General features: G+C 33.7%; 13 protein-coding genes across 20 annotated transcripts; 8 read left to right on the top strand and 5 right to left on the bottom strand.

The window, feature by feature from the left end:
* Nucleotides 1-12,054: 12,054 nt before the first annotated feature.
* On the top strand, nt 12,055-15,184 carry LOC108203337 (probable LRR receptor-like serine/threonine-protein kinase At3g47570). The gene has a single exon (XM_064084919.1). The coding sequence runs from the start codon at nt 12,590-12,592 to the stop codon at nt 14,567-14,569; it is 1,980 nt and encodes a 659-aa protein (XP_063940989.1). The 5' UTR covers nt 12,055-12,589; the 3' UTR covers nt 14,570-15,184.
* A 3,000-nt stretch (nt 15,185-18,184) lies between these two features.
* On the top strand, nt 18,185-18,862 carry LOC108192718 (receptor-like protein 43). The gene has a single exon (XM_064085346.1). It carries the CDS (start codon nt 18,185-18,187, stop codon nt 18,860-18,862), a length of 678 nt encoding a protein of 225 aa, XP_063941416.1.
* Nucleotides 18,863-23,559: 4,697 nt separating this feature from the next.
* On the top strand, nt 23,560-34,338 carry LOC108192406 (serrate RNA effector molecule). Its single transcript, XM_017372242.2, has 12 exons — nt 23,560-24,081; nt 25,677-25,801; nt 26,722-26,779; nt 26,947-27,021; nt 27,152-27,226; nt 27,314-27,361; nt 27,562-27,630; nt 27,719-28,507; nt 28,584-28,632; nt 33,027-33,289; nt 33,382-33,564; nt 33,812-34,338. Exons 1-12 carry the CDS (start codon nt 23,699-23,701, stop codon nt 33,870-33,872), a joined length of 2,178 nt encoding a protein of 725 aa, XP_017227731.1. The 5' UTR covers nt 23,560-23,698; the 3' UTR covers nt 33,873-34,338.
* Nucleotides 34,339-38,014: 3,676 nt separating this feature from the next.
* Nucleotides 38,015-40,756, top strand: LOC108192614 (uncharacterized). The gene is made up of 3 exons (XM_017372173.2): nt 38,015-38,261; nt 39,385-39,712; nt 40,208-40,756. The coding sequence occupies exons 1-3, from the start codon at nt 38,105-38,107 to the stop codon at nt 40,428-40,430; spliced, it is 708 nt and encodes a 235-aa protein (XP_017227662.1). The 5' UTR covers nt 38,015-38,104; the 3' UTR covers nt 40,431-40,756.
* A 570-nt stretch (nt 40,757-41,326) lies between these two features.
* On the top strand, nt 41,327-49,139 carry LOC108192434 (protein ROLLING AND ERECT LEAF 2). 3 transcript variants are annotated; one of them, XM_017372239.2, is made up of 6 exons: nt 41,327-41,545; nt 42,320-43,479; nt 43,751-43,822; nt 45,831-46,048; nt 46,857-47,080; nt 47,915-49,139. In XM_017372239.2, exons 2-6 carry the CDS (start codon nt 42,375-42,377, stop codon nt 48,606-48,608), a joined length of 2,313 nt encoding a protein of 770 aa, XP_017227728.1. In that variant the 5' UTR covers nt 41,327-41,545; nt 42,320-42,374; the 3' UTR covers nt 48,609-49,139. The 3 variants fall into 3 exon arrangements, with proteins under 3 accessions (XP_017227728.1, XP_017227729.1, XP_017227730.1); XM_017372240.2 differs by having other exon boundaries at nt 41,340-41,545; nt 42,317-43,479; XM_017372241.2 differs by lacking the exon at nt 41,327-41,545 and adding an exon at nt 41,866-41,984.
* An 814-nt stretch (nt 49,140-49,953) lies between these two features.
* On the bottom strand, nt 49,954-58,829 carry LOC108192522 (zinc finger CCCH domain-containing protein ZFN-like). Its single transcript, XM_017372250.2, has 7 exons — nt 58,584-58,829; nt 57,042-57,199; nt 56,222-56,284; nt 55,917-56,036; nt 54,532-54,825; nt 53,300-53,617; nt 49,954-50,472 (listed from the first exon to the last, which is right to left on the bottom strand). The coding sequence occupies exons 1-7, from the start codon at nt 58,636-58,638 to the stop codon at nt 50,191-50,193; spliced, it is 1,290 nt and encodes a 429-aa protein (XP_017227739.1). The 5' UTR covers nt 58,639-58,829; the 3' UTR covers nt 49,954-50,190.
* A 1,561-nt stretch (nt 58,830-60,390) lies between these two features.
* Nucleotides 60,391-69,996, bottom strand: LOC108192301 (uncharacterized). The gene is made up of 15 exons (XM_017372244.2): nt 69,760-69,996; nt 68,587-69,198; nt 68,187-68,499; nt 67,768-67,914; nt 67,520-67,608; nt 67,135-67,227; nt 65,987-66,113; nt 64,327-64,391; nt 64,005-64,179; nt 63,694-63,885; nt 63,554-63,601; nt 62,171-62,317; nt 61,979-62,061; nt 61,209-61,324; nt 60,391-60,741 (listed from the first exon to the last, which is right to left on the bottom strand). Exons 2-15 carry the CDS (start codon nt 69,150-69,152, stop codon nt 60,653-60,655), a joined length of 2,250 nt encoding a protein of 749 aa, XP_017227733.1. The 5' UTR covers nt 69,153-69,198; nt 69,760-69,996; the 3' UTR covers nt 60,391-60,652.
* Nucleotides 69,997-80,495: 10,499 nt separating this feature from the next.
* LOC108192263 (sister chromatid cohesion 1 protein 4) lies at nt 80,496-93,697 on the top strand. Of its 3 annotated transcripts, XM_064084815.1 has the most exons (16): nt 80,927-81,188; nt 82,296-82,557; nt 83,071-83,168; nt 83,270-83,313; nt 84,528-84,586; nt 85,748-85,847; nt 85,950-86,898; nt 86,994-87,395; nt 87,510-87,651; nt 88,399-88,535; nt 88,945-89,172; nt 89,212-90,023; nt 91,098-91,131; nt 91,736-91,844; nt 92,510-92,639; nt 93,294-93,697. In XM_064084815.1, exons 1-16 carry the CDS (start codon nt 81,065-81,067, stop codon nt 93,390-93,392), a joined length of 3,729 nt encoding a protein of 1,242 aa, XP_063940885.1. In that variant the 5' UTR covers nt 80,927-81,064; the 3' UTR covers nt 93,393-93,697. The 3 variants fall into 3 exon arrangements, with proteins under 3 accessions (XP_017227701.1, XP_063940885.1, XP_017227700.1); XM_017372212.2 differs by having other exon boundaries at nt 80,496-81,188; nt 85,751-85,847; nt 88,945-90,023; XM_017372211.2 differs by having other exon boundaries at nt 88,945-90,023.
* Nucleotides 93,698-95,513: 1,816 nt separating this feature from the next.
* Nucleotides 95,514-98,720, bottom strand: LOC108192454 (stearoyl-[acyl-carrier-protein] 9-desaturase, chloroplastic). Its single transcript, XM_017372218.2, has 4 exons — nt 98,423-98,720; nt 97,039-97,543; nt 95,882-96,455; nt 95,514-95,785 (listed from the first exon to the last, which is right to left on the bottom strand). Exons 1-3 carry the CDS (start codon nt 98,545-98,547, stop codon nt 95,895-95,897), a joined length of 1,191 nt encoding a protein of 396 aa, XP_017227707.1. The 5' UTR covers nt 98,548-98,720; the 3' UTR covers nt 95,514-95,785; nt 95,882-95,894.
* A 1,731-nt stretch (nt 98,721-100,451) lies between these two features.
* Nucleotides 100,452-109,134, bottom strand: LOC108192380 (chromatin assembly factor 1 subunit FAS1). Of its 4 annotated transcripts, none has more exons than XM_017372214.2 (13): nt 108,941-109,134; nt 107,475-107,929; nt 106,922-107,021; nt 106,242-106,389; nt 106,028-106,151; nt 105,403-105,770; nt 104,969-105,286; nt 104,085-104,166; nt 102,540-102,680; nt 101,833-102,243; nt 101,084-101,221; nt 100,838-100,889; nt 100,452-100,740 (listed from the first exon to the last, which is right to left on the bottom strand). In XM_017372214.2, the coding sequence occupies exons 1-13, from the start codon at nt 109,098-109,100 to the stop codon at nt 100,595-100,597; spliced, it is 2,643 nt and encodes an 880-aa protein (XP_017227703.1). In that variant the 5' UTR covers nt 109,101-109,134; the 3' UTR covers nt 100,452-100,594. The 4 variants fall into 4 exon arrangements, with proteins under 4 accessions (XP_017227703.1, XP_017227705.1, XP_017227706.1 ...); XM_017372216.2 differs by having other exon boundaries at nt 108,827-108,966; XM_017372217.2 differs by lacking the exon at nt 108,941-109,134 and adding an exon at nt 108,128-108,231.
* Nucleotides 109,135-111,579: 2,445 nt separating this feature from the next.
* On the bottom strand, nt 111,580-116,764 carry LOC108192371 (acyltransferase GLAUCE). The gene is made up of 2 exons (XM_017372188.2): nt 116,257-116,764; nt 111,580-112,811 (listed from the first exon to the last, which is right to left on the bottom strand). Exons 1-2 carry the CDS (start codon nt 116,719-116,721, stop codon nt 111,906-111,908), a joined length of 1,371 nt encoding a protein of 456 aa, XP_017227677.1. The 5' UTR covers nt 116,722-116,764; the 3' UTR covers nt 111,580-111,905.
* A 17,646-nt stretch (nt 116,765-134,410) lies between these two features.
* On the top strand, nt 134,411-136,381 carry LOC108207398 (protein FAR1-RELATED SEQUENCE 5-like). Its single transcript, XM_064085347.1, has 3 exons — nt 134,411-134,737; nt 134,930-134,999; nt 135,483-136,381. Exons 2-3 carry the CDS (start codon nt 134,984-134,986, stop codon nt 136,379-136,381), a joined length of 915 nt encoding a protein of 304 aa, XP_063941417.1. The 5' UTR covers nt 134,411-134,737; nt 134,930-134,983.
* A 454-nt stretch (nt 136,382-136,835) lies between these two features.
* LOC135149601 (protein FAR1-RELATED SEQUENCE 5-like) lies at nt 136,836-138,518 on the top strand. The gene is made up of 2 exons (XM_064085348.1): nt 136,836-137,500; nt 137,841-138,518. Exons 1-2 carry the CDS (start codon nt 136,964-136,966, stop codon nt 138,516-138,518), a joined length of 1,215 nt encoding a protein of 404 aa, XP_063941418.1. The 5' UTR covers nt 136,836-136,963.
* The last annotated feature ends 5,661 nt before the right edge of the window (nt 138,519-144,179 follow it).

A 144,179-nucleotide genomic window follows, 5' to 3' on the forward strand; every position in this document is an offset into this window, starting at 1 on the left:
ATATTATATAAATATATGTATAAATAAAGATATACATATAAATATATATAATTAATATTTATATAAACATATAGTAATATATATATATACATATATTTAAATATATTCTCATATATTTAAATATATATAATATACATATAATTATATGTAAATATAAATATTAATATATATATATAGAATATATATAATTACCTATACATATAAATATACATATATTTATGCACATAATATAATATATATATATACACTTAAATATATAAATGTTTATGTAAAATATAAATACATATACTATATACATATATATTTATTTAAATATATATACATATAAATATACATATACATATGTTTAAAAACATATATACATATATATTATATATATAATATTTAATTAAATATACATATATACATATATAATTATATTTGTACATATACAAATATATAAGTGCACACATATATAAAATGTCACTTCCTGATATGGCTTTATGTGGAAGCTTTGACATATGGCATTTGAGCAGTAAGCTTTGGCATAGCTGACATTTGGCTTGGCTTGGCTTTGGAACAAATGACTTGATATGACTAGATCAATTCTTCGATCGATAAATACTTTGCAAAGCTCCGTACGTGCTGACGCTTAGTGCACTGGTCTGGTTCACAAGCGACTAACACTGAAGTTAAACATTGTACCGTCTTTGTCAGCAAACATTGATCAGTCGGTTCCGGGTTAGTTTATGCTTCAGTTTGTTGATTATAAATAACCAACCAAGATATATAGAAATATCTTGCTTCAAGAGTTGCACTGAAATCTTTCGAGTACTTGGACAACATCTTCATTGCTTCCGCAATCTTGAATACTTCAATCTTTATTCTTCACTGAGGCATGAACATATTAATGAACTTCTTCCAGTGAACTTATTCCTTCAAGACTGTAGATGGCTTCTTCAACCTTTGTCTTCGTATCTTCCGATTTCGGTGCAGGCGTAGTGTTATTTACTTGTCCTGTTCTACTGTTGAGTTATCATCCCTATGTAACAGATAGGGTTGTCTTTACATTTAGACTTACAATCTCCCCCTATTTGTTTGTTAATCATAACAAGCAAATCCTCTGGAGGATAACTCAACTAACACTAGAAAAAGTAAAGCCCTGGACTAGTAAATAATGCTACAAAGTTTCTGGATCATATAATACATTTCCAGATTTCATGAATAGAAATAACAAATGTGCATATCACCTTTATTTCTCTGGTTCTTGCTTACCTGCCAGATAATCCTCATAGTCTGTCTTGAAGAGAATTCAAAACATTCCATTATGCAAAGAACAATCAGCAGCTTCATTGAATTCTTCAGTGGTAATGAATGAGTTCATGTCTACCACATACTGAAGAATAAATGTATCACCATGATTCCTCACAAGTAAAGAACAAGTCTTTGCTTATGCTTCTCCCTCTGTCAGAGATAGTGGTGAACCAATACCACTGTTTCTTAGGAATCATACCACGTACCACCTGAATAAAGATACAACACAGTGGTGAGGTGTACATGAGTTGTTATTACTTCTCCTCCCATTACCTTGATCAGGTACCCCTTGGTGAAAAGTAGCTATCTCCCCTTAGATGAAAGATCAATCCTCCTCCTTAGTTGAAAGAAGAATCTCCCCCTCAGTAGTACACAGCTAAATAGTAGTTTAATCCCCCTTAGTTGTAGACAGCAGAAGAAAGCTAACTTACTTTTTCTTCCCCCTTTCATATATTCTCCCCCTAAATATATTCTCCCCCTTAGTTGTGGAATCCTCCGAGGATATGTGGTATCAAATATGGTCAAGGAACGAGTACAATACTTCCTGTACCAAAAGATAATCTCCCCATAGAGAACTAAACAACGCTAAAGCTGGGGTCGAAGAAAGAGTTCAGAAGAAGGGTTTACTTTGATTGGGTTGGTCCCTATGCTGAAAGAATAGGTTCCAAACGGAAAAGTAATGAGTAAAAACTAACATTCCAGTAACAACATCCACTTTGTCTTTAGGTATAAATTTGGTAATTAGTGGGTGTCTCACTAAAATGTTCTGCAAGTGTATCACTCAACACTCAATTTTCTCTCGGTTTTTGGGTAAGGGTGTCACTCACGAGTTCTGTAAGTGTATCCCACCACACAAATACTGAGCATCCAAAATGCTGAGTACCTGCAAGAAAATCACCTTAGCCACCCTTAAAGGGGGTCACCGGTGGTGCAATGGGAGTTCGTAATTCCCAGTCCCTATAGACTCATCAGATAAATCCGAATCATGGTCCACAAGTTGCCAACCACTAAGTGGCTTATCCAATTAAGGATCCAGAGTTGTTTGCTCTGGGAGGTTAGACAAAGGCTTAATTATGGCAAAGGCCTAAGTCCTCCTCAATGTCTGTGAAGACACTTGATTCAAGAGAATCATCAACCATAAATTCACACCGTGAAATGGAATGAACCGTAGTTGCTTCCGTCAATTCTTTCAACAACTTGTGAGCTTTCAATACCAATTATTATTATATGTACCTCACAAGTGTTTCACTCTTCTCAAAATCCTATGTGTTTGCACTCACTCATGCTCACATATTTCTCATTCTGATGTCTCACTGGTTCTTCTCAGAATCTCACCAAGTGTTTAACTCTCAGTGTTTGGCTCACAGTGTTTCTCTCAGCACTCAAAGTATGGTCTTCTGTACCTGCATGAGAAAATCACCATAGCCCCTTCAAGAGAGGTCACTGGCGGTGCAATGGGGTTTCGTAAATCCCCGATCCTCAACTGACTCATCAATAAATTGACTCATAGTCATAGAGTTGCCGATCTCCTATAAATAGAAAATCCATTCCGATTGGATCCAGATCTGTTCTTATCTGGGGAGGGAGACGAGAATCCTGAAGATTTGGCAATTGAGATCCTCGTTTCCTCCTTACACCTGTAAAGGCATCAACCATCTTATCTACCGTAAAATGGTAAATGAAGAAGTTGCTTCTGGAACAAAACCTTTAACCTTACTGTGCACTCTCTTGTATTGTGTCCATAAGATTTTTGCTTAGGCTCTTCATCAGAGTGATTACTGATGATGTGCTTGACTCAATACAAGATGCTCTGGCTGACGAGCGAATTTCAATGGATTCATCCTGTTGAGAGAATGATTCCAGAGACTGTTTTATTGCCTTTTCAGCTCTATATTCTTTTGAGAGAATACAGATGAGCAACAGTTACCTCAAGTTCAAAAACACCTTTTCTCCTTGAGAGGTAGAGCTGTGGGTACACTATCCCTCACATCCTTATTTGCTGCAACAAGTACAGTATCTCCCTCGTTGACTTTTTGTTTGAAAAGTTCCTTATTACTCCAGGGGGAAAGTTGGGATGTGTTCTGAATTTGGTTTTATAGTCAGGGATAAAGATTGTTGGTTTTCAACCTTATGACTATCTAGGAGAGCCAAGAGGCTGATTAAGTTCCAAAGAACAGAAAGAGATATAAATGCATTTTAGAAAATCTATGATTTTGAATGAAAGCAATTGCATTTAATCTTTTTAGGAAAAATGAATCAGTTGTGATTGTAAAAATGATTTTCATAAAGAATGACAATCACAATCGATGAAAGAATCAAAGTTTTTCATTAAAAACTGGTTTGAGTACGAGAGTCTGAATCTATGCATAAAAGGTTTAAATGAACTTGTCTTTGAAAAAGACACAGACTCCTGTTTCTCACTACAATTTAAAAAGGAAACAAGAAAATTTATGCGCTACAATGTATAAAGCACTCACCACAATAATTAGTGAAAAGGCCTCATACTAGCACATCGTCAAAACAGACGCTGCAAGTGACAAAGATCACCAAGTACACAAATACAAGATAATCAATGTCTCGTCCTATGACGCTACATGTATAGATGCAAAATATTCTAAGAAATATTTATGAAATAGAGTAGTGGATACCAATTGTTGAAATCAATTGATAAGAAAATTTCTTTGAAGAAACTCACCACTCCAGAACATAAATATGAGACAGAATAAAGATTATGTTGTCTCCCTTGTACTCAGAATATTAAGCACCTAAAATATATTAGCACCAGTGGTTTTAAGAAATATGCAACAATATTTCACCAGTGCCAATACATCACAATCAATTCACAAATAAAACATCAATAAAGCATCAAAAGTAGATACCAATTAAATATTTCAAAAATGAATTAATCATGCTTCTATTATTCTATCAAAGTCAATCATGAAACAAATAAGCATATAATTGTGATGGATCACAATTTAACTAAGATAAAATAATAATTACCTACGCAATATCATATGATTATTAGATGAGCATATAACAACTAAAATCATGACAATCATACAAAGATATTCGCAAGCCCGAGAGAATGTTGAAGAAAAGTTCACGAGTCTTATACAGATAATCATTAAACACAAGTGAACTCACACAACTCCTCGCAGAAAATATTAACAATTAATATTAGTGATCTACATATAAGCATCCAAAATATCACTAACACTAAAAGTATCACAACTATATGCAGTTAGACATGAAATAAAATATCAATTAATAAATCATCAAATATCCAACACAAATAGTTATGCTTCAAGTATATACACTAATATAAATGGATTCATCCTAGAGAGAATCTAAGTAACTCCACAAATACTAGTATATCATGACTAAATTCTAACTAGATTCTAACCATATATCAATTACTGATACAAGTCACAAGTCTAGAAACAAATAAGTCATGCTTCAGATTTTATACCTATAAAAATGAATTCAACCTAGAAAATAATCCTAAGTATGTTCACAAATACAGATATATCACGACTAGATTATGATAAAGTTCTCTATTACATACCAATTGTTAAAGAGGTATAGATCAAGAAAAATAACATAATTAAGTCATGCTTCATGTCATCTCTAATCATTTAAATCATGAACAAATAAGTCACTTAATTGTCATGCAACACAATTTAAATAATTTGAAATAAAAAAATACTCATGCTAAAACATATAATCACCATCTAAGTATGCAATGCAATAAACATGGCAATCACATATAATAGCAAAAAGCACGAGGTACTGGATTTTAAATAAATTCACAAGTCCTAAGTATAGACAATTTAATACTCATGAATTCATTTAATAAATACGATAGACATGCTCATGAAATAAGTAATACCTTATGAAAAATATAGTATGTGATCCACTTGCAGTTAAGTAAAATGATAAGTTGAATACCTCTGAGACTTGACATTTCAGTTGATGTACCTTTCTTGTACTGATCAAGTTCAGTGGTTGTTGGCTTAAGTCTTGGCAGGTCTAGGATCTTCCAAAATGCGCATATTCAAAAGATCCTTAACTTCCTCTTATTGCCATCATTCTTTAGGCTAACTAGTAGACCATAAAGAATTGCAACTTTCCAACAAATTACTCATCATATCACTAATCTGCATTCACTTAGCAATTATCTTGCACAAGTGATGTTAGTCCACATATAATATAATCATGGTATCACAGCACAGATAGTTGTATTGTGTGTGCCTTGTATCATGAGAGGTAACAATTTGGATACCAAATATGATTCTAGCAAACAGATATTAAAATAATATGCTAGTCAGAAGTCATACCATGTCTATGACGATCATCAGGTCTTGGAGAGTAACTCATAGAGAGCTGATGAAGAAAGAGAATACAAATTCCGTTGGATCTGCAACTGCAAAAGTCCTTGAAATGTTGCATGAAGCTTCATCTTCTAGCTCACTGTAATATCCTGAACCCGAGTCTCGTCAATGGTGCTTTAGTTCAATCATGAAGGTTGTTGAGTCCCCTAAGATGTAGAGTCCTGAACTTGAAGATTCTATTTCCATCATCTTCATAACCTTCTCCTTTAAAGTAACTCTAAGCAACCAAATTGGCTTGTCCCTCGTAACAGAGCCAAAAGCATCCAGTTAGAATCTAAATACCCGACAAATACTAAGTAATGAATTGTCATTAGGTCAGGATATCAGAATCCGCACAATCTGCTTTCAAACTGATTGAGATCATCTTGTTGTGCAATCACTCAATCTGGATCCCTTTAAGAGCTTCTGAATATTCCTCAAGTTTCACTTCAGATTGAAACCTAAAGAAACAACATTCTTTGACAATAGCTCTCTTAGTCTTCACTTCACCATTCGGAACATTTAAGAACTAGAACCCGGGAATGATATTGACTCCAGACCCTTTGTCTAAGCAGATACGTTCTTGATATGTCCTGTTCATCTTCAATGTGGTGTTGAGTTTGACTAGTGGATCCACCAAATGCTCCCCCTAAGCTGTTGCTGGGATTTCCTTAACAATCCTTATCCTTGCAAAGAGATTCTGCTTGGATTGAATCATCATAATACCAATGATATCACCATTAACAGCTTGGAGCAAAGTGTCGTTCAATGTCCTGTCCAGACTTACAATCACCTTCTGTTGATTAATCACAATCACCCTGTAAACTGTAGACTCCATTGAGTAGCCGAGGAAAATATTCAATGAGCTTCAAATGCAAGACTTGCAAAGAGGCATTTTCCTCCAAACACATACCAAGAGTTAGTGTTTGCTTCTGATTGGCGACTGACAAGAATGGTGCCTTTCTGGATTTATCAATTATCAGGGTTCATCTTGATCAACCTTCATTTGTGATGTCTTGTCCTTCGAACACATACGAACAACACGAAAGAATCTAGAGTAGTCAATGATCATCGTAAAAAGATATCTGGCTTTGTTTGCAGACATGACATTAACTGATCCGTAGAAATCCATACGTATCATCTGAAGCGGCTCAGTAATGTTAATCATATCTTTGCTTCTGTGCGATGCTCCTTCGACTTCCCTATTGACATACCTCATAATCTTCATCCATATTGAATTCCAGATGAGGTAGTCCTCTCACCAATTCTCTTCTTACGAATAGAAAGAGCTCCTTGTTTTGACATACAAGTGCGAAAGCTTTAGATGCCATAGCTAACACTTATCTGATGAAGTTTTACTTTCGAAACATCTCACTCCATATTTAGTTGAAGTTCCATATTAGCTACGAGGAAATTCCACATTCTTCCTGATTTGAGATAAAGCACTATTCCGTGAAATGACATGATGTCCTTTGTCAGAGAACAGTCTGATACTAAGAATTTGTGTGCTTTGACTCTTCCAAGAAAGATGTGCTTCCATGATAACATTCCATCAAAACAAGCATGTCCCGTAAGAGAATCTTCGTTGTCATCTTCCAAAGATTATTGACGGAACTGCTCACACGATCACATATGCTAACAGGGTACTTTTTGTGAATTATATGATTTCAGCTACTCAGCAAACAGAGTGCACCAAAAATCATATGGAACATATGTAACCTGCAATCACAAATGGAAAGAGTTCTATGGTCCCCAATCATATCTGGGTCCGGATGGATTAGAGATTTTTCTTTAACAGTGGTAACAACAGAAGCAACCTTAACATGCTAATTCTTATTTAGACATTGCCCTAATGTGATTCTCAAACATGCTTTTCTAAAATCAATGCAAGTACAAAGACATGCATTCATGACATGAAAATAAGCAGACATGATGTTGAATACACATGGCAAACAATCAAAGATAAGACAAGAGCAAGACAGGCAGTTATGCAATTCAGAAGATTCAGTACTCTCTACTTAAACCAATTAACACAAGTGCAACAGGTATAAAGTAGAATTACATATATTCAATAATCTTTGAAAAGCATATGGATTAGACACAAGAAATTAATGATCACATTATCAATTCATACTAGTCCCAATCTGTTGTCATATGGCATTATTCTATCTCTATTACCAAAGTCAGTTTTAGATCTAACATGAAGTTCTAAAAGTTCTACTGACACAAGGTAGACATTCCATCATAGAACAAAATAAAATCCTTAACAAACAATACATATAAATAAGCAAATCTAGTTAAACTAGGGAATCTGAAAGTAAGTGTTTTAACAAAGTTATATATGCTAGGATCATAACCCCTAAAACTAAGCGTCGTGTTCCAAAGGAAAGCTTCTAATCTCACCATTGCAAATAATCAAATCCTAAATATTCATACACATGTTAAGAATCTGCTAAAGACACATGCACAAGATTATCATCAGTCCTAGTTACCAGAATAGTCATCTAGCATACTAGTTTAACATTATCTATTGTGATGCTATCATGCTTGTGCTTGTGTGTTAAACAATTCTACTCGAAGATTTATAACATGATTTAAATATAAAGAAATAAGTATTGCATAGTTAGAAAGAATTCGTACCTGAGAAGTGCGAGGTGAGTCATCTTCAGAGAATGCTGGGATAGCCAGATAACCATAATCATCCTTCTCATCGGCAATTGATCCATCTCACACCTTTCCTAAAATAGCATAAGAACTTGTTGTGATGCTTGTTTCAAAACATCCACTTGAATTTCAGACAAGCCCTATCATCCTTGTTTGTCGAGGCTTCAATATATATAGCAACCCTCTTTTGCTAAAGATACCAAAAATATTGTGTGCGCTGACCAACTCAGTTTTCAAACAGCCTGTTGAATTGAACCCTGAAGAGTCTCCACTTAAAACCAATAGATTCCATCTGAATCTGACATGACTAAACCTCTCAGACAGTGTTATGCTAATCCTTGAAGTTCTGTCCTCACATTCTTCAAAAGTGTTAACTTTCGTCGACTTGAGCTTCCTCAAATTCAGCAGTTACAAACTCTTCTGTTCAATCCTAAGGTTCTGACATAAATGCACGAAACTGATTTGGTGTGGTAGTAACTCGATAATTATATCCATAAACCTCCACAGTTCTCTGTCTTTGGTTCAGTTGATTTTGGATGGATTTAGCATTGATACAATTCACTGTGTAATTGTATATCCCTGAATCACTGAGTTAGATTGAAATCCCTTGAAGATTCTTCTGTAAAAACTTCTCTTTTCCTACTACTAGTGGTGCCATTCAAAGTTGACATTCCGAGCCCTGGAAAGATGCTTCATTGTAGATGTAGCAAATTCCCATCCTGATCTGGTGATCTGATAATCAAGTCGGAGTAATTACTCAGATCAAGGCCTGAAGTACCTTCTTCAAAATTCACTTTTAGTAGTACCAAATTAGTCTTCAATAGAATCTTCTTCGAATCACAATCAGCTTTGTTGAACATAGAAAAACTGCTTCTAATAATCCTTTGAGAAATCAATTGGATTGGGTCATCAATGTACTTCCATTACCGGTTCTGAGAATCTGGTTTTTGAAAGGCCGGTGTTTGTCTTGTAATCGGTCAGCCTGATCTGTCTCAACTAAATGTCAATCTGATTTGTCTTGTAGTAGATAATTAAAAAGGTTACGGGACACTTGATTATTTAAACTAAGTTTAAATTATAAAGAAAATAAATTTAAAAAATAAGTTTTAAAAGATGAAAGGAAATAAAGTATAAAATAAACTTAGTTAAATTTATAAAGTAAATTTAATTATATTTAAAAAATAAATTCAAATAAATTCATAATAAACTGAATAAGTTTAGAACAAATTTATTTCAAATTCATTTAGTAAATATATTAAAATTTATTAAATAAATTTAATTTTTGAAAATATTCAAGTGTCTCGTCTCCAATTAAATCATAGCTTCCAGAACAAACTAAATTGAACCCTTGAACTTGAACTTATATTCATAATCACTTAAATCCTCTTAAATTTATATTCTAGATTTTAACTTAAATTTAAATCATAAACTATACAAATTTAAATAATAAATTTATAAAAATTTATGATAAACTTGATAAAGTCTAAGAGTAAACTTTACAAGTCTAAAATAAATTTAAGCAAATTTATTAAATGAATTTAGTAAAGTTTATAAAGTAAATTTAATTAAGTTTATAAGATAAATTTAATTAATTCATAATAAACTCAATTAATAAGTTTAAAATAAATTAAGTCAAATTTATAAAATAAACTTATTAAAATTTAAAGTATAAATTTATAAGTCCCGGTCCAAAGTTCAGTATCCGACAGATAATCCTTGCTTAGGCCTACGGACAAATTCAGCAACACAAACCGGAAGAACATTTCCCCTAATCAAATATCAAAAGCTAGGTTCTTGCTTTTCCGTACGATAAGGATCCTGATTTGTATATCAATCAACCTGGCTCTGATACCAATTGTTAGGTCCAAAGTATCGTAGAAGGGGGGGTTGAATACGATACTCACTACAATTTAAAATTCTTTCGAATCTTGCGGATAAACAAATTGCAGTTCTGTAATGGGTTTCGTGTTCCGGATATTTATTGGGTCGGTTTCTGAGGATATGAAAATATTAAACCAACACACAATATTTTCCAAGGTATATCTGTATATTGATAAATACCTCGAAGGTGCTACAAATCCAAACCCGAAGGTTGGCTACAATGACCACTCCTCTAAATATTACAAGCCCTATCCACTACAAATATTTATGGTACAAAACTAGGCTAGGGTGTGTGTATATTTGAGAGAGTTTGTGCATAGCACTTGGCCATCCATCCCGAAGGATGATGTAAATTGTGAGAACCACAATCACATATTTATAGGCTTTCATAAACTAACCATGGTTAACGAGTTCGTCCTGGACGACTTGAGTTCGTCCTGGACGGATTCGATTTAACAAAATAAATCTAACTCCAAGAAACTCCATATTGAATGTGCTCCCTTGTTCTCTCTCATCTCTTGGGGACGAACTTTGACTTGGTCAAAGTTTGCTCCTCAAGAGTGCATTGTCTTCACTTGTGATGATACTTAGAGAATTTTCTAAGTGAGGAAGAGCTGTTGACTTCGGTCAAATGTTGCTCCTCACATAGCTTCCACCATAGTGTCTTTTGACTTAGTCAAAAGTTGCTCCACCATTGTAAAAGCTTTCCTTGTTATCACTCCTTTGACTGAGATTGACTTGAGTTTGCTCCTCTCCCAACTTAGCCAAATTAGCTCAAATCTTGAGTTGGTACAAATCATATATTATATATATTATATTATATTCATAATATTATATAAATATATGTATAAATAAAGATATACATATAAATATATATAATTAATATTTATATAAACATATAGTAATATATATATATACATATATTTAAATATATTCTCATATATTTAAATATATATAATATACATATAATTATATGTAAATATAAATATTAATATATATATATAGAATATATATAATTACCTATACATATAAATATACATATATTTATGCACATAATATAATATATATATACACTTAAATATATAAATGTTTATGTAAAATATAAATACATATACTATATACATATATATTTATTTAAATATATATACATATAAATATACATATACATATGTTTAAAAACATATATACATATATATTATATATATTATATTTAATTAAATATACATATATACATATATAATTATATTTGTACATATACAAATATATAAGTGCACACATATATAAAATGTCACTTCCTGATATGGCTTTATGTGGAAGCTTTGACATATGGCATTTGAGCAGTAAGCTTTGGCATAGCTGACATTTGGCTTGGCTTGGCTTTGGAACAAATGACTTGATATGACTAGATCAATTCTTCGATCGATAAATACTTTGCAAAGCTCCGTACGTGCTGACGCTTAGTGCACTGGTCTGGTTCACAAGCGACTAACACTGAAGTTAAACATTGTACCGTCTTTGTCAGCAAACATTGATCAGTCGGTTCCGGGTTAGTTTATGCTTCAGTTTGTTGATTATAAATAACCAACCAAGATATATAGAAATATCTTGCTTCAAGAGTTGCACTGAAATCTTTCGAGTACTTGGACAACATCTTCATTGCTTCCGCAATCTTGAATACTTCAATCTTTATTCTTCACTGAGGCATGAACATATTAATGAACTTCTTCCAGTGAACTTATTCCTTCAAGACTGTAGATGGCTTCTTCAACCTTTGTCTTCGTATCTTCCGATTTCGGTGCAGGCGTAGTGTTATTTACTTGTCCTGTTCTACTGTTGAGTTATCATCCCTATGTAACAGATAGGGTTGTCTTTACATTTAGACTTACACATGCAGCCGAAGAAGACAGAGGGTGACAGTACTCAACCTCTCCTCACTACACTTGGCGGGTGCATTGTCTCCTCATATCGGAAACCTCTCATTTCTAAGGGCAATTCACCTTCAAACAAACCGTTTTCATGGCCTGATTCCATATGAAATTGGTCGACTGCTACGCCTACAACATCTTAATCTGGGAAACAACTCTTTTCAAGGTGGATTTCCTGCCAATCTGCGTCATTGCAAAGATATCAGATACATCTATTTGAGTGGCAACAATCTTCACGGGAAACTACCCACTGATTTTTCTCCTTGGCCTAAGCTTGAGGTGTTTAATGTTAAACACAATCAAATTGACGGATCTATTCCACCTTCAATAGGGAATTTATCGAATCTTCGTATTCTTTTTCTAAGTTACAACTATCTAACTGGGGGCATTCCTCTGGAACTGTCTCATCTTGCAAAGTTAGAATTTCTTGATTTGCAACAAAACAGTTTATCCGGTATGGTTCCCATCTCACTTTACAACATTTCGTCCCTCTATAAGCTTGGCCTAAACGAAAATGCATTGAAAGGAATTCTTCCATCAGATTTGGGCTTCACCCTTCCAAATCTACAAGCCCTCTACGCTTCACATAACAAATTTTCTGGTCCACTACCACCATCAATAGTTAACGCTTCCAATCTCATTATCTTTGATATCCAGCATAACAGTATTACTGGGCCTATACCGAACAATTTGGGTAGCCTTCCTAATCTTGAATGGTTAGGGCTGGGTAGTAATCTACTCGGCCTCAATGACTGGAACTTTTTCAATTCTTTGGTTAATTGTACCCGTCTGAAGACATTGAGCTTGGACACTAATGGTTTAACAGGTGAGCTCCCTAGCTCCATTGCAAATCTCTCGGCCACTATGGAAAACCTGTATATGTACAGTAACCACATACGCGGAAGCATACCTCATGGAATCGGAAAACTTGTCAACCTGATAAATCTGAATTTAGGAGACAACTTCTTAACGGGGAGCATTCCACAATCAATTGGAAGACTATCAAAATTAGGAGTACTAGTTTTGAGTGAAAACAACATTGTACGAGCAATTCCAACTTCCATTAGCAACATGACTCGGTTAAGTTATCTCTATATACAAGATAATCTACTCCAAGGAAGCATACCTACTCCATTGTTCAACATTACTTTAGAGGAATTGTACCTTTCCAACAACCATTTTAGAGGCGCGATACCTGATGAAATTGTGTTTATGTCCAATTGCATTGTCCTTAATCTGTCGCGAAATCTATTCAGCGGTCCACTTCCATCCAACATTGGAAGCTTGAAACAATTGGTCACACTAGACCTTTCGGACAACAAACTAAGTGGAGAGGTACCGGCTACACTTGATGGATGTTTAATGTTGGAGGAACTATATATGGCAGGAAATCTTTTTCAAGGTAGAATTCCATCCTCTCTTAAAGCTTTGAAAAATCTTGCATTAGTAGATCTTTCAAACAATAATATCTCTGGGAGTATTCCAAGCTTTTTTGAGGGGTTTCGTTATATCATATTTCTTGACCTGTCACACAACAAGCTTGAGGGTGAAGTGCCTGAAAAGGGTATATTTTCAAATGCTAGTGTCTTTTCTGTTGATGGAAATTTGGAACTTTGTGGAGGTATTCAAGCATTGCATCTACCATCTTGTCCTCGAAAAGTCTCCAGGAATAAGAAAAGATCACTAGCCCTCAGAGTTTTGTTAATTGGAATTCTTATACCTCTTGGTGTATTGTTTGCTTGTCTTGCCTTAATTTCATATCGACGTCGAAATTCCAACAAGTTGAATGACCCCATCCGAATATTGGAGGATGATCGATATCCCAGACTTTCATACCAAGACCTTCTGCTAGCTACAAATGAGTTTTCTCCGGATAATTTGATCGGTGAAGGAAAATACGGTTCCGTTTACAAAGGAAATCTTGAATCAGTTGAACATATGGTTGCTGTGAAGGTACTAAATGTTGAAGTACATGGAGCAAACAAGACTTTTTTGGCAGAGTGTGAAGCATTGAGAAACATTCGTCATCGAAATCTTGTCAAGATCATCACAATATGCTCTAGCACTGACTTCAAGGGAAATGACTTCAAGGCATTAGTTTTCGAGTTCATGGCAAATGGGAGTCTAGACAGCTGGTTGCATCCAAGTCCTCCTGATCAACAGAACGAAAGAAACTTGACTCTACTCCAAAGACTAAATATTGCCATTGATATTGCACTGGGGGTGGATTACCTGCATCATCACAGTCATGAAAGTATCATTCATTCTGACTTAAAGCCAAGTAATATTCTCCTTGATGAGGGATTTGTTGCTCATATTGGTGATTTTGGTTTGGCAAGGTTTTCTTTTGCTACTACAACAAATGTGAGTCAAGCACAAATGAGTTCGACTGGTGTACGTGGGACAATTGGATATGTTCCTCCAGGTGAAATTTGATACGATATTTTCTGCAAATTCCAATACATTTATACCCTATTGTTTGACCAGGACTACATTTTACTTATAAAATGCTAGGTAAGGAGTGCTTTCAATATAAGTGAGCAATAGTACTTGAAACATCAATTTTAGCAATGTCTTAACTGTTTTTTGTGCAGAGTACGGAATGGGTGTTGGGATATCTGCAGAGGGAGATGTGTATAGCTACGGGATCCTTCTACTAGAAATGTTTTCAGGAAAACGACCAACATGTAGCAGCCTATTGTTGGAAAATTGTAATAATCTTCATGAATATGTGAGGAAAGCCCTCCCGCAAAGAGTGATGAACATCATTGACCCACGGATAAAAATAGATCAAGAAGGTGATGGTTCAACAACAAAACAGTCATATAGAAAGGCCACCATAGAGGCATGCCTGGCATCAATATTTGAAGTGGGGTTACTATGTTCAGCTGAAATTCCCAGAGACCGCATTGACATCAGTGTCGCTATTAAGCAGCTACATGTTGGAAGAGACAAACTTTTGCAGTGCGGGCAGTAATCTATGTGACTGTGAAAATGTGTATACGTGTTATGTTCAAGTAAACATCTCCAAGCCTGAACTCCCCTAATGTGCCACAGGAGAATCTTACTCTATGTTTTTCCTATGTTTCCATATCTTGATACAATAGATTAGAATCACTATTTTGGTTGCTTGTTATAATAAGCTGGCACATGTTGTGTGATTCTAATTTACTTTCTTTGCGTATTTAACAATACACTTGAGTATCAATCAGGAAGAGCACTGATGAAATCAAGAACACTAGCAATTTTCGCAAATTCTACAGTTCTGTTACATTGCCGGTAAAGGCTCACTATTTAACATGAATTATATTTACAGAGATTGATGTTTCTGACAGACCTTGCTTTGAAAGACTTCAGCTTTAGTTTTAGATGTCCTTGCTTGTAGGATCAGACTGCTAAAAGTTATAAAATTGGGTACCAGAAAGAACATTCAAAAGTTAAGTAATTCTTTATTTAATTACCTACAATCAATCAAAACTTTCCAGTAAACAGGTCCATAAAATTGATGATTGAAGAAAGTACATAACTTTTGCCCAATCAAATTCAGGACCAAGTGCTCCTGGAAGGGGTTTTATATCAAACTGGCCACCCATTTCGTCAAAAAATCTCACTTGACCCACCCAAAAAATTTCGGACTCACTTAAGCCACTATAAACAAAATATATATCATTTTATCCACATCACCATCATAGCTCTTTACTTAATCATTTATGAAAAATCAACCGTTTGTTGTTTTACTACAAAACCACTTCGAGTACTTTGATAATAGTCTCTAGTATTTATCAAAATAATTTGGGAATTACTAAAGCAACATAGCTAGGATGATCATCTAACTATATATTTATAAACATATATTTTTTTAACTACATGGCTATGTTGCTTTAAGAATTCCCAAATTATTTTAATAAATACTAGGGATTATTATGAAAATACTCGAAGTGGTTTCGTAGTAAAAAAATAAACGGTTAATTTTATATAAATAATTAAGTAAAGAGATATGAATAATGATGTGGGTAAAATGATATATATTTGGTTTATAATGCCTTAAATGAGTCCGAAATTTTTTGGATGGGTCAAGTGAGATTTTTTGACGAAATGAGTGGCCAGTTTGATATAAAACCCCTCCTGGAAGTGCTCCTGGAATCCCCGATACAGTACTAGTAATCCTGGGTCACAGCCTGACCAAAATGATTGACATCTTGATAAGTAGTTTTCAGTCTTTTCCTGCCAAATTAGATCTGTACAAAAAAATTATGTTCTTTACAGTCTGTTCATACTAGCTTTTTAAAGCACCAGCACGCAGAACCCTTTGAGCATGGCTGCCAATTGTACGTAACAATAAAAATGCTATCTAAGCTTTTATTCCATTTACCTGATAATTATTACTTTTCTGATATATTTCATTAAGTTCAAGGTTGGGGAACTTGTGTGGTTTAATCGCTGTAGAATGAATTTGTGTGAAATGTTCAGAAATGTGTAACACGAACTTAAAGCCGATTGAGCAACTTAAAGCTATCTCAAACAGGCTTTCTAGGTTTATATTGAAGTAATAAAGTTCAGAGAATTGTATTAGTTCATTTCTTTTCTTGAACATTCCAGCTCCAAAGTTCTCTCTCAGAGACTCATTCAATTCACATCAATCATGAATTCATGATCTTTCAATTCCCAAAGTCTGTTTCTGTCTTCTACAGCAAGGTGAAGAAAGAAAAGACTATAATTAGCTAGCTAGTATCTAAGATGACCCCTCTACATGGACTTTTTTGAATCAAGTAACACATACCTAATTTATGAGATAATAAATTATTCTTTCGGTTTCATTGAATTTCAGCTCCACAAGTAGCTCTCAAATTCTTGGTCTTCAACTGCTCTAATTTACGAAAGTTGAAAAGCTAATTAAACTAGTTTCTAGAAACTCATCCCCGGTCATCTTTTCATCCTCAAAGTCTTGGTGTTCGTCTTCTAATGCTCCAAAAGTGCTCCTGTTAAACTCGGATATTGACTAGTGACATCTGTGATTAGTATATATAGAAGAAGTGCAGCATTTACAAACTACCTATCCAACCAACAAGACCTTATAAGCATATAATGAAAATGTGTAAATGGACCTGGTATAAGGCAATATTGGTGCTTCTCATCTTCTTCCGACACCAACTAGTTGGTTCATCAACTGCTACAAGTTCGAATGCTGCCAAGCAAAAAACTGCATTGTTCCAGTTTAAACAAAGCTTTAGAATCAGTACTCCAAAGACGATAAATTGGAGCCTGAGTTCAGATCACTGCACATGGGAAGGTGTTAGCTATGACCAGAGTACAGGGGATGTAATCGGACTGGATTTAAGTTGCAGCCAGCTGGAGGGAGCCATACTTCCGAATAGCACCCTGTTCCAGCTCTCTCATCTCCAGTTTCTCAACCTTTCTCAGAACGACTTTTCCCTCTCGGGTCAGTTTCCTCAACAATTCGGTTTCTTTGCACAAGGTTTGTTGCATCTCAACCTCTCTAATACTCAATTTTGGGGCAGAGTCCCCTCAGGAATCTCTCGTTTGTATAAACTGGTCTCAGTTGATCAGTGGCAACCGCGGTGCTAAACTGGAAGATGAGGTGTTTACATCAGTGTTACTTGATGGAGTGCTTAATCTTGCATATGTTGAAATCCTCTCTGTTTTACATGTGAATTTGTCAACTTCCCTAACAGTTCTCAATCTTCAGAATACTAATTTACGTGGAGTATTACCCCAGGAGGTCTTCCACCTTCCCAACTTGGAACTACTAGATTTGTCCTTAAATGAAAACCTCAGTGTTACGTTCCCCAAAGTTAAGTGGGGAAGTAGTGCTAGTCTCCGACACCTTGATCTTGGATGGGTAAATTTAAAAGGAGGTATACCGGATTCAATAGGCTTCCTCGAGTCATTAACAATCATATTGATGCAGAAATTCCTCACTGGTTTGGTTGGTACGCGGTCTCCTATCTGAATCTTTCTTAAAACAGACTAAAAGGCGGTCTTGAACAACTACCTTGGAGCAATATTGTATATCTTGATCTCCAATCCAATATGCTCAATGGGTCACTGACCGGCTTCATCTGTAATTCAAGCCTTCTTCAGATTCTAAATTTGTCTCGTAACAATTTGAGTGGTGTACTCCCCATTTGTCAAACAAATTTTTCCAGTCTCTTAGTGTTTGATCTGCCTATGAATAACATCCGGGGAAACATCCCAGCTACCTTATCAAAAATCCGTTATCTAGAAACTATAAATTTGAATAGTAATCAGTTGGAAGGAAGAATTCCTTCTTCTTTTGCTGAATTTGAATTTTTACAAGTTCTTGATCTTGGAAACCATCAAATGAATGGTGCATTTCCACAGTGTTTGGAAGCTCTTCCAAATCTCCAAGTTCTTGTTCTGAAATCAAATAGGTTTCATGGTGTTAAAAAAAAGAGTTCTAAGATTGAACACCCGTTTCCTAGCTTGAGAATCATTGATCTGTCGTACAATGAGTTTTCAGGCCCACTTCCAGCAATTTATCTTAGAAACTTTAAAGCTATGATGAACGGTGAAGTGAATAAGATAGCGCGTAGTTACATGGAGAGGCAGTATTACAGTGATTCGACAAGTCTAGTGATTAAAGGCGTAGATTTGGTGTTAGAAAGAATTTTAACTATTTTCACAACAATTGATATATCAAGCAACAATTTTGAAGGGAAGATTGCTGAATATATATTGGAAATTTAGTGTCACTCAGATTTCTTAATCTTTCTCACAATCATCTCACAGGCCACATACCATCCTCGGTTGGAAAATTGAGAGTGTTGGAGTCACTAGATCTCTCATTTAACCGACTTGTAGGAAAAATTCCACAGCAACTCAGTGGTATATATACGCTTGCACTTTTACATCTGTCTTGCAACCAACTTGTTGGTCATATTCCAGAGGGATAATTAATTTTAACGCCCCTGAACTATAGGCTGTTTATTATCTAGGTCCCTATCCTATTTTTTACATTAATACGATCCTTAAACTTTCATACTTTTCTGATTCGGATCCTTCCGTTAAAAGTCAACTAACATCCGTTAGTCAATACTTACGTGGCAAATGCAAAAAATAAAAATTATAACAATAATAGCTGACTCATCGAAAACTCATCACAGCAATACTCTCCTCCGTCACGATCACCATCACCATCCTCTCTTCTTGATCTTGGACCTAGAGAAACGGGGGAGTGTACATATATTAACAGGTTGTGGAGCATATACACACACATACTTACATTCTCAGACAGGGATACACACAACATTTATATGTATGTATAATGCAAATAAGTGTATTAATAGATCTGATTAATGGGTTTTGTGTTTAGTTTCTCCCTTCAATTCTTCTGCTGCATATCCTAGGAAGGGAGAGATAGGGAGAGAGGGAGAGAGAGAGAGAGGAGAGAGGGAGAGAGAGATAAGAAGAGAGGATGGTGATAGAAGAGAGTATTGCTGTGCTGAATTAACTATTACTGTTTTAATTTTAATTTTTTATATTTGTCACGTAAGCATTGACTAACGGATGTTAGTTGACTTTTAACGGAAGGACTTGAATCAGAAAAATTTGAAAGTTTAAGGATCGCATTATTACAAATAATAGGATGGGGACCTAGATAATAAACAGCCTATAATTCAGGGACGTTAGAATTAATTATCCCTATTCCAGAAGGGTCGCAATTGAATACATTTGAGAATGATAGCTATGTTGGTAACTTGGGGCTGTGTGGTCATCCTTTGACCAAAAAGTGTGAAAATGATATAGGGATCAAAGAAGAAGAAGATGAGGAGGATGCAGATTATTTTTTCAGTGGTTTTACTTGGGAAGCGGTGGTGATTGGATATGGGTGTGGAGTGGTGCCTGCATTTATCACCGGATACTTGTTGTTGCTGGCAGGAAAACCAAAATGATTTGCTGGAATCATTGCGAGGGAATTGGGTCTGAAGATCATGAGGATGGGGATTAAAATGCGATAACTAAAGATTTCTTGTAATTTGCATATTTAGAACTTTGATTGACTCATCAAATCATGTTCCTGCTCAAAAACAGAAAATAAGTTTTAGTTTCATGTTATTATGCAGTGAACTAAGTTATAGCGATTGTGAACCATAGCCGTTATTATGCAGGAGTCGCCACATAGTAGAGAACCAAAGATTCCACTCTCAATTCTCACTATGCTGTAAATTTTGCAATACCAGAACCAGAGTGAGCTCGCACATCATATGCTAGAGGGGATCCAATTAAAGGTATTTAACTGACAAATTGTAAATGAAATGAGTGCTTCTATTGCAGCTCAAATTGCAGCAAAAACAAAATTACTAGACCTGGGAACTATAAAATGTCACTAAGTTCCATATAGAAGTCTAGTTTACCTAAATGACTGCAAAATTGTGCAACAAACCAGGGCTTAGAAAATGCTATAATTTGCAATTTTTGTGAAGAACTGCTTCACAACTTAAAACAAAATATTGATCACAGCGTTTTACTTTGGAATAGAAATAGTGCAAAGAATCACAAAGGAAATCAGAGGACCACCAGGTAATGCGGATCATATGTTTTCTGTGTACCATATAAATCTTGTTATCCCTGCTTGCTACATATGGTAAGGCGCTTATAAGCCCTCCGTCACGGTCTTCATCCTCTCCCATTTGCTCCTCCGTTAACTTTTTTGCAGATTCAAACACCTCAGGCTGTAGAGGTTTGGAAGCCACAATGCACAATGAAATATGTGAATTAATAGAAACATATGTAGCAGTATTGCATGCTATAGACTTATTTGATTTCTTATTTCCAAGTATCAACATTTAAATGTTGAGAATGTTAGTTTTTCAATACTTCTTTTCCAAACACTTTATTAACTTATATACTGCTCACTTATAATCCACTTCTTTACTTTAAGCAATAAGTCACTTTTTTAATCTTGTCCGAAAGGCCTCTTAGGTTCATTTAATCTCAAATCTAATAACATGTATTCTTTTATGTTTTATATTCTTTAAATAACTAGTTGAGAAGCCGCGCGTTGCGGCGGTTTATAAAAATTACATTAATGATTTAATATTAATATTTATAGAATAAAATAATTTTGTGGCTGTCTATAAAATATATATTAATGTTTCAAAATTAATATTTGTAGGATAAAATAAATTTTATATTATAAAAATCTTGATGTAATATCAATACTAATATATAAAATTGCAAAATTGGAATATAATTCATGGTGAAAAATTGAAAATAAATTTATACACGTATTAACAATTTAAAGCACGACGAATCTTAATTTTATTTGTGTTTTTTTTAAAGTAATCATGTTCTTACATTGTCACCTTTCTCCAATTTTTTTGGATTGATTGAGCACAAAAACATCTAACTTAAATCCGTGAGATAGCGTCTATAATTACCCTTACTTGTAACAATTTTTATTTTTTAATACTGTATAAACAGTCTTCACTTAAAAGTTGCTTAAACGGAGCAAACAAATTATGCATGAATAATTTTTTCTTGCATAAAAAGTAAATCATATAAAAATTAACAAAAACAAACATATCCGACGAACAAAACAAATATTATAAAAGAATAACCAACAGACATACATCACTAATAGTTAATTTATTGATATCATCCATCAATATCATGTCAAGACTATATTCTTTTCCCGTGTTTGAACATAACGGTCTATAACTAACTTTGAGAGAGGTAGGGTTGTGGTAATAAAAGAGAGAAGGTTGTGTTTACATGATCCAAAACACTGCAATCTATAGGGGTATTTATAGATGCAGAAAGACTTGTGTGCTACTCTTTCCCATAATTAAATAATCAGAAACAAAATCAAATTAAAATTTTCAAGCTACTATATTCCATAAATAATCTGAAACAAAATCAAATTTTGAAACTTGCTTCTAATATACCCGAAACTAAAAAAGGTAGTTCTAATTTTTGATATTTTTTATCCAAAAATTCCAGAAAATTAAAAAAATAGAACGGAGCGATGTGAGAGGCGCCACCTACACGCCCCTCGCTTCTCCTTTATATAAGTATATTGATTATATCAATACAGTTTCTACAAAAATTAGAAAACTCTAGTTCTATGAACACTAAATAAATTATAATTGATCTTATTTATAAAATCCACAATCTTATTAAACTATGATTGATTAAATTATTGAAATTAATATTCTTCATAATCTAAGTTCAATAAAATCACTGATTTTGATCTATGCAAAATGCTAGGTACCCCAAAACATTGTCTCAATTTCTTTTTCCAAATGAGATGTCAAAATCCGATTGGTTGTATTTATTCTAAGACCTCTTGTATATACATCAATCACCCAATCATAATTTTTCACCACATCATTTCATAAAAAAATTTGGATCACGTAGCATTACCCTTGATATATTAGCATATCATTCAATTTTATTGTATATATTTAAATCACAAAAGTATGATTGTTGGATTTTGAAACTCTCACAAAATAAGGTTTTGAGAGTCGACTCCCAAAAGTAGCCAGTCCCTTCTCCATTCTTCACCTTCATCCATTAAATCTTTTTTGCTCTCCCATCTTCTCCTCTATTTACCAGTTTTTTATTTTCCAATAACACCGAGATCGATCCTTTTTGATAAGTTTTTGTTGAGTACCTTATTATCAAGGTTGTTGTTCGCGCCCATTTTATTGGGATATCAATGTTTTATGTTTTGATCTGTTTGTGTGGTTTATTGTGGGGTTCAATAAATTTTCAGAGAAGGGTTTGTATGGTATTTTGGACGATTTACAAGGCTCGCATCAAATCTGGCACCTTTCACAACCAAAATTTGTTCATGTTTTAGAGATATTTGTTACTCCAATATTAATTGATGTAACTGATAAATCTGAACACTGGGCTACAAATGGTACTTATTTCACGGTCATTTGTGATGCTAGTAGTTTTATGATCGATGGTGATTGGATTGTTCAAGATTTCGCTACAAGACTTACTGGATCAAAGAATTTGGATATTGATAAAGTAATCTATGTCCTGAAAACAAAACGATTATTTGTTTATCTTGTTTTTTGTTTCACAATCAGGTTGTGTTTGACATTTTGGGGTTTTGTCCCGGCTGGATTTCAGTATTATAATATATTTTCGATTTACGTAAAAAAAATCACAAAAATATGAAATTTTAGTCTTGGAAAGAGATATATGATTTGAAAAAATATATACCTAACTTTAAAAACCTTAAATTCATATAGCAATAATGTAAAACAACTTCTTCTTTTCCAAATTTATTTAAACAAAACAATTTCAAATTTTTTAAAAGAATTATTTAAATTAATAACTGACTTTAAATAAAAGTAAAACTCACCCAAAAAAAACCATGCAACAAACAAACAATATTATTCTTTTCAATTTCAATTCCACACTATCCATCTCATGATATTCTCATCTTCATCTCTACGGGTCTTTCTCGGATTAACATTAACATACATATAAATAATTTCTAGGGCTTATTATTATTTTATATAAAACAAAATAAAAATCCCCAATCTCACTCCTTGAGCTCAAGCCATGGCTGTTGACTCTCTCGACCACCTCGACGACACCAAGGACAAGCCTCCCTCCGCCGGAGAATCGCCGTCGCCTCCTCCGCCGCCGCGAAGACGCGAGAGAGATTCTAGAGAGAGGAGAGATAACATTGATAATAACCCCGATCGACCGCCGCGGAGAGACTATTATGATCGCAATTTGCCTCGGGAACGGGAATTTAATAAGAGGAGAGCCAGTTTGTCGCCGCCGCCGCCGGTCTTTCACCGTGACCGGAGGAATTACTCGCCTCCGAGAAGGTCGCCGCCGATGCAGAGTTATAAGAGGCCGAGGAGAGATGATCCTGGCTACGATGGACGACGTGGTAGTCCGCCTGGGCGAGGTGGTTATGGTGCTGGTGATCGAAGGTCTGTCTCGAGGCTCAATGAATTTATAATCTTGACTAGTCAATAAATTTATTGCTGTTTATAAATTGTGGTTGAAGTGAATGCATGTGTTTTTAAGTCAGACGGACAATGTATTTAATTTGATGCATTTACTCAGCTCAAAGCACAAATTTGATGTGAATTTAGCTGTTCTGCTTATGTGGTTGTTGTTGTAGTATTTGATAATTAGCACTAAATTGCAAATTTTGCTCGTTACGGTTTGCTAATTAGGGTTGTAGTTGGGACTCTAGGGTTTTGGTGGTGGATACAAACTTAAATTGGAGGAATGTAGTGACTAGTTAGATGAATGTATATGGTGGCTTAAACAATATATTGTTGATTTCAGTATTAGGTAAAATTAACTAGTGATACTATGATTCTTGTGAATTAGGATAATATGTTAGTTTCACTTGGTACGGTTACAGAGAAAATGCCCAAATTGGCGCACATGTAAGAGTAATTATCCCAAATATCGCTCTCCTGCACTAGGACATACTTAACGTTAGGATAATATGTTAGTTTCACTTGGTTTACAGAGGAAAATGCCCAAATTGGCAACATATGTAAGAGTAATTATCCAAAATATCGCTCTCCTGCACTAGGACATACTTAACGTCTTTATTATCTGTACTATGTACAAAACTGAGTTCTGTTGCTGAGAATAGAACCTAATGTCGGCGATCTAATCTTCCAATTTCCAAATTGGACTAATGTCAAATAACTTTATTGCCGGGTTCTTAATACCCACCATGAGTATAAAATACACACATATATAATCACAAATACATATATGTGTATGGATAGATCTGGTGATTTAGGGATTGGTATAAGAGAACAGAATGAAGGGATCTGTGATAAACTCCCTTTAGTTGCCAGTGGTGAATGGTGATTCTGTAACCAAGAGATCTGGAGAGACAAAGAAGCCAGATGTTATCTTTATCTGTGTTGGCAGAATAACACAGAATAACGGAAAGGGTGTACATGTTGGGTAGGTAACGCATCTCGACGGTGTGTTATGTCGTAATAATATCATTCAAAAAATGAATCTTGAACTATAATGTGTTGTAACAAAATGCATCTCTTAAACACGTTACAGGCTTTACGCATGTGTTATGTGTGTGCTATTGGGGGGCAGCTTTTAAGCCTGCGCTATTTTGCCATTTTGGGTATTTCTTAGTTAATTTGTGCTGAACTGGTCCAACACCTTGTTTACGGAAGTATATGTTGGACTTTTAGGAGTGTGGTGCTATATGGTAATCTATTTCGAGCATGCATATGTGCTCGACATTCTGACAGTCCATTGTTGGTTATATGCATGCGTACTTATGAAGATACCTCTGAATCTTATTTAATATGGTGTAATCAGATAGGTTCTATTTTTTATTGTACATTACATATTAGTAGATTTACATCTTTTTGGTTGATAGTATCTATGCCCGAGGTTATTAATTTGGAGCTGCTGAAGCCAGCAGATTTTCATTATAATATAGTCTTAGGTTGTTTGATATCAATAGTTCAGCTTACATCATATAGTTTAATTTACGTGATTGTAATAGAAAAATATATTTGGCTTACAGGTTTGGATATAATCATCCAAATGGGCATGACCGTGAAATAGCTGGCAGAACTGGTTATCCTGATGAAAGGCCTCATGGTCGGTATGCTGGACGTCCATCTGGTGGCTATGAAAGTGGTCCATCTGGTATATCTCAATCCTGTGTGCTTTGAGAATTTAATACAGGGATGTTATTTTCAGTAGATAACCTGCAGTACCAAACTGATACAGCAGCATGCATTCTGTTGTCATGTTATGGAACATGCATAACAGCACATCAAGCGTAGCACCTATATTCTTTTGATTTAGAGTAATGCATTAGGCACAGTTTCAAGGACTGGGAGTCTCGTGACATTTTCATTAGGGGATTGTCTTACTCTGTATCTATATTGGTGTCTAATTGTAGCATGCGATGTGGGACCCAGAACTAAGTCATAATAAACCTAGAATATAATCCTCTGCAAATGCAAAGGATAAGATAATAAACCTATATGAGGTCACGCTATAATTGCTTATATGTTCAGTAAAGCAAATGCAGTAGAATAACATACTAGATATGTCAACTTAACAGTCGTAATGCGATTTGAAGCAAATATGAAAGGATGAAATTTGGCCTTTGTGGCCATGATTGCGTGGAAACATTTAGAAGCATACAGTTTAGTCACATAAAGAGAATTGAGTTATAGGAAGAACATATTTTTTTTGGTGTTATAGCTAGCCTAGGTGGTTTTATATTCTTCCAGAGTACTTGTACATGTCCAACAAAGTTTGCTTGTGCCTGTTTGTGGCCGCCATTTACCAAATTCTGCTTTTCTTTCCACTTCGATCTGTGGCCTATGCTTACTAAGAAGTTTTTAGTTTTGAGTCTTCTTTTGTGTTGGTTATATTTTATTTTTTTTCTTAATTTTATTGAAGTCATTTTAGTTACTTTGCGAAAATGTTGTTTTCTTTGCTTAGTTTGGTCCTGTATCTGGGATTATTAGTATGAATCAGTTGTTTCGCATACAACTTGTTTTGTTTGTATTTTGTTCACTATCGAAATATATTCTGATGATTACATTTTGAAGGCTGGGGTCCAGCCCGTGGCGGTTTGACAGATGCTGTAAACATGAGCAGAAGTCAAAGGTAAACTTTTGGTAAAGACTATGTTTTTGTTGATTTTCAGGCTTCTTTCACCTATGGGCTCAGTTCCATGCTCCTCTTTTCAAGTAATATAGACTATATGATAAAGATATTAATTTATTGTGTGATTTTGTTAATCAGCAGTCTGACCTAACTGATTATTTCTTTAGGGAAGGATTAATGTCTTATAAACAGTTCATTCAGGAGCTTGAAGATGATATCTTGCCATCTGAAGCTGAGCGTAGGTATTAAAAATGGATGTTTTATTAGTAAGAGTTCTTAAATGTCAAAAAATGCATTTGTTGACTGTTCATTTTTTCGTTATCTGTTAATTTGCTTTGGTGATTTTCTCTTATTGCATCTTTTTATATGTAGATATCAAGAATACAAGTCGGAATATATAACAACACAGAAGCGTGCTTATTTTAATGCTCATAAGGAGGAAGAGTGGTAATGTTCATATATAGCTTTACTTTTTCCCCTCTTTCTATTAAGTGTGCCGCCAATTAGTTTTAAGAGAATCTTCTAATTATGTAGGTTGAAGGACAAATATCACCCTACAAATTTGCTTGCTGTCATAGACAGGTGTGTACAGATGTATATTTCTTGTATATATTTTACCCAAGTTTTACTAGTTTCGTTTGGCGCTTTAGCTTTGGACTGGAATTTGGATGTGGTATTCTACATGTATTGATCTTCTTTCTTATAATTTATTTTCTGTCAATTAGATAGAATCGTTGAACTTTTGCTGATCAACATTTCACTTTATTTTTCTCTGTTTATAGGAGGAACGAGCATGCACGGAAGATAGCAAAAGATTTTTTGCTGGAACTGCAAAGTGGAACCGTTGATCTGTAAGATATTTATAGTCTTCTGTATTCATTTATTGCAAGTATTACTGTATCCTAAAAGTCAATACTAATAAGATCTTTCCTGAAGCAGAGGTCCTGGTATCAATGCCTCGTCTGCAGGCAAAGCAGGTCAAGCTGATGCCACCTCTGAAAACGAATTGGACGTCGGTGGCAAAACAAAAAGACATGCAAAGGGTTCTGCTAAAGAAAATGATATTCCCAAAGCTCATCCTGTTAGTTCAGAACCTAGGCGAGTGATTGTTGATATTGAACAAGCTCAAGCACTTGTGCGGAAACTTGATTTGGAAAAAGGGATTGAGGATAATATTTTATGTAGGACTGACAGTGAGAGGACTAGTAGGGAGAAGTCTCATGGGGGTTCCTCTGGCCCAGTTATTATAGTACGGGGTTCAACTTCAGTTAAAGGGCTTGAGGGGACTGAATTACTGGACACTTTAATGACCTATCTCTGGCGTATTCATGGATTAGATTACTATGGCTTGATTGAAACTAGTGAAGCTAAAGCTTTTCGTCATGTTAGGGTGGATGGGAAAAATTCTGATATAACAAGTAATGGAGTTGAGTGGGAAAAGAAATTAGATTCATTCTGGCAAGAGAGGTTGAATGGTCAGGATCCCTTGGAAATGATGACTGCGAAGGAAAAGATTGATGCAGCTGCTGGTGAATCAATAGATCCTTATGTCCGTAAAATTAGGGATGAGAAGTACGGGTGGAAGTATGGCTGCGGAGCAAAGGGATGCACAAAGCTTTTCCATGCAGCTGAGTTTGTACATAAGCATCTAAAGTTGAAACACCCAGAACTTCTTCTGGAAGTAACTTCGAAAGTGCGGGAAGATCTGTATTTTCAAAATTATATGGAGTGAGTTCAGCCTTTTAATGACAACTGTTGTGGCTATTTACTTAAAAGGATTATTGATAAAATTTAAACATTGCAGTGATGAAAATGCGCCTGGTGGGACCCCTGTAATGCAGCCAACTATACTGGTATGATTAGATCAATTACGCTTAAACCAATGCTTTATATTACACATGATTGATGGTGTTAATCTGATGGCGTATACTTGCTTTTGCTAAGTTTTATTTCTATGCTTCCCATATTACGGTGGATTGATGGTAATGTGATATTTGAATCATAAATTTTGTTCCGACCAAGCCAATCAAATGTCATTAGTGCACTTACGGGACCTCTTTAGTTGATTCTTGCTGGTGTAACTCTTAAAATTCTAGCTGGTGTTACTTTCTTATTTACATGTAGATTATTATCTTTTCTACATGTAGTTTATTGCCTGTTGAATTGACTTCTCTAACCAACTCCGGCATGTTATGGGTTGACTAACCACCGTCAGTTGATTTGACCAAACTACTTTTGGCAATAACTAATTGGTAAGTCTGTCATTAACCTGACTAAGTGACCTGGATTATAAAGGCAAGTTGACTTGATTAGTGAGTCAATATAATATATATATTTTTTTTTGACAGAAGTCAATATAATATTTTATTATATTGAGTCAATATAATATTAATTCAATTGAAATGTGACTGTTTATTTATGGAACTGTTCTATACTATTTTATTAGCTTTTCACTGTATGGTTTATTCATTTTACTAATTTAAACTCAAATGTACAGTCCTCACTGTTGCTGATAATACATATTTAGTATTTATATGATTGTTACATTAGTTATAACACACACACACACACACACACACACACACAGGTTCCTGGTCCCTGACATTCAATGTCAGGAACCTCTTAAGTAGCATGCTGTTTTCTAACCGTTGGATTGGCCAAGATTGAAATATAATTCCTCTACGTTCAGCGCTTTTTTTCCTCTGAACGCTGTCTATCCAGCTATTTTTCCCGGGTATTTTCTTTGTCCATCTAGCTAAAAAAAACACGTAGACGGTCAGAGCCCGGAGGTTTTTCTCTGCTTAACATACTAATGGTATTTCTGTAATATTTATGACAGTTTCTTAAAATTACTCGTTCAGTGGGAAAAGAAAGCTGGATACACGTTATTCAGCGGAAAAAAAGCGCTAGACGTGAAGGGAAATTATTTTAATCTGAGCTGTTGAATTTTTCATTTAATGGTCTGAAAACAGTAGGTTATTTGAAATGTCCTGCAAGACCCATATATATATATATATATATATATAGGCAAATAATCAAATAGAAACCAATAGAATCCCGCGTGACATCACTCACCCCTAATATGACATCAGCCAACCACCCCCAGGTCCACTCAATCCACCCCGGGCGTACTAGTGCTTTACCAAGGCTCTCAACAGGCCTCAGGTTCCATAGGTTCCAGGTTTCAAAGAAGACCAAGAGCCCCAACTAGGCCCGACCCGGTCCCACGAGGCCCCATCTTGGGGTCCATCTCTGGCCCCACAACCCTTCTCATTCTCATTTCTATTTGGTTTTCATTTAACTGGTTTATATTGGAGTAGGACCATATAAAAAAATAATACACACACACACACACATATATACATACATACATATAAACATATATGATTATATATTTATATAAAATAGTTGTCATTTATTTTGAAAATAAAGCAACCAAAAGGATTAATATTTTTGAAATCATACCTCAGTATGTAACAAGTTTGTATATAACTTGTAGTTGTAGGTACTATAATTGATAATTCCAACTTGCACAAAAGTCTGTGCCTTATCATTAATGCCATCGCATATATATCTTTCTCTATTATTAAGATAAAAGACAAGCTATACACGTCACTCTATCCTTACTATACACGTCATAAAGCTGGACATATGGCACTCTCTCCTTTCATTTTTATTTCTTATGTGCCATGTCATCTTCCACTTACCTTGTTAGATACTATTCTCCCATCTTTTTACTAATTCTCCGTTCCTATTTCTCAATCTTCTTTCAATTAATTCTCTCTATACCTTTTTTCAATTTCTTATATTTCAACAGTATATTTTTATGAATAATAAATATTATTATTTCTTATTGAAATGTGCCATGCCTTGTGTCCAGCTTGAGAAAGAGTGTGACATGTATAGTAAGAAAGGTTAGGGTGATGCGTGTATAATTTATCGTTTGTTTTAGTTATAGAGAAGATGTTTAATTAAATATGTAAAACTAAAATGTTAATATAATAATTGTTAAACGTATAAATTAATATATTCTAATAATTTTCGTATAACATCGCATATATTCTATAATATATGTATGTGATATATGTTACATAATATATATGAAATTTGAATTAAAATAAATATAATTTAACCAGGCATCAGCACGAGAACTAATCTAGTATATATGTATAATTTTTGATTTGTCTGCTGCAGATGGCTAAGTCATTTGTCAGCTCCTATTGACGTAAAGGCCTTATGCCTAGTGGTAATGAAATAAGTAGGTATCCTGATATGTAATATGCCTCCTATGACTAAGAGGAAATGGGATAAGAAACCATTTTTTGAACTAGAGCTACACCTCGACCATCATTCGCTCCCTATCTTCTAGGAAAAGCTTAAGAGAATAAGACTGTCATCCCCTCCTTATCTTCTAAGAAAAGCTTAAGAGAATAAGAAGCCTTTAAATTTACTGAATGTCTTCATGAGGGCTGCTTTCGATTCTTAATGCAAATCAATAATGGCATAGACCCACATAGGTCATAGTGCTGCTATGACTATGGTGACATGCAAGTTATAACAGATATCCTGTTCATCTAATAATGTACATCAGATATCATTGTCGTTTTGTGTTACTTTCCCTTTGATTTTGTGATATCCCACACTGCCGCTGGTCCAGTGACCCTGTATATTATGTGCTAATAGTTCAAGATATGACGTCTCTCCAGTGCAGTGATTGAAGTGGTCTTGGTTTAAAAAGGGAACTTCTGAATTGATCCTAACATAGTCACATTTGGTAAAGAGACATAAATTTAAATCTATTCTTTGTACACTTGGTATATTATATGCTTGAAGGGTGTAACCTGACCCCTTGATACTTGTCAGCCACTGAAGTCATGTACTTGCCAGTAAATAATGTATACTTCTATGCTTTTAACGACTTAGTTTGTCGCAGAAGTAAAACAGTCTTCGAATCCTACTTGATTCCTGATACCTTCCAGGCTTCCAATAAATATAATGCTAAGTATTTCTTTTATAAAGGGAAAATAGATTTTTTTTCCACTCAACTTATAGTGTTTTTAGAAACTTGCCACCCAACTATATTTTGTTTCCTTTTACTCACTAATGTTAGGTTTAGATCTTTTTTTAGCCACCAACTTAGGTTCGGATTTGATTACTAGCATTATGATAATTTTATTTGTCACTAAACTTATTGCTTCTTTAGAAATTAACTACTCAACTATAATTTTTTTTATTTTACTCACTACTGTTAGGTTCATTTTTTTTGTCACTAAAGTTAGGTTTGGATTTGATTATTAGCATTACATTAATTCTGTCTAGCATTATTAAAATACAGTGGTAGTCTGTAATAATATTTTGATGATTATATGTCTGTATCTTTATATATAGTACTTTTATGTCTCCAACATCGTTTACCTTGGGCGATAAGAATTTTACACGCATTTTATGGCTTTTAAAAGACTACTTTCATAAATAATTTTACTTTTGTCTTTCGAATAAAAATTCAGCGCTTGAAATTCTACACACGAAAAAATCACAAAAATAAGTTATGAAACTATATTATATAAGAGTCTTAAAATACGTGCTAAGCAGTAGAAAAAATTGTAAACTGATGAGAGAGACGGAGGGAGTAATAATAATAAAATGATGCATTATAGAGGGCAATCATCGAAAATTAAGTTAACTTCTCTATTTATTTATCTTGAAAATTGTAATAAGATAAAGTTATTAAAATTTATGAAGATAAATTTGAGAGAGATTTTAGACTGAGCTAGTCGATTGAAACTTAAATAGCGAAAGATGATGCATCATATCAATCAATTACACTTTATCTTATCAAGGAGGGTGAATTGTTTGAAGTCATTGATTTCATAATTCATATTCATAATTTATTGAATTTTTAGAATTTTAATTACGATTTTTCCTGGTTTTAATTTTTCATCGGCTCATTTTATATTATTATTGTTATATATAATGATATAAACATGCGACACATCATCAAAATATTACATACTATCACTGTGTATAAATGATGCTACAAAGATTATCATAATGCTAGTAATCAAATCCAAACCTAAGTTGGTGGCTAAAAAAAGATCCAAACCTAACATAAGTGACTAAAATGAAAAAAAAATTAGTTGGGTGGCAAGTTTCTAAAAACACTATAAGTTGAGTGGCAAAAAAATCTATTTTCCCTTTTATAAATTAATATCCTCGGGTTTACTAATACAAATTATAATTCTTGTAGGAGAAACCCCAGAAGCGTCGGCCAGGCCCAGACAATAATATGAAAGATGATCGGGGCCGAAGAGAACGTGACAATCGTAATAATGGTGGTGAAAGATATGATAGGGCTGATAATCCACAATCAATGGATTTCCAGTCCAACAATGATGGTCAAGATGGTAGCAATCTTGATGAATCAATGTTTGACGGCTTCAATGGCCAAGGGATGCATTTCCCATCAGATATGGCCCCCCCTCCAGTTTTGATGCCTGTTCCTGGTGCTGGGTAAGATGGTATCTTAGTACTAGATAATAATTCTTTTCGTTATGGGTTATATCAGTTTAATATTTGTCAAGAATTATTTGCTATGATTGCAGTCCTTTGGGGCCATTTGTTCCTGCTCCCCCTGAAATTGCAATGCAGATGTTGAGAGAACAAGGCGGGCCTTCTCCTTTTGAAAGTGGCGGTAGAAATGGGAGATCTGGCTCTCATTTGGGTGGACCAGCACCTATAATCGCTCTACCTCCACAATTTCGACAGGACCCTCGGCGTTTAAGAAGGCAAGTTTTTTTTTTTTTTTTTGTTTTTTTTCAATAAGCATCGGAATGTTATTGCTTAGTTTTGGTTCAATGCTATAATGTTTAATCGATTGCCCAGTGCACCTTAATGCCTTGTCAACTAGAATTACTATGACAGCAGCACGGTCAAGGAAATGAGAGTTCATAATTGACACATGAAGTGGATAATATCCTATATGAGTCTGTAAAACATAGATCATAGTCCTAACTTTCATATGTTATTTTACAGCTATGATGACCTTGATGCACCAGAAGATGAAGTCACTGTGATAGACTATCGGAGTTTGTAGCTGTGGAATAAGGGTTTGAAGCCTTATTGTATGATTTATGAAAAAAGAATCCTGGTCTGAGATGATATTGGACTTCAGAATTGAGCTCGTATGCCCCCCACGGCTTCCGTTATATACAGATGATATCTTTTCTCTGTGCTGTTTGGTGCTTCCGTTATGATGTTATAAGCATCGAAACATAACGTTGGGTGATTGAAATTTCTTAGAGATCTCTCTAGGTTGAGAGAAATGCAATGACAACGTGCATTGCGACCTTTTATGATTATGGGTGTAAAATTGATAACTCTGACATTAACTTATCTGAGAATTGTTTGCTCAATTTTGTAACATGTTTTAGACCAATTGCATTAGAGAGCCAGGTTTACATTGTCATTATTTTGTATTCAGGACAGCTTCAGCAGTGTACTGCTATATTATTTTTGTTTTAATAGATTTTTCAAAATATAGCCATATTTGAGATGGAAAACTGATTGAATTTGTGTATTGTGATTCGGAGAATGTTTAATGTCATCAAGTAAAAGTGGTAAAAGAAGTATTCAGAAATAGCAAATGCAGTGTGTGGTGGGGTGTTTGGTCATGTTTCTTAGAAATAAATAATTAGGAAACAGTTTCTGAAGAACAGAAACTTTGAGCATGTTTTTGTGGGTTTTAGTCGTGTTTTTTTTCAAAAAGTAATTAGAAAACAGTTTTAGAGAATAGACGATATGAACATCTTTTTATGGTTTTGGATTATGTTTTTCGAAATAAATAACTGAAAAACAGTTTTAAACAACAAAAAATATGAACACGTTTTAAATACGAGACACCAGAAAAGATGTTAAGAGAGCATCTAGATTGTTACAAACTTTATTTGCAATGATCCGTTTGAGATGTGGGTACAATGAAGTATATATGACAATCAGATATGTACGAAATAAGAACATTTTTACGATCTGTATTATATAACATAATTATGTGCGAAATAAGAATATTTTTGTTACAAATGTTGAAATATTTGAAAGAGAACAAGATCATCCAAGTAATCTAGCAGAATTCCTACAAGTGCACCAACAAATTCGAGATAAACAAGTACATATCCAGTTTCAAAATACTCATGTGGAGCATTTTTGACTGATTCATAGTGGTGAGTGGTGACGTGAATTGAATATATGTTATTTTAATAATTTTCTGTACTTTCTTTTAATAATTTTCTATTATTTATACGCAATATTCTTTCGTAATTGTCTATAAACATCTTTAAAATGATAAGAAACATTGATTTCTAAAATAAGCAAATCATCAATATACTTATATAAAGGAGAAGCGAGGGGCGTGCAGGTGGCGCCTCTCAGATAGCTCCGTTCTATTTTTTTAATTTTCTGGAATTTTTGGATGAAAGATATCAAAAAAAAATTGTTTCAGATTAATTGATATGGTATATATCTTGGCATAAATTAATCTGATTCTGTTTCAGATTATTTATGGAATATAATAAATCGCAAGTATTAATCTGATTCTGTTTTAGATTATTTATGGAATATAGTAGCTTGGGCATAAATTAATCTGATTCTGTTTCAGATTATTTATGGGATATAATAAATTGCAAGTATTAATCTGATTCTGTTTCGGATTATTTATGGAATATAGTAGCTTGCAAGTTTTTTTAATCTGATTCCATTTTAGATTATTTAATTATGGAAAAGAGTAGCACACAAGTCTCTCTGCACCTGTAAATACCCCTCTAGGTTGTAGGGTTTTGGATCATCTAAACACAACCTACACTCTCTTTCAATATCACAGTTAGGGGTGTGCATTCGGTTCGGTTAACCAAAAACCGAACCAAATAACCGAAATAATTTCGGTTCAGTTAATCGAAATTTATATTTCGGTTCGTTTTTCGGTAGTCAAATTTTCATTTTCTGGTTATTCGTTTTTTTCGGTTAACCGAATGCACACCCCTAATCACAGTGATATATGTTTGTTGGTTATTCTTTTATAATATTTGTTTTGGTCGTCGGACGTATTTGTTGTTGTTTGCAAAGCTTACTGTTTGTTTTATTGGGCGATGGATGAATATGGCTAGATGTCATCAATCAGTTCTGTTAAAGCGTTCTATGCTTTTTATATGCAGGGAGTGCTGTATATGTCTAAGAGCAAGTCCAATGCTAGATGCTATATATCTATTGCTATTGCTATAATATAGCACCAAAAAGTGTTTTTTGGTGCTAAAATAAAACTTGCACTCCAATGCTAAGTTCTATAACTTGTTTCAAATTTAACCAACTCATTAACTTTTACCTAACTTCTATATAGAACCAACTCTTTAACTTTTACCTAACTCATTAACTCATTAACTAGTTTCCAATTTCTATTTATTGATGATGTGGCAACATGGATGGATCCATCCTTGGTTTCAAATATAGAACCAAGGATGCATCTATGCATGGATGCATCCAAATATAGCACCCCTTTGGAGTTGAGTTTTTTAACTTTTGATGCTATAATATAGCAATAGAACCAAGTATAGCATTGCATTGGAGTTGCTCTAAGAAGTAGTGTTTGGAAAAGTTAATGACAATGTTAGTCAAGAACATGATTACTTTTCAAAAAAAACCCCACACAATTAGAAAAGTTAATGATAATGTTAGTCAAGAACATAATTACTTTTAAAAAAAACACAATTAAATTAAGATTCGTCGTGCTTTAAATCGTTAATTACATGTAGAAATTTATTATCATTTTTTCACTCGTGAATTATAGTCCAATTTTACAATTTAAATATTAATATTAGTATTGCATCGAGATGTTTATAATATAAAATTTATTTTATTATACAAATATTAATTTTGAATCATTAATATAATTTTTATAGTCCGCCGCAACGCGCGGCTTCTCAACTAGTTAAAGTCTAATACATAATAGTAACACATTAAAGATAATTACATCAAAAATATCACATATTTCGCATGTTTCTAATTTTGAGAGTAGCATGTTTAATTTGATCCGGTAGCATCTACCATGACTTATGATAAGAATATGACACAAGCAAATTCTAATTTGCTATATAAAGTGGCAGTTGTGCACCATGAGTGAATAACATTGACAAGCATCTAAATACGTAATAAGCTCATTGTAAAAAAATGTAGTAGGAGAAATATGGGATGAAATTTTGTAATTGGCCAATCATAAACAAAGAAAAAAGAAAAGAGATAGACTCTCAATTTGGCAGAAACACTTTTGCATAATCTCGGGATATCCAAACATACAGGATACCACAAGGGAAATATAAACTAATGATTGGAGAAACCGATTCTAACTAATGAAGATTTTTAATTTCAGCATCTATCAAAAAAGTTTGACAACAGAATTTCATGAACCAATTGATATCAACAACATGAAATTCTTTGATTTCAAACCTCACCCAAACAAAATATTTAACAAGATATTTTCATCAATCGGTTGATATCCAATTAATATTAATTCCAAGTCGCAAGAAATGCAAACCACATTCACATTTTCAAAACAACTCATCAAAGTCAAAATCAATTTAAATTTTTAAAACAACTCACTAAATTCATAATGTTAGCTGAGGCTCACATTGACATTAAAACTATCATACCTGAATTAAAATATATTAATGATCAAATAAAAGATATAGAAGACTAGGACCTTATCTTCCTCATATATACACTTTGATTTCTTTCGCATATTTAAATATAACATTCAAATAATTTTACTATCTTTTCATTGATTTTGCACCACCGACTACTAAATCAGTTGACATTTCTTTCAATTTCATTTTCTACTTTATTATTCTCAGAATAATTTTAAGCATTTGATTTCTATCTTGCACGGGGTTCATATTCACATTCAACCAACCTAAAAAAGAATATGAATTTTATTATATAATTGATAACTGTTTTTCCTTTTCAATTCTCTGCTTTAATTCAAATACAATTCTTTTATCATTAAAATTTTTATTTTTAAATATCTTAACTTTAATCGTGTATAACATGTCAATGAGATAATTCATAAAATAATTAAATAATAATATATTATATTTTATATATTAATATAAATATATATTTTAAATATATTTATATATAAATTATCAGAAAAAATTATATTCTAAAAAGTAAGCTTTCAGGGGAAAATGTACAGGAATAGGAAGTAGTTGGATATACTAGTATTCTAAGTAGTGCGGCAGAGCAGTAACAGAAAAAGAAAAGAGGGGAAATACATAACAACAGGGGATGGAAAGTGAGGGTGGATTAAGTGCCGGAGATCTGTCCACCATCGGCGGAATAGCCACGGTCTCTCTCCTCCACTCTTTCATTCCAACACATTGGCTTCCTTTTTCTATCGTTGGCCGCGCTCAGAAATGGACTCTCTCGCGCACTCTTCTCGTCAGTACGTTCTCTCTCTCTCTCTCTCTCTCTCTCTCTCTCTCTCTCCCTCTCTCTCTCTCTCCCTCCCGCTCCCTCCCTCTCTCTCTCTCTCTCTCTCTTATTTATAGTAAATCATAAATGATTCATTAGATCTTGGGCCACATCAGATTGTTTGATGTTCTTTTGGGGTTAATTTCTTTCTGGTTTTTGAGGATGAAAGTGTTATTTAATTTATGAATGTTGTGAAATTTGTAGAATTTTGAAAGTGCCCCTTTTGTGTCATTGGTATTGCGATGTTGAGTCAATTACACTGTGTAGTACTGATTTAATTGGTACATTTAAGTAATTGATATGATACAAGTTAGGGAAAGAGCGATACAAGTTTTTGAACAAAGATTTGGGTAGAATTACAATGAGGGATTAGTTTCTTTTTGGATTTCTCTCACTCCCAACATTTTGTAAACTTAGTTATATTATACACCACCTCGCCTACTCAATATTACGTCAAAAGTTAGGTTTAGATCCCACGCTGAATTCTATGGATCTTGCACTAAATAACTTTTTCTTATGTTGGCAGTAATAATGAACTTGATTTTGATGATAAAACTCGAATTATCTGTCTACAACTTTTAAGAATGTAACAATGTCGAGGCCGTGTGTCCCTCACTTTGCCAAATTATGGACTTTAACACCACCCTGCTGTTTTATCTTATCAATAAGCACAAAATTTAGCTTTTATAAAGTTCGATTGTGCTGATCTGGTTAGGCAACCTTTCCAAGAGTTTCTAAGTTGGTCCATGACCTTCTCTAATGATCTGATGCCAGTTGATTATAGTTTTATTTCTCATTGTTAGTACATTTTTATGTAGTGCTTTAGCAGCAGTTTTATCTGCTTTCTATGACGTCTCCAAGAGTTTTTAGTTTTGGTCCATTACCTTTTCGGATGATTTTGACGCAGCGGATTTATAGGTTCGAAGCTTACTGTTACTTGTATACTGCTTAAACAAAGTTTTTCAGCACTGTATAATGTTGATGTAGAGAGGGCGTGTTTCAATTTGTTTCGATGTGCTTCAGATGGTTTAGTATGTATAACTCTACACATATGGAGCTTAATTTTATCTCTCTATTTCCTTCTCTTTGTTTAGCTGCATTTGGAGCAGTTTTGCATGTTATCTCTACATCACTTCTTGGTATAACTGCAATCACCATAAGTAACACCATTGCTGGTGAGGAAACTGTGCACAAGCTTGCTTCTTTGTTGCTTGTTTTTCTTGGTGGTAGTTATATAATATTATTCCTGATGGGAAAGGGTAGTCACGGCCATACCCACAACCAGCCAATGGAAAAAATGGCTGTTGCAGGACTTGTCCTGGTTCCAGCACTTTCTCCTTGTGCAACCACTCTTCCGGTGTTTCTTGCTGTTGGGAACTCATACTATATGATGGTGATTGCTATAATCGTACTTCTGTTCAGGTATTACTTTTATTAAGAATAATTATTCTGTTGTTTGATAATTTCATTTAGTTTCATATATCTGGAAAACAACAATATTGGATTGTAATTTGTGGCTTATTTTGAGTTGGGATCCTTGCGCACAATTTCTATGCTTGTAACGGCTTCAAGACACCCTTAACAGATCTCATTTTATACACCCGTCCATATGAGCACCCAAAACTCAAAATCAGATTTCCTCATTTTGCTGTAGCATTATGGTATAAATTATTAAGACAACAGATACCCTATCATTCTGTAATCAAACTCATTAAAGGCATTTAGGCTATTGATATGAGTCCCCATCTTCTTGGGCTGTTTGTTATCATGGAAAGTTTAGCATCGACACAATAAAACTATTCATTAAATTAATCTTTGTATATTACCCATCTGTCTAAACTCAGCATGTACATGTCCTTTCTTTGTTTTTTTGTGAATAATGAGTATCTGACTTCATTGATGATATTGGAACTTTAGCACAATCACTGTGATGACTTCATTGGTGGCTCTCTCATTTTACGGTGCAAGTCAGCTTAAGTTTCATTGGGTGGAGCGCTATGACAAGCTTTTGGTTGGTTCGGTGCTATGTCTAGTTGGTATTTTGACTCTCATCTTTCATGATCATGATCATGATCACGCTCATGCTCACGCTCATGCAGATAGTTCATTGCAGTTGAACAGGAAACTAATAGGTCTATAAAAAGTATATCCACTACTGGGGTTCATGATTTGAGAAGACAACAAGAACGCGTATCTACTCACACACCTGTGAGCACCTGCAGGGCAAAAAATCGGTCGTGTGGAAAAAAACTTCAGTTTCTGGTTTGTTTTGCACTTGGCAGGAGTTTTTCTTGAGTCTTTTTACATGTCTTCTCTATCAATAGGCCAGATAAATGATATTGTAAGAACCTGGTTTTGGCTTTGTTTCATATGTATGGTGGCTCTTTTGTAATTATGTAGTAGTAGCAGCATCTCTTCCAGAACAATCTTGTATTGTGATTTTATATTAAAGATCTAAATCTGTTATTCCTGTGTGTTTTCATTTACACAATTGCCAAATGTATTGTGGATATCTACTAATATTTGCTTTGGCCAACTGGTTTGTTTCCTTTGATTATATATATATATTAATGTTTTCAAGTTTATTTTGTCTATTATACATAAACCTAATTTAGTACAATATTTAATCATTTTGTTTGCTAATAAACTTTTTCATAATCATTAAAAATATGCTATTTTATTTAGGAATTTCTTTCAAGTACACTGTGTTTAAAAACTTGTTGAACTATAAAAGTTTTGGTTATGTTTTTTTTAGTTGACGGTAAATTTTACACTTGCATTCATTACTTGTGTGTTGGATGGATGGGTTTCACCAGTAAATTACTAACTCTAATAGATGTTGCAAGTAAATTAATTTGAATCATAAGAAAAATTATTAAATGGCAAGCACTACCTACAAAATTATATGATAAAAAAATGACCGAATCATATTTCTCAAACAAATTGCAAAAAAAAAATTCAAAATTTAAAACTTTTATTTATATGAATGAATAAAAAAAAATAATATATATGTATATCATATGAAGGAGAAAGCAGGCGATAAAAAGGGATGGTGGAGAGGAAAAGAAAGTAGAGCAAAAAGTAAACAGTGCATATGCTCCCCGATCCGATGATAATAAAAGAAGAATAACATGACAGAAACTACTTGTAATATCCAACTGTCTTAGAACCCTCTCCCCTGTCCTAAAAACATAACCTCTTTCCTAGTCAACCGAGTTAACTCACTCCGATTCTTCTTTACTCCCATCATCTCTGGTAATCTCTCTTCTGTTCCTGTTTTTGTGTTTGTATACGTTTTGATTCTCGTTTCTATGTATATGTGTGTCTCTTTCATTCAACACTAATTTGTTTATCATCAGTTGTCTCTTGCCTCTTTATTTTCGGGTCTGAATAAATTCGAGATGCCATCTTTGCTATACACAGTACCCTTAAGCACTACCCTTTTGTTAGTTACCTTTATTTTTCATCACTTTTTTTGTTTTTACACACTTGCATAATTGTGCTTTTTCAACTTGTACTTTATGTCTTGATGCTTCTTTTACTATGAATCTGTTTCTATCATCTGTGTATTAGTATTTGTAACTCGGGTATTGTCTCTTTATTTGCCCCACCAATTTATTGGTTATGTTTGTTTAAGGGATTAAAGGCTGTGCCAACAACTTGAGTTTCGAAAATACATTTGTTTCTGTCGAAGGTAAGTTTATGAGATGTTATAAGCCCCGGTGATGAAATTAAACCTCTTGTTTGACGATTTTATGGTATTAATAACTTTCATGTATCTTTCTCTTGCACCTGTATTGCTTTTACTCGCACAATCTACATAGCTGGTATGTTAAAAGAATTGCTAGACTGGCTTAATGAAGTGTATATGATGTTTCGTGAGGAGTATTATATGTTATATTTCGTCTGTGTGTAATATAGGACTGATACTCTAAAACTGGTTAACATTTGGCGTTTGATTTCGATATTTTTTTAAGTATGCAATTGCTACTTGTGCTTTGTTTTAATAGAATGATCTATGTAAAGCAGGATCCAAATGCGTGACAGCAATTAATCAAGCCATTCCCCTAGTCAAAAGCCTGGAATGGGGGCCTCAAGCTCTAGAATTGAAGAAGACAAGGCTTTGCAGCTTTGCCGTGATAGAAAAAAATTTGTTGGACAAGCACTTGATGGCAGGTGCGCACTAGCAGCTACCCATGTTGCATATATCCAGTCCTTGAATGCTACAGGAACTGCTTTAAGGAGGTTTGTTGAACCTGAGGGTCCAGCTGAATCCTCATTGTTTACTTCCACACGTGCAACGCCAGATGTAGCTGGATTCACAAATAAATCTCATTCTCAGTACTCACTATCTCCATCATCTCTGTCCCAGCGTGTGGATGCATCTGAAAACCTTTCCCCTGCTCCTTCTACTCCATTGTCTAGTTTATATGTGGCAAATCATATGAAATCTAGTGGTTCTTTTTCCAAAAAAGTTGTAGAAAAGCCTACTGTTGCAGTTTTGGGGTCAGTGACTTCTTCAAGTACCCCAAAGACAACACCACATTCCACTGGAAGAGCAGATGAATCTCCATTTGACAATCCTCCCATTGCTCCAGATGCTCCACCTTGGGATTATTTTGGACTTTTCCATCCCATCGACAATCAATTTTCTTCAGAAGAAGTGAGAGAATTAAATCAAGGGATGGAGGGTGCTGATGAAGTAAGAAACACAAAAGAAAACAGTAGATCTTCAGCACTTGAAGGTGAAGGAGTGAAGGACTCTTCTCCTGGAAGAGAAGAATTGCTGGAATCAGAAGATGAATTTGATGATTCATCTGTAGATAAGCTGGTTAGAAGTTTTGATAACATTAATAGGGCAGTTGATCACAGTGGTGTAACTGATAAACCTAGCACACCATTCGCAGATAGTATTGCGTCAGAAACTGTTGTTCAGAATGGGGATAAGTACAATTCTCCTGCTTTGTCACCACTGAGAACAGCTTCCGGAGTTGTTTTTCCCATCGATGTAAAAACAACACCATTGAAAGAAAATGGCATCGGGGACAAGGTTGCCTCCAAGGGATTATTTTCTAGCATGAAAGATATTGAATATCTGTTTCATAAAGCATCCGAATCGGGAACAGAGGTCCCGCGAATGCTCGAGGCAAATAAGTTTCACTTCCGTCCAATTTTCCCTGGGAAAGAAAGTATACTCTCTCTTCTACCTCCCTCTTCCACCATTATTTTTTTACTTTATACAACTATAATTGTGTAGCATGTCAATCAGTTCTAGACTTCTAGGCTTATGCTCTTGTACTTTGGCACTGTTCTGAATATTTTGCCACTGCCTGATGATGTAGTTTCTGTGATAGTGCTCAGTTTAGAAGATTAGATAATAATACTACAAAATCTTAAAATTGATCGACTTTACATACTATTATAATTTCGGTATGCTAATCTTATATTCTCACGTGACAGGTGGGTCTCTGGCTGCAACATTGATTAAAAACTGTTTTTCTTGCGGAGATGATCCGAGCCAGGTTGTAGAAGGTATGTTGCTTTTCACATTCGATTGTTGGTGGTTCACTGTGTCTCGAGGAAAGTAACAAATCTTGTTCTGTTAAATTCATATCAAAACTACATATTTTTTTTAGTGTTGTATATATAACTATATGCCTTTTCCCATCATAGAATACCAAGAGTCCAAGAACTTGTGCTTGTAGCAAAGATTGCTATATACGAAAAAGAAAACAAAAAATTGGCTATATGTAACTTTGTTTCCACCTGCAAGGCCTAGGTTAAGAATTTCTTCCTATGTCATCAAGATTGGGGGTGAACGGATTAGGAATAGATCTGCGAAATTAAATCTCGATAGCTAAGAGATCCTTTAAACTATATGAATTACATCTGTAGGAGTCATAGGCATGGTTTGTGTTTCTAAAGTTAGACACAGAGTTGCAATTGTGACTGGCATAAACCAACTACATGAGAAGTAATGCTGAATTGCTGATGTATTGATACTTAAACCTACGTATTCTGCTAAAGAATCCAAGCCATAATTTTTTTATGATCATGGTTGTAATGTTTATATTCTCTATTCATTTGGGGTTGAGAAATAATTGTTTTTAGGCCTACTGTAAAAATTCCCTTATGACACCCTAGTTACTAGATATTAACAAGCTCCATTAATTATATTAGCGTACAGTGTACCAGAACTTTCTATCTGTAAAGCTCCATTAATTATATTAGTGTACCAGAACTTTCTATTTAACATCATAGTGTATGGTCATTTTAGTTATTACCTTTTCAGGTTTATTTCTATGTGTATATAAGTGTAATACAAAATAAAGATGTAACGTGAAATCATATATGTTATTATAATCATCTCGATGGGCTTTATATGAGCCAGAAGCCTATTCTCCTAAAAAAGCTTCTACTATTCGAAATTAATTCGAATCTAATTCTAATTTAATTTAACTAAAAGATTTGGTCAAGATCAACCAAATATTAAACTAAATCTAAATTTAAAAAACCAAAGCATAATTTCAACATTCCTCCTTGCTTGCTGGAATATTTTAAACAGTCATTAAAACAAAAATATCGTCATCTTCATGTTCTTGGATGGTAGCCTCTTTTCCCTTCTTATGCTCTTGGAATATCATTTTGTACTTGCACTTTCAAATATATGTTTATGGTTTTGTGCTTAGGTTTTTGGTTGTTATTTGGTTATGATTTTTGTGTATGGCTTCTTAGCCATGACATGTGATTTTCTGGTTATGGTGACTTATCAGTAGTGGCATATGATTTTTATGGTTACGGGTTATGGTCATGATGGTGTTTCACAGGTCCCTTACCATTTGTAGGTTTATTTCTATGTGTGTAGTATAAGTATAATAGAGAAGAAAAGCATAACGTGAAATGATATATATTATAATAATCATTTGGGTGGGCTTTATATAAGCTGAACATAACTGAACCAGCCTATCTTTCTAAAAAACTGCTATAATTCAAAATTAATTCAAATCTAATCCTTATCTAATTTAGCTAAAAGATTTGGTCAACATCAACCAATTATTAAAATAATTCTAAATATAAAAAATAAAAGCACAATTCTAACAATGTTTGCTATCATGTGAGGGAACATGTTAATTAAGATTATGTTTGAACTCATAACCTTTGCTGAAGGGGAGAGGTCGACGCTGCTAGTTTGGTTACAAAATTTGACTTATGTAATGAATTTAATTCTGTTTTTCTTTTTGCTAATTATTAGCTATAATTTTAATCGCAGAAATAAATTAAATATTCTTATATATTTAGTTTTTCATAAAAATAATGTCATTAGCAACACACAGACACACACACCAACACATGAACACCCACTATATATACTTAATTTTGTAGTTCTTGGAACTGCACAAAAACGGAGGTTGATGGATTGTAACCTGCACAGGATAAGCCTTTCCGATATATTTAAGATCAATATAATATTAAGTTTCTTTAGAATCTTGCCTTGATAATTTTTATTCATGCGCTGTCTGACATATTTTCCTCTATGTAGAGCCTGCTGCCCAAACTACCACAAAGTACCTAACTTGGCACCGGACAACATCATCGCATTCGTCTTCTTCAAGAAACCCTCTTGGTGCTCAAGCAACTGATGATATAGGGGATCTTACCAGTAATATATACGAAAACTTTTGTATGGTAAATGGAAGCCATGCATCAACCTTAGATAGGCTACATGCCTGGGAGAGGAAGCTTTATGATGAAGTGAAGGTATTTTTAATTTGAAAAAGGTTTCTTATCAGTGTTTCTTTGTAAGCTTGTTTTATGTTGCAGTTACATTGTCATGCGAGTACTGAAATTTAATATTCTAAACGGAATGAATCAGTTAAGAGTTCAGATATTACCTTAATTAGAAGTGGTGAAGTGAAATTTACTGTTTTGAGTCATGTTGTGCTTTCTGTTTGCTTCTTATTAATATATGCAACATCTTATAGTTTTAGACAGCTCATTCTTGTGTATGGTAATATGGTTATATGTTAAGGAACCAAGTTTTTATGTTCTGTAATTTATATACTTAAGAAACACACTCTTTTATAGGAAATGACCTGACAAGTATATTAATTCCAAAATAACTGTTAAATTGATTACCGTCCACTACCGGTACTGTGCCAAAAAATTTATGAACTGAAGGGTAATGCTCAACATGACCCATCTTTAGTACTGCTATTGTATTAGTTTATTGCTTTAGTTTATCAGCTAGCATGCTGTTGCTATCATGCAATTTATAGTTGGTTAGGTTTAGCTTGTTGATTAAATCTAGTTTGGATTTTATCCTAGCTTTGTCCATTATCATGGCCATCCCTGATTGTGTATTTTTCCTGTTGAGTTAAAAAATTATTACTTGACAATAAAAAGGTGTACAGAACCACTTGCTTTTGTTTCGATAGGGCAGTAGCGGCAGTTAGAAAAGTTTTGTTAGTAAATGAACAAGACAAGACAGACTTGTTTTATTTCTCTTGATGAACAACCTGAGGTTTTCATTTCCTGTGAATCATCTGAAAGGGTATATTGGTTTCAGGCCAGTGGGATTGTGAGAAAGGATTATGATCAGAAAAGGAAACTACTCAGGCTACTAGAGTCCAAGGGACAGAGTAATGATAAAATTGACAAAACTCGCGCTGTTGTCAAGGATTTACACTCCAGGATTAGAGTAGCTATTGAGAGAATTGATTCAATATCAAAGAAAATTGAAGAGTTGAGAGACAAAGAGCTCCAGCCTCAGTTGGAGGAGTTAATTGAAGGGTATGTACTCTCTCCTTTGCCTTGACTATAGAAAAAAAAGTGATAAATGTGTTTGTCAGTCTCTTTATGTTGGTACCTTGACTTGCAACTTGTGACATGCAATGATGTTACTTTCAGTTTTTACACACACCTTAAATTGGATCCATTTTTGCCATGCTGAATACAGTCGATTAACAATCTAAAAAGTAGCTTTTTTATTTTTCTAGAATCTCAAGTTTCTTAGCTTCACTGCACCATTGCATCATGTGCACTACCTTGTATTAGAATTTTACAAAGTTCACAAAAAGCTGCTCGGGACTAATATACCAACATGGCCTTTGATAAACTTTAACGTATAAAGTAAACTACGCTGGTGGTTACAGTAACCATATGCTTAGCTTAGGTGCCTTTGGATTCATGGGATTTCAACCCGGTTATAAAGACAAAAATGTATTAGAATCTCATTCTCATTCCTATGAACCGGATTGAAATTCTATGATCCAAATAGCACCTTAGACTTAATCCAGCAACAGCATATGTTGGCCGTCAGTAATTAGATTGTCGAAAATTGATGGTTAGCGGTACTTATATTACCTTGACCCTATCTTTTCTAGTGACAGAATTGAGATTGCCTCATGCTAATACATAAAGTGTGCTGGTCTAGGGGAGTATATGAATTATATTCATAGTTTTCCTTTAATTTAAATTCTGCATTGATGATCTCAGATATAAAAATATAATTTGGTCGCTCTTATTTTTTGTTTTATTTACCAAAAGAATCCTAAAAAAAGAAGAAAAGAATGTTGTTATGACTATCAGCTTTAATTGGTTGCACCTGCTGGCTACCACTTTCAGGTTAAAGAAAATGTGGGATGTGATGTGTGAATGCCACAAGCTACAGTTTAATCTTATATCAGAGACAAATAACAATTTCAACAATTATATCTCCTTCCAATCAGATTCACGTCGTCAGATAATTATCTGTCTGGAAACCGAGTTGGGAACTCTCTCTTCAAGTTTTACAAAATGGATGGAAGCTCAGAAAACATATGTTCAGGCTATAAACGGTTGGCTTTACAAGTGCGTCTCTCTCTCCGGGAAATCGTCCAAGAGGAGAAGTAGGGTCCCGGCACCACCATTACGCAATTATGGCCCAACAATATATGTTACTTGCGGTGTCTGGTTGGAGGAGCTTGAAAAGTTGCCCTCCAAAGAAGTCACGGACTCTATCAAGGCTTTGAAAGCTGAAGTTTCTCACTTGCTGCCACGTCAAGAAAAACATCAAGGGAAGGGTACTAATCATATGAATTCCACAACCTGGCAGGGTGGCAACCATATTGAATCTGGTTTTAACGCATCGAGAGATGAAGCTTCAGAAAATTGGATCACGGGTATTGGTCGTTTTAGGTCAAGATTGGTGGATTTTTTTGGGCAGTTGAACAGGTTTGCAGATTCAAGTCATACAATGTTTGTTAATTTACAAGAATCCATTGAAGAATCCAAAAGAAGTTATGCACAAAAGAATTCCCAATCACAGAGGACCAAATGAAAGGAAAAAAAGCCTAAAGTACTCGATGATGAATCGCTATGGACTCTGTAAAGTATCTACTGTGGAAGCTCTGCATAACGGTGAATGCTGCAAACTTGGATCAGTTATAGATGATTGGTTTTAAGTTTTTATATACTACATGGAATTTGTACAGTGTTTAAAGAAATAAAGGAGCATCTGATGGAGCTTCTTCCAATATCTGGCTAAAGAGGAATAACATAGCAGTCATGATATGTCAACATAATTGGGGTATATATATATATGGTTGAAGCATGTAATATAAAGCTGTGGAAATCTAGTCTTGAATGGTCAAGTTGCCAATAATAATTTATAGGCTGTGTGCACATAGGAACTGTGAATGCATCCTTTTCATTTAATATGGGTCTGTAATTTTGTTGCTTTAGAAGATTTACAGTATGTATCTGTACATTGGACATGAGCTTGCTACATCAGAGGGGTAGATTTTCCAGAACTTTGTTTGATGTAACATAACAAGATTTCCTAGTCTTCTGTTACAAGAGACCTTGTTTACTTCTTTGCCTTTTAAATTAGTTTTCTTGTTGGTACATGCAAATTGCTTTTCATTAAAAAATAAGCTAAAGATGTAGGTGTTACATTTTAGAATTCAATTGTAAATATGTTTTTGAGAGACATCTTAGGGAACACGGGATGTTGGCCCTCATTACTATATCTAGCATCAATGTTCTAAATATCAGGATCCGGAAAAATGACCCTAAATATCATTTATTAACGTTATATCGTGTCGCGTTTTGAATATTCATAAAAAAATGCTATATCGTCTAGCGTTCCGTTAGGGTTAAAAGAACAACAGAAGGTTACACTATCTAGTATTTGTTCCCAAATTGAAAACGCTAGATTGTATTTGGGGCCATTTTTCCCAACTCTGTTATTTTGGGTATTACTTCTAGAATTTGTGAGATCTTGGACCATTTTTCGGGAACACGCCAATGTTTTTTTATCTGAGGTTTGCGATTTCTGGGAGATGGTAAAAGCTCTTTCATAATATATGATGGTAAAAGCTATTTCATAATGTGTTGTCTAATACAAATACCCGAAACACGAAATCTGAATCTAATTTCTGAGAGATGGTAAAAGCTCTTTCAGAAACACAAAATTTGAATCTAGTAAAAGCTCTCTTTCAGAAAGGGCTCTTTCAGAATCTGGAATCAGGTATAAATAAACCAGCCTATAGGAATCTGGAATCAGGTATAATAAACCAGCCTATAGACTATAGTGAGTAAGAGTCATCAAGAAAATGCCTTGGTTACTGTCTTGGATGAACAGAAAGGCCATAAACGCTGTGGAAAGCTATAAAGACAGTATCTCATGAATTTTAAACATTGACATTATTACCAATTGGGAAAGCGTGGCATATTTATACAGTGGACATAAATATACTTCGTCAAGCCTGTCAACTGAATTAAACTCTCAGAAGACCAGACAGACTGTATTATGTATTTGGTACATCCCCAGCAATGGAAATGAATTTGTACATGCGACTTTTGCAGGTTGTACAAGTAAATGTTAGAAGGCACTTGCAAGGCTACATTTAGGGGAATATTTATCCCTCAGAGCCAATATGATTATCACCGGAAGGAATTTGTCTTGTCTCTGTCAGTGAAATTCTTCTGGGGTTCACCGAACTTGCTTCAGTAAGCCCTTCTGAAGACAATGTCATAGTACCAGTTCCAGAAGACGTCCCCAAATAATGCTGAACTGGAGCATCAGTTGGTGATTGTGCTGCCATATTGTATGTGAAGACCCCCATAGGATGGTCAAACTTGCAGCTAGGACCAAATTTGCAGATCCCATATCGAGCATAAAAGATGCATAATGGTTCACCCTGAAATTCAAGGTACAGCAGCTCAGCATTTAGAAATTACTTGGCAAAAGTCCCTCAACATCCCCTATTCTATCAAACCTAAATTCCTTTAAATCTAGTACCAGTAACTGCTTTCAGTACTTATTCTGTTTTCTTATGATAGGAATTAGCAAGTACAAAAGCATCAATTGCCAACTTCTATTCTGCCCTAACATGTAATTTGTCCATGCATGATGATATAGTGCTGTGGCAACATACACTTAAGCATTAATTATCTACAAGACCCGTTCCAAGTTCCAGACCTGTCTTGGTCAACCTTTCAGAACTTTTTCGCCATTTACCTTAACTAACTCAAAATACATGTTTACCGTAGTATGACTCATGTAATTCTACAAGTAGTAATGTGATAAATAGAACATCCTTCAGAATCCCATTTACAAATACATGATTTACTAAAGTTAGCCCTGTTATGATCTGAGTCCAGTCCTTGCGTGATCATCTTATCTTGTTGAGATGCAAACACTACTACTTACTACAATAATCTTTGTATTAATTAAAATATCCAACACACTGATTTTTCTAATGGTACATCACAGGACAAGTAAAGATCATTATCATCGACAAACCTAGAGTAATAGGATTCCTCGAATATGAACCCTTGCAGTTTATCTTTGAAACATCCCAGGACACATTTATCTTTTAGTTCACAACTTCGAATTTCATTTAGATCTTTTTGCAGTTTGCATCCAAGAACTTTATCCCAACTCAGTTTACTAATAGATGTTTACAGCTTGTCAGTTGGCACCATCAACTTCATCTTTCCTCTATCTTGCACCTCCTGGAAATTTTCCCTTCCAAAGACAGGCTTAAAATAACTTCTTTGAGGGAAAACATACAAGTAAAACTTTCAATATTTATCTTCCTCATAGTATCTTCCAAGGGAAGATATCAATTAGCTCTTGTTTCTTATCTCCTTCTCTACACACCTACCTCCATTTTACATAATATCTGTCTGTCAATTTACTCAAACACTCTCCTAAATTTTCATCCTGCAAACTGACTTTCCTATGCCACCTTGTTAAAACCTTACAAACCCCGCTCCTGCAATTTAATACATTGATGGACTCTGCGTGGGTTTATTCGAAGTGTAATAACTGCCTAAGTTGGTTTGATTTGAAGTGTTTAAGACCTCTAGTCCAATTTCTAGCCGCTTTTTTTACTTAATTTCTTCCCCAGAGAACTAAACTCTTCTCTGCCTCATGATCGCATTCGTTTTCCTGTAAATCTCCCGCCAAACTAGAAAACTCAAAGCCCAAGTTTGTACATTCCCCTCTACAGCTACTGATTCAGTTAAAGTAAGTTTCATTAAGAGTATTATCATCAATTAAGTGGGTTTCATATGGAATGTGAAGCCGCGGCATGGGCCTATTCCAGATGTGAATTGAACTTATGGGGTCTGCGAGGGAAAAAAGGAAAAATGTTCTGATGACAGTACCTGATATCGGTAGAAGCTAATGAGGACTACCAAGGCTAAGTCTAAGTCTCTTTTGTGTTTGAGTTTAATTTCCCCTTTTTCACTTGGAACTGTTTAATTGGTTAATCTCCAAAAGAACCCTAGCTGTTGCTGCTAAAAAAAATAGCTAATCGTCTAGGGGTGCAGAGTGGACGGCATATGATGTTGAGGATGCAAGCTAATTACTTGCAAACATAGATTGCTAACGTGAATTTAGAAAAAAATTTTGGGAAGTCAATTGCAAATAAAGCCTCTAACATTAAACTTTGGAGCCTGGCTCAAGCCCCACATGTGGACGCCCAAAAAATTATCAGGTGCTAGAGGAAGGCACCAACAAGATCATATATTACTGAACACTCCCCGTCAATCATATGGTTAAACCAGACAGACAGTAGATATTAAACAAATGGGGTGGGAGGACTTGAACCAGAGACCCCTTCCCTAAACTGATACCATGTTATGTAACCAGCCCATCTAACCCCAGCATGAGTTTGTACAGTTTTGGAAGGTTCAGTAAAAGAGACGCGCTGGAAGTGAATACTTTATGCAATAGATTCCAAAAGTTCTGGGAAGCAGGGGTCAATTTAATTAGTCATTTCCGAAAAAGGAGGTGCTTAAAAAGAGCATGATTGTAGAAAGATATGGTAGTAAAATCACAGTACCTAAAGGTATACGACCATTGTTTTTTCTTGATTTGTGCATCTCTATTCACTCTGAAACTCTCCTATCAGTTTCTCTGTCAATCACTCAATCTCTTAGAAGCACAGTGTTATACACAAAAGCCCAATTACTAAGCTGTTGGCAGAATCTGTACAGCATATTCTGACTTGAAATAAATTCTTCAATCATCAAATGCTTTTCAGTCCTTGCTCACTCTAGCATAGAAGTTTGGAGATTGTTACTCAATTTAGTGTCTAAATACTGTATGATTGGACTATTTTCAAAGAAGATGCACTGTACATATTTTGTTTGATGATTTATGTAGCTTTATTAAGTATAAGGCGAAGAGGAGTTGTCATGGGGGGAAGGGGCAGGTAATGAGCCTTTGCCATTAGGCTATACCTAGATTCTCAGTGTACCATATATCATCTTAGACATTTAAGCAAGATTTTCCTGGATAAAACATTACAAAAGATTGCCAAACAACTGAAGCATTTTTGGCAAAGCTCGTTAGTTATATTATAAGTTTCTAGTGTATGTTATGCAAGTGTAAACATATCAGAACTGGAGTACTACCAAATTTATTTTATAAAAATTAAAACATTTGACTGAAGTATTAAAGTTAATAGCAAGCTTTAATATTTAGGAGTAACTTCAAGCCAGCATACTGCTTACCGTTCGTAAAGGAAGACCCATGGGGCTCAATACGCAATCTGGAGCAGGAATTAGTCTCTCCCTGGGATGATGGAACCTGCACACCGCACCATACTTGCAGTCTCCAGTTTTCATATAAAATTGGCATTCAGGCTGACCAGGTCTCTCAGGAAAAACATTTTCCCTCTGCAACGCATAATATCCAACTGGGACAGAGCCAGAACGGTATGATGGGTATGTTCCTCCAGTAGCTACTTCACTTTGGTGAGATGTTGCATAGTGTTGACTGTTTCCGGTAGTCTCTTGTTGCTCAGCAGGAGAAAGTGAACCAAGCTGACCCTGGAGATATGATGAGTTAATCAGCTTTCCTCATTTTTTGTTTAAGTTATTATGAAGATACTTCAAAAATAACTCCCAATATGATCAGGATGTGCAAAATCACAGTGCTCATAAGAGAGCTCCAAACTATGTCAAACACATTAATATATGGAAGTCCAATATAAATTTCACATGCAGGGGCATGGTCTGAAAGAAATCTCTCAGATCTTGGAATCCAGGTGATGATCAGCCTTCGACTTCCATTGAGGTTTTAAATCAACTTCTTTATTATCAGGTAGTCACCATATTTACCGTCCTAATTTAAATTGTCTTACTGAGCATGGTATGGCATGTTTATCATAAAGCTCCCTTTAATGCTTGATCTACAAAAATATAAGAATTTGAGCCTTTCTGGTGGTTATAGATTACTCAGATGAATTTATGCTTGTATCATATAGTTTGGTAAGGGATGTGTTATTAAAACCTTGATTCAGAAAACTGATCATAGTTAATGTATCTGCTTCTCGACAATTCCCTGTAAACCTTTTTTGACAAGACCAGTGTGTATGGAGGTTGGTATCACAATTATTGTTCAGTTACAGGCTCTGGGATAAATACATTTGTTTACAATCTGAAATGCATATTATAGCTACTGTAACAATCTAGCAGAAGAGACTTCCATAGCAAACAAAATTCTTCATTTTCTTATCCAAATTTGAACACTATCTTTGGAAGTTCAATAATTTTAAAAATGCCAGTAATCATAACAGAGTGACACGACCAACCAAGCCCATTTTAACTTCTAATTGACAATCAACACTTTCAAATTTGTTTTTCTGTATAAATGTCTTACAGATCATCATCACCTGCAATTCAATTTCACTTAAATATTAGTTTGGAGGTAAAAAAAGAAAAGAAAAACAGATGATTCTTACGTTGTATGAATTCCAGCCTTGAACTGATACAACCCCCTGAGGTAGAATCAAAGGCGCATAATTCGAAGGGCCTTGCCAGCGTGAATTTGGAATAAAAGATGCCCTGGACAAGGGCCAATTGGCAATTCCTCCTGCATATGACTGTTGGCCAGGTGTTGTTGCCGCTCCAATTGGATAGATGGGAGAACCACGATAAGAGACCATCATATTAGATGGTTGAGGGTGATGAAACTTGCAAGTGCTACCAAATTTGCATTGTCCAGTTCTTAAATAATACACGCATTCTAATTCATTCTGCAAGTTGAAAAGAAACACTTTAATCAGGTCATGAAAATTCAAGTAACCGTGAAGTTCATAGAACCCAAGATAGTAACAGCTGCTGTGTCAAAGGGTACATAAACTTTTCGTGTTATTTTTGCTTGTTCTATCCTTGAGCTATTACCAAAGAGTTTTCATTTTTCCACTGAGTTCAATATATCAGCAAGCAGATATAGACAGCAAAAAGGATTTTGACGGCTTAACTCTGTAATGGCAAATCAGTGTAATTAGGTAAGGGGACCTTCCGCAATTGGAAATTCGAAGGATTGGTCCGGTGTCAAGCATAGATTATCATTGTCAATTTTAAAGGAGCTTAAATTGAAAATAATGATAATACAACTTTGCAGCCCATGATACTTATTGGTTCAATTATCCATATTTATAATAATTGAATTATAGCTGATCAAATACTATATAGCAATTATAGATCTATAGGAATACTTGTATTTCCATAGATTACCCAAACTCTATGTCATATATATGCTATCAATAATAACTAACCTAGCAGGTTGGAGCTTTGAAGTTGTTGGCTGAGAATACTTACCAATGCTATTTATTAACTTCAAGTGTTTCCCTTTATCATCATACCTTTATTTTTTCTATATTCACAAGCTATTTAATTAGATTTTAAAACTTTAAACCCACTTATGTTGTTATAACCGTGACGTCTAATTATTGGCTGTATTATTCTCCTTAGTGGAGACACAACTTAATGAGGGACTAATAATCGTATTTTAACACTTAAATTCCACTTTTTACACCTTTCAAGTTAGAAAACATAATATGTAAAGGATTGCATTTTTCTATGATTGCAGGCTTAGATTTATGATTTTGACTAATGCAAGAGTCCAATTGTTTCTTAAGTGTCCCCATTGTTTCTTGATCTATACTACTTTGATGCATTATTTTTCAACAAAGGTAAATATTGCAAGAGACCTGTTAAAAAGGTAATGAGAAGCTGTATAAAGCATATGTGTCATGATCTTATATAAATTAGTCTGAAGACTACGAAAAATTTAGAAATTTTTGTGATTTAGTTTAAGAGATGAGATGTTAAACATCCAAACCGGTCGAAGAGGATAGCCCAAGACATTGAGTGAGACCCTTCCTTCAATCCCAGCCTTATCTCTAGGATGATGAAATTTGCATGTGGCTCCAAACTTGCATGTTCCTGTCTTCAAGTAGTACTGGCAAAAGAATCCAAATAAATTTAATTTCAACAAAAACCACAGTTATGCTAATACATAAACTGTATCTGTTAAAAGATATATACAACGTGCACGTAAAAGATAAAGATACTCTGCATGTATAGGATGTTCCCGTAGTGTATGAGGATATTATATGTATACATTTTACTAGTAATCGTACATGCCTGGCATTCCTGTTGTCCAATTCTTTCTGGATATTCTCCTCTCATCCTTGCAGTGGCAATAGCCTGAAACAATCAAATAGATATAAAACTACATGAATCATATTAACTGCATTGACAGGTTACTATTCGATTAAGGAATAATTTGCTCCTGGTATAGGTATTTTTAAAAGCTTCCTTATCTAAGAAAGCAAAACTGCTCAAATTATATGGAGAATAAAAAAAAAGAGCGAAATCAAAGCTGCGAGGTAGTTTATATAAAGTGTCTTGTAAATATGCTGAAAAGCATGTTCCTTTCTCCGGATCATATCAGATATATATATATATATATATATATATATATATATATATATATGCCAGATGAGTGCAGACTATAAGGAGCATCTATGTACATATGTATGTGTTTTTTTTCTTTATGAGAATATCACTGTGCAACCAGCTCCTCAAGAGTTCCGTTCAAATTATATTGTAAAGGTCAAGCCTTTCAGTAAAATAACAATAAATTACAGGTTCTGATTAACCAACCTAAAGAACTGTTTAGTAGAAGTCAAAAATTTTGATTCAAAAGACAATTTGTGACAGGATAAGTAGAAGCTATTCCTCTTCACCCACCCTATAAGAGGTGAAAAGGATAAATAGTGGAAAGGGGAAAGTATGAAAAACCACAAAGGTCCAGCAGCTCCAATATCAGCATATATGTGGATTAACTAAATGAGTACTAAAATAAAGAGGCTTTAAAGTATCAGTTTCCACTTGGAAACTAAAGGCTATGCATATACTACTGAACACTAACATTGAATATTAAAACACGATATATACTTACTAGTTTCCTGTTAGTAGGATGATTAAATCGGCATGAATTTCCAAATCGACACAGGCCTGTTCTAATGTAGTAGGAACAGTCAGGCTCTCCTTCACGCACAGGATAAAATCCCGAATCTATTGCACTCCTTGATGTCAAATTCATATCCCATAGTTCATCTGAAACATGATTGACACAGCTGGTCAGTAAAGTTAAATATTTCTAAACAATTAAATCTGACCAATTAATGGAAGTATCCACAAAACTCAACATAATTTTTTTTTAATAGGCTTGCATTCATTTGTAAGTCATATTCTTTGTTGGACTTTCATCAGAACAGCTCTATATTGCACACCAGTCAAGAAAATGTTAAACAACAAAATGGTGTGAAGCAAGTAGATTTTAGACTTTGGTGTTGGGAGTTGCTCAGTTCATATCTTTGGTATGGAGGCTATGAAGAAGAGGATAAATGTGTTATCTGCAAATTCACAAATAGGAACTAAAATTGCTACTACGGAAACTACACCCAGAAATCTAACTCTTTTCCTTCTTAGCTGATCTTTATCCAGTATTTTATGGATCCCTTTATTTCTTCACAACACCGTCAATGACAGATGCATAGCGGGAAGGGTGAAGGCCTCACCGCTTGATTTTGCATTTAGTAATATAAGTCGTCAATATTGACTGAAATTTGAGTACCAGGCCCTCCTGATTCTTACTAAAGAGTAAATATTAAGAGAATTCTGAGTTGGTAAGACGCTTTGTAGGAAAACTGTGAACCCAAATATCAGAAACACTCATTCATTATAATCTTGCAACAATCCTCTCTAGTTTCCAAAGTCAGCAATTTTCTCCTTTTTAAATTGGAAACTCGTATTGTTCTCAAACTGAATCTCAAAATAACACTTGTGAATTTGTATTATTATTGGCCCCTGCTTTAAAATTTTCTGCTTCCTCCTCTGTGCATTGTTGTTGCCTCGAAACTGTTCTTGTTACACTTTGTTAGTGCTTTCTTTACGACCGCACTTCTACTTATTTACAAACTAGCCTTACACAGCAACACTTAATACGTAATTACGGAACTAGGTCTATAAAACCTACACTGCATTAAATGAACTACACTTTAGAGAAGTCTAGAATTCTAATCAAGCAGCTTAAAAGTGTGAAATGTGACGATTTCACCAGGTGGATCATACAAAACGAAGCTCGAACATCGTAGTATCAAAACGTAACTTGATCAGTAAAAGTAAAAATGTGACAATTGAATCAGCAAAAATCTAAAAATGGTGAAGACAACAAAAAAGAAGAATGATCAATGTCGAGTATCAAGTATGCCAAAGTATGATCACGTTAAGCAGCGATCACAAGCCTAGCTCAAATCACAAAATGAACATATGTACACAGAGAGAGAGAGAGAGAGGAAGAGAGAGAGAGAGAGAGAGAGAGAGAGAGAGAGAGGAGAGAGAGAGAGAGAGAGAGAGAGAGAGAGAGAGAGAGAGAGAGAGAGAGAGAGAGAGAGGGAGAGAGACAGGGAGAGAGAGAGAGAGAGAGAGAGAGAGATACCGTCATCCAAGGCGGAAGGACCGACGGACATGGGAATGGCAACGCCTAAGTCCATGAAGAAAGTGTCATGAGAGTTGGGAAGTTACATCAACAGATATGTGTGTGTGTAATGTGTATGTATAGGTAGGAGATAGAAAAAGTGGGTAATTTGTGTCTTGTAATCTCTCCTCTCCACAAAAAAGAAAAAAGAAAAAGGAGAGAGAGAATGAATATAAACCAGTCATCTTGAATGCATTTCTTATAATTCGATGCGCCCCCAACCCGGGTTTATGCCTTGTATACGGCCCCGTAGTCCTCATCCCACTCGCGCCACTCTTTCTATTATCCTCCCTTGCTATCTACCACTATTACTTTTCCTATTATCATTTCTTGTCTAGTGCATTTCATTCAATTTATCATTATCATTCGAGTATAATGGAAGGGCAATATGTTAAATTTGAATTAATTTGTTCAAAAAAAAGTGATGTTCTCGTATATCTCTCCTATAGATACAATAGATGTGTTAACTTGGATAATAAGTCAAAAATACCGAATATAATTTAATATTTGAAAATTGTAACCGATCAATTGATAGCATATTTTATGTCGTATCAGTTGATCAGGGAGCCCATCAACAGATAAGATTTTGTAATAAAATTGGTAATTTACGAATTAGCAGGTGATAGAATAAGTTGTTCGATTGATTTAGTATTTGATTTATCAACGAATGTCTAATTAGGATGACAGATCGTAAAAACTGAAAATTAACGATAATATTTAAACCATTAGCTGATGTGAAACAAAACTTCATAAACGGCTAGTGAAGAAAAGTTGCAGCTGACGAACTTGTGTGACGGCTTGTCATGAAAGTTATCAACGGCTACCAATAGCTTATCAATAACTACTTCAAGAATTATCAATTGACAGCTCCAGCAGCAAATAAGGACAATAGGAATATGGGTTGATCTAATAATGTACAAATTGTTTTAGAAGGTAAATTTAATTTAGGCCGAATACCATATTGAAAAACTCGAGATCTATCATTCCTATATATACAACACGAGAGTATTCACGAAAGCAATCTGTCAATAAGATAAATATTTTCAAGAATGTACAGGCAAAAAATTGAGTAGGAGTTCATCTTTATCTAGGAATCGAAAGTTGGTTTAGTTTCTGTCAAGAAAAATTTGTAAACTTGGAATATATAACCAAGTGCCGTAATTAATTTCAAATACTCATTCAAGTTAGAAGATAGAGTTATGCTTGGAACTCCTAGAAAATATTCATTAAAAGCAAGCTCCTTATCTTTCTTTTGCAAATACTCATTCGAGCAAAAAGATAGAGTCATGCTCAGAACTCCTAGAAAATATTCTATAAGAGCTTCTATCTTTCTTTTACAAGTAGATGTGTTCTTAAAATACAAAAGAGTTCTTCAATATAAAATCTATCTATCAAGTGGAAAAACAAACCCACCAGGAATTTTTGAAAGTTCTTATATCATTAAATGTTGTTTATTCTATTTATCCCCCTACTAGAATCTTTCTTAAAAGTTATATCGTTAAATACTACTATTGATATCAGAGAAGGCTTTTAGTGTACAAGAAGTAAAGATCTCAAACAATCAACTAAGAGAACATCCGTTGATAATACTAAATTGCTAATGCAGCATCAGTTGATAATAGTTTTTCCGTCAGACTAATACTTTATCAGTTGATACAAGGCTTTGCAGTGTAGTTGGGTTATTTGTTTTAGAACAATTACTATGCTAGTCAGTTTAAGCATATATCAAGAATTTTTGCAATACAGAATTGATTCACGCATCGACAGATATACTTCCGTTTAAACAGAACTAGTGTGTAACTGTGTATGAATGGCTACATAAACAACCACCTATACCTGCATCTGCTCACCGCAGAAGGGAGGAGACTATATAGATTATAGACCCTTGTAGACCCCTTTTATTTGTATAAGTTGATGACTCTGGAATAAAATTTCAGCAGTAAAAAGTATACCCTATATGCTTTTAAAATTTTCACCTATCTATACGTTTCTTTATTTTCGTCCAGATTTGGCAAACAGAAATGTATCTGCTAATCCTTTCCTGCCTCATTGCCTGTTTCATCCTCTTCTTTCGATTGACTGGCCAATTTTAAAATGTCTTCAACACGAATCTTTCCATCTGTAAAAGAGATAAAACACAAAAGTAACGTTAACAAGATGTGATTAACCTTAGCATTAAGTAGATCATATATGGTTGAGGAAAATTAAAAGTTTCATAATATAGGCAGGACTAATGTCGATATGTCATAATATGAGAAACTATGAAACTATGAAATCGTGGCAATACTTTGAGAATGCTTATGTTTTACTAATTTTATATAAAAGAATCAGGGAACTAGGTATTTTGAATAGCATCAACTTCATGGACAGTAAAAAGTACAATATATATACTACGAAATGATGTTTAAACAGAGAAGAAAAAGGACCAAAAAAACATAGAAATACAGTTGAAAAGTAGATACTCTTTCCTGTAAATCATAGAATATCACCATTAGCTACAAACTTTTTCTTAGATACATGATGTGTAATGTGTTATCTTACTGCCATATCTTATTTTACTCAAAATTTTAATGTTCATTTACTTGCCTGCATCTTTGGAAAGGTTGCTTATGAGTTCTTGAATGCCTTCCTTGTCCAAGGTGTCCTTTAAGTACATTGCTGCAGAAGCCAACTCCTCTGGACTGACTATGCCGTCATAATCTCTGCAATACACACACACATACATACACATGAAAGTATCAGAGATCAACCAGAACCTTTTCTGCAACAAGAAACGCAGACACCTAAGTCGATATGATATCTACAAAAGTTCTTTTAATAATATATTGTTTGCATAAGATCATTTCATGACAACAGCGATGTAGACTGGGTTTTATGATCTTTGCACAAAAAATTATATTATATATCTAAGTTTTGTCAGAAATAGCATTGCTACACATAAATAAAGACCTTCCCGATACTTTTGCTGTAGAATTATGTTATATTAGTTTAAATAAGCTTCAACTGCCTTGATAGATATGGAAGAGGATGGGAAACGACCAGTACCAACAAATAGTATGTGCATAAGTGATTTGAGTGACGATTACCTACAAATAGGCAGGGTGGGCAGGCATGTGTGTTTGCCTCAGTCAGTTTGTGCATGTGTGTGTGTATAAGGGAAGGAAATGGAAGGTTGATGTCTTCTGCCGTTAAAATTGGCTATCATGTGTTTCGACTTTACTCTCACTCCCTTTTCCAAATAAGCTCATACCAATCCATAGTGGTCCACCCATCCTTCCATTTATACTTAACGCTACAACAAAATATTGCCACCTTTTCTATAAAAGGAAAAAAGAGATAAATTCTCCAACACATACCTATCAAGTAACCGCCACCGATCACCAATCTTAGCATCAACATCATCAATCTCTTTCTCAAGTTTCTGGAGCATAGCATCAACCTGAAACATATCCAGTCGAATTAGAGTACCAATACTAGTCCACATTGAATGTTTGAAACCATAACAACTGAAAGTTGACCAAAATAAACAAAGAAACAGAAGTTCGCACCCTATTTATGAGTGCTGAAGAGACTTTAGCATCAACAGTTTTCTCTTCAGTGTCATTGCTCTCCTCTCTAGCAGCTCTGTATGCCTTCTTGGCTGCTTCTTCAGTTTCAGTACCTTCCTTCTCAACCATTCTATTGTACAACTCTATCTGCAAAACGTCCATTATATTAATAGATGATAACCACTACACAGTGATAGGATAGTGTCATAAATAACCATAGGATCATAATAATCTATTGGAAGATTCTTAATCACATAAAACTATATTTTAAATTTATTACAATGACGTTCATTAATTTATCTTAAACACGTTCAGAAACATCAAATACTGCCTTCTAGCCGATATCAAATGCATACCCGCATAAGGATTCTTTGTTTTATAAACCTCAACATCCTACATTCTCAATTTTCGATAGATCCCTGCTATATCTCACTTCTGTGAATATACCAACCATATGCTTTCTCACTCTTATGTCACTAAATCCTTGAGAAGGATAACATGATTTAGATACTTGTGACAATTTAAACAAGTAGTGTTAGACCCTATGGCACAACTTATTACGAATTCAAAACTTGTGAATTCATCACAAAGTATTTATCAGTTGCAGGGGCGGATGCATGTATTGGATTGTGGGGGGAAGTGCCTCCACTCAAATTTGTGTACACATACTAAAGTTTCAAAGATTTACCATGCCCCCATTAAAATAATTAAAGTGTCCCCATAAAAATGTATCTTCTCAAATAAAATTTTTCTGGAATTTGAAACTTTGGTCCCCATACATAAATTTGACACAAATAATAAAATTTATATATTTGCATAATTTATTGGTTTTTTAGTTATAAAATTGAAATTTTGTTATCCACAAGGTGCCCCCACTAATTTTCTTCTTGGGATCTGGATCCGCCACTGAACGTGCATGTTACCTGGACTCAGTTGGAAGTGTCCAACATAATTAGGCGTCCAAGACTTGAACTCAACAATATTTTAATTATGCATGTTTTAGCTTGAATTGATGTTGAGTATACATACACATGAGTGTAGAGTGTCTCACATGCATATGGGGATAAATTTAAAGAGTTAGGGCAAGAAGGATCAGTGTTGCATTGCAAGTTATTATGTCTTTCAAATATTAGAGAAGCAAACTACTGGCAATATTGGAAACAAAGATATGGTTATCTGACAGCAAGCTTATCTAAGTCACTACAATATTTTGAATTCCACAAACAAAATAAATGGTAGGAGTACTTGTATGTTGTATCACAAAGCAAAGACAAGATTCTAGCATGCATCTTCTGTCTTTCAGGCTAAAAGCTTAATGACTATCTTATCGACAAAACATAACAAATATATAAAGATGTATATATGCTTGTGTTTTGTATATACCTCTTTATTGACAAGTCTCAGAAACTCTTCTCGCTCCCTGCTCACTGACTGAAATCGTTATCAGCAAATAAAGTCAAGATTGAGCAACACAATTACAGCATTTACATATTATAAACAAATAATTATATCCATGTCCTTACAGATGCTGATGCTAAAACAGCCAAGGCACGACTGAGCTCAGAAAGCTGCTCTTGTTTATCCAAAGTTTTTGCTTTAGCCAGTTTATCTGCTTCCTGAGCAGTTGGCACGACCATTTCTTCCAGAGCTACATCTTTCTGCTTCTCAAGAGATTCCTTCTTTTTCGCTTGCTCCTCCTCTTTCTCTTCCTCCTCCTATAACATACATACAATCTAAATACGTAAAATTGAACTATCTATCATCGCATAATAGTTTGGAATTTAAAACAATTATGTAGCCGTAATAAATATTGATATCATAATTTAGATTGGACCTTGATCATTTCTTCTTGCATTTCTAGGAACTCCAATTTTCTTCTCCTTTCTGAAACAGAATCTTCAGATGGCAAAGATGTAATACCAACTGTGTCCACCACCTCATCTGGCAGCGAGGACAATGTTGCTTGAACAGCTTCTTCTGGTTTCAATTTACCAGACACGGTGAAAGCTCTGCAGATAGTACGACACCGCAGAGATATTGATTGATATTACATAAAAGTGTTTCAACTTCCAACAAATGCATCTGTCAATGGGCAAAGCCCCGCAAAGAACTAATTAAACTCAAAACCAAGTAATAAGCTACAAACTAGAACTTACCTGGAAAGAATTAACAAGGAGGATGGTACTGAGTGATTTAGAGATAAGTCTAACCAATCACGCATCTGCAGAAGAAAAACAAAAGATTGTAAGTCCGTCTACCTAGTTTATGTTGCATTCAAATATGAATTTCCATGACTTCTTCCCCAAACATATGATGGTGTATGAAAAAAGTGCAAAAAATGAAAAATTCAGCAGCTATAACTGGATACAGAGAACTCCTTAGAAATTCTTGCTTAAAAAATTTGACACAAAACAAGTTAATTTTTTACGCAAAAATTTGACATCTTAATGTAACTTTTATTTTCTTTTTGAATGTAAAGAAATTAAGAGGTCAAAAAGCTGAAATCCTAGCATTTTCTTATATGCTTGCTATTAAGTCGGAAATCCATTTTCAATTTTCTAGAAACAATGCTTTCCACGGTAGCTTTCAACCAACTGAAATATAAAAAGAAATAAAAAACCATGAATCTTATAGCCCTTAGTCAAACCTCCAAAGGCAATACTGGAAGGACACTGCAGCAGTTCTGCGTGACTGCGCGTGTGTGTGCATGTGTGTTTTGGCTAAGGAAAGCTTTTGCGGTTAAGCTTGAATTCTTTTGGATGAACCTTTGACAACTTGAAGCATAATCTTTAGAAACTGAAGCAGTACCCAAAATACAAAATTCTCAATCCCAGTTTATTAAGCTGATTCCATATAACAGTGTTAATAATTTATATCATCGTCACGACTAGTTGTGTAGCACATGTTTTTGGCACATATCACATATTTACCGACTTATTACATCTATACCGGCAATTATGTACATTGACATGAACTTTTAGTGTTTAGGTTTAAAATTTAGGCACAGGCAAGAACAAGAACACTAAAGTACATTGACGTTGTGTTTGGGTACATGACACGAAAAGAAATTAAATAATACAAATATATTTAATTTGAAATTTGTTTATTATTATTTATCCTTTTAATAAAATTATAATCTTATGATATTAATAATTAGTAGTTATTTAAACTTTAAGAGTAAATTTTAATTCTGAATGTGTTTAAAAATGTACAGAACTGATACTATAATATTAAAAATTACAGTACATTAATGAAAATGACATCTTCAAAATATTTATATATGTGACGTGAAATTATGGCATGCGACTGGGTTTGAACTTTTGGTACACGAAAGTGATCACACAAAAAGTACACTTAAACACTAAATGATTTCTAGGTATATTTGCAAAAAAAAAAAAAAAACTGGATGAATTCAATGGAAAAATCTGGATACTTAACCAAAAAAAAGTCTGGCTGACAAAATACTTTTATGCTATTGATGTTACAATAGGCGGGGAGTCTGATTCATTGTCTAGCACAATAAAATCTCACTTTTATTTAAGAAAGTAGAGAATTTCTGTTTCCTCGTATTCATTTAGAAAGCAGAAATATTCTGATTCTTACTATACACCTAGGAAAGTAAAGTAGACTAATTTACTCTAGTTGTAAGGTTTTTCTGAGGTAAGTGAGGGTAAATTCATATTAAAACGAAATCTGACTTGCATGATAAAGCTTAAGAACATCTTAACGAAAACAAGAGAAGAGACTGAATAACTAGTTTATCGTATAAAATAAAAAAAATTGAAATATTATCGAATATCAAAATAAAGATCAGACCTGCTCACGCATTTCATCAACTGAACGTAAACCAAGTAAACCCCTGTCTCTACAAGCTTGCCTCAGCTCCTCCTCAGAAAGGGAATCCAAGCCCTCTGCTTGTATCATCTTGTCATCACTCTTAATTCTGCCAGAAGGGTTTTACAAAAAAAGTTGTTCTTCATCGGCAAACTGTTTTAAGCTTTAGTAAATGTTTTATCAGATAAACTTTTCTCCTAGCCTTATAATTTCAGACATTCTTATTCTACATAAAAATGATTTTTAATCAACAGATAGTAATATGCAAAGAATGCAGGTTCTGCAATTTAAAGCACAAAAAGTTCTGATGTATAAAATATGTTGACTGCTGTAGCACTGTAATGGTAACGCCTCAATTAATGTTAATCCTGATTAATGATTAAATCTTAAATGCACTAAAGAATATCAATTATATTCAATGCTTAAAAGCGCTTTAACTGATCGGTTATAGTCATTGGTCATAGTGTAATACATATAATACATGGCATGTCTACAATTGACGCAGAAATTTTTTTTATGTTGTACTTCAGGGAGAAAAATATACTACATACCAGTAAATGGAAAACATAGGGGAGATACTAAAACAAGACCTCGTCAAAAGAGATAAGCTATCGTATATTATATAATTAACATATTGTTAGACTCTTCTAAGAGTAGAACTTCAGTTGTTCATTTTCTTTAGCTTACTACAGTAAAGAAATAGTTTTCATAAACCTTTGTATTACTTAATGATATTGTCTTAGCATCCTGAATGCTTCCCTAGGTTAAAAATTTTGCTGCTTCTGTCATACCTTAATATAAGTCTTTTCTTCATTTCTACAATTAATGAAAGAGCTGAAACCAAAAGTTCAACCCCAAAATGTACAAAGCTGTAATTCTGCCATCATAAATCCCTCCTTCAAATGAGGAAACATAATTCCCACTTTTTTATGCTGGTTTGCATAATACATGCTAGTAACTTTTACAAGTCTATGTTAATAACAGTAAGAAGCAGTGGTAGATATTTCAAGTTTTTCCAACATCGGTCCCTAAAATATACCGCACAGAACGGGGTTTTGTTAAATATTTGTGGACAAAATCACATACAGAACACATAATTGCATTGTATACGACAGTTGGGTCCAACTTACTTTTGCAGACTCTTTCGAAGCATATAACGTAAATAGGCATCAGTACCATATGGACTGATCCCCATGTATTTGCACATGTTTACCAACCGAGGCCTGCATAAAAAAAGTAAAGCAGGTGTGAATATGGAACAACTGTAGCATTTAATCAGTTATAAATATATCAATATATATTATATAATGAGTTAGAATGTGCTTTAGTTAGTTCTATTAGACATATAACCTTACACTTTAATGACAAGAGATGTATAAATAATTTTTGAGAGTTCATTCCAGCTATTCAGGCCAATTATACTTAAAAAACACATTACGTCAAAATACAGATTATAAATGTAACAGTTGAATAGTTTATTGTCTAGTTCAGTACAGTAAGTACAAGGGCAGCAACCTGCTGATATTATCCAGAGTGAGCTCATCATTAAACAACTTGGCAAAGCCTAAAATTTCATCATTGGAGACACGAGTACCCCTTCTGACCTGTTAAATAACACATGAAAGTCCCAAAAGGAAAGATATCAATTAGAAAACAGATCCTAAGAAAAGAATTTAAGCATTAAAATTCCTGAAAACCTAGTAAAAAGAGAGAAAAGGTGGAGGGAACTACTAACAAAAAGGAGGACATGAGAAGTTCCTCACGTTGTTCATAAATTCATCAAGATCTTCGGCCGTCTTCTTTACTTCACCACTTCGGGAGTTCTGAATTTCCTTTGCCATCTCTTTCACTGTGTCCTGAAGAAACTTTGCATATTCTATCCTTGCATTTAACTTCTTTTTCAAAGCCTCCTAGAGATTGTGCGCACAAATTTAGATGCTATATTCAACTACTAGAAGTAAAAAAACCATGAAATGTCTATATCTACACTACTATTTGTTGACTGTTATTCATAGCTATCACATAACTGTTGGTTCGGATCACAACATTATCGTAAAATACATATATAATTATTCAAATTTTGATGACCATTAAATGGAGAAACCAGACTCCGGAGCATACATTCTGCTTATTGTAGTTTGCAAGATTACTCAACATTGAAGACAAATATCATTGCTATCACCTGCTCTTTCATCTTGTCCTGGAAAGTAGATGGCAGCATGTTTGGAAACAGTTTCAAAGCCACTGGTAGTAAAAATTCCATGAATGGCACAATAATAAACACAGCAAATGGAACTAGCCTAAAAATATCAGCTGTTGTGCGTGTGAGTTGTTGTCTCTCCCTTCTAGAAAGGTTCTTCCCATTAGCTAGTTTCTGTAATAATCTTAAACTTATGGTAACATCAGCCCAAAGAAGTTTTGTACCCAACCAGTAGTGCTGCAACGCAGATTTAAACTCATCCTTCCAGTGGCGGAGCTTCTTAACCCAGTCCTCCCTGGACAAAAGCAAATGAATGGTTCAATTCCTAGGAACTGGGAAGCTAGTAAGTAAACAAACATCATGCGATGAATAAAGTTTCAACCTGCTCATAGAAGCAACAGCTCTCAAGGCAGGACCGATCCCTAAAAAGAAAGCCCATACCTTCTCCAGAATGGATCTAGTATCTTTTTTGGATTCTTGCAGCTGCTTTGCTTTGGCTTTTGCTTTAGCTGTAGTAAGACCTTCAACTGCTTCATCACATTCCTCTGGTGAAGCTTCCTTTTTGAGTGTATCAGCCTTTTCATCATTGCCACTATCAGGTTCAAGTTTACTAGTCCCAGCACTGGAAAAATGAACGATTGATTCTGCTAAACTTCTACCTCTCAAAGGGAGTCTAAACCCTATTTCCGTAATTCCGGGATACAGAGATTGATTTGTGGAAGCTATGCGCCTCAGGAAGCCTTTTGCTGAAAAAATTAGGACTTCCTCTTTGGCTAAAGAAGATGAACTTCGATAGTTTGTATTTTTACTATCCCGGAAAGAATGAACGGTACCAACATCTACATCTAATGAATCAACGACCCGAGATGATCCCCTAAGCAAGCATGTAGGGCCTCTAAGGGAATAGAAAATGTCTTTTTTCCTTCTCAATAACGCTCTGGAAGCCATTAAGAAAAACTCCCACTTTCACATGGATAACAAAGCCAAAGCCGCCCTTAAAACAACACATTACACAAAAATCAGCGCTGACAGTAATTAAAACTATTATATTCATTAATCTAAAAGAAGGTTGTGACAATATAATATGATCCTCTCACATCCTCGTCCTAAAATTTTAACGCGTTTTGCACTAATCCACCTGTAAGACCCTTTTCCTAATCTACCAATCTCGAACCCAAACCCCCGTTGTAGTTTTCTGTTTCTATAAATTTAAACCAATAGCTTCCACCTAATCGAATCATACCAAAACTCGAATGCACACACACATAACTATATCTACAAGGCTACAAAACAAATACCAACACTAAAAAAACACAATTAAACAAATTCATCAAATACCCAAATGAAAACAGCCCCTAGAACAACAACATAAAAAAGTGAGCACTAAATAAATGACACAAGATAAAAAAACTTCAGTGACCCAACTAAACAATTGAGCACAAAACAAGTCAGTGTAAGAATGAAAGAGACGATGATGATTTCAAAACATATGTATATACAAGGCCCATGATTACACAACACATGTATACACATAAAGGGAGTAAGAAAAACATACCCAAAAGAGCAAACAATGTAAAGATCTCACCAAAATTGTCGTCTTCTTGTATGAAACTGTGACGTGTGTGTATATTATTACAGGTAAAACAAGGATAACAAGCGCGAGTCGTCGCAGCAACTACACTTGAGTTATGTCTGATTATTATGTATTATTGATTGGGATTGGTATGTTTAGAGAGTGGGCTTTCTTTACTTTCTTGAATGTTAGAATTGTTTCTCCTTGCTTCACCTCAACTCCATCCGTAAAAAAGATAGAAAAGTCAGTGATGACTGATATTAATTTTTATATTATAAAATTTATTATTTTTTAAAAAGTTTAAAATATATTTAAAAAAATGTGAAAAATATTATAGAACGAAGAATGTAAAGAAAAGGAAAATACAAAATGAGTCCTAATAACGAGTTAAGTTTTATGGAGCGCAACGTTTCATCAGAGTCCTTGAATCTATATATATTCTGCAAATAAAATATAGTTTAAAAATATTATAAAATATATTATTTTCCGAATGATATTCTACGAATATCACTATTATCTCTAACTAGGATTACTGCCCGCTTCGCACGGTTCTATTTTTTAAATATTTATTAATAAAAAATAATAAATATTTTAAGATTTCGTTGAATTGAATAAATGCACTGGAATTAAATGCACGATACTTTTTTACAAAATAAACGGGCTTTTATTGGGCCCATAAAAGGCTGGATTTTACGGTCCATTAAGTTACTATATTTTGAGGAAGTTGTTTTGATAAAAAATAATGATTATTAATATAAAATATACTCCCTCCGTCCCATCCAATTGTTTACATTGGGTTTGGGCACGGAGGTTAATAAATATGTATAAAGTAGTGAAAAAGATGAAGAAAAGTGGGTGAAGTGGTGTGACCCATCGATTTTTAATATATAAAAGAGAGATAGTGGAGTAAAAGTAGTGTGAAAAAGAAGAAAAAGTGATAAAGTGGTGGGACCCATTAACTATTTTGGGAAAGTTTTGTAATGTAAAGAATTGGGTGGGATGTTCAAAAAAGGAAACGGTAAAGAACCTGGTGGGACGGAGGGAGTATTTTTTTACAGAATATAAAATATTTTTTTAGTTTAATATAAATGAAGTTACGATAAATTTCTCAACTACTCCTTTTGAAATATAAGTTATCTAAATATTAATATTATGTGTTAAAATTATTAACAAATTATTAATTTTTTATTAAACGAAATTGACTATTCATGCATAATTATTACACAAAGACTCCTCGGCATGGCCTAGCGGCCATACCTCGGCTTTCAAATATGTATATTTTCAATATAATTATAATTTAATTTTGAAATTCAGAATTACGTAACGTCTTTCTATAATAAAATAATATATTTTTTAAAATTCACAATTACATAATGTCTTTCGATAGCAAGATTATAAAATACATATATAAATTTAGGATGTGCACGTAGCACCATCCTAATTTTAATACTTATTCAAAATAAATAATTTTATCGAAAATTATTTATCAGTCATGATAAAATAATAATTATTAATATAAAATAATTTCTTAGTTTAATATAAATTAAGTTATGATATATTTCTCAACTACCTCTTTTGAAATATATAAGTTATCTAAATATTAATATTATGTGTTAAAATTATATTTTAGATTGTGTATTTTTAATATAATTATGATTTAATTTTCATAAACATAATAATTGATTTAAATATAATTTATTTGCCATGACATTAAGTGCTTAGATATTTATATCTAAATTTATTTATGCATCAAAATTATATTTTAGACTTTATCCTTTCCGGACTTTAATTTTATTTATGCTTTTTGCCCATAGGCACATGCATCATAGTAAAATCGTTGAAATAAATCGTTTGTCCATTTAGGATAATGTCATTTTGAGAGAAAAAAGTATAAAACTATTTCTTTTAAGCTCCGTCTTTATCGCACCATACTTCTTGGTTGTGAATGAGAAAGTTCCAATTTTCATTAGAAAGTTCCATTAAATTATTATAGTATTGGCTGGTGTTGTTTTAATGGATTTTAATGTTATATGTTTTTTTGGTTTCATTAAATTTTTTTAAATATAAATATAATTATAATTTAGATGTAAAAATTAAATTTGTTGAGTTATATACATTAAATGAAGAAGAAAATCAAATTTCACATGGATACGGAACGAAATTAGTATACTTTGATAAACAGTGTGTATTAATATACATAATTTTAAATAAATATAAAAGGTAATATTAAAGTTTTAAATGAAATAAAAACCGTCTCCATTGGAAAAAATGACATAATAATTATAACGTATATGAATTTATTAATTGGAAGTGACCAAAAAAATTTCTGCAGCTTCACTCAATCTCTCAAAATATATATATTTGAGGGTATATATATTTGAGGAGCGATGACACTAATATACAAATCTCACTCCTATCGTTGTCTCAGTTTTTTCATTTGAATCATCTGAAGCCTACCCTGTTAGATTGAATTTCAGGCCAAGTATAATGTACCACAGCAGTGCACTGAAATTAGATGAATATCAACATACCCTCACAGGGCAAAGAACTTTACATAAACTTCCTAAAAGCGAAGTGCTCTCAGCCGCAATGCTCATCCAGGTGCTCATTGGAGTCAGAATAAAGTGTTTCCTTATGCATATATCTACCAATTTCATATTTGTTTCCTTAGCAGGATGGCCCATTTCATATTTATTTTGAGGGCACAATTTTCTTACATCATAACCTCTTCTTAGTCCAAAATGATCTCTATTGTGACAATAATCAGACTATTCAATGCTTGTCATAGGCAAATGGTTCCCTTTAACCCATGAAGAGGCTGAAAACAGGCCAATATTATCTGGCTATATAATAACAAACAAAAAACCAATCGCAAAACAACTAAAGATCAGTAATTAGATGAAATGACATTAGAAGAAAAGCATTGCCTAGTAAAAATCTAACAGTCCGCGAACTGTGTACCTATATATTTTATACAAAAGTAATTGAGAAAGTTGCTCATAAAGATTCAGCATTTACACCACATGAGACTGGACAATCACCTATCTATGTACAACAAAACTTTAGAGTGTCCTGCTTAGTCGGCCAGATCTTAAGAATGGTTTGTACAGGTCATACGTTGCACGTCTAACTTCAAGGCCTGTTGTCAGTTCTTTAAACTGCTTCCAGAAGTTTAAATTACAGTAGTTATTGGTTGCCAATTATTGACAACTTTTAAAGATATTGTGCCATAAATCAAGAGATATATCATCATAATTGTCTATAATGTTATAAATTTAAACTTCTACTTAGTGGGGGATATTTATAGAAACTCATAGAACTTGTAGATTGCAATACAGATTCTAAGAGACTCATTTATTAGTTGAAGTAATCCATGTCTTTCAGCCTAGGATGAATTGACTCTTCTCATTAATTCTTATACAATTTCTATACTTATAAATCTCTAAATTAAAGACATGACTTAGTGTTATTAACATATCATGTCTAAAATAAAAATAAGGCATAACAATCTGACAACAAATTTGCACCTTGGTCTGGCTGCTGCATGCTTCCCTTTCATTGTACAGGCTCTGCAGCTTAAGTCAAACCTATAGCCAAATCATTAGTCTCTAGGTCAGATTCATCATCTGAATCTTGTAACGTTCTTTATCAAGCAACGGCTTTGCAATCTCAAAAGAAAATTGCCTGAGAACAATAAAATAATTGTCAAAAAAGAAATCAAAGTTACCTACTCATCATGGCACTCGTAAAACAAATATATAGCAACTATGGCATCTGTAAGACAGTTACGATGTAAAAAGTAGAATTTAAACAAAATTAAGTGATTAACTAAGTAAGATATTTTGTTGCATGGAAACAGATTTCACTGCAAAAGTATATTAAATCCCAAGACAGATAAAGAAATGAAATACTTTGCTAATTATTGCTAATTACTACAGCATGGTGGAACTGGTTTATTTCAAGTTTCAACTTGCCATGGAGGGGCCTCCGCACTAGCGAGAATTGTTCATCAATCCTGATGTTATCAATCAAGAAGTCGAAATCCTCCTCTTGTAGTCCTCGAGTTGGATTCTGCTACCTGAATCTATTAGAATGTAATTACGTTCACAACTAATAAACAATCAGAAATAACATAGTCTGTAACAAACAGTCCAGATTGCTTCAAAAAGCTACATTTGTCCGAAAACAGGACAGAGCAGATATATGTATAGAAGTACAACGAATTGTACAGAATAGACTCAAAAATAATAGAACACAACTAATAAACAATCAGAAATGTTGTTAGTTTTCAGAATTGGCAATATAACATATACAGATTCAATTAGTATCGGTCAATCCTACATAATTCGCACAAAAATTATAAAACACAACAAACCACTAATAAAAAATCGGTAATCCTTGAAATATTCAAACACATGGCATGCAATTCTGGAATGCACTGTGTATTTGAACCATTGGTTTCATTTTTATATATTTCAGAATGTGTCTTTTTGGTGGAAGGTGTATGAAATCAGATTCTAGAGTACAGTCAATGACACCTACTTGTAACAAACAGTCCAGATTGCTTCGAAAAGCTACATTTGTCCGAAAACAGAACAGAGCAAAGATATGTATAGAAGTACAACAAATTACAAAGAATAGGCACACAAATAATAGAACATAACTAATAAACAATCAAAAATGCTGTTAGTTTTCAGAATTGGCAAATATAACATATATAGATTCAATTAGTATTGGTCAATCCTACAGAATTCGCACAAAAATTATAAAACACAACTAACAACTAATAAAAAATCGGTAATCCTTGAAAAATACAGATATGGCACAAAACTTATCAGGAATATATCAAACACATGGCACACGATTCTCAAATCTTGAATATCAACTAAAATTCACATATATTTTCATGTCATGATGTCAACAACTTGAATCATATCATCATCAGTTTGTGCAACTCAGTTTTCGAATAATACAATAAAACTGAAGAGAACTTCAATCAAACACCTTAAATTCATTCACGCCTTTTCTGAGTAGATTCTCTTATGCTTGATTTCCAGCCACAAATCTGAAAAATTTAACATTGAGAAATCGTTAGTTTCATTTTATTTTTCAGATAAAATTGAAGGGCAGAGAATAAACAAAAAGTTGAAACTGAAATCAAGATGATTAGATATACATGTTCCGTAATAAATCGACCTGCAAACGTCCAACATAATTATAAATTATATGACTAATTTAAAGACTAAACACTTACAAAACCCAAAAACTCTATCAGGACTATATCAAACACGTGGCATGCTCAAATCTTGGATCAAACACTTGGTATAGAAAAATAACATATATGATCTAATTGGTTTAAACACTTAAATAATCAATAAATCGATCTCTCACTCCTTCTCGGAACTACAATCGAACACTTGGTATGCAAGGTAATTCATCTTGTATAAAAATTCTCAAATAATACAACTGAATTCAAAAAAATGAGGAGAACTTTAACCAAACAGTTGATATGCATTTATTTACAGTAATTGGTGTTTCTACTTACCTCAGATGTTATGGGATTTGTCACATCTGCTGCAATCAAAAACTGATACATATGTTTTTCAACTACAAATCTGCATACACAACATTTGAAATTAATTAGTGCAAATCTCTAAAATCATATAATATATATTAAAAATATATCGGCAAAAATGAAAAACAAAGCAGGACAAAAGATGAAACATGTAAAACTAAATAGTTATAGTATTATGAGAGAATGAATGTGATCAAAGATTTAAGAGAGAGAGAAGTGAAAATATGAGAAGTTTGAATTTCAAATTTCAAAAATAATGATAAACGATACATACATCATGTGGAGAAACTGGGACAGCTGTAAAGGAGAAAAGCCGGAGCTTATGGTTTGGTGCTTTGTTGTGTCCTACACACGTGTTGGTTCATCAGGAAGTCATAGTATTTCTCAGCCTAGTATTATACAGCTTGCTTATAAAAAGATGTTGAATACCGTATATTTAGGAGGGCAAAGGTGACATTTCCATAGGGAATGGCCTTCAGGCTTTATAATTTAAAGTGACTTAAAAATTAAATAAATATAAGAAAAGTCTTAATTGAACGTTATGTGTGGGGATGATATCGATCATGAGGAATCGTATTTTAATTGGTAATATGGTGACATTGAGTTAGCATCTAGTCGATAACTCCGATTTATTTTTCTAATAAATCACTTTTATTTTATTATTATATATTAATAACTCATAAATCTGTGACAAAAAAACTCTTAAATCATTAATAAGTTAAAATTTTCCAAACAGTCATTTTAAACTCTCAGATTATTAGATAAGTCACGCTAAGTGATAAATCACAAACTCAGCCAAACAAGCTCTTAATTATAAAAGGAATAGAATTTTGGATTTTATTAGAACTCTAACTGAATTATGGTTAGGATTGTTTTTAAGCATTTCACAAACAACCATTTTAAACTCCCAGCTTATCATATAAGTCACGTTAAGTGATAAGTTATAAATTCAGCCAAACGGGCTCTTAATTATGAAATGAATAGAATTTCGGATTTTATTAGAACTTCAATTGAATTAAGGTTAAGATTGTTCTTAAGCATTTCTTATATAAGGTCGTGTTGAAGAGAGAACTGGTCCTTAAAATAGAATCAGGGAACCACCAAGGTTCTACTGCAAAACCCTGGATTTTAAATAGATCTTTAGAATCTAAATCTAAATACATGTTTTTCTCATGTTTTTTCATCGTTGTGTGTGTGCAAAAAATAATTTTATAATATAATACAGAGATATTGACATTTTTTGCATGTGAAGTTCTGCTGCAGAACCCTAACTAATACTGAAAATAAGGTAAGGGCTCTATGTGTTCTCTCTCTAATAGTTCTGTCTTGAACATGACCCATATATAAGTATCATTATATATAGCAATAGGTTAACGATCTTAATTGATAAAATTCAAAACTCATCCTCGGTTCTTATAGTTAAGAATGCAGCATGTGCTAAACAAAATGTTTATTAAAATTAAATTGATGATGCAACTGTTGTCTTACGTCTTGTGCTTGCAATCATGTGTTGAGCTTACGTAGTATGAACATGTGGATACTTATAATGTGATTGAGAACCTTTAAAGAATGTTTGAGGGAAAGGCTAATCAACTTGACAATGATAAAGCGCTGTAAATTTATAAACAGTGAGAGTGAGATTCGGATGGACCACATATCCTAAATATGATAGGTTAAATCGACAAAAATCGGTAAATTTTAAAAAAATTAAAAATCATAGTAAAAAAAATTTAAAATTTAAAATTTTATTTTAAGACACATTGTACTATTGTCTTATGAGATGAATTGACCTAAATATTTAGAAAATAGATATTTTGTGGATAAAATCATTGATTTTTTTTAATTTATAGAATTATATGATTATAAATCTATTGTAACTATAAATATATTTATATTTATCTAGTTTAAAAAATAATATTAAATTGATTTCATTTAATGATCCGATTAATCACTCTGATTAATACCCGATTATCTGATTAATCGCTAAACGGTGCATTTGCCGACTAAGTCCGATTCCCGAATTTTACAACACTGGGTATAACAAGTACCTTGACATTTTGGGTTTCACGATTGATTTAGAGATTCGGATTGATTAGATAAAACAATCTTTGAACAACTTCTATTCTTAGTTTATTATGAACACTAAAAATGAGATAAAGAAACATCACTAAGTTGATAAGCATATTGAGAACTATTAACAACATGATAAAGGTATTAACTACTCCCATATTAATAGAAAGACTACATATAGAAAGAGAAAATTGATATACAAAATGAAGGTTTGATCTTATTTTGTGCGATGATTTACCTTAATCCTACAGTAGAAATCAAACTTGTAAACAAATATACTTGAAGCAAGAAGCAAAAATAAGTCAAATATGTAACAATCTCTCGTTACTTTGCACTGCTTTCTAATCTTGACTTTCATTGCATCCACAAACTTTCGCCACTGCTTCAATAATACTCGCATCCCCCATTCCATCAACTACGTTGATTGTTTACACGGGCAATAATTTAATTGTGATTATGGTTGTTTTTCGTTGGAGATGTTTTCAACAGTTTTTTTAAAGTTGTATTTGTGATTGTATATATGATTGATTTTTTTTTTTTTTGTATGGTCTACATAATCGTAGATGAATTGTATCGAAATACAATAAACCGCAACCAGGATTTCTTTCTTTCAAGAAAGTTTATCATCTAACCGAAAGCCATGCAAGCATAACTCCGGACGTTTAGACAATAAAGCTTAAATGAATGAGAAAAGAATACCCATACAGCTCGCTTCCACAGTATCCTGAGAAAAAACAATCAAACAAAATATAAATTAATATACAAGAAAATCTAATAAAAACAAAAACAAAAGAGTTTATATATAAAAAAAATAGAGGAAATATATATATATATATATATATATTTATTTTTATATATATATAATATATAGAATTGTTAATAAATATCTAACCAAAGGAAAATCCTTTGGTTAGACACATTAAAATTTAATAATTTAACTGAAGAATAAAAATTGAGTTTAACACGTAATTAAATATATTAAATGCAATGACCATCAAAATGGTAAAATAAGCCATAAAAATGGCACTAAAAGCCATTAAAGGCATAAAATGTCATCAATAATGACCCCCATAAATGGTACTAAATATTCATAAAGAATATTTATTCAATCACAATTTAAAACGTAACCAATACAATTAAAACTAATAAAGATAAATAATGAACAGCCAATAAGAGAGATCCCATAATTAAAGTCAGTCCTAATTAAAATTAAATTATTGCCTAAAAATCAAACAATCATGATAAATTATGAATTCATAAAATTTAAAATTTAAACCTTAAGAAGATAAATAAAGACCATCATAAATGTTATTAAATATTCATAAAGAATATTTATCAAGATATATTCCTTTCCAAAATTAACCGAAAAAATTGAATACTTGCATTTTAAAAAATTTGCACATAAATATACAAACAAATATAATATATAAAAGCAACGCCATAGTTCAAAATAAATTGATATCGAAACACTCAACAATATTACATGCACCTAAAAACATGTTAAAAAACTAAAAAGATTAATCTAGAAGATCAAATCACACACTTAACAAACACATACAATCAAGAACACCTATCGAAAATCTATATCGAGAATCTGTAACAGACCTAATTTCAAATCGATATTCCGGTCAACCATCACAAATCCGGCTAAGATAAAACATGTCAGAAAAACGGGGAAAAAATGGATACATAACTCGACTTGATCTACAAAACTAATCAAACAAAATTCTAAAACAGATATGAATCCATGATTTCAATCAACTCAAAATTCTATACAAACTTAAAATTAGAAGAGGAAAAGCATAAAATGATTTCTATGATGTAGATATGTTATCGTAATTCATAAGATATACAAAACAAAAAGAACAAGCAAAAACACATAACAAGCATTTATTTTGGATCATAACAATATAATCAAAAGAAGATGAAAGAAGCGTACCTTTTCAAAGAGACGGAGATATTTTGAAAAACTATAAAATTGAGAGAATAAACATACCGAATCCGAAAATAAAATCCATATATTGTCACGAGCAAAATCATCTTTTGATCCATCAAAATCTTTTAAATATTACATCACCTTGTTTTCTTTGGTCGCTCGGTACCTTCTTTCTTGATTGGCGGTGGTTCGTTGTTCGGATCAGTTGGTGTTAACCATTACAAAAAGAGATAATTTAAACAAACAAAAAGGTGAAATGAAGAAAACAAAGGATCGTAAGAGTGTGTTAATTGAGTGATGGGAAGAAATGAAAAGAATGAGTAAGCGCGTGATCAGATTAGATTACGTGTATATATGATTGATATTAGTTGTATATAAGGTTGCAAATACAACCTCTATGGCCTATGCTTCTACAAAAAAGTTTCATAAAAAATGGTATTTTTATAATTTTTATTTGAAAAATTTTATTTTTTAATTTTTTTAAAATTATAATATTTTTGTAAAATACTTTCTAAATTTGAGTATTTTTGAAATGATTTTTCTAGTACCTATCCACGAGCTCATGTTAAATACTAAATTTTATAAGTTCTTGATTAGTTCTTGTATCTAAATTTTATAAATTTAATTTATTTTGATTGATTTATATTTACTGATAATAATGAACTCTTATATATATAAATTCGGTTTTTCTAGTGTGTGGCCATATGCACACACTAAACACCAAATTCCATAAGTATGATAGATTTTAATTGGCTTCTATTTCTTTACAATAGTGGATTCCCTACAAATTCACCAACCACATCAATAAAAATCCACCAAATTTATAGAATTTGATGCTTATCATGTGTTATGAACACACACTAGACAAACCCATATAAATTATATCATGATAAATTAAATACATATAATTTAGCTCTCGCCAAGTTTTCGAAAAAAACTCCGGCATACTTGCCATTTTTCAGAATAAAAAGCAAGACACGGAAAGTAAAGTACTCTTGGTTGAAGCTAACTGGTCACAAGTGTTCAAGTCAAAAAATGTCAACGATAGCATCACAACTGTACATTGATTTAGATCCAACGGCCTAAAATACATGATACAAATAGATAATACTGCAACTGCACCTGCTCTTCTTGGCTTGCCTTAAATTCTTCTTGAAAAAAAAAAAAAAAAAAACCAAAATTTTACTTCATCTCCCCCCTTCTCTCTCTCTCTCTCTCTAACTCTCCCTCTCTCTGCATATATATATTTATTATACATACATATGTACTTGTATTTGTATGTATATTTTTAACTGTGATTTAAGTTTGTAGCAAGCTCAATTTCAAGATTTAGCGGTGAATTTGGTTGTTTAAAGTTACTGAGTGAAGTTAGGGTTTGAGGTTCTTTCATTTCTTGATTTGACTTGTTTGTACTCAAATTCAGTAGGTTTGGAGTTCTTGATCTGGGGAATTGTAATTAGGGCTATAAAGCTTTGATTTTGGGGTGTTTTAAGTTGTAAAGTTTTGATTTTTATGATTTGGGTGTTCTTAATATGTGTTGTTTAAGTTCATATGGGGGTCCTGATTGAATAAAGTTAGGTTCTTGATAGATATGGAGTGATTTAATTGGTGAAGTGTGGTTTTGTTTGGTTAAGGATTGGTAAAAATTAGGGCTTTTTAGGTGAAAAGATCTGGGGATTTAGTTTGTAGAGTGAAGATAGTTGAAAATGTTTTATTCCCAGTTTATATTGGCCAAAAAGGGTCCTTTAGGGACCATATGGATTGCTGCACATTTGGAGCGGAAACTTCGAAAGAATCAGGTGGCTGATACAGATATTGGTGTATCTGTAGGTAAGTTATTATAATTGTCTTGTACTTATGTGAAGTATGGTCTTAATTTTGTTGTGATAATTATGCATGTCAAGAACTATTTTTTATGGTAAATATGTTAGATTCTTGTGAACACATGGTGATAAGAAAGGAAGGAGTAACATGGAATATGTAACTAGTTACTGAGCTTAATTAGGAAATCTTACATTCTTGCATTTATTGTCTAAAGGGAGTGGAGCTCATTTATTTTCTGTTTAATGCTAAATAGTAGAGATCATTTTTTTTTTCACTTTATGTAATTTTTAGTGTTTATCATAGTGGTCTGCATGATAGTAGAGGTCTGTGTAGTTGCACCTAAGTTACTGTATCAGCAAGAAGTCTGTTACTCTATTTTTTTGAACAACCAAGTATGGTTGTCATGCAAGGATAGATGGGAAAAAAATTGTCCAGTCTTAAGGAGGCAGCATGATTGAAATTTTATGGGAGAGGACTGCACTTAGACTGAATGATATATGATGCAAGCTGGCAGATATAGAAATATATAGGATATAGTTTGGTCCTTCGTTAGTAGTAATTATGCTACTAAAAGAAGATGAGACATTCTGATTTCAGAACCCTTAGCTTAGTTGCCCCAACTATGTTATATCTGCTGAATCGCTGTAAAAATGTAGAAATGAAATCTGATCGTCAATACTAATATAATTGCTTATATGAGCAGTGAGCTGAGCGTAAGAAGACATTTTAGCAGTTGGCACATATAGCTAGAGCTACACCTGTTTTATTGGCTTGATAGCATAATCAACGTGATAGAATAATTGTCAGTACCTTGATGCATTCTATGCTCTGTTAATTTATTAGTTTACCGTAGCTCCATTTGATGTAATTATTATGAGTGCTAATTTCTCAATGTTGCTGTTCCGCGCTATCTTCTTACATCTATTGACAAAGGACTTGCTTGTTGAGGCAGGGTCAGCCTAAAGATATACATTCTTAAGGGAGTGAAAGAAACCCAAATGACATCTTGAAATATCTTTAAAGGATACAGTTACACGCACATTTTGCGAGATTTATTCTTAATGTGTGATACGGTATATTTGCAATATTTTTGATATTCTTTCATTTTTTCAGACTCAATACTTGCACCTGATGTACCTATTGCCCTCCGTCTGTCGAGCCATCTTCTGGTTGGTGTGGTGAGGATTTATTCTAGGAAGGTGAATTATTTGTTCGATGATTGCAGTGAAGCATTGCTAAAGATTAAACAAGCATTCAGATCGACTGCAGTGGATTTGCCACCTGAGGAATCAACTGCACCATACCATTCTATTACTTTGCCAGAGACATTTGATCTTGATGACTTTGAGTTGCCTGATAATGATATACTAGAAGGGTACTCTAGACTTAACTTTGTTTTCAGTTTCTTATATATTTATTCCAAATTGAGTTTTCACTATTTTATATCAATAACCTTATCATTAGCTTAGTGCCTACCGCACGTTTATGTTAAGAAAGGTAACGATTCAACTAATGGTATTGGACCTAAGTTGTAATGAAATTATCTTGGTAAAAGGTTCACGTATGTAAAAATTCCAAGTAATTTATATGTCTAATATAATTCGGTTAAAAAGACGTGGCACTAAAATCTATGGACTGTACATTGAAACTATCTACAGGTGTGAAAAGCATTCGTTAAGTAGTCCTATAGGGTCAATTATAAAATATGATCAATGGAACTGTCACTTTTTGAGTCTGAATGTGTTCATATGGACTTTTATTTTTGTAATGTTTGACGTGAATTTATAATATTATTTATTGCGATTCTTGTAAATTCAGTTTTGGTTCATTTATGTTCTCAATTCTTTGTGGGTACTCAATTTTTACCTCGGAATTGTGCACTGTGCAGTAATTATGTTGACCATCACATTAGTTCGAAGGAGCAAATTACACTTCAAGACACCATGGACGGTGTTTTAAACTCTACATCACAATTTGGTTTAGATGGTTAGTGTTTTAGCAGGAGAATTTTGTTGGTGACATTTCGTATGTGAATGTTATGGGTTATGTGCTAAAACCTTCTTTTTCTCTTTTTTGTCATCTTTTAGAAAGATTTGGTGATGGTGACACTTCTGTACTGGACCCTGAAGAGGTACTATACTGTTGATAGCATTACTTGGCATATGCTCCAATAGCTACTTATGTGAATAGAATATTACAGAGATAAAATGCTCCACTGATTCGAGATGCAGCTGGCTCTGAATGTTTTTTTAATTGAATTTTGTTTGTTATACTACAATACCAAAATACATGCTATATTAATTGACTAGTGTGATAATATGCTACATGGATTGTAATTGAGTGTCCTGGATAATGCTGAAGGTCACCACAATTGCTCTAAAAGCTCCAGTTGATGTTGGTGTGAAGTGGATTGAACCATTTAGTCATCCCTTGCATCGTATATTATTACAGTAAAATTGTAAAGCGGGGCATCAGAGCCATTTTTAATCAAAAAAACGTCATATACTTTCGTTAATTTTCATAATTGGGACTGTAGACGGCCAAACTGCATATATTCTTTGGCAGAACTAGAGTTCTAAAATGTGGTGGGTAAAATGTCTTCCAACTAGTAGGATCACGTTACTGTGGGTAGTTAATATACCTTTTTACTATCTGCTAACATGGTTTGGCCGCTACCATTTGGTTTTCTGTTGCGATGGAGCTTTATATGGTAAATGGAAAATACAAGATGAAAATGTAGTCTCTTGTGGGGAGATGTTTTCCTGTTAGATTCTAGGCGTTGTTTTTCCATTTACCGGATGGGATAAATTCATTGGTTTGGTAATACAAAAATGTACAGTACATGACTTGCATGAGCTGTTGTCTGCCCAAACAGTTTAATTTGCAACTTTAGGTTAGGTTTTGAATAAAAATCCTGACCAATCAAGCAAACCAATTCCCCCCCCCCCCCCCCCCCCCCCTCTCACACACACAATTGTAGCAATTTTTAAATAGTAATTGTGGCTCTCCTCTTTGTATTTGATCCGCCAAGTAATAGATGCATGGTAATTTCTAAACTGTATATGGCCGAAATGCCATAATGACAATTGTTCAATTACAACTGACATATACACGAGGCACTAATTTGGGTTTACTTGTTTTAAGTAATTTTTTTTTGGGTCTGCACAGTCAGTACCTCCCTTCTGTAGACATTCAGTAGCTGTTTGGATCATAACCTTTGAAGTTTGAACCCTTCTAGTGGGGAATGGGAACTAGATTTTTATACAAAAATGTGTGAAAACGGTGCTTGTGTTTATATGTTAGCCTAATCTGGAGTTCTGTTAATCCATGGCTGGTTTGCAACAGGAATTGTTTCTGAGCAAAGTTGCTGCGGCCGGACATGACGATTTCATGTTCAATTCCGGGTACAGTCGATATTATTATATGCACAATTTTTTATTGAACTGCTCATGATCTATTCGATGCAATTCTTTACAAACAATGATTTTACATCAGATGTATTTATGGGACAGTACTTCTTACATATGTTGAAGACTAAAGAAAATGTTGGACTATAAAATTCACGTTTCTGAACTCTGAAGACATAAAACCTTGAAACTTTATGGTTTACTGTTACGACCCCAAGTGTACCTTTTAAGGTGCATTTTAAATTAGTACTGGTAGTACTTAATGTTTAAGGTTTTAAGTGTATAATTTTTAATAGGCAAGATGCAATTTGTGCGAACATGTACATGTCCGGGTCCAAAAAATCAAAAACTTAATGTTCACTTTGTTGTTTCTGCTCTCATGCTTTCTGCCTTTTTGTTAGTGTTATGCCTAAGGTTAGCACTTAAGACATGATATGCATAATGTTAATTCTTTGATCAGCATTAAAGCAATTTATTTTTTTGATTAAATTTAAGGCTCTTATCCAGCTGTATGAAGGTGAAACTAAAACACATTACACATGCACAGTAACTACAATAGAGTGAACTTTATTCTCATTAATACCTTTTTCAGTTTATTTGGAGAAGTGGAATTAAGATGCATGTGTACCGTCACGTTAGATTCTGAGCTATATCAGCTTGTTTACATGATGTAGCAGCTATTATGTTTGTCGAACACTTTTTGTGAATTGTTAGCTGCAAATTATGAATTCCTCCAAGTAAGTGGGATGTCAATTTGATAATTTTTGCTGGTCTATATAAAGAAGTCAATTCAGAGGATGCTGAATATACTTTTTTTTAAGTTTATTTTTATATGAGTAAAGTGAAGCAGATAATTGTGAACTAATATTTTTTTATTTTCTTAAAATACTAAGAAGGATTCTCCTTCTCAATTTTATAGGGTAATATATGCAAAATTGTATATCTCCCAGACCTTTGTCTTCAGTTATTCGTCTAAATGAAAAACTAGTCTGTGTTATCGATTCAGTTACATCGAACATTGCAGATGATGTCAATGTGCCACCTCTTTGGTGTAGCTAGCTCTTGTCAGAAGCTGTTATCTGATGCTTCTTCATACTGTGGTTTGATTAGTTTCTGTTTAAAACTATGAAATTCTAAACATTTTCTCTCTGATTATAGCAGTGATCCTCAGTCATCTGTGCAACCAATGGCATCTTTCAATCATGCGGAAACTACTGAGACGACTGATAACTCCGCAATCATGATAACTTCTGCCAACGTAAGTTGTATAGTGCTAAAAGTTATGGTCAGGAATGAATGATAAATTATCTTATTTTCAGTAATTAATAATTGATCTGTTCCCTCATTTACATTTCTGCAGAAGCATAGTGAAGAAATTAATGATGATACTAATCACCTGGAGTATGATCAGGCTCCACGCACTCCTGGATTGCTGGAAGAGCCAAATTTGTCCAACATTCAAGACACTTCTGCATGTGATGATCATCTGGAATTCGAACATCAAAATTTAACAGAATTTGCTGTGAAGGAGAACATGGAGAATGCTTCTAGTAATTCTGCTCTATATCTTGGGGATAGGAATGAAGTGAATGGTGCATTGTGCACTGGATTAACTCCTGTTCCAGGTCATCCCACTTCTGATAAGGATAATAGCTTTCTCGCCAATGACCTAGAATCCAGTCAAAAGACCCCACAGGAAGAGTTTTCAACTGTCGAATCATCACTTCTAGGCAAATCTGATTCAATATCTTTAATTGCTCCTGCTTCAGCCAATCCTGTTGAAGACATGGTTATGAATAAAATTTGTGCAGCTCCTGCTATTTTGAATGGGGCTGAAGATATCCAGAATGGAATTATTAGCAACAATAAACCTGAGATTAGCTTTAATGCTAAAACATCTGAAGATTGTTTAGAGGTTCAAGGAGTTGGGTTGGGCAAAACTAATACCGGTACATATGATTTGAATAATACCTGCCAGCAGGTCTCTGAAGTTTTTCTGAAAAATCATGGAACATCTAATCAGACAGAGTTCTCCAATGATGTGGAAATATCAGAAGATCTTGTGCAATCATCCCCCCCTAGCAATACAGGTAAATTAAATGCAGAATTTGTTGCTACATCTGAGCATGAGAAATCTTTAACTCAGGGTACGATTGATAAATCAAAAGAGATGCTGGAACTAGGCAACTCTGTTCATGAAAATGTGGCGGGTACCGAGGATTCAATCCAAATCAAGTCATCTGCTGCTCCCAACCTACTGGAAAGAGAAGATGGTTCCCTGTCTGCTAAATTATCTACCATAACACAAGGTTAGTGCAAAGGCCAAACAGCTTATGCATGGGAGCACTAGGCTTAGGTTAATTATTTTCATTTTAGTACAATTTTTACAATTCTAATATTCCAGGTGAAGAATTTCATGAAGATAATGGTTCAAACCAAGCCACGCAGTTGGTTTCATGTAGCAATTTAAATGGTCAAGGGGAGAATGTGAATGCATTAGACAGTCAGTTAGAAACCATGACTGGTTCTGTATGTACTGAGTTCCCTGCTCCTGAAAAGTTACTGTCTGTACCAGAGATGGATGCACATAACAGCTTGACAATGGGGGCTACTCCAGGCCAATTATTTGCCCAAACTGAGGGGGGTATTGACACCAATGCAACTGTTACAGGGAAGAAGCGAAGTTTTGCTGAAAGTTCATTAACAATGCAGAGCCTGAATTCAGTTGATTCTTCAACCATGGTACTTCGTAGAACAACTCCAGAGTCTGTGCCGCACGATGATGATCTGTTGTCTTCCATCTTAGGTATAACAAATGTCCTTTTAATTCCCCTGGATTTAAAGCATTACTGCTAAGAATTGAGAGTAGCTTGCCTTGATTTTTCTAGAAGTTATGGCATATGACTTTTTTTTAATGTAGTTGGAAGAAAATCGTTAGCTTTAAAAGTAAAGGAAACTCCACAGCAGAGCCTTCCATATCTAAAGCGCCACAAACCAGCCCCTCGGGCTACGGCTTCTAAAAGAAAGGTGCTGATGGACGAGCAGATGGTTTTACATGGCGAGTATGTTTTCTAAATCATTATTTTACTTAACTTGGTCCTTCATGATCAGATACAAGTTTTTTAGGACAAAATAGAATACAAGCAGAAACTATGGAAGATCGTAAAATAGTTGTGTAAAAAGGTAGTTTTATGGTTCATCTACTTAGTGTCAAAACGGAGCTCTATCGTTAATCTTGTTAAGTTGCTGCTTATCCTAAAATTTCAAGTTAGGGGTCCAAGAGTGGATCATGGGCGCTTGTCTGTTGGGCAAACCTTCATGTCCATAATAAGTTATGAGAATATTGGGGCGGGAGGGTTTGAACTCATGACCTCTCCTAACCAGTGTTACCTTGTTGAGTTACCAGATGTTGTAAGAACTCAAGGTGTTACGAGGGCTTATGAGGATCATTTATTATATTCTAACAAATTTTATGTTTTAAATTATATATCAGTTGTCTATGACTATGGCCTGATAATCTGGATCCCTTATCTTGGAGAAAAACTGAAAGAATACCCAAGGACACATACTCGCACATATATACTTGTGTTCTTGGTTTGCCACTGGGCAGCTTCTATTCAGTGGGTTTAAATTTCTTTTTTTTTAGATGTGGGGCAAGAATCTTTTGTTTCCCTGGCCCTTGGACTTTTTTTTGTATTGTCATGTAGCCACAATTGTTTTTATTACACTGACTGTTGGTTATGGTCGACCTTCTTTAGTATGTATGATGTAATACATCAATATGATTTGCTGATAAATCTCTCTCTCAGCATGATACGACAACAATTAACAGATACCGAAGATATACGCCGATTACGAAAGAAAGCACCTTGCACTAGGCCTGAAATATCCATGATTCAAAAACAGTCCTTGGAGGATGAAATGTTTAGTGAACCAATCTTCACGGGTGAGCTATTATTGTTCTAGAATTTTTCAGTGTGTAAACATACTTATGTTTAATGAGTGTTGATGCAATTTATTAAGTTACAATGTATAAGATCAAGTGGAGTAGTCAAGACATGGCCATGGATTCCTAGTTTTGCATTGTGTCCTGGAAACTTCCGCTTGTAATATAGTAAACGGTTGTCATATATGTGCTAAATTCTCCTAAACAATGGCCTTTTGGTGGTTTTTGGTTTGAAATCCTTCAGTAAGGTTTGTGTGACATCTTTACGCTCAACTCCACGACACCCGCTTAGCAGTAACAAACATATGCCTTTTGTATGTTATTAATGATCAAGACATTATCTTTTAACACTTCTGCAAGGGTTGCACTCTACACCATTAAAAAGTGACATTAATGTTATTTTTATCAGGTGTGTCGCTAGAGTTAACCTCACTGCACAATCAAGCATATGATCTCAGTGAAACCACAATCTCCTTGGATGATGTGAATATAGATCATGCTTTATCGAAAGACAAAGCAGGCACTTTCTTCGAAGCAACCAAGGGTATGGATCTCTACGAAGAGTTTGATTCCAGAGTAGCTGAAATAGGTGGGGGCAGCAACAGTTTGGATGGTAGAGTCAACTATGAAGCTCAACCTGCTAAAGCTCCTGTGCTGGTGGACTATGAAGCTCAACCTGCTGAAGCTCCTGTGCTGGTGGACTATGAAGCTCAACCTGCTGAAGCTCCTGTGCTGGTGGAGAGTCAGCAGGGTGATGGGCAATCTATGAGCCTGGATCCAGCTTCTGATGTAGCAGAGGCCAAAAATTCACAAGATTTGCATCCAGAGACAATTGAAATGGATGTAGATGCAGTAAATACTGATGTTACTGCTGTAGTTTATTCATCATCCACAGTTGATGTTACGAGAAATGGTACAGGTGACCAAACAGCTGGTGTTCTCCAATTGGATGCTGGCATTACCAATGAGGTGGAAGTTACACCCCAGATTGAGGCACCAGTTCAGACGACAGATGAACAGCCGAATGTGCTCCCTGTTGAGATTGATGCAAATGCAGCTGACAAGAAGGAGCATAATGTTGATATTGATGTACATGATGTTGACGTGACAGAGGATATTCCATCGAGGCATACGGAAATTTGTGATTCAGTTCAAGTTGAAACAGAAGTTTGTACAGAAGGTGTTGCACACACTGAAAGTGTCTATCCAACTACCATGTCTGTAGATATGGTTGCATGCGGCACCTATAATTTAAGTGATGAGCATGCTGTGGATGAAGCAAGGCAAAATGAACAAGCACTGTTGGAAGAAGATATGTTCTTATATGCAGCAGCTGAGTACAATGTCAATAACTTGGAAACAGGGGGTGTCTTTGGTATGGAAGAGGTTACAAATTCTTTAGATCCAGTAATGGTTGATGGGGATCTCAGAAACTCTATGCATGAGGAGAACACAAAGGAATTCAATATTGGTGAAGTTGATTACAATGTAAGACTTTTACTTGATTGTTACCATATGAGCTGTCTGTATTGGTTGCATATTTTACCAAGTTCTGCCCTTATTCTTAGTTCTATGTTAGTCTTTCCTTCTACACCTTTCACGGTACAAAAAAAAATTACTACAAAATATACAAGTTCGCATTAACTGGAGAAAGATTGATACAGAGTGTGTAGAGAGCTAGCACTACTCATACCTTTCCGTTGTGTGTATCTTTCGCCATTTATGTGTATGCATAAAATGTATATCCTAGTCTGGAAACACACACGTAAAATGCCAGTTATATATATTCCGGCAAGATGAAGAACAAGTCGTCAGAGAAAGAGAAGACGTACTTAGTTTTGGCAAAAAAACGATGCTTAAAAATTTTGGTGATTTTCTTACAAAATCTGGTGACTTTGCACATCAATTTGGTGATTTTTCTAGAGTGATGCCATATATTCAATTTGGTGGAAGTGTTGGCGAGGGGGATTATGCAGTGGTAGAGTAGTACTCAAAACACTATACTTTTCTTCTCAGGTCACCAATATCTGTTCTATATCCAAATCACAGCATCTCATCTTTATATTCAAATTATCAATTGTTTGCACTCAAATCATAACATTTAAGATTGAAGATAAATAGATCGAGAAAAAGAACGTAAAGAGGTTGGTTGTTAACCTTCTAGTGGCGACACTGATGGTAAATAGGAAGAATAACACAATGGAGATAATGAGGATATGTTGATATATTGTATATAATTTGTTACCATGCTCATTTTATATTTTATTAAAAAATGATGATGGCTGAGATCTTTTAAAGATAAAATATATGTATGGTTAAGATTGAGTTATAGTTCTCATTTGAGCACCTGCCTTTATTGTGTGTGTGTGTGTGTGTGGCACAAGATTTGCTTCATTAGATGTCTCTCTTGATAATTTAATAGGCCTTGATTTGTTTTAACTTTCAAGGCTGTTTTCTGGTGGCAGGTTTTGGGTCCAGTGTCAGTTTACTGTTAAAAAAATTGTAATTCGGAAACTATTCATAATATTGTGCCTTACTCCACACTTTTGCTGCATTGTGCAGGATCTTAATTATTCAGCAGCTGGGAATGATACAGGTTTGTGTGTTTTTTTCGATTCAAGTTTTGGTTTAATTTGTACTGTTTGCTGTGAATTTTTTGTCTTTACATGTTTAATTGAATGGGTGAGCTGTTACTGTATTGTAGAACTATGTCTTTAGAAGTTTCTAATGGTTATGAATCTGCGGTTATATGTTTCCTTGCTTTGCTAATTTCTATTGAACTCATGGACCAGTATTACATTTGAATTTAGCCATCTAGTTGGGCACTTGCAAACCTTAAATAAAAAAGATCTAATAGTCAGTCAATTATTTCTCAAAAACATTTTTTAATGCCAGAGTTGTTCCGTGCAGTATGCTCTGTGATCATGTGTGTAAATCTGGGTTTGGAATGACTTGTATATCACTTCATGTGTTTCTACAAATTTGGTATCCTTTGTGTACTTCCTTGCTATTTGCTCCCGGATCCTGATTCTCTAGTTTAGTTTTCTTTAGTTTTGGACTTGGTATAGGAACACCCATGGAGCTCCATAGTTAATCCTGTTATGATAAACTGCTTTACTTTTGGCTCTCGTTTGCTGTAGATGTTGTGCATCTTGTCCTATTTTTAAATTTGGGTTTTTGTGTTATCTTTTTGGCTTTAGAGTTTCTTAATTATGACGAGGACGAAGTAGCTGAAGCAGATGAGGAAGATGTGCCTAATACTGAAGAAACACGCTTTATTGACAACAGTGGATGGTCATCCCGTACTAGGTAAGTACCCAGTGAATTGCTTTTATAATTATATGGTTTTAGCATCTCGAATTAATAAGCCGTCAATAGTGTTTTCCCTTGCACAAAGGTTACCCTGTACATTTAATTAGCGGTAATTTGCCAATTTCCCTTCAGAGATGGCTTTCGGGCGGTTGATACCTTTCTGAATACATCACCTGTTATATTGTTATATTGTAAAATGTAACCTCTATTTCTAAAATAAACTTAAGAAAATATCATTTTAAAGGACATTTAGGTTACCTTAATCGCTTGCTGATAAAAAAGATCAGATGTTTATTGTTTATTGTATAATCAGCTACACGTACTTTTTCTTTTTCGTTTTTCATTATGTGTGTTTCGCGCTTCCAGTTATAGAGAGCCTCCTAATATTTTTCGTGACATGGACCACGAACTTTAAGGAACCTAGAGTTCTTCTAAATGAAAAATCTAAAACATGTGCCTATGTTTCTTTAAACTAACCCTATATGTAGCATTCTATATACCATGTCCCTTTTCCATTACTTTAGTTTATGCACATCAGTCCCGAGCGTGTCATCTCTTTCAGTCTACTGTAATTAATTTATTCTCTCTGATTTGAGGTCTTCTTTAATCATTTTAATTGTCAAAACTGCTCTAGTGTAAGTTACAAGTCATTTTCATCGCAGAGCTGTTGCCAAGTACCTCCAGATCATGTTTGACAAAGAAGCAGAGCGCAATCGGAATGTTCTTCCTATTGACAACTTACTGGTAGGTAAAAGTCGCAAGGAGGCATCAAGAATGTTTTTCGAAACACTGGTAAGTTATGGAATTTCTTAACTTGAACATCATACAAATGTAATGGAATCTGTGTAGTCTGTCCTGGATGTTTCCTCTTGTATGAAATGAATTTTACTGTCTCATTGGTGTGGGGGTGTAGACCTTTCCATAGTTCACGATCAGTGGTGGTGTATTGGTGTTGGTGTTCACTGTTTGTTCCTTGCTAAATTCTCAGATTACCGTGAACAGCTGGTCCACCTGTCATGTGTCTGATTTTTTATGTTTACCTTACCAATTTATTAGGGGGTTAAATGGTGTCTGCTATGCATTATTTACCCATATCCGGGTAGGCACCTTAGTCCTGAATCAGATAAAGGAGCAGGCTACTAATGTTTGTTGTCCCGACCATTCTTGTTAGTTTATACTGTCCTATTCAATTCCTTATTCTTTTAGTCGTTTTCAGTTATACATTCTTCATAGTATGAAACAAGCAGCATGAGCTGTTGATATTTTAAAATTGTCTGAACTGTGTTTTAACTTGTAGTTTAGAAGCGTCCTCAACCTGATTCCAACTTTTTGTCGTGATCATATACAAACAATTGCAATCCTGCTGTGTTTCCCCCTTAAATTATTCATGTCTCACATAGATGCAGCTCTAACAATCCGTTTATCTGACATTTGGTTGGTTATCAGGTTTTGAAGACAAAGGATTACATCCATGTAGAACAGGCGGCTCCTTTTAACAACATTAATATTTTACCCCGGTCAAAGCTCACTAAAATAGACTTTTGATTTACATGGCAAGTCGTCCTCAGTTGCACAGAAGCAGCATTTCTCAATATTGGCTGGAAATGAGGGGTAGTTTAGATCCATTCTTTGTCTAACTATAAGCAGTATACTTCTGTATGTTCGTAGTTTGTGGTAGTTAATCGGACACCATGCAGCGCTATGTGTAGCTATAGCATATGTAGATGCAATGGTGAAATGTGATGTGTATTTGTAAAGTTGTTATATTAGTTCCTGTAGCTAAATAGTTCTGTTACCATTACAGGAATCTTGTTATATATATCCATGTTATAGTTTGAACATTAACAGAAGTGCTTTTTCTAATCTTTTAGAAAAGAAATTTGATGAGATATCATCAACAAAATGCATTAATAATTTACAATGAAGAACAAACTGAGTCATCTTGTTACCATGACTAAGCTAATATACCCTTTGCTGATATAAAATATAAAGAAACTATGGGTACATGTCTATTAGACTATCACGACATAAAATTTTACTTTTTCTTTATTTTTTTTAATCAAATACTAATGAATATGAAATATCTCTTTTATATTTTTATCCAAAAAAATGTACTCCCTCTGTCCCTCTCATTTCTTCACGGTTCTTTCACACTGCTCGACACGCATTTTAAGGCGCATATAAAACATAGTTCTATAATTTATTTTTAAAATTTTTCGTTTTTGTATAGAAAATTTAAACATCAAATTTTTATTTAGAAGAAAAAAAAGTTCAAAATAATTTATCGAACTACGTTTTACAAGAGTATTAGAATGCGTGCCGAGCCCCCGTCCCCCAATGTTAACAAATGAGGGGGACGGAGGGAGTATTATTTTTAAAAAACTAAGTGCTTATTTTACCAAAAAATTGGTAGCCAAACAGGCACATCATACTATATTAATCGGTTGTTTCTCGGTACAAATTCGCATTACGATATATTATCAATCATTTTTTTTACGTGTCACAGACTCACAGAGCAGTGCTTGTGTTAGATTCAAAATACAATTATATCCTTGCCTTTGTCTGGCTAGGTATGTTGAGACATTCCAGTTCCTATCAGAAACTATAGTGATGCTCCAAGGACATCTTTCAAACATGTCAAAAACAATAAAGATGAAAACTTTAGGCCGCCAAAAGGGCAGGGGACTGAGTGAGTATGATTCATATTCCTAACTGGGATGTTGATCAATAGTCAGGGCAGAGCAGTGTTGTAAAATGCAAAAATCGGATTTAATCGGTCAAGACATGAAACAAGGATTAATTGAAAAATAAGTGGATTGATAGGAGATTAATCGGATGATTAATTAAACAATCAAAGATTTAATCAATTCAGCAAGCTATGAAACATGAATTAATCGGTTAATCACTGATTTTTAGACCAATGACGCATAGTATAATTCTTTTGAGCATGAAAAAAAGTGATCTTTATGTTGGGGTCATCTTTTTTTTTCTTTTTTGAGATTTAAAATGTTACTAGATTCTTGCAAGACCATCATACTTCAACATTTGAAACCTCTCCCCCTTTTTATTTCTTGGCAGGTTTCTCAACCTTTCTTTGCTTTCACCAAAGTTTGCAATTTGTATGTGATAACATACTGTGTTTCACAAATCATATTTAATTTCGGAGTAACTAGTAAAAGGAATGTGTAACTAGCAAAACAATAAACTTGGCTGTTAGATTCAAAAGCACAAATGTAAAACTTTGACAAATCATCTGATACCAAAAATAGATACATGATCTCTTCTAAAACCATAGACATTCACTTTTAAATCTGAGCATAACATCCTGACCAAAAATATACTCCCTCTGTCCCATTTAATTGTATACGCTTCTTTTCAACTGTTCGACACGCATTTCAATGCTCTTATAAAATATAGTTCCGTAACTTATTTTTGAGATTTTCTTTTTCTGAATAAAAATATAACATCCAAACTTTAATTCAGAAAAAGAAAATTTTAAAAATAAATTACACAACTACACTTTACAGGAGCATTAAAGTCCGTGCCGCGTCCCCGTCCCCCAATGTATAGGGGGACGGAGGGAGTAACAAATAATTTAAGAAATCTGAGCATGCTTAGGCAGCCGATCTGAAAAGGACCGATTGTCTAAGCTTTGAGTTCAGATAGTAATATCGAACATAAAACACCATTGCAAAACACCCACCATTACAAAACACAGACACGGTAGAATACATGCTGTTTCTACGTTCAAAATTCTACTAACACGTCATACATTACAAGGTACCTTCTATGGAGAAACAAAATATTAATTATTTCATAGTGTATGGACCACAAACAAAACATTAACACACTACAATTGCCATCTTTTTACAAGCAAATCTCATATAGCCGCCCATACGAGTACAATATCCAGCTTCAGTTGGAACTCTATCCAGATTCTGATACAAGGACCAAAAAAAAAAAAAGCTCAGATTCTTGATTCAGCATTGGCTATTAATTATGCCTAAAATAAAAGCTGTTTATGACCGACTTACATTCTGTTTTGCATTAGAGCTGAACTTCTTTACCGAAAATCCAGCTGAAAGGAGCAGTGCCCTTCTTCTTGGCCCGACCTGCTGCTCTCTCCTCCAACCTCCTTATTCTTGGAGCTAGTCCGCATACATAATCTTGTGCTTTATTCCCCTCGCTGGAAAGGCCCCCCAGTTTCTCAATATTCCATCTTCCCACCAAGAATTCAAGGATATCGGCATAGTCCTTGGCAGTGTAAACACCAAGCCGTTGAGCCACAGATGAGAAGTTATCAAAAAGATTATCATCTTGCCCATCATACATCAGGTGAGCTGGCATTGAGATTTTCTTTTTCATCATGTCAGCAAGAGCCAGCACAGTGTCACTAGGATCAATCTCCAACAGCTTTTCCACAATCTTGGTGTAGGCAGTTTCATGGCGCTTCTCATCTGCAGCAATGATACCACATACCTGCGCCAGTTTTAGATCTCCATATTCCTTGGCATGCCTAGCTGTGTTACCATGGGAGATGAAGGTTGCCCTTTCTTGAAATGATGTGTAGATAAAACCAAGGTAGGGGTTGTTCTCTGTTCGAGGATCCTAAAAATCACGGAGGATACATAGTGAAGAAAGATTTAGAAACAAGTTTGAGATGGGTGTCAAGCAAAATGGCACACTAAGTTTAATGCAATTATAGTTGTTTACAAAGCAAAGCCGACAATCTATCTTTTAACAACCTTCCAATTCAATGTAAATGTTACAGATTCTGTACATCTGAACAAGCAGAACTAACTATATTGTTCAAAAAGAGGCCCGTGACAGAATCACAAAGTAAATAGAAGCAACCTCATGTAGCATCTTTAACTATGAACCAATAATGACTTAATGTCACATTATCAAAGAGTACAATCAAAATTCGGTATGAAAACAATCATTTAATTAAGAGAAAAAGAGGCAGTAGCAACAAGTGCAGCATAGAAATCAATAAGTTTATGCTCGATTTAAATAATCCCATATTAAATGTTCTGAAGTCTACCATGTTGAAATTATTATGTTAATTATAAGCGAGCAGTATTGTCAGGAGTAAATGCTCTATTTTGGAAGAAAAATGCAGAATTTAGAGCTTAATCTTATGACCCCTAGCTTATGCTAACATAACTTAAAATATGATTTAAGATCTCACCATTCCTGATCCTATCAAATACTGAATTGTCTTCTCAATTTGCCTCATATCAACCCGACCCGAAAGGTAGAGATACTTGTTGAGAAGGTCTCCATGCCTATTTTCTTCAGCCGTCCATGCTCTGGTCCAGATAGCCCAGGGACTGGGGCTAGCACCAGTCTCATCTCTAACACCATCAAGTGTGTTAAGCATTGTCTGATAAGTTGGAAGAGCTTCTTCTGTGATCATATCGCCTACTAATACAACATAATATTCATCAGGAATCTCCTTCGATCTTTCCCTTAGCTCTTTGACTTGGTCCATGAAACCTTCTGAGGCTGGGTCTGGCAGAAAATCATTGGGCTGCCAACATTTCTCAACAGGCTTTAGGTGCACCAAGAGGTCCTCCTCAGCCCATTTATGTAAAGATTTAAAGATCTCGATTTTCTCTTCTGGCATAGAGTGGGTCACTTGAACATGTACCTCTCGCGGCGGAGTAAAAGGCTTCTTCTTATTCTCAACCTCCCTAAATAAACAATACAGTTCAAAATTAAGAAGCAAATATAAAGATAAGTGGGGATGGATAACAAACTTACAGAGAAGGAGATGGGCTTGTAACCACAACAGAGTAATTTTCACTAATCATTCAGCACCAAGTCTCATAAAAAAAATGGTAAAAAAAGAAGGAAATATATGTAATTCTTCCGAACACGGACATAAAAAACACATATTGTATCCAGCAAAAGCCATAAAAAAACTTCTTAAGGCTTCTGCTGGGTCATCAAAAATTAAAGCCTCTCGATTATTCCCAGGTGATGGTATACATGTTGCCATGGCTGAAGTCTGAGATACATTTTTCATTAATTCCGAACTTCTTTTTTTTGTTAGAATATTACTTTTCATGCATCAAAGAAGCATCAACAAGTATATACTGCAAGAAATATAAATAACCACTAAATACCCTACCAACCAAATCTAAGGAATAGAAGACAAGACACATAACTGATGAGAAAAGTGGATGAAAAACTAAATCAGCTAATACACCAAAACTAAGCAATCTTGTCAAGTTGTCATACAGACAAATTATGCCAAACCATCAATTTTCTCTGGCCTTAATCAAGACAGATAGGTACAACAAACACATACTAAACAATCAACAAGCAAATTTAAAAAAAAAAAAATCAAAACTAAATTGATTAACAAAGGTTCATCATACACTCAAAAACAATGTAGACAATCAACAAACCCACATGAAATGATCTTCTATGAGGCAGAAAGATAAGTGGGCATGCATCAATTCCAATAAAAACCATAACTTTAAGCAAAAGAACACATTTTGAGCATAAAAAAACAGCATGCACTTGAAAAAACTTGAAAAAAAGAAGAAAGAAAGCAAGAAGCTTACAAAGGGGGGATGCCAAGAGTAGAGGCCTTGAGGAGAGTGTGAGATCTGAAATGGGTGGGCTGATTTCTGGAAAAAGGTGGAATCTTTGGGCATTGGAAGGTGGATAAACTCAATTTGAGAGCCATTTTGAGGTATGAAAATGGCAGAGGCGGAGGCAACGAGGAGGGATAGAAAGAGTGATGGAGAAGTGGATTTTAAGAAAACAATGGGGACACACGGATTCAGCTCCGTTACTAAACTACTGCTGCCAAACTATTACTATATTTATTCTACCCCTTTTGCCAAAATATCTCCTTCTACCTTCTCTTGGGGTATCCCTACCTATTTTATTTAATTGCATCCCATATTTACTTCTTCCGTTTTGATTCGTTTAATAAAATTAAACCTGATTTTTAGGGTGAAATTTAGTTTGAATATTATAATCAGTTTGAATTTTATTTGGAAGTTGAACAGAAACTCGATTTAAATTTTAATTGGATGTAAATTCGATTTTTTTTCACGATACATTACAAATTAATATTTGTTTTAATATTTTTCAGATGAGGCAGAATCAAAACCGAGTGTATGGGGACGACGAAGGATAAAGTCACTATTTGGGTTATCCAGTGGTGCTCAATGTAAATCCGACTTAAACCCACAGAAGTATTTTATTTTTAATATGGCATTATTAAAAGATTAACTTTTCATTTCTTGAAAAATATAGTTGAGATGAGATTTCTCAGCACACTGACAATCTTTAGTCTTTATTCTTTAATGTATCATAAGATTTTTTATTTTTGTGAAGGTCTACGTAATGACTTGTATATATTCTGAAATCTTAAACCAATCAATTCTTAAATTCCACGTTTCCTTTTTACGTGTTCATTTTGATTTTCGGAGGAGTCAAATTGACCAATTTTTGAGTAAGTATTATAAATTATTTATTTATTATTTTTAAAATCTGAAAATTGCATATTAAATTAGACTAGATATACCAATATAATTTTTATTATTTTTTCAGTTATATGATAAATGTAAATTTCGGTTAGAATATAATCAATTTGACCGGTCAAAAATTAAAATGAAAATATAAAAGGGGAAAGAGGGAGTATTCAATATTTCCCAATTCTTAACATTTTTGAGCAGAGAAGAATTGTCTATAAACTATAAACTGCTCCTACTAATATAATGGACATTTTGGCCCATTTTATTTAATAAAAGTAAAATTTATCTCACAAAAAGGATTTCATATTGATATAATATTTTTCTAAATTAAATATGTTAATAGTATTCATGTATAGAAATAAATCACTTATTCCCCCAAAAGAATCTATTCAAAAACCAAATAACCAAATACAAACAATATTGTTATACTTACGTGTACGGTTTTCGAGAGATACCAGTTTTTTTTAATAAATTAGTTAATTCAATAATAAAAAATTATACGTCGTTTGATAATATACTTCTTCATATGCTTGCAGTTACATGGCCTGAGTATGTGCAAATATTGCAAGTATCGTAGATATTGGATTCACGTTTACGTAAATGAGAATCGAGATTGAGAGCGTTTCATTTAAATTACTTATGTCAAAATTAAATTAATTAAATTAAAAATCCCAACACTGATGCACTTTATTAATCATGAACCAAAAGACCTTACTTTTTCCTTATTCGGTTAATATTGTAAAAATGCTATCAGTGAAATACACAAATTTAGTTGAAAGTGTTTTCATAAAACTTTTGTGGCGTAGCAAAAATCACCATCTATGACTATGAGTTGCACTGACGTCCAAAAAAAAATCTACTTAAATATGGAAATAAGTACATTTCACAATACATAAACCTAATGCACCAGATAAGTCAACTATTTTAGCTCGTGTTATTTAAGTCACAGTTGGTGCCTTTCACAGAATACCTCACAACAACTATGTAAACTGCACAACAAGATGTTTTTCAGGCATAAGAACTTGAAAGATTTTTAAGTGTACACCCAAAACTTGCAGATTCACATGTTACTTGCCGGGAAATGGGCATAGTTCATACTCTCAAGTAAAGCAAAACAAGTCCCATTAAAATTAAACTTCAAAAGTAGATATGCATACATGTACCATGATTTGCATGAAAATAAACATACACCAGACAGAAACAAATGTACGATATGTCGTATCACCTAACAGATGGCTACTGATTGTGTTATGTGTCGATTTGGATGCAATTGGAGAGCTGATCGTTTGGGGGAGTCGAAGAGGCCTCAACTTGGTTTTCAGTTTTACCTTCAGGAGGGAGGCACCTTTTGGAGAAAAAAGAAGCTATATTCTTCATGTTCTTTTTACTTGTATCTGCAAAGTTTGAGAGAAAAAACCATCTAACCTCAGTACATTATTGGAATTTTGGGAAATTTATGATTTTATGGACTGCCTTGAATTTCTTGCCTACCTGGGGATGGGGAAGGTGACATCCCAAGCTTGTTCAAAATATCTTTCTTGACCTACATAATATGCAAATAACTGCCATTAGTAGCCTGAAGTTGTAAGCATTATGTCATAACAAACTTCAGCTAGCACAAGTAGAGTCTTTACAGTCAAATTAAACAAACCTACAGCAGAACTAGAAAGGACTTTTCATTCTAAAATAATTACAAAATTAAAACAAATAAAATAGAGCATGATCAAGCTGAACTACCTGCCAGCGGTTATCTGTGTAATGACATATCTCACGTACTTTGGTCCTTAATTGGGATTTTGAGATATCAGGAAACTTTTGTTGTAATGAATTCACCACTTTGTTGATACCCTGGGAGTTGGACTGAATGATAGGCACCTGAGATAATAAATACAATATTAGTCACAAAGTATATTATGCTACTGCAATCTGAGGAATGATTAAAGACCCCTAATAAACTTAATGTCCCCCACAGTACATAGTACAAACATGACCATGAAAAAATGGGTTAAACAGGTCAAAAGTAAGAAGTGCAGTTAACAACTTTTTACCATCAAAAGCCAAGGTAATGAGGGTCAACCAGAAATATTCATTACTGCACTTATGTGTTCTATTTCATGAGCAGTCGAGTTTATTTACCATACTCTGATGTACTTCCAATATATCCATAATTGCACATTAGATTGCATTTGGGAACATGTATTTCATTTCAAATGACATCATTAAGGTGTCATTTCAAATTCTCAGCTTTAGACTAGTATTTGAATGTTTGGATTTCAAATCAAATTAAAATCCAACTTTTTTCGAGTATCCAAACATGTTATTTGACAGTAATCCAGGATTTCAAATCAAATCCAAGTTCCTAAACAGGCCATTAAAGTATTTAACATCCTTGAGTATCTTACAGTATAAGGTAGCATACTGCTAGATGTCCAAATTTCAATTCAATTATCAGTTCTATAGCCAACTCAATAAAATTCAAAACTTACCATCTCGGACAAATCTGAGTCTAGTATAGCTTTTGTATCGGCTACTGGTGTGGTTTTCCCCTTATTGCTTGATGGGCTAGCTTCTAGATTCTCATCTTTAACATCTTCACTGAGTGATATCTCTATAGTAGGATAACTAGGGAGAGCACGCATACTCAAGGCAAGCAGACATGTTTGTTCAAGTTCTGATGTACCTTTAGAAGCTCCACACAGTACTGGTATGGCCTTTTCGTGCAATAAATTTGATATGATCAAAGGCCGACTTTTTCGAAGAGCATTCTCCGTCAAATTATGAAGATACTTCTGCTGGCGAAAAAACACTGAGAGTTCCTCACTGTCCGCCTTACAACTAGACAAACTGTTGGCTGCCTGAACCAAATCTTCGTCACTTTCCATTTTGTCTTGTACTCCCTGAATGCCACAGATCCAGGAAATGAAATACAGATCAACCGCAAATTACTTGTGTTTCATAAAATTCTACCGAATCACGACTAAAATTGACTTTTTTGTTAAATGATATCATGTTGAGCTCTATGAAACATTTAAAACCTCACAAGGTTAGGCCATAATCCATCAAGACAAGACTCTAACCCAACTGCTAAACCAATAATGCAAATGCACAACCGCCACTACTACAACTTTAGACATTATATATTTAATGAAACTGAAACTATGCTAAAAACTGAAGCTTACAAAAGTGGAAATACCTCATTCTCTGAAAGATATCCATCAGGAACAAAGAAGCCATCTTCACTTTCATCTTCCTCTTCAGCTTTAGAAGGTCCATCTTCCAGAATTTCTTCTTCATCATCTTTATCACAATCTGACAAGCTTTCACCAGGTTCCTCCTAGAATTATTAGCCCAGAAAAACTGATTGAGCTATGGAAAACATCATTTTGAGTGAAATGAAAAATAGTTCAATTTAAGCTCTATAGCTTTTTATGGGCAAAAATTATCTTAATAGACTTATGTGCCAAGTGATGGTCAAAACTATGTTTAAGTTCTAATAACACAATATTTCGATGACAGTTATTATGGCTCAAGTGATGTGTTGATTTCGTGGAATTGCTTATACACTTCCTCCAGAAATTTGACTCGCAAAAGCTCATTAGAGCTTTAGTTTAAACAGTTCCGTTAATAAACCAAATCTTTTCTAGCTCCAATTGTTGGTGCCGTCAAGCCTCTTTCTCAGCCAGCTATTACATAGCTACTTCTGTGATATTATGCTTAGAGCAAGTCCAATAGGTTACTTAAATGAGTTCCTAAACTCATTTTTAGGTAATGTCTCAAAAAGATGCACTCCAACACTATCCTAGTGATTACCTAAATCACTAGCACAATCTCAAATCTCCTAGCCATTACCTATTTATAAGTAATCCCTAGCCATTACCTATTTAATATTTATGAATAAAATAATCATCTTTCTCCTTCTTTCTTTGTCTTTTCCATCTTTTTCCCTTTCTCTCTCTCAAATTTATCATTAAAATAATCTTAGGAGAACAAATATAGGGATTGCTATTGGAGTTGACACTAAAAGTAGATTACCTAAATCACTAAGACACACTAGGATCCATTTTATATTATATATAAGTAATGAAATAGGTAACCTATTGGACTTGCTCTTACTCATAGAGTGAATTATTGATCCAGAATGCATAACTACAAAATGCAAGACCAGTTTAACTAGTCACTTCTAATATCGCCATGACTAACAGACAGTTTAATGAAAGTTATAATGGCTTGGAGAGTGATTTATATACACATAATATGCTTTATCATTCTTAATATCATTGCTTTTTTATATTTATTATATATAACTAACATATTACATATATATGGCATCTCCCGGGTCAATGCTTGATTTAAACAGTTCAAACACCTGAGAGAACTAATTAAGCATATACTCCCTCCGTCCCCCTGAGTAGTATACATTGGGGGACGAGGACGCGGCACGGACTTTAATGCTTCTGCAAAGTGTAATTGTGCAATCTATTTTTAAAATTTTTCTTATCTGAATTAAAGTTTGGATGTTATATTTTTATACAGAAAAAGAAAATCTCAAAAATAAGTTATGGAACTATATTTTATGAGAGCATTGAAATGCGTGTCGAGCAGTTAAAAAGAAACATATAGAATTAAATGGGACAAAGGGAGTATATGAGAGTAAAATGGACCATAAGTGGCAGTTTTCTTTGGGGTAATAGCATTCAGATTTAATCTTGAGCACTGCTCTGCATCAAAGTGTACATACCTCTTCCCATTCTTCATCACTGTCAATCTCATAGTCCAAGTCTGGATCCTTATTAAAAGGCCGGCGAGGTTTAATAAGTTGACTGAATAAAAAACACACTATTAGGAACATATTACTAACTCAAACATGAATACGTGATCTTATCTTTTAGTAGATAGCTTTCAAATTAAGGACACAAACACTTCATAACACAGAAAGGTCTGAATCTGTTCACCTGCAAAAACATTGCATTGCAGCAGTGGTGTACTACAACATGCTGATTCTTTATATTTTCTAGTAAATTAATTTGCAAAACAATAAATGAGAATCAAGTAGCCCGATTATATTTAGATGAATGGAAGTATATCTTTTGTATGCAGTAAGCTTTTAGTTCCTTACAAAGAACAATTCCCAGTACAATTTCTAATCTTTCATATTCTTAAATTCTAGCACTTCTGGGGGATAAACGCTCAATAATAACGAGGCTTTAGACCTCCTACAGGCTTGGAAACATGTGCCCATCACAGAGCTGTGCACATTCTTTTATTTTGACATAAAAACCCGCACATACTCACAATCAGGAAAGTAAGAAGCTTCAAAAATTTGGCTCAAATTCATTAAATAAGGTTGCCAACAAAAAAATATGGTAACATAAAACAGGCAAGTAAAACATGTTTCACAGTTACATGTTCTAGTTCCCCCTATACGATCAAGTGGTACTTAAAAGTTCATATCGTATTCAGGACTAAATAATCAAATACTCTTGGCAAAAAAAATAAAAAAAATAATCAAATACTGTTGAGATATCAAGAATTCTGCAAAAAATTACTCAAGTAAAACCATAACAATAAAAGAGTCTACATATATTCTGAATGTAGCCAAATGATTCAGCAAACATAACACACCTTTCCTTGGGCCAAGTGCCATAAAATGCAGGTCTATGGCTCTTATCAAATTGCAACAACTGCCTCATTCGCCTGCGGCTTAAGTTTTTTGAAACTGGTTCATCTTTATTTGTATGACACTCCCTGCAATTGCTATTACTTTCACCAGAATCATCAGCTAGCTTTTCCGTGATCAATTCCTCATCACAATGTTCTTCTGTCCCTGTTAGCTTGAGTTCTTTAATTAGTTCTGTCTTCGGTGTCCGACGAACGCCCCAGTGCTGTTTTCTGTCAGTCCTAATAGAATGACCTGAGCAGCGCCAAGAATTCAAGTGTGACCTGTTGCATATGCAAGAATAGTAACTGTTAACAGACACCAGGATAGATAAATTCATCTACTTATAACTTTATTAGTTCCAGGAAGAACATAAATACAACAGATGAAGGCCACCTACTTCCATAAATTTTCAGCCCCAGCTCCATCATATTGTGAAAGAATTGAGTCCATGGACAAAGTGACTGATTCCAGAACCTGTGTAGCTTTGTTACGAGGTAAATCGGCAGTTCTTATATCTCCTGGAGATGCCGCCTTCTGAGAGGGTGGACTATTTTTCGACTTCTTAAGGAAGCGTTCCATGAGTGTTGCTTGCTTCTGAAGAGCTAGTTGCTTCTTCAGTTCAGCTTCTTCCTTCTCACGACGTCGTTGATCTCTCTCTGCTTCCTCTTGCTGCCTTTTTAGCTGTTTCTTTAATTCAGATTCTTCCTTCTCGCGACGTCTGTCCTCTTTATCAGCCTCATCTTGTAACCGTTTGAGCTCCTTCTCCTGCAGTTCACGAAAAGTTAAATCAGAAAAATATGAAGAATATGTTTACCAAATTGTGGTATTCATATGATTTTGGGGGGGGGGGGGGGGGGGGGGGGGGGTGTCAAGTAACAGGCTGAAAAATTATAAATGTTACTGAATTTGAGAATAGAGTTCTGAAAAATTAAACATCTTATGACTTCATAATGCCCTACAGAAACCTAAAGAACGAGTAGATTATTCCAGAAGAAATTATTTGGCTGGAAAGAGTAACTTACACTTTGCAACTTTTCCTTCTGAAGTTCAAGCTCAACTCTCTTCTTCTGCTTCTCGGCCTCACGCTTGTTTTTTTCCATTTGCTTGATCAACAAAGTCTGCTCTCGTTTCCCACCTTTCTCAGCCCTACAACAATAGAAGACTTTCAGTTTAGAGAGGAGGCGAGTGTAGGAATAGGAACAACATTACATGACAGGACTTCCAAAATCTGCATACATGTCAGCTCCAATTTTCTGTACCATGCTTCCTATCAATAAACGGATATCTGCCTCGCTTAAAACTTTTCCGAGCCTTTCTGAAGCTTTTGTCAACTCTTGTCTGTGGGTCTGATCATGATCAACCTTCTCCAGAGCACTGATCAATGCTGAAACGCAGGCAAACCGCAGCACAGAGAATAACCATTACTGAATATCTAACATAATATAGAGCATGTAGATTCTAATCCTTTTAAAATTAATCAGAAACAAGATCTTAGTTACTCTTCAGGCAAATTTATCTCTTAAGCAAGAAGTGAAAACCCATATCATGATACATACAGGTAATTTATCTCTCTTAAGTAAGAGACTGGAACCAAATTTTAAGCTAGGAAACTGTTTTATGGGCACATAAATTGTGCTACACAAACTAGAAAGTAAGACTTTGGACAAAGGCAAGTTAGCTTAGAAATCACTCCTAACATAATTAAATCCAATTGCCTAACAAACATAATAGCAAAAGATGACACAGAAATCAACACACAGTGAACTTGACTTGGTAATATCAATATAACCATTTATTGTAGTACTTTTCCGGCATAACCATGTAATAATTTAAAAAGAAAGACAGAGTAATATGCTATATCTACAATACAATTAAACTAGTAGTAAACACAAATGTATAGTGATTGACTATCTAACCAGAAACAGCAGTTATCCTCTCCTGTATCTTCTTTCGACATGTCCGCCAAATTTTCAGTGCTCCACGCATTGATTTTGGAATCAGCTTTGGATCTCGGGTCTGGGGCAAAAAAACGAATGCTTGTTAAGTCAAAGAAAAAAATAAATACACGGGAAATGAACAGTAACACAAAAACAAAGGTACACAAAAATGGCAAACTATTCAATAAGGAGAGTATATCTTCTTCACTATTGTAATAGTTAATTTGGCAAGATGAGTTGGTAAATTGATAAACAATATCCTTCACTTCATATATATGCAATGAAAACATATCAGAAACAGAATGTAGCTTATAGAATTTTCACCAAAAAAGAACCAAATTTTCAAATACACTCAAGAGACCAACACAAAAGCAATACAGAAATTTGAATACTTTAGACAACTGGAATTTCAATCCACTCCTATATTTGATGGAATCAACAATTATAGTGAAACTAATAGAAACAAACAACGATAACATATCAGCATAGACAAATTAAAAAATAAAATTGAACAGAAGACACAAAATTTCACCTCCCAGCACCAAAGGCAAGCCTCAGAATCATCCTCCAATACATCTGCATTGACATTCGCCAATCCGTAAAACGATCTTTGACCAATAAGCAGCACAGAACTCCTCACAGAAGCCACACTAACATCCTCCTCTCTCTCCTTCACTTTCTCGTAAATCTCATCGACAAGCTTCGAAAGGGGCAACCTACTCTCTTCCAACAAACACGCAATCAACGAATTACCAGAAACCCCCAAATCCACTCCATCTCTCTTCCTCGCCTCCAAAATCTCCCCAAAATAGGCAAACAAACTACTCATCTCCTCTCGCAACGCAACAATCCTCGCCTCCCGATCCTCCTTACTCAGACTCTCAATCATCGAGACTCGCTTCCGCTTCAAACTCTTCTTGGCACTGCTCATCTCCGGTTTATTCATCTCATCCAAATCAATTACCATCGGTTCCCCCATCTGACACACTAATCACAAAAACAACTACTCAGCATCTAAATCGTTCAAATCAACATAAATTAAACTCATAAACATAATTCAAACCCTAGAAATCACAAAATGATAAAAACAACAAAATCACATCACACAGATAGATACAAATCAAAAGCGTACCGCGTAAATCACGTAATTACACACACTATAACCAGATTACAATGAACAAATACCAAGAAAAAAACTTCAGATTCGCGTGTGCTTGTGTCTCTTCGTGTGTATATATTATTCTCAGTGTGTGTATAGTGTGTGCTTGTGTTTGTTTTGTTAATTAATACACACAAGAGAGAGGCCCAAATATATTTCCCGCCATTTGAAAATCTTTGGTTCGGCTCCAAAAATTTCTATTTTCGCGCCAGTTATTTTATTTATTGAAACTGTGCTTCTTTTAAGTTGGGCCTGGTGAGAAAAGAGGCCCATCATTTTGCCGAATAATTCAAATGGGCCTACCTTTTTCACGATAAATACAACCAGTATTCAGCAACCTGTATTAAAAAAAAAGGGAAGTCACGCTAAAATGACATCACAAGTAACAACTCGCTGGTCCGTAACCGAAACGGGTCGTATTTCGCGATCGATAAAGGTTGTGTTCACTTGAATCGAATCGTCGAGTATAAATGAAATAATTATGTGTTTGGCTGTAAATATATTGCGAGGAAATTGGGGTGATCAAAGTTTAAACTAGGATGAATTCCTCAATTTGTGATATCACATCAATACACAGAATCTTTTATGAACAATTAAGGATCATCAAGACCTCAACTCATTGGAATATAAAATGAGTAGCAAATATATTAACGCAATTGATGGATGCGAAACTCGTAACAGTGATGAAATAACAAAATCTAAGGGTTTAGAGGATGAAAACTTACCAAACTCGCGCAAGTTTTATATACCTAAAGGAGAAGTCGCCAAGAAAGATGAAGAAATGACATGAATAGTAATTTTAAATAGGATAGATTATGGGTCGGTGAAATGAATGATACCTGGGTTCAGAAGTTGTAATGGTTGTATCCGGTGAGAGGCGCTTTTTCGACAAGTTATGCTCGTTTGCCTTGGAAAACGTTCCCTTTCATAAAACGTTAAGATAAGTGAATTGTATCGAAATACAATATCAAATAGATTGGAATAGTTTCTTTCATACATGAAAAGGAAATTGTCTACTTAGAGAGCATGTCGAATTATCCTACGTAAAATGAGATAAAAATTTTGATGTCTGAAAAAAAATATTTGAATAAAAAACAAAATCCGCGAAAATAAGAAAATAAGAAAAAAAGAGGACTTTCATTCAAAAAAATTCTACCGACTAAGCAAAGGTCATGCAGAAATGGCCTCAGAAATTTAGTCAATAAAATTTTAATGACTAAAACGAAAACCCAGATTAAAAATAAAATTCCGCGAAAAAGAAGAAAACATAAAAGATTACATCAAACACCAAAACAAAGCCATCTAAGATAACACAATCGTAATATATGATTTAAAAAAAATGCTTGGTGCACATAATTGTGTACAAAAACATGTACATAATTACATGTGGTGAGTTTTAATTGGAATGAGCCCCTGCATTTACATCAACAACCCCAATTAAAATTTACCACACCACGTGCCACATCATTATGTACAAAAATTATGTACTGTACACACCTACCACTACTCTAAAAAAAACCATCAACTATGGGGGTGTTTGGGGAAGTCTTAAAAGCCGGGCTTCTAAATTTATAAGTTAGAAGCACTTATTCGTACCATTTGTGTAAAGAGTCAAGAAGCATTTATAAAAAACTAGGAATGCTAGTTTTTGTTTCAGGACTCTTACTTATTTCCCAAACACTTTAACCACTTATAAATCTTAACTTGCTTCTAACTTATACTCTACTTATTTACTTTAAGTAAAAAATATTTATTTTAAGTTTACCCAAACGACCCCTATATATGGCACTCCTATAAAGGAACACAAAAATTAAAACCATCAACTATATATGGCACTCTTGAAAAGGAACACAAAAATTAAAAATAAAAATACAACAAGTCTAAAACACAACTTACAATATATAAAATTTTATAAAACGTTAGTACTTGATTAAATTATTACGAGTCTTTTATAATTTGATACCATATTTTATCGAATTTCTAAGTGGATAAATATATAATACGTGATATCAATATAATATTTTTTTGGTTTGTTAGCTTGTTTAAAATTTTTATGATGTTGTTTATTTTTTATATTTATTAAATTAAATTCTTAAGATACACGCTCTCCGTTCTCTTTTACGTGTTCATTTTGTTTTTCGACGAGTTAAATTGACTATTTTTTGACTGAACAATACAAATTATCTACTTATTATTTTCTACAATCTGAAAGTTGTGTATTAAAATAGACTAAATATACTTTCTAATGGTATACAATAGTTTTTATTATTTTTCTCAATTATCTGATACATATAAAGTTCAATCAAAATATACTCTCTCCGTTTTGAAATATAGGTCGCTTGACTTTTTTGCACGCCATTCTAAGTGCTTTGACCGCATGCTAAAAATCATTATGCTTAAAATTTTCTTTTTTTGAATAAAAATATGTGATATATATTTCTATTCAGAATATAAAAAATTCAAAAATAATAATTTTTAATATGCAGTCAAAGAACTTAGAAATACGTGGAAAAAAGTCAAGCGACCTATATTTCAAAACAGAGGGAGTAGTCAATTTGAATGGTCAAAGGTCAAAATGGACAAGTAAAAAGGAACGGAGTGAGTAATTATTCTTTTGAAATTTGGTAGAAATTGGAGTTACCGGTTTAGAAATTGTGAATATTAAAATTTGAAGATATTTTTATTGAAATACGTGTAAAAGAAGTTGAAGTTTGATCTCTATTGGCTGGGTCTGTTAGAGCATCTCCAACCATCTAAAACCCTTAGCTAAAAAGTGAGTTGGCATACTTAAAATAAAAAAATTTAGCCAACAGCTCCAAAAACACAACTCCAACCATGCTCAGCTGTTGTCTATAAATTTAGTCAACCTCCTATGGATGGCTAAATTTGTCGAACCTCTACAGGTCTGTAAGAAAATCTGTAGGAAGATTGTACATCATTTATTACCATATTGAAATGATATATTCTATTTTAACAATTTAAAATATTAATAACATACTATTTTTAAATTATAGCCAACCAATATAGCCGGTACCATTGAAGCAAAATGTCTTACAGGTTCAACAAATTTTACATAATGTCTTACAGGTCCAATTTAGCCAACGATTATAGCCAACACCGTTGGAGATGCTCTAAGGCCCTGCTTATTTTCCAAGTCCCTTTAACTAGTTGGCCCGTATGGAAAAACAAGAATCGCTTCGGTGCCTCTCTACTTGCTCGATCCGTCTCCGGTGATGGATTGGTGAATCTTCCGCATATAATATCCAGACCTATATGGTATCACAATATTTTTAGTAAAATTTGATTTGAAATATTGCGAGATCTACTATTCTTAGACTTTAATTAATGAATGTATTTAATATTTTGATGGTATTATTTCTTTCCATGATTAAAATTTTATTTTACAAAATAGAATGTGATGTTGTAATTCTACTTTTTATATATCACTATATGTATGTTATGTATGCAGATTAAGATATAGAAAAAAATCCAGCTCATAATACCGAAACAGGCCATACATGTTTCTTCACAAGTCCATATATATCACATTTTATTATGAATATCCCATATATATCATTCGATACAACTACATATTATAGTACGTGCAACGGTGCAAGTCGCCCACTTCTCTCTCTTACAATATATTCTCAGACCACAGTCCACACACAAACAACCATGCACATGCATACATAATTACACAATATATGATCCACCCTCAGTATAATTATCACTACTATATATGATAAGTACTTACAGCAGTATTGAAACACACACATAAATATGTTATGTAGTTTTGATGGATGATCAGTTGAGAAACTTGTAGAAAAGGGCTTGAAATTTCTTCATCTCATCTTTTGGCAAGGCCACCAGAACATTCACAGCATTGACCCCATCATTGATATCAGGAAACAACAATATAATGTCTTTCCTGTGGTAAACAATAGGGCAACTGTACTTTGGCTTTCCCCAGGGATACTCCACTTCTTGAAACCCTAATCTCCACCATGAGGACACCAGGAACTCCCCATTGGGAAACCCCATGTATGTTTCTCCCCAATCGATCACCGACCACGCGTACTCGTCGGTGATCCTTGCTGCCCCTTCAGTCACCATCTCTACGATCCTCGAGAAGGGCCCAGATTCAAGATCAGTGCATGAGGCCATTGCATAGGCACTGAGAACAGCATTGCCGGAGTAAGATATGGGGAGTGGAGGCCTCAGTCTTGACCGGATGTCCACCGCGTAAAGCACAGTGGAGATTCTGCTGGGATTTTCAACTGTTTCACTGCATGATAAGGCCTTGCAGCGCCAAATGTGAGCTGTGACAACATTAAAGCCTGTGATTTTTGATGTGCCTCTGTTAGGTCCCATTTTCGCCATGATTTTGAGGTGGGCAATGTCGTCTGAGCTGAGGCGGAGGACCTTCGCGTCGAGGTCTTGGGGGGAGCAGTCGAAGACAGAAGGGCAGGCCTCATCTCCTGCAGGGAGGGGGAGGGGGAGGAGTTCAGGGTGGGGGAAGGTGACACGTGGCGGTGATCGAGCAGCTAGTAGGGCACGATTATTGCATGGGATGATTGGTAAGGGTAATTTGTCATCAGCATAAGCTTGAGAAGCTAAGTTTTCAAGGAAGTGTTTGAAACTGAGGCCATCAAATAAGCAATGGTTGGTTGAGAAGCCTAGAACAAAGCCACCACACTTGAATGAAGTTACCTGCACATGAATTAATGACAAAATAATTAGTCTCGAGAGGAGTCGAACCGGATCAACAGAGGATATACCCTTATGGCCTTAATCACTTGGCACTTGCACTATCCAATCGTGCGCAATTAATGACATATTATATACTTATATATAATAAGCGTAAGGGAGATAATTTGGTCGCATGGTCCTCTGGTCCAAAAGCTTATCATCCGTTGAACAAATAAGCACCGTTAGATTAACTTCTGTTCTACAAGGCAACTGATATCACCTTGCATATTTATAATTCCTTTTCTGAATCCAAAACAAATTCTGTCTTTCACGTGTATATGATTTTTTTAATCCCAAATAAATATTTTCTACCAGTTTTATTCGTAGAATCATATAAATCTCACCGTCACAATTTTTTTATAATATATTTTAAAATTAATAAGCCGGATTTATGTGATTAGCAAATACAAAAACTTTTTCTTAATCCAAAATAGATTCTACCTTCTTATTGCATGTTTATGATTCCTTTTCTTAATTCAAAAACAAATTATGTTTATCAATTTTAATTTAGAACCATATAAATTTTTTGAAAAATATTTAAATCACATTATATATTTTTTTTTAACCTAGGAACCCGCAACCGCTACCCTTCGGATCACGCAAGAGGATACATGTCCTCTCTTTAACCAGGTAAACCAACCCTTGCGGGCTATTTAAATCACACTATAATAATTCTAATATAAAATACATTTATAAATATAATCTAATAAGAGTTGGCAATAACGTATTCCACTCAAAATATATTAAAATTTGATAGAAAGAATTTAATACTTTGGCAGGGTACATACGAGAAAAGGAATGGCTTCATTACAATAGTTTATTTGAAGCCATTAATGGCTGCGATGATGTATTTACCACAGTTCTAACTTACAAACAAATTATAATTTCGAATTTTATTTTATTGAAAATTTTAATTTATTATTTATAAATTAAATTTCTTCACACCATTTAAAATATATTTAAGAAATTTATAAATAATTAAAAAGCTCCCGTGCCTTGCACGGGCTATAAGCTAGTTAATGACAAAATAATTAGTTTGAAAAATTAGACCCAAAATTAATACTCTCTCTGTTTTGAAATATAGGTTGCTTGACTTTTTTGCACGTACTTTTAAATCCTTTGACCGCATGCTTAAAATCATTATTTTCAAAATTTTCTTTTTTTGAATAAAAATATACGATTAATATTATTATTCAAAAAAAGAAAATTTCAAAAATAATGTTTTTAAGCATGCGGTCAAAGGACTTAAAAATACGTGCAAAAAAGTCAAACGACCTATATTTCAAAACGGAGGGAGTACATTGGTTGATAAATAATTACTTCAAAAGGAAAAACTTAAATCTCCTGGCAGATCTAATGTGTACAAACATTAACAGTAACCTGTTTGGTTTTGTATGGAAAAAAACCTAACATAGCGGTTCCATCTACCCACCATAATCATCATAAATACTGTAAGGAGTATTTAATATGTGCATATGTAGATGGATATTACTCGGGTCTATACTGAAAATAGTTGCAACCAATTAACCTTTTCATAATTTATCAATTTATAGATAATTTACAGTACAAATCAATTTATAGGAAAATGGAAATGTACATAGAGGGAGAGAGTAGTTGGGAGTAGAGTGGTACTTTTAATAATATAAGTATATGGCCGCAAAAGTTTGGTATGGGATGAACGGGACCAAAAATTAGTGTACGGACAAAACAAATATAATCGTCATATTACACCCTTCATCTCAAATTAGATAGATAAGATAATTAATTTTTGACAGATAATTTAAAGTGGCTTACAGGATTTTTGAGTGTTCTGGTATTATGCTTTTAGAACAAGGCTCAGGTGCAACGGTTCAGATTATTCATGGACAGATGCATTGTCGATAGAGGTGAGTCCCACGTGTTAGAAATCATGGGCCAAGGTACACTCTACTTATATTTCACACAAAACTTTGTATTGCACTAAGTCGGGGGTCTCACGGAAACAGCCTCCTTAATTACTCTAAATGAGTAGGGCATGGTCTGCATACATTTTACCCTCCTCAGACCTGCTCTAAGCGGGATATACTGGATTTGTTTAGTTTGGTTTTAATTTAAAATGCATTGACAAACAAAAATAATAGTCTAGTTCCGAAATTTGTTCTTCTAATTTTTCTTTTGCAAACAAAAATTTTATATTTTAATTTTTATTTATAAAATAAAATTTTAAAAATAAATATAAAGTAATTATGTTGTCAATGAATTTTGAATAATATACTCAAAATAAGCTTATCTAATTTGAGGAGGAAGAGTAAATACTTGTAATTTAAGTATGTGCCAAAATTGAGTGGTCAACTGACGAACTTAGAATCAAACATTCGTTTCGCATGATACTACACTTTCCCTAACGTTGTGACGACGAGAAATATACTCACAGAGTTTTGGTATTTAATTCTCACACCAGAACGAATGTGTTTCTCTTAAATTACACACTTTTTCTTTCTCACTCCGTGACAAACTATATTATTGGTTGGTATATTTCTTCAATTTTTTAAATCTGAGCCAAATAATGATATTAACATATCATTAAAACAATGTATAAAATAATAAATGATGTTTACGATACGAAAATACTTGTGTACACGATAAAAACAAGATATATTAGGTATCTCTTATTGTTGTGAGCAATTTATATTGACGTGAAATTTAATCCGTTTTAAATATATATATTTGAAATTAATAAAGGGGATCTACTTATACATTTCTACATTATTTCAAACTAATTTCAATATTTATAAATAATTAGTATTTCATGGTGAGAAGCTAGAACTCCTTGTATATATTAATAGTGCATGGACACTGTTTATAATTTTATATAATACTCCCTCCATCTCAAATTAGATGAGCTAGTTGAATTTGGGTATGTAACTTAAGGTGCATTGACCGTATAGTTCCAAAATTTATTTTTTTTAATTTTTCTTTTGTAAATGAAAATTTTATATTTAAATTTTTATTTGGAAAAAAAATTAAAAAAATAAGTAATATAACTTTGTGGTCAATGGACGTTAAAGTGCGTGTCCGAAATCAACGAGCTTATCTAATTTGGGATGGAGGGAGTATTATATAAGCATGCCTTTAGAGTCTCAACGTCACAAAAGCACTAAGCTAGCTAATATATTTTCTGAGACGAAAAGATACAGGAGTATGTAGACCCGAAAATTTTTTACATGACACGAAAATAACACAAAAATTTAATATTTGTGTTTGCATTTTGAGTACACGAAATGAAAAATACATGAACATGAAGTACACGACCGAAATTTGTTACTCCGAGGATGTAACAAATTTAGCAAACTAGTAGTAGTAAATAAAATACTTAAGAGTTTAGAAAAATATATAAGCAAGTGATGATAGTCCACTCTACTCTAACCTGGACAATGCAAAGAGGCTGATCTTCAGCTTTACTCCCTTTCAAACTCTGCACAGCAAAATCTTGAAACACAGGATTCGGATAAACCAAGTCTCCGATCTCATCCAATGCAAATTCAGTCGAAGCCACCACAAATCCAGCGCCCCCTGCATTACAGTTGATCTCCATTCGACCCGTCTCAGGATTTGTCCTCAACCTTCCTGCCAAGAAATCATAGTGCACCAGAACTCTGCTGAGTGCATCTTTCAGCCGCTGCGTAACCGCTTCTGGTGGGAATTTTGAGTTGCGAGGGAAGAAATGGACTGTCTGGACGTTAAAATTTAGAATTTTGTCGATGTTGGACAAGAACATGATTCTTTTTTCGGTTTCTTTTGAGGGGAAAATAAGGGAGGAGTCATGGTAGGTGATTTTGAGGTCTTGGAGTATGGCAGGAGTTTCCAACTCTTCCTGATAAAGTGTGCCCATTCTTTGCTTTGTTTTGTTATAATTTGTTGTGTATATGTGAATGTCACAGGGTATTTATACTACATTTAGCCTCATAGCCATAAGTCGGTACCTTGCTAAAATTAGCTCTTAAATTAGAACTTATTTTCAAAGCGCCCACCCCGTTATTGCCTGTTGGATATCCCTTCTTTGCCCTGCTTCTGCCGTACTGTTGGGAAAAAATATATTGATCGTTTGGCTGGGTTTAAAAATAATGACTTGTTGTTTAAAATAAATAAATGGATTATAAGTGAAACGCTGATTTAAACTTACTCCCTCATCCCATTTAATTGTATACGTTTCTTTTCAACTGCTCGACACGCATTTCAATGCTATTATAAAATGTAGTTCCGTAACTTATTTTTGAGATTTTCTTTTTCTGAATAAAAATATAACATCCAAACTTCAAGTCAGAAAAAGAAAATTTTAAAAATAAATTACACAACTACATTTTACGAGAGCAATAAAGTCCGTGCCGAGTCCCCGTTCCCCAATGTATACTATTCAGGGGGATGGAGGGAGTATAAGTTATTAAAAATGTTTGAATACCGTGACTTATAAAAGGAGGCAAGTGAGAAAACTAAGGAAAAGAAGAAGAAAAGGATGGAAAAGATAAAAATAAATAAAAAAGAGCGAAATGAATTTTATATTCATAAATATTAAGTAGGTAATGACATGAAGTTACCTGAAAATAGTTATTGAGTAGGAAATTTGGCTATTCACTGTGATGATGTTGGAGTGTCTTATTTTTAATACATTTTTTAAATGTGAGTTTAAAAGCTCGTCCAGATAATCTACTAAACTTGCTTTTAGTCATTTTACATAAATAGGTTGACAGACTTCTCAATTTAATAACCATAATATTGTTTGAAATCGGATCAACATCAAAGATATTAAGGATGAACACGGCTAGAAAATGGGTGATCAGGATTATTGGAGTTTCACAAAAATAAAATTACCCAAAATTTATAAGCAAATCAATCTAAACTAGTAACCAATCAAGCCACTACTAAGTAAAATTCAAAGTCACAAGTAATGCACACCTTTGATTAGTACTCCATCGGTCTCGGCCATTTGTATATATTCATTGTTTCCACGTATTTCGACACTCTTATAAAATATAGTTTCATAATGTTTTTTTAAAATATTTTTTTATTAAATAAAATTTTAAATATCAAATTTTTATTTAGAAAAAGAATTCGAAAAATTATTGTGGAGCTATATTTTAAAGAAGACTTAAAAAACGGGTCAAAAAATAACGTATACAGTTGAATGAGACGGATGGAGTAGTCAAGAAAACCACAAGACTCTACCCAGTCACAAAGCTAGCTAATACTACTACACTGCATAATTTGCTTGACAAATTCAACACATAACCAACCAAAATAAACGTTGCTCCCTCCGTCCCTTGTTACTTTTCCTATTTGCTTTGGACACGTTTGCCAACACACATTTTTTATCATTAATATCTTTAATTTCATATTAATATTAAATAAAAAAACTTTATTGTATTAAAATACTCGTAAATACGAATCCAACAAGATCACTCATGACTATATTTGATCTTATAGATTTGACGTAAATTAAGCATTTGTCTCATATTATGAACAGTCCTGACATGTCAAATAGGAAAAGCTTAAAGAAACAGAGGGAGTAGTATTATGCTACAGGCTTACAGCATTACGATTATTAATTTTCTTCTAGTGCAGTGTCCACTGTACTAGGTAGGTACCCTCTGTTTATTCGTAGAAGTAACAGCTTTCACTTCCTATGCAGTACATGTGAACACCGCTCTTTGTTTTTAATTTTAAGTGCATCTCCAACAGCTTTCTTGTTGGCTCCTAAATATAATATAAAAAATGTGGCTCTTAGCAATTTAGGACAAAGTTAAGAGTGTAAACTACAACAATACTCTCTATATCTCTTATTTATTTCATATTTTATTCATATATTGGGCTCCATTATAACAAAAGAGATGTAAAGATGGAGGTGAATTGGAGGGAAGGATTTTTTTATTGTGAAAAAATAAGTTAGGAGCCAGGCTCTTAACTTTGAGGAGAGAGGAGAGAGAAACAAGAGGCTCTTAGTGATTTAAGAGCCACTTGAGAGTCTCTTGGAGCAACATTTTTCTTCTTCCTCCTCAAATCTCAAGTTAGGAGCCTAAATGAAGAGTCTCTTGGAGATGCTCTAACACCGCTGTTTTTAATGCGTGAGGATGAACATTTCTTGCCTGAGATTATGAGCCTGTACCAAAATTATAAAATTAGTCATTCCACCGCGTTTTTGTATTATTCGAATTTCAATTTCAATTATCCCCAAAATAATATTTTTTTTTGCTAAGCAATAATATTAAAATTTAGTAAATATGATAATGTAATTAATTTTTCCCTCTTGTAGTCCTTTTACTTAGTATTGATAAAAAAAAAATTATTGAAGACAAACTTGAAAAAAGCATATAATCAAATATGACACCCAAAAACTTATATGAATTTTAAGTGGGGGACAATAAAAGAGCATACAGGGTTTTACAAGAACACGGAACTTATGCATACTACACCGGTACTCCCTGGTCCCTTCTGCTCATAGCATTTCCAACCATAAGAAATAAAGAAAGCTTTAGCTAAAAGTTTAATTAGTTTACCAAAATTAAAAATTATAGTCGATGCTCACAAAAAACAGCACTCTAATCGTAGCAAGCCCTTATCTATAATTATAATCATCCTCCTATGGATGATTAAATTCGTCGAACCACTACAGATCTGTAGTGAATTCCACGCAGTTTATTTTCCTCCTTCCCGATGATTACAAATTATTTATTATATATATTCTTTTTATAACAATCTAAATATTAATAACATACTATTTAATATTATAGCCAACCAATATAGCCAGTACCATTGAAGCACAATGTCTTGCAGATTCAACAAATTTTACATAATGTCATACAGGTCCAATTTAGCCAACGATTATAGTCAACAACATTGGAGATGCTCTTAGTTGTATATATTGAGCGGGAAAGCGGCATACTCCTGTATATTATAGTTTATAACTTATTTTAAAAATATATTTTTTCTGAATAAAAATATAATATCTAAATATTTATTCAGATTTTTGTTTAAAATAAGATATAAAATTATATTTTATATAAACATTAAAATACATGTCCAGCAGTGATAAAAATGTATAAAAATTTGTACAACAAGGGAGTAAGTTGTAAGCATTGTTCTAAACAGCGGAATTGGGACTAAAAAGTTTTGATTTTGTACTAAGCGGGTGATCAAGAGTTTTTATCAAATTAACCGGACTATTAAACGGATTAAGCGGACATTAAGCGGTTAAAATGATGTTGACTTGTCATTTTTTAATTTTTAAAATATTAATTATTTTATAATACAATTATTATTATATTAAAAAATTAAAATTGTATTTTTTATTAAAAATTTAAAAATTTAAACTCTTACCGCAACATAATTTTTTAAAATATATTAATATTACAATTAAATATTTAATTATATATTATAAATCCGCTTATTAACCCACTTTAAATTCCACTTAAAATTTCACTTAAGCGTCCGCTTGATCACTTAAGCGCCAGAAGGACCTTCCCTTTAGAATCGATTTGTGCTCTTTACAACATTTGTTGTAAGTTAAAGTTATTAATTAGGAGCCTGTTTATCCCGATTTAAACTATTTACAATTTTAACCTGAAAATGTATGTTTGAATGATAAGTCAAAATCAAAAATTAATTTGAGATACCTTATTAAATTAACCTTTGTAAACTTTTATTGAAAAATTTTTCTCACAAGACATAAATTACTTATAATTTAGTAAAAAGATGGTGATTTTTTTCCCTAAAGAGACTAGGTTTGAACTGAATATGGCAATTTTTATTACAGATATCTAGTTCAAACAATTCTGTTTGGCTTATCTTATTTTTCATAAATAAGTCTACGTCTTTAGAAAAAAATTATATAACTATGTACTTTTATCTGAAAATAAAAATCTATTTTTGCTAAATAATGAATATGAAATAGGTTGATACACTAATACATAACCAAAATGATCTTAAACTGCAATTGTGTTACTAAACTAATAAAAAATTGTATATAGATTACTGCAGAGACCTAATTGTGCTAACATTTTCAGTTAAAATCAAACAAGAGTTAAGGTGTGCAAATTTTCTGGTGTTCAATGATAGCAAGTTAAATTTACATTTTATCTATTTACAAGTTTTTAATTTGATATCTCAATATAAGTTGACCTTGAGTTGAGTGACTACTATTTACTATTTAGTCTATTAACCCTAATCAATGAGACCTTAGTATTTCTTTATATCTTATATATATTATATATAATTTATGAATTATTAAATATATTAATATAAATTTTTGCATAACTTATAAATTTGGATGATTATACCAAAATTTATCAATTAAAATAATGAATATAAAAAGTTTAACTAGAAAAGGATCTCGCACCAACTTGCACATGTAACCGTTCTTTTTGATTTATATCACTTTCCTAATTATTATACAAATAAATATTTTTTAATGCAAAAACAATGATCACTTAAAACTGGCAGCTTAAATTTTAATAAAAATAACTACACATTTGAGATGAAATAAAATCGAAATATTGTGAAGATAACTGTACCATGTAATATGTTAATTGTGTATATATATTAGGACAAAACACTGTTTAGTTTAGACATATATACTATACAAGGGGTTGAAAAAAGTTCATATTCATAGAATATTATCAGTTAAATCATTTGTAATTAACCAATTTGGGAATATATTTTTTTCAATCTTGTAGCTTCGAATATTTGTACTACACGCCAAAACATTAAAAATGTTGTTATTTTATTTGTCGACACGCCGCAGGTCTTCTTAATTTATAAAAGTAAAGTTCACTACTGATGGTAAAATATATATAGTTATATTTGATATTAAATAGAACTTATACTTCGGTCATGATTTAATTATAACACCGAATTATACCAAATCTTAAAATACACTACTTTAGTTGTTAACGTGATTTTAATTATTAATTCCCCCACTTGCATGTTTATGTGATAATTATAATAATAACAATATTTGTTTCTATATCTAATACTAAGTATAGCATTTTGTAATTGGGTGCTCATATATGCACACTCTAAATTTATTTATGCACACCCTGCACTTTGTTTTGTACCAAATCACCTTTGTCCTTTATCATTTCAGCCAAATATCCTATTCATTCAAAGGAGTAATTTAGTACAAAGTAGATGGAAGGGTGTGCATGAATCAATTTAAGGTATGCATAAATCAGCACCCTTGTAATTTTGCATCCTTGTTTAGCACCCTAAAATTAGAAGCCACTATACACAATTAATATACACCCTGTAGCATATCATTCCACATAATCCAACTTTTTTTTTTTTTTTTTGACAATGCAGGTTTATATGCCTTACAAATTAATATATGTTGTGATACTTTTTGGATGAGCTAGAATCGAACTCAGGTCTCCCGGGACAACAGAGGATAAACCCCTAGAATTCACCATAATTAACACACACCCTCTCACATTATATAATCCCCTCCATTTTTAATTTGATTTTTCCCATCAATTGATGAGTCATTTTTAAAATATGATTTTATTATATTTTTCTTCATCTCTCAGCGATCATTTTTATATCATATATATGTGCTATATTTCGATGTGATATATAAAGGAGTTTTTAACTAAAACAAGAATATACAGAGGCTGTCTGGGTGAATTTAAAGTAAATGCTTCTTGTTTATAGTAAAGAAGTGAAGTAGAAGTTAGAAGCATATTAAGACCTATATGTGATTAAAATGTTTGAGAAAGAAACATAAGTCATGAAAGAAAAGCTAGTATTTGCAATTTTTTATAAATAGTTTTTGACTTTTTACACAAACGGTCCAAATAAGTGCTTCCAACTTATAAACCTAGAAGTCGGGCTTTTAAGCCCGGCCAAACACCACCATATATATACAGAGAGAGTTTATTCTACTTAAAACTTCCTCATTCTACAAAGTGAACCCCCAACTGGAATATCACTAAATTCTAAAACGAATATTACTACTTTCTCCACCTCTACCTCCACCTCCACCTTCGTCTCCGCCTTCACCTCGACCTCAACCACCGCCACCTCTACTTCCGCATGTCATCTCAACCCCCACCTCCGCAATCTCAGCCTCCACCTCTATCATACATTCAACATCCCCACCTCTGCCATACCTCCACCATCTCAGCCACTACTTCTGCATCTCAGCGACTCAGACTATTTGTGTCGCCCCCCTCCTATGTCGTCCTGCCTCCTCCTTGCCCATCCCTTCCGTGCCCCCGCTCCTCCATGTCCACCGCTTTCACTATCTCCACAACTACCATTACCATCAGCATCGACAACAAGGATAAATCTAGAGGTTTTCACCGATTTTCGCAAAACAAATCACTAATTTTTAAAACGAATACCAATAAATTAGTAAATTGTATTGATTTTTAATTTTTATTTAAAGACCAGCTTATATTTTATCATTAACCCCCTCTCACTATATATGTAGGTTCTACTCTAATACAAAACACAAAAATACAAAGTAATACAATTAACCAGAATGATAAGGATTTTGGGTCATGGATGGATTGGATGGGGTCTGATGGATTCAGTAGGATTGAGATGAGACCAAAATTTGACTCTGTCTTGAGTGTGTTCGAGTGGTGTTTGGAGCCTTGAAAAAACTCTAATAGATCCGGGATGAATTGAATAGGGACGAAGTTGCGCACTGAATGAACGATGTCATATACGATATGATAACATATGAAGAACAGATGATGTCGTTTAACGATAATATAATTCAACTTGTACGTATCTTAGTGGTCTGAATTTGAACAATTGTTCGTATATTGAGAAAAGAATATGAGAGTGAATAAATTACTTGACATAATGAAAAAAAGGTGAACTTTTATTTGTTACAAACACATTTTTATGTGTTTTCGAATGCATTGTCTTTTTAGTAGAAGACACTTGAAACATACCGTTTGGCCAAGCTTAAAAAAAGTACTTCCATGCTTGAAGTAAAGAAGTGGAGTAGAAGTGAGAAGTAAATAAGTTAATAAAGTGTTTGGAAAAGAAGCAGAAGCTGTGAGAGAGAAGCCAGCATTCTCAGCTTCTTAAAAGTGCTTCTACTTCTTTACACAAACGGGTCAAGAAAAGCAGAAGTCAGAAGCAGAATTTACTTCTGGTTCCCAAACAGCCCCATAATTTCCAATAGAAGAGGGAACCAGATTTGTAACAGCTGACCACTTATTGCCTGATCATGAAAATAAGGACCAGTATGGTTTGAACTGCAATGTTTCCTATTTATAACACACTGCGACGAGATAGCAAAAAGTATGGTGGGAAATGCAATGTTCAGATCCATGAGAATGACTCCGGTTTATACACGTAGCTCATAGTTTCATGACTATATCTGTTGGTACATTAATTATTATACTACTTTGAACAAACCTGGTGGCTAGACTTGCACAACCATTTATTTGCTTCCCAGAATTAGGTTTCTGTCGACAGGGAACTTTAAATTCTCATTATTTGGATTATATTATTTTTCAGAAACAAACAACTAACAAGTCATTCATTTTTTTTTGAGGAAGTCATTCATTTCTTAAAAAAGTATATGTCTACTTTTCAAAAAAAAAAAAAAAGTATATGTCTACTTTTTTAAAATGTAAGTGAAATTTCTGTAAATATGAAATATGAACCATCTATAAAATATTTAATGCTAAAAATATAATATAAATGTAAATTTTTTTCCGAAATGAATATAAGGAGGGCTAAACATGCCGTTTGACCACTATTATACAAAACGAGTATCGGAGTTGATCGGTAATCACCGGTTAACTATTAATGGAATTGATTAATGGATATCAATTTAGTATTATTTACGGTATCATTATACATGATAGAGTATATATTTACATATATTCTAGATGATTTTATTCTCATATTTAATTATATTTTGCATTGAATTGGATATTTATTAATTAGATTTTAATGTTTTATTGTAGGAAGCAAGGAGTTCCTAAACTTGGAGGAAATTGGAATAAAAAGCTTAATTTGAAGATAAATTTGAAGGAAATTCGAAATTGTTGGAAGACTTGCACTTGACTCACTGTTTGGGCCATATCTTGAGTTCTAGAAGTCAGAATTGGGTGATCTTACAGCCCACGCGAAGGTTAGAGAATTTTATTTTATTCAGAGATGGTCCAGTATCCAAAATCCAACAGAATCAGCCCAGAATCAGGAGAGAAAAGTCTGCTGCGAATTTTCCCTTGAAGAAACCAATTCCGTTTGGGAAACTGTTTTGTATTTCCTTGTAAGCATTAAAATTAAATATATTTATAGGGATAGAGATTAGAGGGGATTGTATAATTAGGTTAGGTTTAAAAACACTTTGTCTTCTTCTTCTTTAAGACTTCGGGATTGAAGATCCATTGTATAATCCATCTTTATTTTCTTTTATATACTTATTATGCTAGAGTAGATTTTATTCTAGAGTTGAGTTGAACCCTAGTTGTGGTTGATGCATGATTTTCGATGATCTTTGGTTGATAAGGTTATTTGCTCTTGCTTATTGAGTTGTGCTAAATAACAATTGCAGGTCAGACGTGATTTTGTGTATTGTTTGAACCGATATCTATCTACCATCGGAAGTTGGATTTAGATGGTTGTGATTTATCCAATAAGGACATGAACTTCTCCATGGAAATAGGTAGAAGGAATTGTTTGGAAATTGGGATGTTGTGTTTAATGTCTCTAAACTGCATGATACCATGGAAATAGGCTTGATTGTATTTTAGAGAAGCCATTAATACTCGGAAGAGGTTATTGGTATTTTATAGGGCGCATCTTTCCTCTTGGGTGATTTATCTGATTAATTGGGGGAGAAAATCATAATTGCATTGATTCATGCTAGTGGGGATACTTAATTCTAGATATTTTTAGTTAATTGTTTTCTAGTTTTTATTTTTATTAGTTTAATAATATCTCTCAATATTTTTATTGTGTTACTTGTTAGTTGGATTGAATCGAGAATAACTAGTGTTTGATACGTTTGTCTCTGTGGGAACGACTCTGACTTACCCTACTACATAGTTAGGAGGTTTGTTAGATATTTATTATTTGATAGGCACGCGACAGCCTTGTCAAATTTTTGGCGCCGCTGCCGGGGACAAAGCGGTATTAGATTAGTTTGTTTTTGATAAGATCCGACTAATTTTTTTTTATTATTATTGCTTCGGCTATTATTCTTGTTCCGTTTAATCCTTCACTTGTGGTTTTTCTTGTGTTTGCAATATTTGTGTTTCAGGTTTCTACGATAAGAAATTAAGCGAGTGAATGGAGGAGGAAGAAGAAAGCATGGAAGCACTGACTAAGGCTATGCATTCATTATCTCGGACAATCGATGAAATCAAGTCTATACCTTCATATTTGGTTACTACTTGTGAAGTTTGCGGTATGCAGGGGCACACTCGAAACTTTTGCCGATTCAACACCCCTTATTATCCAAACCAAACATCGTATTGGGAAGGTAATTTTGATTACACTACCACTTACAACTCTAACCAAATACCACAGTACAATCCATATCCTAGCACATACAACTCTGGTTGGGAAAATATTCCTGATTTTTCCTACCAAAACAACCCATATCCACCTCAAAAGTCTAGCTTGGAAACTGCCTTGGAAACTTTTATCTCCGAATTTTCTCAAAATCAACAATTAAATCCTCTGTTTGAAGAGATACAAGTTAGTCCATGCCAAGCTCAACCACCTGAAATCTACCCTCAACCACCACAAAATTCCCACTTGGAAATTCTTTTGCAAGAATTTATTTCATCACAAGAGAAAAATAATGAAGAGTTTAAGACACATATCAATAAGATGCAAGCTCATATGGCGCAAATGACTCAACAGGTAACTCAACTCGTAGAGATGCGCACTCAAACGGATAGAGAACCTACGAGTCGGATTAATGATGCAATTTTGTGGAATGGTGGGGAGGTCAAAGAGCCTACAAACGAGGTCAGTAACAGTAAGATAATTTTTGATTACTTTGATGATGAAGATGATGATGATTTTGAAAATCTTACCCTTGTTGATCCTTATGTTTCTCAAGAAATTAACTTATGTGAAAAATCTTGTGATAACAATGATGTTGATTTCTTAGATGACTCTTTATGCATGCTATTTGATGAGGGTGATAATATATCTGTGGTGGAAATTGATTCGAATAAGGATATTGTGAATTCAATTGTGGTAGATGAGATAGAATCAAGTTTGAATGAGATTGACTCAATTGATGTTAGGATTGAGAATTTGTATATGCCTTATGTCGATCCGATTTGGGAGGATTTTGTGAAAAGTAGCTATAAACGTGTTAGTGATGATTTTTCAAAATACTTTCACATGCCCAAATATTTTGAGCACCATGTAAGTCTTGGGTGGCAATTTCCATATCTTCTTGCTAATTTAATTGGTATTCTAATGAATAGGCTAATTGAAATTAGAAGATATGTACATTTGTTTGCTTTTTCACCTCATTGATGGATATTAGTTATTTAAATAAGTCAAGCTAATGACAATAAACAAGCGCTTCTTGGGAGGCAACCCATGATTTTTAAGGTTAGTAATTTTTTATTTTAATTTTGGTGATTTTTTTTAGATTAGATAGTTTTATTTTTACTCCCTCGAGGTGCCTTGATAAAATTTTGCGTGAAGTGTTTCAGAAAAAAAAGAAAAAAGAAGAACGAATTTTGCAGGTGCAGCAAAAATTGATAAATTGGTGCGGAAGAAGACGGTTGAAGTGAAGAAAAAAAATATTGAGAAATGTTGCGAAACAGTACTCCAATACGGTGGTTCTCCTTTTCGAGACCTGCCGTTTAGTTCCTCTGTCTTTGGATTATTTGCTCGTTGTTGTGCCGGGTGTGTGAATTTACTGCTGCCAGTGCGAAAGCTACTGGTGAAGCGCGCTTTATTTCTTTTATTTCTTCTCCTTCACACGCTGAAGTCTGTCACTTCACCACATTTGCTGTTTGTCAGTTGTTCACTTTTCTGCTGATTTATGTAAAAAGAATGTAGCTGTGGAGATTCGAACACCAAACACATGGTTTGCAAGTGCTACCGCATAACCACTTGGGCAACTTCACATTACGCTAAATTTCTATAATCTAATATTTGGAGCATCTTGGAGCTGGAATTTTAATTAAATGGAGCTCAACTTCATCTCTTTTTTAAGCGACACTTCGTGCTTATGCGCTAGGGGAGTATTTCTAACCTTTCTTTGTATAATTTTTTTTAGTATTATTATTATTAATTTATTCATTGAGGACAATGAACCATTTAAGTGTGGGGATGAGTTCTTAATGAATGAAAAAAATCCAAAAAAAAAAAATTATATATGATTAAAAATTAAAAAAAAAATAGGAAAATTAGAAAAAAATTGCCTTAAATTTAAGAAATTCATGTAGTTGCATTAGATTAGAGCATGTGGTTGTTTTTAGTAGTTATTTGTTTATTTTGTTTTCTTATTAGTTTGCATTTGCATAATTCATGGGAGTATATAATACCAAGTTAATTTCTTGTGATGAGTTTATTTGCATAATTTCTTGGCTAGTAATCTTGATCATATGTGATGTCTTGCATTCTTAGAAATTGTTTGTGCGGAAATTTTAATTACACTATGAAATGCTCTAGAAACGAGACCTAGACTAGCTTAATTCTTGAGTCTTTGCTATGAGTCGAGCGTAGAATTTTGACTATTCCCTTTTGAGCTTAGAGTATGTAAATCTTATGTTTGGGGAAGCTGTGTGATGTATATGCCTTTCTGAAAAAGAAAAAAAAGAATATTATAAATAAAGTATCGAGTACTCCTTTGAGATCAGTGGGTGACAATATGTCATGTGAAAGGGACGATCCATGTACATGTGCTGGTATTAAGTGATGTACTAGAATAAAAAAATTTCTTGGTGACTTTTCACAACCCTTGGTTACTGGAGAATTACTTGACTTCAAAAAAAAAAAAAGATAAATAATGAGCTTGCGAAGTCTTATGGTGGTCGTAACTCACTTACCATGAGAAGCGTCCCGACCTTAGACCGAGCATGAAAAGAAAAAAAGAAAAAAAGAAAAAGAAAAAGAAAATAGGAAGAGAGGCATAGAAGTTCCTTGGTGACCCTAAGCTGTAGTTGACTCTAATGTAACGAAGTGTTTAAGCTCTATTCTGATTAACGGCTCATGGTTAAGACTCTGTTGAAGTTTGTTGGTCTATGTATTGTTTCATTATAGAGCATGTTGAGCACACACGATGCACTCCGTACTTGCAGTGGAAGAGTTGCGTGACTAATATGTGAGATAGATGAAATCCTTGAATGTTGCTTATTCTGAAGATTATATGTTTACGAGGTTAATGCTTTCATGATTGTATATGCATATTCATATTAGTTGCATTCTTGAGACTTGGCAGAAAAATATTTGATTTTGTGGGTATATCTTCTATAAACCCTCACGAGACAAAACTCGTCCTACTAGGGCTGCCTAGGGGTTTAACGGCTTGTTGCATGCGCTCAATGCAATCGTGTCATCTACGAAAGTGGTGTTAGTTAGTTAGTTAGTATATTTTTATTTCTTTAATTTGCCCGAGGACGTGCAAAAGATAAGTGTGGGGATGTTTGATAGAGTATATATTTACATATATTCTAGATGATTTTATTCTCATATTTAATTATATTTTGCATTGAATTGGATATTTATTAATTAGATTTTAATGTTTTATTGTAGGAAGCAAGGAGTTCCTAAACTTGGAGGAAATTGGAATAAAAAGCTTAATTTGAAGATAAATTTGAAGGAAATTCGAAATTGTTGGAAGACTTGCACTTGACTCACTGTTTGGGCCATATCTTGAGTTCTAGAAGTCAGAATTGGGTGATCTTACAGCCCACGCGAAGGTTAGAGAATTTGATTTTATTCAGAGATGGTCCAGTATCCAAAATCCAACAGAATCAGCCCAGAATCAGGAGAGAAAAGTCTGCTGCGAATTTTCCCTTGAAGAAACCAATTCCGTTTGGGAAACTGTTTTGTATTTCCTTGTAAGCATTAAAATTAAATATATTTATAGGGATAGAGATTAGAGGGGATTGTATAATTAGGTTAGGTTTAAAAACACTTTGTCTTCTTCTTCTTTAAGACTTCGGGATTGAAGATCCATTGTATAATCCATCTTTATTTTCTTTTATATACTTATTATGCTAGAGTAGATTTTATTCTAGAGTTGAGTTGAACCCTAGTTGTGGTTGATGCATGATTTTCGATGATCTTTGGTTGATAAGGTTATTTGCTCTTGCTTATTGAGTTGTGCTAAATAACAATTGCAGGTCAGACGTGATTTTGTGTATTGTTTGAACCGATATCTATCTACCATCGGAAGTTGGATTTAGATGGTTGTGATTTATCCAATAAGGACATGAACTTCTCCATGGAAATAGGTAGAAGGAATTGTTTGGAAATTGGGATGTTGTGTTTAATGTCTCTAAACTGCATGATACCATGGAAATAGGCTTGATTGTATTTTAGAGAAGCCATTAATACTCGGAAGAGGTTATTGGTATTTTATAGGGCGCATCTTTCCTCTTGGGTGATTTATCTGATTAATTGGGGGAGAAAATCATAATTGCATTGATTCATGCTAGTGGGGATACTTAATTCTAGATATTTTTAGTTAATTGTTTTCTAGTTTTTATTTTTATTAGTTTAATAATATCTCTCAATATTTTTATTGTGTTACTTGTTAGTTGGATTGAATCGAGAATAACTAGTGTTTGATACGTTTGTCTCTGTGGGAACGACTCTGACTTACCCTACTACATAGTTAGGAGGTTTGTTAGATATTTATTATTTGATAGGCACGCGACAGCCTTGTCAATACATATATACAAAAAATTTAAATTATTTTCTAAAAATACTATTCAAATAAATAACTACTAACCACTAACCATAGAACCTTGGTCATGTTCTAGAAAGAACCACTAACCATAGAACCATAGAACCACAATTTTTTGAAATTAAAAAATATATAATATATTTGTTACATAGCCAAGGGCATTATAGACCCAAAATATTTAGAATAAAAATCAGCGCTCAAATTTTATTTGATTGACAACTTTCCAAAATTCACCAGCGCTACTACATCAGCAGCATCGAATCATTCTCGAATCATCAAATCTTCAGCATCTTCGAATTAAGCTTCTTTATAGAGGTGAGAACAGTTTTATACATATATATACATACACTCGTCGATGAACTAACGAAACCATTGATTATACTTGCAGTGCACGAAGAACAGACAAAGATTGTGCGATAACAACACAATGGATAAGATTAAGACTAGAGGTTTTACCAAAACTTGTTGGTGTTCGATTGAAAGTCTTATCACAAAGCTAAAGTTACTAGTGGGGATATTGAGGTTCACATGCTGAACCTCTGTCTAGAGGAAGTCGTATCCACCATGTTTCCAAGTGTGTTGTCGGAGGTGATTAAAAACAATTATCGTGGAATGAGTATTGCTGTTGATATGAAAAAGAATGTTGTACAGTAGAGAGCGTTCGAATTGAATTGTTATTACAAATATAAAATTCCAGCATAACTGAAGTGGCACATAAAGCGGCACATAAAATTCCACCTTAACTGAACCGCTACATAAAGGTTCATATGCAGAACCTCTGTATATGGGAAGTCAAATCCAACAAGATTACAATTTGGGTGTTTGAAATGACTGAGAATAGTTATGGTGGAAGGAGTGTTTGTGTGAATTGGGGAAAAAGTGGCACAAACAGTAAAGTTCATAGTACGAACCTCTATCTATTGGAAGTCAACACCAACAATTTTTGGTGTTGATATGAAAAAGAAGGTTGTAATGTAGAGAGCATTCAATTTGAAGTGTTGATACAATTCTAAAATTCTGAAGCGGCACATAAAGGTTCATATGCTGAACCTCTGTATATAGGAAGTCAAATCCAACAAGATTACAATTTGATTGTTTGAAATGACTGAGCATACTTATAGTGGGATGAGTATTTGTGTGGAATTGGAAAGAAGTGGTACCAACATTGAAGTTCATATGCTGAACCTCTGTATATAAGAAGTCAAATCCACCAAGTTTACAATTTGGTTGTTCGAAATAACTAAGCATAGTTATGATGGATTTTGTGTTCATTGGGAAAAAAGTGGTACATTACAGATCATTTGAATGAAATATCATCACCAAAGTTAAATTTCCGATGCGAAGCTTACAAGTTTCTATTATCTACCTTTATTAATTTTTGTATCTTCGATCTTGTGAATCATAGATATAGTGGGATGATTATGTTTGGAGATTTTTATTTTATTCCTCATTACCTAATCGTGGTACAAGGGGTCATGTTCCTCTTTGAAACATTGGTTTAGGAACCCTTTAAATTTTCAAGTATTAATAAGGGTTCTGTAGCAGAACCTTTGTGTATATTCACTTTAAAAAAGGGTTCTGTAGCAGAATCTTTGTGTATATTCACTTTAAAAAAGGGTTCTGTAGCAGAACCTTTGTGTATATTCACTTTAAAAAAGGGTTCTGTAGCAGAACCTTTGTGTATATTCACTTTAAAAAAGGTAACTATAGCAGAACCTTTGCGTATATTCACTTTAAAAAAGAAATCAAGTATTTGTCAAAAAAAAAAAAAAAAAAAAAGAAATCAAGTAAAGGTAAAATTAAAGTACACTGAGATTATAAAATGTGAAGAGGAAATGTGTAAGAATAATAGAGCTGCCAAGATTATAGGAGTTCATTTTGTAAGAATTATAATACGAGAGGCTATTGTAGCTGAAGGTCCATCGACCGTTAAGTTCTAATGCATAACCTGAAAGTCCTGATGTATAAAAATATAGTTGTCATGTAGAAAAGTCCCTATATACAAAAGTCCCTATATAGTAACCAGTTGGACAATTCTTGAGAATTATCTTAGCCTCACATTCACACTTACGAGTATTAGTCTTTCTACGTTTAATCGTTTTCTCCTCAAACCTTTCGGCGCTACTACACTCTACATATTTATGTGTCATGACTCCACCTTTATATTTTGCAGAACTCTTACGTACAACAAACCCGCATAATCGCCCATATTCAGTATAAAATTCAAATGCAGCTTCAACATCTGGAAACATCTGATTAACATATGGCTTGGATTTCTTATCACATTTCGGTATCCAATATTCTTCTCCGTCGGGTGATGTGTACTTGTATGAATCCACATAAATATCTTCATTGAGCTCATTAGTCTCCCATGGAATGCTGAGTAGCAGATTGTGATCCGTTATTTTCAACAGATACAATGTAAGATAAACACGTAGATTGTCAAAATATATAAGAATTGGTGTGCAGCAGCAGAACCTAAAATAAAGAGACGTGAGTATACATTTGTGTTTCTTCATGAACGCCCTCCATTGAGTACCAAATGAAAGAACACAAGATGCAGTGTATGGAAAAATATGAAAAACAATCTGAAAATAATACATACAGCTAAGTTGTAACTGTTGTTTATGATTGATTTTGATTGATTATCAATAAATGACAATATATGTAAAATTACACCACTATCCTTATAATTGATTATACATATTTTATACTGGTTGTCATATTATTTTAAAAGATTCTCTACTTTAATCTTGAGCCATTAAATCCAAATGAATCCAACGGTTGAGAATTGGTTCTATGGTTCTATTTTAAGCCTTGGTTCTCTCTAGAGCGCGACCCGATATATATATATATATATATATATATATATATATATATATATATATATATATATATATATATATATAACTTAATGGCCTGTTTGGGAACCTGAATTTCATTTCAAATTCTGGATCTAATCAAATAACTTGTTTGGAAATATGGATTTGAATTTCATTTGAAATCCAAATATCGAAATACTACTCCCTCTATCTCATAATAAGCGTCGTTTTGACTTTTTACACGTTATTCCATGTATAAAAAAACAAACATCTACAAGATTTTCTTTTTGTGAACTAAAATTTAACATTTATATTTTTATTCAAAAAAAAATTTGTAGAATAATATGCAGAGATATGTTTTTTTACACCTCAAGTTACATGTAAAAAGTCAAAACAACTCTTATTACGAGACATAGAGGGAGTAGTATAAATCTAAATCTGAGAATTTGAAATGACAACTCAAATCCTGTCATTGGAAATCTATCGTCCGAAATGAAATGCAGGTTCCACACGGACTCTAAGAGAATTTGAATCCTAATATACAAATAAATTTTCTGGTTTCAAAAATTATTTATTTATAAAGCTCCAAGATAATAAATTAAAGGGGAATTATCTTGTATATTGTTTTTTCAATCTTATTTTCAAAAATACTACCTTATCCAATCTTATTTTCAAATCTCTAAAATATTTTCAAAAATACTACCTTTTTGAAAATATTTTCCAAAAATACGGTGGTTGCATATGCAACTATATATGCAACTGAATTCCTGATTTCCAGTTTCAGTTTTCAAATGTCATTTTCGACCTCATCTTTGGAGTCAAAAATATATATATATATATATATATATATATATATATATATATATATATAGGAATGGGATCAAATAAAAACTTTTTTAAGTTACAAACTTACAAACTTTTTTGGGCCATCAGATTAGATTTGATCCTAGGGCTGGGGCTGACTTAAAATTTTATAATAGAGGGGTAATTTAGTCAATTTACGTTTAAACAGTTATAACCTATATAAACTAAAAAATTAACAGAAGCGTATTATTGTTTGTTGGAAATTTTTGCCGGCTAGAGAGAGAAGACGCATCGGAGAGAGACGACGGCGAGTTTCTGAGCTGGAGAGAGAACAACGCGGTTTTCGACTACAGATTTACGCATACTTGAAGGTAAATTACTGTTTTTTTTACATAAATTTGCTGTTTAGTTGTTTTCTTCAGCTCGAGATATACGATTTGATGTGTTTTACTTGTTTTATTGTTTTTTCTTTGACGCCTGTACTGTATTCGTCGGGATTAGGTTGTTTGGAGGTGTTTTGTGGTGTTCGATTGAATATTATAATAAAAAATTTGTTTTTTTAGGTGGAGATTTGGTTATTACTCTGTACGATTGTTCTTCTTGTATGCGATTGTGCTATGGACTTGAATTCAGGTACCATGATTTTCTTTGAGTTTAGTTTGTTGATTCTTTTTTTAATCTGAATGTTTGTTGTTTCGTTGAATGTATGATTAACTTTTGTTGAACGAGTTGTATATGAATCAATTATTATATGTAATTATAAAGTGTTTGTTGAATATTAGTATGAATTCTGTTGAACGATATGTATATGACTTAAATATGTTGAATTCTGGTTGTATTTATGTTGAACTTTGTTTACGTGCATCTGTTGAATATAATGACTTATAAGTGTACTTATAAGTATGAATTATAATTGTATTTAATTTGTTGACTGTAATTATAAGTGTTTGTTGAATATAAGTATCAATTTTGTATGATTACTCTTACTTGAGTACTTTTTGGGATTTGAACAAGATATTTATTGAATCTTTGTTTTCTTTATGTTGAACTTTGTTTATGTGTAACTGTTGAATATAATGTTTTGGGATTTTCAGTTTAGTTCTATAACTTTTTCAGGTTTTGGTGATAAAATTGCTCAAAACTTTGATGCTAATACATTGCCTATGGATGTTGTGGCTATAGAAGATGATGATTTGTCTTTGGGAGAAGTTGATGATTTGTCTTCGCGTAAATATGTATCTCCAGGTTCTACAACGTATTGGTTGCCTTGTATGGTTGATAGTAAACCTAATGTTGGAAAATCATTTAGGAGTATAGATGAGGCTGCGCATTTTTATGTTGATTATGGTCGTTCTTGTGGATTTGATATTAGGCGTGGTAGTGAGAAGCGATATCGAGATGGACGTATTCAATCGACACGTTTTCACTGTTCACGAGAAGGCTTTTATTCTAAAAATGGTGAGAAGAATGATGATGGCTCATTTTGTTCAAAACAAAAGAGGAAAAGTATGTTTACTAGATGTGGATGTCCTGCTATGATTGTGGTGAAACATACGAAGGGTTCAATATATGAGATTACTTTGTTTATTGAACAACATAATCATAGGTTTGCTAGTGCTGATGGTAAGAAGTTTTTGAAGGCAAACCGGTCAATGACTGTTGCACATCAAAATTTTGCATTTGATTGTTCAAAAGTCAGAATAGGTCCTGCTCGTGCGTTTGGTTTAATGAAAGAGTTTGTTGGAGGGTATGACCAGATTGGGGCAACAGTTGTTGATTTTAAAAATTGGAATAGAGACTTGAAGAACATAATTGGGAATGCAGATGCACAAGTAATATTGAATAAATTTCAATCTTTGAAGGATTCTTCTAATGGCAGATTCTACTATGAACATGATGTGGATGAGTCTGGAAAATTGACAAAGTTATTTTGGGCAGATTGTGTTGGTCGTAGAAACTATGATGTGTTTGGTGATGTTATTTCAGTAGATGCCACATTTAGTACTAACAAGTAAGAAATTTATGTTATTTTCTAAAGTATTTTGTGTATAGCTTATTCTCTTTTTTCTTCAATTCTTAATAAACATATATTTGTTTTCGGGTATAACATGGTTTTTGTTCCAATCTGTGGTGTTGACAATCATAGAAAGTGTGTAACTTTTGGTGCTGGTCTACTTTCAAAAGAAGATATAGCTCATTACAAATGGATTTTTCAAGCTTTACTAAATTGTATGGGGCGACATCCATTATGCATATTGACTGATCAATGTGCTGCAATGAAACAAGCAATTGCTGATGTGTTTGATAAAGAAAAGACAAGGCATCGTCTTTGTATGTGGCACATCATGAAAAAGTTTCCATCCAAGGTATCTTCTGTTGAACCTCCATAACATTTGTGTTGAATATATGTATTTGTGTTGAATATATGTTTTATTGGTGTTGAATACATGTCTTAGGGGTGTTGAATATATTGATTTGTGTTGAATATGTGTTTTAGTAGTGTTGAATATATCTATTTTTTATGTTGAGAAATTTGTATGCCTGATATTTGTTAGTTTTTTTTTAAAATGTATTTTTAGGTTGGTGTGGTATTGGCAATGGATGGTGGATTTTTATCAAAGCTTAAACCTTTTGTATGGGGTGAAAATTTGGATATATCTGAGTTTGAAGCTGGTTGGAAATCTTTGATGGATGAGTTTAAGATGACTGACAATGAGTGGTTGTGTGATATGTATGAATGCCGACATTTATGGATTCCAGCATATTTCAAAGAAGATCCTTTATTAGGAATATTACGGACAACATCTTGGTCAGAAAGTGCAAATTCATTTTTTAGTCATTATCATCAACCTGGTGATACTCTATCTCAGTTTTATCTACGTTTTGAGACTGCAATGGATAAGCAACGTAATATCAATTCAGACTTGAATCATAAGTCTAATGTTGCGTTCCCAAGTACTGATACAGAACTATTTTTGGAGAAGGATGCTGCAGAGTTATACACACGTGAAATATTTTATAAATTCCAGAAACAAGTACGAGATGCTTGTTTCCATTTGGTAATAAAGGATATGAGTGGTGTTGAAGTAAAGAAGTTTGTTTTACATGATCTTAAAGCTGCTAAAGAATTTCAGGTATTTCTGAAGTACTAGTAGATTGCATTTGATTATTATTTAATGCCTTTTTTAGTGTAATTTATTTTTTATGTTTGCATGTATTGTATATTTCGTATACAATGTCTTAGGGGTGTTGAATATATGTTTTAGGGTTGTTGAATACATGTCTTAGGGGTGTTGTATATATTTATTTTTGTTGAATATATGTTTTAGTAGTGTTGAATATATTTTAGTTTGTGTTGAAATACAATTCAATTTGTGTTGAATATATGTTTTAGTAGTGTTGAATATATGTAATTTATTTTTCATGTTTGTATGTATTTTATATTTGATATTAAATCACTTATATTTGGTACAGGTTTTGCACATTTTGGAAAATCATAAACTTGAGTGTTCTTGTAGGATGTTTGAAAGAATTGGTTTGCCATGCAGTCATTTGATTCTTGCATTAAAACAAGTTCCTGTGCACAAGCTCCCAAGGCATCTTGTTCTGAATAGATGGATGAAAAATGCTGAGAAAAATGCAACAAGATTTGTTTCAAGCACATCAAGTGATGATAAAGAGAAATTTAGTGTTATTGTGAATGATATTTGGTTTGATTTCAATTCGTGTATGGGGTTGGCTGGTGACAATAAAGAAGCACTTGATTTGATTCAAAGTTGTCTAAAAGATGTAAAACAGAAGTTACGTGGTTGGAAATTTGAAGGGAAGCTAGTTGTGGGAAACAAGAAAGATGTTGTTGAAAAGTTTATTGGATCAGAGATTCCAGTTAACATTGAAGTCAAGCCTCCAAATCAATGTCGGAACAAAGGGTGTGGAACAAAGAGAATTAAGAGTGCTGCTGAAAAATCAACTATACTTTCTGGTAAACTAAAGAGGATTTGCAGGTATTGCAAGACAGAAGTTTATCATGACTTTAGGAATTGTCCTGTAAGAAAAATGCAAAATTTGGATGAGAATTCTGCTGGGAAGAAGAAACAAAAACAAAGTACAGACAACAGTGAAAGTGGCATGGGTGACAATTTTGAACTTTAGTTTTTGTATAGTTGAATATTTGTTATTTTGAAGTTTTGTTTTGTTGAATTCTTATATAAATAATGTTGAACACATATACTTTCATTCTTGAATTTCTATATAAATAATGTTGAACACATATATTTTCATTCTTGAATTTGTATATAAATAATGTTGAACTAAAACAAATTAAAATAGAGAATAAAATGGATCCAATCTCTACATAATAAAAAATCTTAAGGGTTTGGTTGGGGGTATAGAAAGATGTCATTTTTTATTTCAATTTATAACCCTAATCACACACTTACGAGATATTGTTTGGGGTTTTATTTGGGATATAGAATAACTCATGAATTCAACCGTCTTTGTACCCATGTTCAACACAGATAAATGTTGAACATGGATTCATGGGCTGTTGAACTGGGGAAGAATAGTACATATAAAATACATTGATACTAAAGAAACAATTATATACAGATCAATTAGCATAAAATTATATATTTTCATTCTTGAATTTGTATATAAATAATGTTGAACTAAAACAAATTAAAATACATTGATACTAAAGAAACAATTATATATTTTCATTCTTGAATTTGTATATAAATAATGTTGAACTAAAACAAATTAAAATAGAGAATAAAATGGATCCAATCTCTACATAATAAAAAATCTTAAGGGTTTGGTTGGGGGTATAGAAAGATGTCATTTTTTATTTCAATTTATAACCCTAATCACACACTTACGAGATATTGTTTGGGGTTTTATTTGGGATATAGAATAACTCATGAATTCAACCGTCTTTGTACCCATGTTCAACACAGATAAATGTTGAACATGGATTCATGGGCTGTTGAACTGGGGAAGAATAGTACATATAAAATACATTGATACTAAAGAAACAATTATATACAGATCAATTAGCATTCATGCAATTACATATCTGTTTCTTGGTGACCAAGGAATTATGTATTATGCAAAATGCACATAATAGCAATATATTTACAAGCAAAAGATTTAAAAGTCTGATCAAATTGTGCTTAGGCACGTCTTTGTCTTTTTGCAGGAGCTTTAGTATCCTTTTCCTTTTTTTCTTTCGCTTTCTGCTTCTCCAATTCAGCTTTTTTCATATGTTCTTCAAAAATCTGATACTCCACATGATGCTTCTGTTTGTTGCATTCATGCAATAGAATCTGGTGTGCATATCTTGTCCTCAGAACATCTAGCTGTTGGTCTTGGACTTTTCCCTCAACAGCGAGTCCACAATCCCAATTTTTTGAAACACCCTGGTAGTGCTCCATGTGTCTCATGACAAAAAGACCACAATCAATATGATTGTGCTCAGTTCTCCACTTCATTTCCAATCTAACAGGCACAAGAGAAGCTATGTCCTTCGCCTTTGAATGATTTTTTAAAACCATGTATCTTACAAGGAAGTTTCTCTGTTAAAAAGCATACATTAATTGAGAGAATTCCATGTCAAATTCAAGTCAAAAAAGAATATGATCATTTTAATAAAGTAGTAATTACTTACAATATTTTGAGGTATTTGCTGGTACTTTGCATCGAAATCTGGCTGCAGAGCACTACTATCAATAACCTCAAAACTTGGTTTTTTAATGTTGAAACATAAGAGGTAGTGATGGTCGGAAACTGTCATGCTGAAGAAAATCTGTTGGAAAATATTAAAACAGTAAAATTAATAAAAATAGAGTATATAATGAATGCTGTGTCTAAAAATCAAAAACTCAAAACAGTAAAAACAATGATAAATGTTGAACATGGGTTAATGGGCTGTTGAACTAGTTGAATACAATGATATTTAACAAAGAATTATATTAAAACATTTAAATTAATTAAAATAGAGAATATAAAGGATCCAATCTCTACATAATGAAAAATCATAAGGGTTTGGTTGGGGGTATAGAAAGATGTCATTTTTTATTTCAATTTCTAACTCTTATCACATACTTACGAGATAGTGTTTCGGGTTTGATTTGGAGTATAGAAATAACTCATGTTCAACCCCTTTTGTAGCCATGTTCAACACTGTTAAATTTCTGATCAGTAGAAGATAAAAACAATAACTCAAAAGGGTTTGGTTGGGGGTATAGAAAGACCTCATTTGTTATTTTAATTTTCAACCCTAAGTCACATATTTATGAGATACGGTTTAGGGTTGGGTTGGGGTATAGAAATAACAAATGTTCAACCTCCTTTGCACCCATGTTCAACACAGACAAATGTTGAACATGGGTTATTGGGCTGTTGAAGTAGTTGAATACAGTGATATTAAATACATGATTATATACAGATAATTAGTCATTCATGCAGCAACATTAAAATAAGTTAAAATTATAGTTATCATATATATAATATCACTGAATAATGAAGTAAATATTTTACCAAGTCAACATCGTTGAATTTGATGTGATCATAAGCAGCGAGAACATCATCAAAATCTCTTACAAACTTTTTGAAATGTTGCTCTTCCTCCTCTGAATTTGAATGTCTCAAAACATAGACCTACAAGTAATCATAAAATGTTATTCACATGGTATAATGATATATTTTACTTTTTAAATTCTATTGACAATTCACTTACTGTCACATGATGAGGAACAAATAGTCTCAGAGGTGATTGTTCTGCTTTATACATTTCATTCATATTCAGAATGTGGCAGAAAGCATCAACAACTTGTGCTGTCACCAACTGTTTCGGCTGGAAAGAAATGCAATTTGAATTGTCCAGAATTGCGTTTGCAGTGTCAAAGTAAAGGAAACTGTTGCAACACAAATATTATTAAATATTATCCATATACTCAACATAAAATGATACAATATTCAACAAAAATCTTAATTTGACTGGAGGTTAAAAGAAACTTACTATCCTTCTGGATCAATTGTCAGAAGCCAATCTTTCAACTTTTGCTCTTCTTTGTTAATCTTTGTGCTGATTCTTGTTAACCTTATTTTCCAGGGAGATTTCAACACTTCAGCTGCATGTATTATTCTTTTCCCCTTGTCCACCTGTGCAGCTTCTTCTTCTGATTTTCGCTGTCTTTCAAGCTCTGCTTCCTTTTCAACTTGAGTCAATCCTAAAGAAAAACTAGGAAGGACTTCTCCAGAGCTTTGCACATTTGGTTGGGCAGTTGTTTTTATTGTCAGCTTCTGTGGAGGAGGAACAGTTGAAGATACTACATTCATCCTTCTTGATGTGTTGAATATAATTTTTACTTTCTTTCCATCCTATTGATCATTATAACATTCAGTTAATCACTATAGAAGTAACCCATGTTCAACCTCATTTGGACACATGTTCAACACAGATGAATGTTGAACATGGGTTAATCGGCTGTTGAACTAAAACAAATTTAATATACTAAAACAGTAAAATTAATTAAAATAGAGAATAAAATGGATCCAATCTCTACATAACAAAAACTCTTAAGGGTTTGGTTGGGGGTATAGAAAGATGTCATTTTTTATTTCAATTTATAACCCTAATCACACACTTACGAGATAATGTTTGGGGTTGAGTTGGTTTATAGAAATAAACTATGTTCAACCTGGATTGAACCCAAGTTCAACACAGACAAAAGTTGAACATGGGTTATTGGGCAGTTGAACTAGTTGAATAAAGTGATATTAAACCCACGACTATATTATATTAAAAATTCTTAATAGTTTACCTTTTTAACAAGCTGTGCTGCTTTACGTGAACTGACGTCAAGAGCTTCTGGTGCTGCTTGTTCTTCAACTGCTTCTTCTTTATCAGCTCCGTGTTCAGCAACAGGCATCTCAGTATCACTGGTGCGTTCATCGTGAAGCCCAGATACAGCCTCCGTTGCTATCCCAACAACATTTACGTTGCTTGCCATTTCTTGGGCCCTGATTTTTTCTTGGTAATCCTTTTCAGCAGCATCAAGCATTCTGATCACCTCACTTCCCATTGATGACTGCACCGGAGAAACAGTGTTCTCAACTGGTTTTTCTTGCTCAATTTCTTTTGATGACTGAACCGGAGAAACAGTCTTTTCAACTGGTTTTTCTTGCTCAATTTCTTTTGATGACTGAACCGGAGAAACAGTCTTTTCAACAGGTCTTTCTTTCTCAATTTCTTTTTGCACTCCATCAGCTCCTTTTTCTGATTCAACTTCTCTTTCTTCCTCAACTTCCTGAATATTTCTTTCCTTTTCTACTTGTCTTTCTTCCTCAGCTTGTTTTTCTGCTTGAACTTCTCTTTCTTCAGAAACCGGATTGCCCAATGGTTCAAAATTATATTGAGAAGCTCCGTCAGTTTCTTTTTCTTGCTGCCTTGATTGATTTTCAAATTGGTCAGCCTCACTACAGACAAAAACTTGGGCAACTTCAACCCTCGTCAGAAACTCTTCATTATTATTTACAGTGTTGTAATCAATACAACTTTTCAAACATTTGTTGAATTGTCTGTTTGCAGCATCAAATTGCTTTCGACTTTCAACCAAGATAAAAGCCAAATTCTCTAATTCAACAATCATTTGTTCGTGTAAAAAACAATATCATATATTCAACAACATTGATATATATATTCAACAAAATATTGAAACTTAAAGACATAACCTAACAAATTCAACAAATTTTAATTTTAGATTCAACAAAATATTTCAACTAAAAAAAACAATCTAACATATTCAACAGAATTGATATACAGATTCAACATCATATTTCAACGAAAAGAAACAAACTAATATATTCAACAAAATATTGCAAGTCAAAAAAACAAAGTCATATATTTACTTACTCTCTTTCTTTCTTCATCAAGATTTCTATCAACTTCTTGTGTCTGTTCAGTGCTTTCATCTGCAGACCTGATTCTTCCTTTTCCAAATAAATTTTCAGAAGTTTCCTTCCTTTCTCTTGCTCTCAAATCTTTATCTGACCAAGCTGTGAATCTTGGTATGGTGCGGACAACTTCAGTTTCAATTTTAATCCACACTCTATCCACATAGAACAACTACATATAACATAAAAAAATATGTTATAATGACAATATATATTTTTGAACATGTTCAACACAATTCAAAAAGAAATTCAACATGTTCAACATTGGAAACAAGAATTCAACAGATTTTAATATTAGATTCAACAAAATATTAGATTCAACAAAATATTAGATTCAACAAATTGTAATATTAGATTCAACAAAATATAGATAATATATACTTACAATGAGGAAAACCAGAGGTCCACAAAAGTACTTTGTTGCTGGATCCTTTGCCCATTCCTTTTTACAATTTTTTAAACTCTGCAAAAGATAAGAACACCAATTGTAGACACTGCAGCGATTGATATCTCCTTTAAATCGAACTAGTCGCTGATCAACAAGCCCGTTCGACACTGTTTGAATGAGAGTGTTCCCCATTAAAACCAGAAAGTTTGTCTTAAAATGATCATCAGCAGTGCCTTTCTTAATCTCACTGACAAGATCACTTGTCCTAACATGACTTTTTCCAAACTGTGCTCTAAAAGGTTTCTCTTTTTCTGCCTGTGAATCTTCATCTGTCTCAAGTTCAACAGGAAGAGTGCCCTTTGGTAATCCTAGAACCAGATGTACATCTTCTTCAGTAATTGGAATTTCACCACATTCCAAATTTAGGACACATTTGTCCTCATCAAACGATTTGAGCAGTTGAAATCCCA

The sequence above is a fragment of the Daucus carota genome, chromosome 9, assembly GCF_001625215.2.
Source record: "Daucus carota subsp. sativus chromosome 9, DH1 v3.0, whole genome shotgun sequence".
NCBI lineage: Eukaryota > Viridiplantae > Streptophyta > Magnoliopsida > Apiales > Apiaceae > Daucus > Daucus carota.

Excerpts from the sequence above, each read along its gene's own strand:
- LOC108203337 (XM_064084919.1), top strand. The coding sequence starts at position 12,590 with ATGGTTCCCATCTCACTTTACAACATTTCGTCCCTCTATAAGCTTGGC.
- LOC108192718 (XM_064085346.1), top strand. The coding sequence starts at position 18,185 with ATGCTCAATGGGTCACTGACCGGCTTCATCTGTAATTCAAGCCTTCTT.
- LOC108192406 (XM_017372242.2), top strand. The coding sequence starts at position 23,699 with ATGGCTGTTGACTCTCTCGACCACCTCGACGACACCAAGGACAAGCCT. Across the intron at positions 27,227-27,313 it reads GCTCATAAGGAGGAAGAGTG|GTTGAAGGACAAATATCACC; the intron begins GTAATGTTCATA and ends CTAATTATGTAG. Across the intron at positions 28,633-33,026 it reads TAATGCAGCCAACTATACTG|GAGAAACCCCAGAAGCGTCG; the intron begins GTATGATTAGAT and ends TAATTCTTGTAG.
- LOC108192614 (XM_017372173.2), top strand. The coding sequence starts at position 38,105 with ATGGAAAGTGAGGGTGGATTAAGTGCCGGAGATCTGTCCACCATCGGC. Across the intron at positions 38,262-39,384 it reads CTCGCGCACTCTTCTCGTCA|CTGCATTTGGAGCAGTTTTG; the intron begins GTACGTTCTCTC and ends CTCTTTGTTTAG. Across the intron at positions 39,713-40,207 it reads ATAATCGTACTTCTGTTCAG|CACAATCACTGTGATGACTT; the intron begins GTATTACTTTTA and ends TTGGAACTTTAG.
- LOC108192434 (XM_017372239.2), top strand. The coding sequence starts at position 42,375 with ATGGGGGCCTCAAGCTCTAGAATTGAAGAAGACAAGGCTTTGCAGCTT. Across the intron at positions 46,049-46,856 it reads AGCTTTATGATGAAGTGAAG|GCCAGTGGGATTGTGAGAAA; the intron begins GTATTTTTAATT and ends TATTGGTTTCAG. Across the intron at positions 47,081-47,914 it reads TTGGAGGAGTTAATTGAAGG|GTTAAAGAAAATGTGGGATG; the intron begins GTATGTACTCTC and ends TACCACTTTCAG.
- LOC108192522 (XM_017372250.2), bottom strand. The coding sequence starts at position 58,638 with ATGGACTTAGGCGTTGCCATTCCCATGTCCGTCGGTCCTTCCGCCTTG. Across the intron at positions 53,618-54,531 it reads AAGGCTGGAATTCATACAAC|GGTCAGCTTGGTTCACTTTC; the intron begins GTAAGAATCATC and ends TCATATCTCCAG. Across the intron at positions 50,473-53,299 it reads TGGGTCTTCCTTTACGAACG|GGTGAACCATTATGCATCTT; the intron begins GTAAGCAGTATG and ends CTTGAATTTCAG.
- LOC108192301 (XM_017372244.2), bottom strand. The coding sequence starts at position 69,152 with ATGGCTTCCAGAGCGTTATTGAGAAGGAAAAAAGACATTTTCTATTCC. Across the intron at positions 62,062-62,170 it reads CTTCAGCACTCATAAATAGG|GTTGATGCTATGCTCCAGAA; the intron begins GTGCGAACTTCT and ends GATATGTTTCAG. Across the intron at positions 61,325-61,978 it reads CGGTGGCGGTTACTTGATAG|AGATTATGACGGCATAGTCA; the intron begins GTATGTGTTGGA and ends TGTGTATTGCAG.
- LOC108192263 (XM_017372211.2), top strand. The coding sequence starts at position 81,065 with ATGTTTTATTCCCAGTTTATATTGGCCAAAAAGGGTCCTTTAGGGACC. Across the intron at positions 88,536-88,944 it reads TAGTGAACCAATCTTCACGG|GTGTGTCGCTAGAGTTAACC; the intron begins GTGAGCTATTAT and ends TATTTTTATCAG. Across the intron at positions 90,024-91,097 it reads TTGGTGAAGTTGATTACAAT|GATCTTAATTATTCAGCAGC; the intron begins GTAAGACTTTTA and ends TGCATTGTGCAG.
- LOC108192454 (XM_017372218.2), bottom strand. The coding sequence starts at position 98,547 with ATGGCTCTCAAATTGAGTTTATCCACCTTCCAATGCCCAAAGATTCCA. Across the intron at positions 97,544-98,422 it reads ACTCTTGGCATCCCCCCTTT|GGAGGTTGAGAATAAGAAGA; the intron begins GTAAGCTTCTTG and ends TTGTTTATTTAG. Across the intron at positions 96,456-97,038 it reads ATTTGATAGGATCAGGAATG|GATCCTCGAACAGAGAACAA; the intron begins GTGAGATCTTAA and ends CGTGATTTTTAG.
- LOC108192380 (XM_017372214.2), bottom strand. The coding sequence starts at position 109,100 with ATGTATGAAAGAAACTATTCCAATCTATTTGATATTGTATTTCGATAC. Across the intron at positions 106,390-106,921 it reads GAGGATAACTGCTGTTTCTG|CATTGATCAGTGCTCTGGAG; the intron begins GTTAGATAGTCA and ends CCTGCGTTTCAG. Across the intron at positions 104,167-104,968 it reads GGCACTTGGCCCAAGGAAAG|TCAACTTATTAAACCTCGCC; the intron begins GTGTGTTATGTT and ends TTTTTTATTCAG.
- LOC108192371 (XM_017372188.2), bottom strand. The coding sequence starts at position 116,721 with ATGGGCACACTTTATCAGGAAGAGTTGGAAACTCCTGCCATACTCCAA. Across the intron at positions 112,812-116,256 it reads AGCCTCTTTGCATTGTCCAG|GTAACTTCATTCAAGTGTGG; the intron begins GTTAGAGTAGAG and ends ATTCATGTGCAG.
- LOC135149601 (XM_064085348.1), top strand. The coding sequence starts at position 136,964 with ATGGATGGTGGATTTTTATCAAAGCTTAAACCTTTTGTATGGGGTGAA. Across the intron at positions 137,501-137,840 it reads AAGCTGCTAAAGAATTTCAG|GTTTTGCACATTTTGGAAAA; the intron begins GTATTTCTGAAG and ends TATTTGGTACAG.